Here is a 135,368-nt window from a genome sequence, read left to right as displayed (position 1 = left end):
TTGGGAAAAGAAAACACCTGAAGAGCTTTCTTAGATTTCACCGAAGTAAAAACGTGATATATGCCACTAGGCGACCCGAGAATAACCAGATGATTTGAAGAAACAAATAAATATCGCTCTTTTAAAGCATAGTTCCCGTAGCTAAGACTTCTTTGCAGCTACTGTCGAGACGCTTCTGGTAATACGAGCGCTGTGTGAGTAGGGTGGGGATGTGGCTAGCGTAAACCAGTCGATGGTGAAACTAGAGCTCACCATAGAGGCAGGCTTTTGCAAACACCGGCGGGAGAGATGCTGAAAGTGGACACGTGACGCATTGCTGACAAGGCATCTCCAGCTCAAAAGCATTTATAAGGACGCTCCAAGATATCCAATTCCACCCGGTGACTGAGCCACAACGCATTTTCTGCTAGCATGTGGATACGTAACGTCGATGTGTCTTTATATTTGGTTCATTTGAGATGAAATTGTTTTGTACTGTAATGTAATGTACAGTATAATGTATATTTTTTATTTTACCTAACATCTGGATAAAATAAGGATATACACCTCTGTATATGAATGTGTTTATTGCGTGTAATTATCAATTGTGTGTGCGGGATTAGGATCGCTGTCGATTTACAGTACACATTTGAAAGAATAGGTTCTTTGTCATCTGTTGCTCAGTTTCTACTGTGGCAGCCAGGTTTGATGTATTGAGTGAGTAGCTGTGCAAAGCAATGGCCAAATTAAATTTTGCACAATGATGAAATCACAATGTACATTACAATGTAGCTATCTAAAATTTTGCATTAATCATTTGAGGAAACGTTTTTTTTTTTGTAGTCTGAAATTACAAAACTCAGCTACAGCAAGCATATTACATTATTCATTTTGCGATCTAACAGCAATATTTGTGTTCCATCTGTTGTGTATGTGTGAAATGTAGTTTATTCTGTGTTCAGTGGAATTTAGTGACAAAGGTGGCAATGTGTCAAATGATTGTATCATTTTGGGTGAGGTAACTTCAAATTTATATGGGCAGTACTTTATCTTTGTGCATTAGCTTTCAAACACAAATGCATTGTACTGAATTTGTTATATATAAGTGGGTGGAACACTTTTCTTTAGTGTCTGGAGATGGAATTGTGTCCGATAGCACTGTCAGAAAAACAATGTTCCCATAAAAATGAGGTCTTCATGCTTCCCATTGCCATGAATGAGGTGTATTCCCTAACTGGAATAGTCTAAGCCATTGCCCCTCTTAAAAGACAGATAACATCCCAAATTTGCTGGAATGATTTGCGTATTGTGAGAAAAAATGGTAAAGGATCTCCACCGATCACAGTCCATGTGGCACAGGGATTTGACAGATGGAAGACCATAGCTATAGTAAAAAAGAAATGTAATCCTTCTGAGAAGTAAGCAAGACAAAGATGTCCACTTTTCCAATACAAAGCATACAGATGTTGTGTGATAAATCAGCAGCAGACAGACTGCATGTGTGTGACATGGCAGTGCCTTCATTGCACCTTTTTCAAGTTTGAATCCCCAGTAGGATTTCCATTGCTTGCATTATAATCGCATAAATATTAATGCTTGCTATGTACAGCAGAAGCATTTCCTTGAAAGCACTGTTGTAATGGCTTGGTTATCATAACCACAAAAAAGTGCAGATGAGGGGTGCCTTTTATAAAACGATGTGGGTAATTCCTATATTTGTGAGGAGTTATAATAATTTGCACCAAACAGAGTTCACTGTCTTCCACTGTCGGCTGTTAGTGATTCACTGTACTGTATCCCTCTGGAATTCTGAGAGGGTGCTCATATGGAATGAATGCCAAAATCCAAGTTTTTAAATTTATACCTTCAATACCCATGAGACAAGCTGGTGCATGATGGGAGAACTTGTCACACAAGCATGAATTCTAATTCACTGCTTTTCTGCGCCACACCAAGGTTTATTTAAAGGAGTTCAAATTCCAAGAGTCTGCCAGCGTGGTCTAATTTTATACACATGGGCTCGAGGTCCTCTGAACAAGATTTACTAAAAATAAGATTGATTGGTGTAACAACAGATCAATTTTACCTGGCTCTTTGCCTTTTATGCTATTTATATTTGTTTGTTGGCAGTTGGTGGAGTTGATTAATTAATGGGAGGTTATTTGGTTTGAAACTGCTTGCCATGTCAGTGGTGAATATGGCCAGCAGTCTCTAAAGCACCATAATAAAAAACTTATTTCTCAGCCTCATAATGGCTTGAACAGAATGAGATTTGTACCCTCATGTTACATTAATTGTACTTTTCTACTGTATCTTGTGTAATATACTGCCAGAAAAAAGGTCTGAGCCATCATGACTGTGTGAAATTATCCAGCATCAATGCTAGCCTTGTTGTGGGGTACAGAGGATTGTTCATTTTGGTCTTCCTCATACAATTAATTAATACAGATCCCTTATCGCTTACAAGCAGAAAGCAGTGCCATTTCCACAGTGGTCTAAATCCCAGATAATTATAAGTTAAGTGCCTAAGATCACTGAGGTTCTGAAATTAGATGATTTCTAGATGAGTCCAAGTCCAAAAAAGCACACTGCACAACACTGACACTGAGATATAAACAATAGTTTATCTCATAGTATCTTGTGAGCTCAAAATTGGTGGGGCACAAACTTTCCATTCAACTTATCATTGATCTCAACTTTTTCATTGATTTTCAAGCGTGCCAACAATCTGACTAATAAATCGAAAATTAACACGCAGCTTCTTCACATTGTGCATTTATTTTTACTTGTATGATGAAGTTTTATCAACATTATTTGCGGACACATGTAGACAAGAGTAGAAAAGATCTGCAATGATAATATTGTAAACAATGTTGAAGCATGGTTTTGTTATTGTTGGTTATTCTGAAAACTAACACGATACAATAAGAGTGGTTTATCTATTTTGATACTCGGTGATTAAACTGGATTTTTAACAGATACATAAAATGCATGATTTAATAGGAAGAAGCCATGTGTTACTTGTGAATTGATTAGTCCTATCATTGGCACACTTGTTAATCAAGAGAAATGAATGAAAACAGATTGAGATCAATGATTAGTTTAAAGGATAGTTTTGTGCCCCACCAATTTTGAGCTCACAAGACGCCACTGGATATACACTAATAAATTGTGTGTGTGTTTGTGTAAAAGCCGTAGCTGTAATAGTAGTGGGGATGAATCTACTAATACTGCAATGGATATTCTGAAACTATTCCTTCAATCATTAATAATTTATGTCTGCTTTGAAAACACCTGGCACTCAAAATGCCTAATCCTCAATTTTGTTTCCATAAGCAGCTTCATTGCAAGCCATTTGTTCAGAATGGCACAGCCTGTGCGATTTTATTTTCAACAGAAAGAGTATAGGGTTGCAGTATATCATTTCAGGGGCATATAAAAAAGGAGTGGTCTATAGAGGTCCATTAGCCTATATCATGGTGAATTGCATCAAAAAAAGTTGTGAAATCTAGAAAACGTGTCACATCTCAGCAATACTATCTGGATGGATAGCTAGTAATCTGGGTAAGTGGAAACGTACTTTAATTTCATTTTTGGGTGCCCCTTTAAATTAAAAAAAGAAAACAGTCTATAGGCTGGATTTCAACGTTTATATGTGTGTGTGTGCAAGTTGCGACAAAGACGGACTCTCTCTTAACCCTGTCTGTGAAGTTTGTAAAGATTGATTTATGTCCCAGTGCTTTTCGGGATATGTAAAATTCCACCATTCAGCCCTGACTGTTTCCCCACAGCCACCATCTGAACTCCGCCCAGCAGCACCAGAGGAAGGGTTTCTCACCCTTTTCCCAGAGACTGTCACGGCTGAGTGCTGTGTGCAGCCAGGCAGTGCTGGGGGTGTCCAGGGGGAGCTGAAAAGTGGATTTGTTGCCTCTGTTTGCCTGCAGACATATGTCTCCCTCGTCTGCTGCCTCAGACAGGCCGTCTGCAGCAGTGGACCGGAGAAGGGTTCAGAGCATCATCCACCATATGCCAAACACATAAAACACACACACACACACGCACGCACACACACACACACACACACACACGCTGTATTATCACATTACAAAGCTAATATTCTATAGATAATATCAATTAACCTATATAAATTAAATAACAACAAGGGTCTAGACAGATTCACTAGTGAGTTAATGTTAGCTTCTCCTTAGTGAACTCGGCAAAAGTCTGAAATGTCCACATGTGGTTGAGGATGAGGTAGAGGACAAAACAACAAAAAGTTGTAGTATTCTCCCATTAGGGAGTGATTCAATTTCACAGCCCCATTCACTAGACAATACCTTAGTGATGTTACTCCATGTATAAATGTAACTAATGTGATAATTGAACCACTCCCTAATGGGAGAATACTATTAAAACACAGACAGTGGGGAGATGGTGGAATCCCTTGACCAAAGCTTGGCTTGCATTTTGTTTATGCAATATTTTACTGAAGGATCTATTCAATTAAAGCTATAGAAAAGCTCCCTTTATGATTAAACCTTCAGAGCGTTCCACAGAAGATGCAAAATAATATTGTGGTGATTAATGGAATCATGAAATTACTGAATGACTTCAATATCTATTTAGCCTCAAGAGAGTGAAGAAAAAATAGTAGAGGAATCATATTAGCCTACAGCTGTGTTTAGAAGGGTTCCTAGTATCACACAGAAATGTGACTGTTTTGACATTTTCATATTTTCCATGCATATAATTATCAATGTGAGAGTTTTTTTGCCCTTTCAACTACACTCTTGGTATTGAGTAAAATATAGCCTTTTGAAATGTATGTAAATGAATATCTGCATTATCTACAACTGAACCAATATACACACAGATTAGAATGAAGGTCTGGTTCTAAGAAAATTGCTTGTCTTTGAAGGTCTGCAGCCTTGCCATACTGTTATGGTTTTGAGATTTTATTAACTGTAATTTCCACTTGCTGAGTGGACAATATGTAGATATTAAAGACATAATTTTCCTATAAGAGGTGTGTCTCTCTGTAGGCATGAAGCCCTTATATCCATCTATCCATTATCTTTAACCCACTTATCGTGAACAGGGTCACAGAGTCGCTGGAGCCTATCCCAGCATACACTGGGCGAAAGGCAGGAATACACCCTGGACAGGTCGTCAATCCATCACAGGGCACACACACCATTCAGTCACACACTCAGACCTATGGGCAATTTAGACTCTCCAATCAGCCTAACCTGCATGTCTTTGGACTGTGGGAGGAAACCGGAGTCCCTGGAGGAAACCCACGTGAACACGGGGAGAACATGTAAACTCCAAACAGAGAGGCCCCGGCTGACCGGGATTCAAACCTAGGACCTCCTTGCTGTGAGGCGGCAGTGCTTCCCACTGCACCGTGAACATTGTTCATCGCTTTACTCAGTATCTGGATTAGTTATAACCAGCGGTATGTCTGAAGTCATATTACTATATAACATACACCTGCCCAATGAATGAAGCTAGCATGCCTGGGCTTGGTTTGTACTTGCTGTGATCAGAGATTGACCACAATTTCCTCAGGGCCAAGCAAAAAATAATGCCAGTACAGTGACTCTGTACTGTAGGAAATGTCATCTTTCAGATGATACATTAAAAAGGTCCTGACTCACTGAAGTCATTAAAGATCCCGTGGTATTATTGCAAAGATTAGATGGTTACCTTGTGCCCTGGCCACATTCTCAATATGACTGTCTCCGGCTGGTCATTTCATAATCACACAGTTTATTGCATCTCTTGATCCTAACTGTTGTAGGCTTTGCCATGGCTGCCATGTTACTGAGGTTGGCATTACAACCATATTTCACACTGTCATATTACTATATCATACTGGAAAAAGTATAGAAAATATATGGAATATGGGAAACAATGAAAATGAATGAGATTGCTAATGTTTTACTTGAACCACTAAATGAACTCCAGAACCATTAGCAAACAAGCTGTTTATTTATAGTCAACAATCTGTGTCCCACCTGTTAGTTTAGTAAAATTTGAATAACCTTCCATTTGCTTGGAGGCCCCAGATATAGACTAGCTTTCTGTTCACAATGGCCAAGTTTCTTTTTTTGTTCCAAACTCATTACTACTGCCTGAAAGACCAAACTGCTCATCCATCAATTTTTTGCCGACCTGTAACATGTCCTTGAATATGTTGTCATTTTTCTGCTCTACACAATTTAAAGCACTGATTCTGTCTGCCGGGGTCAAAATGGCAGCTCTTGCCTTGAACAATTTCCAATTTCTCTCTACTCGGTTTACCGTGTTTATTGTGCTTCTCTGTCTGCTGCCATGCTGAGGCAATACTTATCAGTTTGTTTTTCTGCCTTGAATCCTATAACCCTCCTCCCTCCCCTATGCCCCTATGTTAGGCTGCCCAGCAAAAGCAACCCCAGCCCCCTACAATCTATTCTCCAGCATACATTTCAGCCCATTGGTCTTTCTTGGGTTTATCGACATCAAACCTTCAGATAGTGGCTGCCAGTGAATATTGTTTTGTAGTGTGTGCTGCCTGACCCAAATGCAGTTAGTATTTAACTTCTGACCAGGCAACTACTGAGTATACTTTAATCTCAATTCATGTATTACATGATACTGTATATATGAACTGATATTAAGTGGAAATGATACCACAGTTGACATCCTTAATGATGGTTCACAATGTTATGCCAATAATTCTAAAAGTAAAACAATCATATTCAACAAAATGACTGATTGATTGTTACATAATATTTACTTGGATGAGCTGTGCTAATCCCAACGACCCCCATTGTAGATTCCATTAATGGACAACTGTCAGTGCCCAGTTTCAATGTCCTTGACAGGGGTGTAGACTGGGCCATTTTTTTTGGTGACATGGCTCACATGTTGTGGCTTGCCTGATCAATCAAGCAGCATTTCCTCGGAGGTGAGATAACGCCCGAGCGATTAACACTTGCCATGCATTGTCAAATGGACTATGATGATGTGATATCTGCTTCCAGATGGAAGTGATCCAAAATGTTGCATATGTCCACAACTCAGTCAGTTCAGTATATGCAGAATATAGTGCATACAGAATAGTTGACATAGTCAGTGAAGTAAGACTCACCCTGCATGAAGATTTCTCTGATAGTTCCAGGACCTTGTGTAGAGAACACTGGATACAATATAGCAGAGCATATCTTAGTTCAGAATGGCACAATACTACATTTTATAGTAAAGCATGGCAGGGTTGGGTACAGTACTGTATGGGCCATTGTGTCGATCTTAAGCTTTCAGAGAACCCGGATTTCTCAGAATCACATACATGCAGTTGTTTAATTTAGAAAGGGTTAATCAGAAAGCAATCTAATGCTCTTGGACTTTCATTCCCTACAATTGCTTTTGAGAATCTATTTATATCAGTTTAGCTCCAAATAAGGCTGATGATAATAAAGTGAGCTACCAAATTGAAAATCCCACAGCAATCACTAGGAACATTCACCTATGAAACTTTTCATATATACTTTTTTATTATTTATTTATTTTTGTGGGAGGAGGTTGATTAACAGGGAGCTAATGAGAGGAACAATGAGGATTTTAATTACTTTTGCGGAAATGAGTACAAGGAAAGAGGGAGGCGGATTACAGCGTATTGACTTCTCTCTCTTGTCCCCCCCCCCCCCCTCCTTGTGGGTCAATGACCACTTGGAAACTGTGAATCAGCAAAGTCAGTGCTGATGGAAGGGACAAAAGTCAGATGCCATTACTCAGCAAAATTCAGCCATTAAGGCCCCAGACACAGGCAGCAGCAGATGCTTCATTACGACAGGATCCGGCCGGTGGTGTGCTAGCTTCTAGAATACTGATCAAGAAGTCATTATTTCTTCAGACATCTTTGCCTTTTTATGAAAATAAACAGAATGTTAGCAGTCAACATTCAGAATATGTCAACGTAGTGGATGCATGGAATAGGATAACTATTTTAATGTAACTGTCATTTCCTTCTAAAAACCTGAAATAAGGAAATATTGTTTATTTTGTTGGATATTGATTTACAATAAACAGAAGCACATTAAACCTCTGAAACCTAGGCAATAAGATTCTTCTTATAGTCAAACGTTAATAAACGCTTTTCTAATAAAGAAAGCCAGTCCTTTAAGCATTTAGGGGTGGGGTTTACAATAATACCAAAAGGAAGAAAATCAGCCAAAATATGCTGAGGTCTCTGAAGGTTAAAACTAAGAAAATTGCAGTTTTATGTCAAGTCAATATGTAGACCTATAAACCCAACATTGTTGATGTGGCAAAAGCACAGCAACAGCGCACATCTTAACCTTTCATGGAATTTTCACAGGGTGACAAGCCTGACCTTCACTTTAATTAGATATTACAGATCAGCAGAGGGGAGATTATGGCTCTAGTGTAAATGACTATGATGCGGCCTTGGCTTAAGTGTTGCCGCTGCTGATAAAACGTCATGGCCACCAATCTGTCAGTTGGCCTACTGCCGATCAAAACATTGGCCTACCATGTAATCATTTTTTTATTTGTTTATTTCCATACTGCACACTGCTGTCACCCTGCCTGTCACCTGAACGTTTAGCGTTCAGCGTTTGAATGACCTTTTGATTTATGCTGGCCCTTTATTTTGACTTAGCTTGACAGCTATATTTTAGAGTTTATGCTGAACCGCTGTATTGCATACCAAACCCCACTGTTGCGACCCCTCAGCCCTGCAGAAAATGAGATTGTGAGCCATTTTCCACACATGAGCCACAGACATGTTCAGTGCATGGACGTGATTCACGGAGGGCCATATCACTGAATGCTTCCCATAGCAAAAATTGCCCCTGCATGGTCTTGCCCATTGATTTTATGGTTAAGCACAGGGTTAGTTATGTAATTTATGATCTGCCATCAGGGAGAAGACATGTTAATATCATGGTAGATTCTGGGAATTATCCAAATTAAAATCTTTTTAGTGCCTTTCTATAACACCAACACAGCATCGTTTACCTTTACCGACTGCATATCTATAAAATAATTGCATGTGTCTTTTTTTAATTGCCATGTACCAAGACCAGCATAAATATCACAAAAGTGCATGTTATATATATTTTTTTCCAGATACAGGATGCCACCACTGGAAGACATAGTCATGTATTCTGCCCTGTTTTTCACTGCATGTGTCTGCCATGAAACTTGAATGAAGAAAATTAATAAAATATTGTCCATGCCACAACTGAGAAATTCAGCCACACCAAGCGGGAATAATTGAGTGCCTGGAAGGCTATGAATAATTCACATCTGGTTAGTTCGACAAAGACCTCCCTCTCTCAGCAATTCAGATTCTCCAATTTTCCATTCTTCTCGTCTCATTTTTATCTGGCCAGAATGAGTTTAGAAAGAGTGGAATCCTTCAAGCCATCTTCCCATTGAAAACGACAGCGGTTCGAATGCAGGCAACAATTTCTCCAGACCAAACAGATAGTCATTTCTGTATTCTTTACATTTAAAGCACTGTCCCTGTTGCTCTGACACTGACCCATTTAAATTAGATACTATGGAAATGACCAAGGACAATATCCATGGAAAAGTAGGTTCATTGACCTTCAAAAAAAAGAAAAAGTTAAAAAAAGGAACAGATAGAAGGAATGTAAGACTTAACCATCTGCATACTGTGAAGTATCTATGGCGCTGCGTCCTTTATTATATTTAAGTGTTATGGAACGAGAACCCGTGGTATATCGTGGATATTGTCACAGCAAGCGGGTGGTTAGGCACGACGCGAAGCAGAGTACCGTTACACCGCCTAGCTCTGCCAATATCCATGATATACCACCGGACCGTTCCATTGTCTCTATTGGTCAGTTGGCATTCCAGCCGTGCCAATATCCACGATATACGCCTCTATCCTCCTGAGAACCAAAGAAAAAAAGGGTCTTACAATTTCTTTTTTTGTGTGATTTTTTTTTGCCAAAAAAAACCTTTAGAGTGACATTTGTCACGGTCAGGTCTAGAACCCCGGTCTCCGGCATGCTAGCCAGATGCCAATCCCCTAAACCACCAAGTACTGAGGAAGACTCAATTGCGGATTACCGCAGGTGTAGTCCAATTTATTCAAACAAAATACAAAGTTCCAAAAGCACAGAAGATTTACGAACCAAAAATCAAAAAGAGGATTTTCCAAAATTCCAGAAATGCCAAAAAACAACGATGAACTTCCAAAAAGGGTAAACTAAAAATACTCCAAAAGGTAGCCAAAACACAAAGGGCAATCCAAGTCTCGTAGGGTCTCATTCATGAAACGTGAGCTGAACGAATTTGTGTGTAAAATGCGAGTAGAGGGAAATTTACGGGTTGTTGGCATTCATCAATATTTTAGTAGCTCCGATCTTTTCGTAGCTACTAACAAAATCTACACCTGCTGCTGACCACGCGTAGTGCTTGTGTAAATTCAAGAATGCACATAAATAATGCTTGTCACTATTGGAAATTTACGTTTTTATTCATATTGCGCTCTGTTATGTAAACAATACGCAGATGCCTTTGAAACACGTGATATGAACATGACAATTAAAAATATAATACATTTAGTTAAATTAGTTGGCAATTAGCAGGTTTAAGATCCAGATTAGGTTCATGATTGTGAATTATCTATGAAAGTCAACTCAATAGATTACACATTCTTTGTGATGCATTTGCTTACATAAACCGGAAAAACTTTCATTCCGTTAATGTGCAACTGATCTGTGAGGCACACGCTGTTACTCAGGCCGTTGTGGAGCGCACAAACGGGGTCTTGAAGGCAAGATGGATCTGCCTGGACAATAAAGGTGGTACCCTTCTTTATGCACCTGTGAAGGTGTGCAAAATAATATTAGCCTGCTGTGTCCTGCACAATGTGGCCATGAAACAGGGCCTTCCCCTGCCTGAAGTCCCCAATGCAGAGGAACGACTGCCTCCGGAACCAGCTCTTGGGCCTCGAAATGCGTCTGCTATACAGACACGCCAGCGACTTGTAGAGCAATTTTAAGGTAAGTGTTGCTAAGACTGAATAAGCTGTGCACATTTTAGGCCGACAAGCTTTGCAAAAAGTTAGTTTCATTTGTATTTTGTTTTATATTTATATACAACATCCTGTTTCAGTAGGCTACCTCAGTTCATTTTCAGGTCATGCTCTTTAAAATGTATACAAATAGGCTATATTTAATTATCAGAGTAAAAGAGAGTAGCTTGATTATCTTGTAGTAAATAAGTGTTTTCCCAGGATAAACACAGACATCACACAATATTGACAACATAACACTTTATTGTTGAGGACGCAAAAGTGCCTTGCAGATTTCCTTCAAGCTGGTGTTAATTTCTTGGAGGGACATGTTGATTTGGTTGACTGCTGTAAGTAGACTTTCTTGATTCCTCAGGACCTCATCCGTAAGGACAGCCGGATCACCTCTTCGGCCTCGGTACCTGGGTGCAGTAGGAGCAGCAGCGGCGGCAGCAGGTGGTGGAGCCACATCATGGGAGGAGCACTCGCCAGCTAGAAATATGACACAACGTTTGTTTTTTTTCGTTTTATGTGTGGCTCTTTTTTCATTTGAAAGAAACATTAAATAAATCTTATTTGAAAAATGTTTAATTTACGTTGGCTGCAGACTGACTTATTTTTACATTACATTACGTTACATTACGTGGCATTTAGCAGACGCTCTTATCCAGAGCGACGTACAACAAAATGCTAATCAAACACAAGAACACATGCAAAAGTGGACCTGAGAGGACAGTACAGTTCCGAGTCCTAGTGTAAACATACAGAAATTCAGAACCCTTGAAGAGTTGTTTAGAGCTGTACAGTATAAAACAGAGCTTTAGGCTATTAAGATTCAAATAATTTGAAGACGATGCATACAAAACTGCAGTGGGCTATACGCTATCCGTATCCTTTCTTGAAATGAATGTTAAATAGCTCTACATTCCAACACTGATATCCATTACGCACCATATCGCACAATATAACATTACTGGTTTCCCGTTTCCACTTCATTCAATCCGAAGAGAAACCCCCACAAATGTTCTGTTTGTTTGGTGGGACTGTACAACCTAGGTTAAACTACACTAACCACTAAGCTATCAGTGATGGTTTTCAGAATATATTATGATACAACAATTATCACCTTACCATCTGGGTTTGATGTTGCCTCCAATGGAGGCATGTCGGTGTCTCCATCAGGTATAATTCCTAACAGAGAGGTCTCCCCAATAATGCCAGCGATGCGCTCGTCAGCAGGTGATATTTGTGCCTGTGAGCCTCCTCCTCCTGTGGCTGATGCATATTTTTTTTGTGCGCTTATGCGTTTCTTTGCCTCCAGTTTCATGTCAAACCATTTACGTTTAACCTCGGATATGGTTCTATTGTCTACAGAGGCAACATTAACAGCATCTGTCACCTCCTTCCAGGCCTTCGCTTTGCCTGTCCCTGTCACAACACCACTACTGATAGAAGAAAATGAAATATTTTTTACCCAATAAAATATATTTCACCCAAGATGATTTCGATCTCTGCTTCGGAAAAGGATTTTTATATATATTTTTTTTTTCTCTCTTTCCTTGTTTGCGCCATGATGACTGACAGGTCGACTGGATGCGTCTACACCTCCTTATATGGCAATCATTGTCTATTCATGGGCGGGGATTTATGCTAATTGCTGATTACCGGGAGCGCGCTTTCACTTTACGATGGATTGGCATTCATGATCATACACATGTGTTTACGATCAGATCTGGGTTTCCCGCGGTGTTCATGAATCCGGAGTAGGTTTTTAGTAGCGTGGACGTTTATGTGCAAATCTGCACATAGACTTACTAACGTTTCATGAATGAGACCCGTAGTGTATAAACAATCCAGGGTCAAAAACAGAATATCCAAATCAAGGTACACGTAGACAGGGAATCAGACAGGGTTACTCACAGAGGGTTAAAGTGAAGACTCAACAAAGACCAAGTGAAAAGGACCAGGCTATATACAGGAGACAATGGGCAACACTAATCACAAGACTTAACAACAGGTGCGTACAACAAGACAATCAGGCAGTGAGACAAAATCAATGTAGTGACACCTAGTGGCTAGCAACACAAAGTACAACACTGTGACAAACCCCCCCCCCCCCCTAGGAACGCCTCCTGGCTGACCAGGATGCTGCTGGTGAAAGTCTCTAATTAGAGTCTTGTCAACAATGTTCCGGGCAGGAACCCATGACCGTTCTTCCGGGCCGTAGCCCTCCCAGTCCACCAGGTATTGGACCGACCGTTGGACCCGATGGGAGTCCAGCAGCCGGCGGACAGTGTATACCAGTTGACCATCAACCATACGGGGTGAAGGAGGGGGCTTGGGAGCTGGGGCAAAAGGGGAGGTGAGAACGGGTCTTAACCGGGAAACGTGAAACGTGGGGTGGATTCTCATGGAACGGGGCAATGCAAGTCTGTAGGTCACCGGATTGACCCGATGGGATCACCTTGAAAGGGCCGATGTAGTGTGGAGCCAGTTTACGGGATTCCACCCGCAAAGGTAGGTACCTGGAAGATAGCCAGACCCTCTGTCCCGGGCGGAAGCGAGGAGCTGGCCCTCGGTGGCGGTTGGCCTGCTCCTGGTTCTGTCTGGCCGTGCAAAGCAGTGCCTGACGGACCCTCATCCAGGTCCGTCTGCACCGCCTCACAAAGTGTAGCACTGATTGTTTTCTTGTTCGGGGAATAAGGGTGGCTGGAACCCAAGCTGGCACTGGAATGGAGAAAGGCCAGTGGAGGAGGACTGGAGGGTGTTGTGAGCATATTCTGCCCACGGCAGCTTGGAGCTCCACGCGGAAGGGTTCTCCGCAACCAAGCTCCGAAGGGTCGCCTCCATCTCCTGGTTCACCCTTTCTGTCTGGCCATTGGACTGGGGGTGAAAGCCAGAGGACAGGCTGGCAGTGGCCCCGATGAGCCGGCAGATGGCTCGCCAGACACCAGAGGAAAACTGGGGACTTCTGTCGGAGACAATGTAGACCAAAAACTCGAAACGCATGATTAAACACGAGTCTAGCAGTCTCGAGCGCAGAGGGTAATTTAGCTAATGGTAACGGGAAATGACCGGTCCTATGTCTTCTGCTCTGTTTTCGGACCCAAACTGCCTGGAGAGGGCATCGGGTTTCCCATTCTTGGAACCCGGTCGATAGGACAACGTGTCAAGTCAAATCGGCCGAAGAATAACGCCCACCGAGCCTGCCGAGGGTTCAGGCGTTTGGCCTGCTGAAGGTACCCCAGGTTCCGGTGGTCCTTCCAGACCAGGAAAGGATGTTGGGCCCCCTCCAGCCAGTGGCGCCACTCTTCCAGTGCCATCTTCACTGCCAGCAGCTCTCGGTCCCCCACATCATACCTCGTCTTGGTGGGGGTAAGGTGGTGTGAGAGGAAGGCACACGGGTGTACTTTGCCATCAGTCAAGCGTTGTGACAGAACCGCACCCACACCCACACTGGAGGCATCCACCTCTACAATAAACGGCAGAGAGGGATTAGGCAGAGTCAATATAGGCGCTGACGAGAAGCGCTCCTTGAGGCTTCGGAAAGCCTGGTTTGCCTCAGGAGTCCATGCAAACGGATACCTGTCCTTTTTAGTCAGAGCAGAAATATGGGCAGCCACAGAACTAAAACCTCTTATGAAACATCTGTAAAAATGAGCAAACCCAAGGAATTGTTGGACCTCCTTCACATTCCTGGGACTGGACCAGTCTCGCACAGCCTTGGTTTTTTTAGGGTCCATCTGCACCAGACCCTGTTTGAGAATAAAACCAAGGAATGACACAGTGTTGACATGGAACTCACACTTTTCAGGCTTAACAAACAGGTGATTCAGCCTAGCAGCACGATGTACAACACTGTGACAATATTAACCCAAGAATACATTTCATTTGATCAAAAAATAAAATTCTTTATCATTCTTCTGTTGCTTGTTGCTTGCAAGGACAAAAAAACATAAACATAGAACATAAACACAGAACATAAGCAGTTATGCATTTCTTCTTCCTCTAGATATTTTAGCGGTGATAATCCTGGAAGTTTTCTTTTTAGTGATGCGGAGAAACATCTTGCATTTGGTACACCTCATGTATGTCTTGCCATTGCAGCCCTTATTCCTCACCTTTCTGCATGTTTGATGTCCATCATCTCTGGCATGTGCCTGGCTCCTAGTCTGCGTACAGATGGCTCTGGTTGTGGGATCCTTGTTTTGGTTGGTGGCTGATACTCTTCCTCACTGTCTTCACTGCTGTCATCAATGAAGGACTATCCAGCAGCTCTTCAGCCAGGTGCATTTTGAAGTCCAGGTACTGCTGGGTGTTCTTAGCTGGTCGATTCAGCGCTTTACTCTCAGCCTTGTACTGGATCCAAGCGTTTGTGATGGCAACATCAAAGAAATGCATGATCACACATGACGTCCACTTCTTGGTCCTGGTTGACATGCGGTAGAAGCTGAGCATTCGGTCACACAGGTCTACGCCACCCATGTTGTCATTATTATATTCCCTGTCTCACCTGGACGTGACCTCTTTCTTTTTTGGACCATCTGCTACAGATATCCTCTGGATCTCTCCCATACACAGTGGAAGCCATCAGAACTGGTTTATTGTCAAACCATTTTGTGACTGCCAGCTCAGGCCCCCTCCGGACCATCGTCACTGAAGCCCCTCTCCCTTCTTTTCTCAGCTGCTTATCTCCTGGCAGCTGGCATTGCTTTGGAACCCTGTTCTTCATAATAGTTCCAGTTCCTGGAAGACCCTTTGAGAGCAAAGCATTCATGAGATCAATCGTTGTGAAATATCGATCAAAGAACACATAAGTTCCTGTAGGAACAGACTCGACCATTCGCAAGACTGCTGCAGCTCCCACTCCCAGTCTTTGGCCTCTAAATGTGTTCTTGCCCTGATAGACCTCAAAATCCAGGACCAGACCGTTTGGCGAGGTAAGCACAAAAACATTTAGGCCATTAGGGTTTGGCTTTCCTGGCACATACTGCCTGACTGGGCAGCAGCCTGTGAACGGAATGATTTGCTCATCAACGCACACCTTGTCCTGCCTTGGAAGGCTGAGACAACCTTGCCTCACACGGTCAAGCAATGGTCTGACTCTCCAAAGAATGTCTGACTCCTTTGTCTCTTCAGTTACATCCAGGTCATTGACAATCTTGAGTGAGCTTCTCAGCTCACAGGTGTGAATCTATTATGATGGATGGAAAAAAAACACAAATAAATTCAAGTTTATAAAAGGAGTAACAGTTAATCTTTTACACATCTATTTGGATTAATGCAGTCATTTCAGTGTCATGGATGTGATATGACTCCCTATTGATCAACCTCATAAGCATATTTTTAGGCAATTTGCATATATTTAACAGCAGTAAAACATAGTACAAATACAACAGTAATCTAACATGATTATAGAATTGAATACATTAGCCTGAAACTAAATAAAACATACAAGTTAGTCCTGGCCCGCAGAGCACGACGACTTTCCTGCTCCCTCTCTGGCTCTGACTCTGTCTCATCAGATTCTCCTGCATCTTCTTCCTCTCCTTCTTCATCACCATCTTCCCCTATCACAGGCTGATACTCATCCTCATCCTTTTCCTCATCTGACAGCTCCAAATCTGAATCTCCCTCTACTATCCGGTATAGAATCCTCTCTGCTTCATTTGTTTCTGCTACAACAATGTGCAGTCATTAAATACACTAAAATGGTCCCGGTGTCCACTACAGTTGACATTCATAAAAGGACTGTTATTTCAAAACAGAAATTATGAAACTGTTTTCAGATGTAAAAAATATTGTTATTGACATGTTAATAAACAAGAATATATAATTATCATGGTAAAAATAGAAGTAGATAAAGAATATTTGATATTTTGATAATTGAATATGTTGTTTAGATGGACTGACTGCAAGAACAAGAGCTGTGCTGTACAACTCAACAGAATATTGAATATATTAACAACACGTTTTTGCCCACAGAACTTCTGCTCACTAGATGTTTTTTTTTGTTTTTCACACCATTCTCTGTGGTGCATGGAAATCCCAAGTGATCAGCAATTTTTGAGATACTCAAACCACCCTGTCTGGCACCAACAATCATTCCACAGTCAAAATAACTTAGATCACATTTCCTCCATATTCTGACATTTGTTCTGTAAAACAGCTGAACCTCTTGACCAAGTCTGCATGTTTTATGCATTTCGTTGCTGCCACATGATTGGCTGATTAAATATTTGCATTTAGAGGTTGGTGTACAGGTTTACCTAATAAAGTGCTCACTGAGTGTATATGTTCAAGTTTTTTCCACTGCAATACAATTGCATTGAAATTGACTTGAAATAGGAAGGTTCGTTTTTTTTTACAAATGGCCATTATGTAACAGCTGTCTTTCATATACATGATGCGTAGATGACATGATTTGTAAATCCATCAGAATCGCATATGTATATGCATGAGAACATACCTAAATGACTGACCTCTCAATGAAATAAGTATTTTATTTATGTTTCTACTGTACACATTTCTGATTTCAATATGCTGTCTTAATAAATCCTCTTCAACTTGTTTTTACTGCTCAGCACCAGTTTCTGAGCAGTAAACACCCTAGAAACATTTGATAAATCAAACTGATAAGGCAGTAGAGATAATCCATTATTCATACGTTATGTGCACCATACATAGTCAATATATGTATTGAGGTCTTTGATGGCTCGGATGCAAAAAGAGCCTAGAATCAGGATTAGATACTGGACTAAGGAAGTGATTGACTACACATGACTAATCAGAAACAGCTGATAAGTCAACAGTCCAATTACATTTGTTCCACTAAAATGAGGGCACTGTGCATAAAAATGAATGTAATTCCAACACAGATCCCTCAATATGGATGTAAATACCCTCAAATTAAAGGTGACATTCTGCACTTCAATCTCATAGTCATTGTTTCATTTCAAATCCAATGCTGGACTACACAGCCAAAAGAACAAAAATTGTTGTTTAGTTTAGTTACGATTTATTTTCTCGTCATGTCTAGTCATGTTTCGTTATGATTATATTACCTTGTTATGTTGAGTGGTTATCGTCTTAGTTTCGTTTTGTGTTATGTTTTGATTTATGTTTATTGTTACGTTGACTGGTTACTGTTTAAACATACACTTTTACATGTCTTTCCGCAAACCTTGCGTTCCGCCTTTTCTCTCTCTCTCTCTTTCTGTCATTCACACCCTAATTGTTTCTATTTGTCTATTTACTAAACTACTAATGCTAGATCAGGATTGGGTAGAACTAACAAACTAATCATGTGTTCATGTTACCTTACGTTTCTCGTCCATGTCATTTACTAATTTACTAATGCTAGGGCAGGATAGGTTTATTACTAGCGATTACTAATTACCTTGTTGTACCTTGCTGCGCTCAAACTAATTGTCTACACCTGTCTACACCTGCATTTATATCCCAGTCGCGCTACTGTTTGTTGCAAAATTGTCTGCCTCTTGTTTACAACGCAACTCTTGAGCATTATTTACTGTTTGATTCACGTTACGATCCAAGCCTGTTTTACCGACCATTGTTTATTGATTTCTGTTTCGTTGACCATCGTTTGTTTTTTGACCACGTCTTCGCCTACCGTTTTTGTACCTTTGCCTCGCTGATTGTTTCATGGTTTCGACTTCCACATTACCCTCGACTACGACCCTGCCTGCCGTCCACCTGTACTTCTGCCCCGCTGACAGCTCTCCTGCTACCGGACCTTCCTGCACATCTACCGACTACGAGTTTGCCTCTTCCCTCGGCACCGTGCTTTTTGTTTGTTTATTGTAAATATTCTTTGGATCAAGACATTGTCTAATAAAGGTGTATTAAGTGTGTGAGATTTGGTGTGCATTGATATTATGATGATATTATATGATATTATAATATATGATATTATTTCATATATTATGAGATCTGTAAACATTGTTTCTGGCCACAATTCTCTGGGTATCAAAACAAATGTTTGCTTCCAAAATCAAAGAATAAATTAAAGGAAATGTATTGTATATTGGGATTACTTTTGTTCCCGAAAAATAAACTGGAACTCAGTAATAATGGCTTTTGAAATGTTTATGCATAGTGATTTGGAAACTTGTGTGTCTGTCAGTCTGTCTGCATGTGTGTCTCTGGATCTGTGTGTGTCTGTGTCTGCTTGAATGCATATCAGTGGTGTATACATTACCACATGCTTGGAAATAGACAAGGCTGCAGTATCATTGAGTGGCCATCAGCAAACCTTAATTACTCTGTCTAGGTAAGGGTGTATCCAATTCAATTAGTGTTACAATCACTTAGCAGACACTTTTTCCAGAGCGAGCTATAGTAGTGCAAACTCAATTTACATTTACATAGAATGCTACAAGAGGTAGCATCAAACAGTGGAGGCTGACTTTTTTCTCCTAACAACTAGTCATTTATTTGTACCATATATAGTAGCATTGGGTTGCTTATGCTGCAGTAAACTAAGGAACCCTGACCATCTATAGCCCACCCTACTCATGCAGCATGAAGCCAATTGTGTCATAGTTACACAGTTACAGTCCAAAGACTGCAAACAGCATTGCTCACACTCAAAATAGTTGTGTAGGCTCAAGGGTTCAGCCAGGTACTGTAGAGAGAATACAACGTGGCTTCAGAAATCTTTCCTAGCAGAAGGCGATTGTAATCATGGTGAACTAATTTTGGAACTCTGCTTTCCAAATTTAGATTCCATACTGAGGGCACTCATTACCAGAAGACATTTAGTAATCTCTGAGGAGCTCTACTTCTAAGTAATGACTGCATTGACACATTGACCAGCAATTTTACTTACTGCCAGTCAGAGGTTAAATTGGAATTTGGGAGGTGAGGGAACTCTACGATCCTCTACGGTTTATCATGAGACATGTGATGTGACAGGAGTGATAAGGGGTGAGGAGTTGGTCATAGGTTTAGTGGGAAAGAAAATAAATATAGCAAAATGGTACAATCAACCTGTTTTAGCTCAAAATAGTTGCCAAATCGGTTGGTTAGAATATATAATAGGTATTATAGGCTCAGCAGTAATCTTGACAATATTTTGAACATAAAACATTGTTAAACCTTGTTTATCCTAAGACATATTGGAACACTGGAAAATGTATCGAAGGTATGTACTTTAGACCACATATAATTCATTATATATACATTTTATTCAAAAGTACTTATTCTATTGAGGCAATAAAAATAATAAACTGAATTCACAATGTCATTAATGATGAGAAATATTTTTGAGTCTGCCAGTTTAATCTGACCTATCATCCTTTTCTACAATCCTTAAGCTATTACATTAAATATAAAATAAAATACTAACACTTACATTCAAACTTTCACTCAACAACCAATTTGAAGGCATTTTTCTAGGCATTAGTTTCTATAAGATTTTTATTAGCATTACTATAATTTGGATCACACAATTTTAGTTATTGGGAAGTAGGTCATCCCAAGGAGGTATGTCTATTCATGTGAACACTAAATTGAACTGATTGTTTATTTATCAAGGGCTAATATGTTAAATTTCACATGCGCTCGTCAAACATGGTTTATTTCACATGGGATTTTCTGCAATGGTTGGCTCTGTATTTGTAATTGGCCAATTCACATGTGGTTAAAGTGCATATTCACAGTTTCTATTTAAGGGTATGTTTATATACATTGGTTTCACCATGTAGAAATAACAGCAATTTCTATGCATAGCCTCTCTGGGCCATTTCTGAGCACCATTATATTTGGGACATATTAATGTTATGTGAATGAAAGTAATCATGTATAGTAGTTTGTATTATGCTAACAGAAGCCTGTAGTACTGTAGAATTTTAATCCTACAGTAAATTACTTAAATGCTTATCAGACCAAAAAAATCATTATAACACTCTGCTATTGCATGGAGGAAATTATGTAACTTACAGTATGGCTTAAGAAAATTGCTTTTGCGAGAACAAAGTTCTGGATAGAGAATGGACCTTGGTAAAAAAATATATATACATTTACATTTAATACATGTAATGACTGTAAAATGCTTTAGTGTTTTAGAGTTGCTGAGGTGTTCCTGCTAAATAATACCAACCTAGAGTAAGGCTGAATGCTTTCCTTTAACTGTGTAATGTAAAATATAGTGTCACCTATGGCTATTTATATCACCTATGGCTAAGTGCAGTTTATAGTACGAACCACCCATTACTTGCCAGGTTGACAAAATGGAAAATGAAAAAAGCACAATTAGTTTCTATTCACACTAGCATCCTGTTGCTATGACTGCCACACCATGTTTTCCCTAACATTCAACAGACATTGGTTTTGCATGAGATCTGCGTGAGTACAGTATGTGACTGCAGTGATGCACATTTCTCTGTGACGGGGCTCATTTCCAGTTGTCAGCATGTGCAAATGACAGTCCTGACCCTGATGTGTAGCTCGGAGCCTACCTTTGCACACTTGATTGCCACAACACTGACAGGAAATGCGTGAGATCACTCCCCTAGCGGCTGTGTGTCAATTTGATAGGAAGGCTAGAAGTGTGAGCCGTTATTCTGAAATGCTGAGCAGGTACTAATGGTGGGTCATGTGACTGAAGCCGGTTTAGGTGCGCGGGGGGGGGGGGGGACCAAGTAAGGTTACAGCTTTGGGGAAAACAGGAATCCACCGATCAATGCATCCTGCTCTTCCATCAATTTTTAAAAAGCAGCAAGAAGCAGATGGGTGTGAGAGCTTTCTGTTAGCATGTGGTTAAGGCCACTAGCTTTAGCACCTGAGCAGGTCTCAGTGATTGTTCTATATGACACATAGCCTAAAGGGACAATGGCCAGTCAGGACAAAACAGATATACTACAAAAGAAAATCCATATCAGGATTATTCTGAGAGAAAATGTGATTTTATTTGTTATTTATCAGATTTATTTGAAAGTATGTCAGTGAACACTTTACACAGATGCACAGATACAATATTATATATACACTCAGTGATCTCTGGGATTACAGCAGTCTCTAAGGTTTACAGAGAATGGTGTGAAAAACAAAAAACATCCAGTGAGTGGCAGTTCCATGGGCAAAAATGCTTTGTTATGGAGACAGGTCACAGGAGAATGGCCCGACAGGTTCAAGCAGATAGGAAGGCAACAGTTATTCAAATAATCATATGTAACACTATAGTATGCCAAAGAGCATCTGAGCACACAATATGTTGCACCTTGATGTGGATGGGCTACAACAACAGAAGGCCAATAAGTTTAAAAAATACAATGGTCACTGAGTATAGATAGTAATACATTATTCTTACTTGCATTACCATGTTCCTGCAATTGCAATGATTTAAATGTTTGAAAATAAACTTTTATGACACTTATGCTTGGCTGTGGAATTTCATACATTTTGTGTACAGGATTTCCTCTGATATTTTTTGACAATTTGATGACATTATTTTTAGCACAAATATTTTCAAGAGGCATGAAATGTCACTTTTGCTACATGGTCTCTTTTGAGTTCTGACCAGATATGGCTATAAATTACAGGTTTTCACAGTATTTCAGAGCAGCTTTTAGCCCCTTGATGGTTTCATGTTTGCAAGGGAATATTTTGACAGCCTTGAATGGGTGCATCTGGGAAATTTTCCATTTAATTACCAAAGTAACACACTAACTGGATAGCCCCTGGGAACTCTGTCAAATACAATGACATTTCTCGACTGCTGAGTCATTCTGAGAGGAACAAACCTTTCTCCATTTTGAAAGACACTGAAAGGGTAGTAAATTTAAATATCTCTTATTGTATTTCAACATTCTCCATTTCTTTGGTATTATGATTTGAAATACATTTATTCAAGCATTTAATTGCTTGATATTACACCAGAATATGGCCTGATTATTAATTATTAATAGACTTGATTTTACCTTAAATCATTATTTGATGTGTTCTGCAATTTTTATTAAGCCATTATAAGAATATATATTGGATTTAATCCAAGATTATTTCATTTTTGCAAGTGTGTTATAAGGTTAGTATCAGACTGCAAAATACATAAGGAATTCCAATGAGCACATCTTACAGCATAGTTACAGTGTTTATGGTAAGAAATTGCATACACCAATGCTTATTGCAGTATACTTTGTCTAAATCAGAGTAAAACAATAATGGTTTTTAATAATCCAGCATCCAACTAGCCCATGTTTATCTAACAACTTGCACTTGTCACCTCCCAAATCAACCTCCCTTTGAAATGAAAGAACACTGCATGGTGTTCACTAATATGAATATCATAGGAGGTAAATAATATGGTACTCGCTGAAATCCTGCGTTTCTACACCATGAAGAAGCGACTTTTACTGGAAAATATGTACAGTAGAGTTCCGTAACTAACAGCCCTCCCAGGGAGGCCTAGCTAAGCATTACTCCATCTGGTTAGTGAGGCTATCTAAATATCCTGGAACACAATCTCTCCATTATTTCATGAAATATTACTAGAATCCATCTGGATCCAGAGCAGCTGCACATCCACATGTCAGTCAGCATATACCCGAGAACCGAGCCAGGTACTTTGGATGCTCTGAAAAACAATCTATCATGATGCAATATATCAGTCAACAACCAAGAAGAGACTCTTTTAATGATGTTCCAGGGTTTGGAAAAATACCACTCGTAAGCGAATAGAGCAATTTTCCAGGGGCATTGGTTTGCCCTTTCATCGTGTAAAATTTGACCATACCGAGGTGGGAATCAAGGATTTAAATAAATGTCATATGACAACAGGTGCAACCAAGGTGGGGACTCATGCAATAAAAAGCAACAAACTGCATGGTAAGCAACGACCTCTCCTGTGTTTTTATTACAGAACAAATGGCACGGTCCGCTGTGCAGGTGGCCGATCGACAGGTGGAGTCTCTCTTGCGTATCGAGGAAGGAAGAAACCTGACAGCTGAAACAATCCTACAGGGCTGCTGCCTGGTTGAGTCAGGATTTTATTCTAGGCTACGGCCATATATATTGCATGTCAATAGGCTTAGAACAGGTGCTCCGGTCACTGCCAAATGGAAATACAGTATATTCACGATTCTGCAGAGTCATCGTACCAATGCAATGTCATTTACTGAGGAGACTATGACGGCAGTGCAAGGATTCACTAAAAAAATGTTTTAGGGAGTGAGTGGTGTTACCAGAGTGGGCAGACCGGGGGGGGGGGGGGGGGGGTGGTACGTGCCTGGGGTGGGGGGTAGGTTTGCACTTTCACGATTGTCCATCAAACTGCAGCAGAATAATGCGCATTTCTAAATTTCACACCTGTCTGTAGTGCAGATCGGCAATGTGCGGGGGACTTCTGCCCATTTTGTCCAGCACTGGTGGCTTGTGAGGCAAATATTATCTTGGATGCAATCAACCGCTCCATTTGTTTGCCCTTGTCTGCTAATCAGACCTGGCTGCACTCCCTGTCTCTGTTCTTCTGCAGCTTCTTCGACAGTCTCTCATGCCCACTGTCGGTACAGAAGGCACCACTTGAATATAAATCAACTTTGATTGATGTGGCATGCCACCAAAAGAATGAGAAGACTGTGCCAAAGCCGTTGGACTCGGAGGATGCAAAATCATTTTTTATGAGGCCGAATGGTGTCCAGTGCTATTGCCAGCCGTGATAAAAGCCATGTTTTAGGGGCAAAGCCCGGAAACATAATACAGAGTTAAAGGCCTCACTGGCAGGAAGACTACAGTGCTTACAAGCACATCCTGTTGATGATGCCCACAGAGCCACACCTAGAGAAAACAGGAGAATGAGTTGGGAAATAAGTATTTTCCAGATGACATTGGAGACTGGAACTTTTTTTTTTTTTTCTCCTTCATCAAAACTGCCAAATGTGAAAATGAAACCACCGTGTAAAAAATGGGTTGAATAGATACTTTTCTAAATTAATAAATGAATAATTTTTGCAATCTTTTAAAGTGACTTTTGAAGAGTAAGTTTGCGGTTCATAAAGCCTGCAATGCTTTATGCATTGAGAGTTAACGTAACTTGTTCGCATGTCTAGTTCAGCAGTTCTATTATACACAGTCATGTTTCAGCTATTACCATCCTCTGTCTGTTCGTGATTCCAGGTGCAGCAGGCAATGCAAACCACTAATTGCTACCTCATTACCAATCAACAACAATTAGCATTCGTGCTAACAAAACATTAATGCGCGAGGCTTGGTTATTGAGGTTTTTTCCTCAACAGAAGCTCTAATTTGTGTTTAGATTGACACCACACTCAGCGCTCAAGCACAACCCACCTAATGGAGGACAGAACATCTCAACTGTCAACCACCTGGAATCCTTGATAACAAAATCAACATGTTTGATTTCCCTACATGAAAAATATTGCAAAATGAGTCATTCTGATGCAGAGAGGCTCGCCTTTGTCTCCCCACGGCTTGATTACCAGGATTCCTGGCAGTGGCCTTCATGTCTAATACATCTAGATCAGCACAGACAGAATCCTGATGAGCATGCATCAGCATGAACGCATCCTGTTTTACTGTAGAGCTGGCTTCCCAGCATATTCAGAATTGATTTAAAAATCCTGTTTTTAGCCTTCAAATGTGTGCATGGTAATGCTCATATATGCTTGAAAGAGCTTCTACAGTCTCAACCTCCATCATGCAACCTGAGATCCATGCAATTACTTTTACTCAGGAACAGCTATGTTTTGCATGGGATTGTGCCTTCTTTTTGCAATAATTTAAAATGATTAAAAATGAATTGTAATTGGTACATTTGGCAACCAAATTGAATTATATATATTTTTTAATCAGGACTAAAACCATCCTGTGCCTCTAGTTTCTGCTTTTATAGAGGCCAAGCTTCTTCAAATCCATGTTTTATGTTCCTATATATTTTGTATTATGATTATTATGTTTATTATTATTATTATTATTATTATTATTATTATTATTATTATTATTGCAAATAAAATAATAGCAACAACAACTAAGGAAATATTATTATTTCATAAGTTTGCATCAGTTTCACAACAAATGTTATAGCTCTGACATTTGAGTCACAACATCGCAATATTACCCTATAACATTGCCAACAGGCAATCCTTCATTTTGTCTCCTTATCAGGCCTGTAACAATTCCCAGCTTATGCGTGAGTATACAGTAAGTGCACCAGCTCATTGCTTAGAATGGAGGACCATGAATCATGCTTGGATTGTATCTGTGTCACAGTTTGGAATGTAGCAGGCAGAAAGCATGAGTGATCAGGCAGGAGAGAGACCACATGACCACCCCTCCTTCTTAGAGGCCACAGTTTGGTGAATGACAGACGCCTGCTAGCACATGATAGCCAATAGCAGGCTGAGTAAATCTGTGAGCAGCATCACAGGCTCTGGCCTCAGCTGCCCAATAGGGCACCTGTGCTACCAAGTTAATTTCTGCCCTGCCCATCTGCTTTGGGGGTCCCTTCTCTGCCAGCACCATGACACTCGCTTGCTGCCATGGCGATAGACCAGGGTTATCGGTGAGAGGCCAGCCAGTAATGTAGGAAGGTTCCATGTGGTGTAGCTGAAAGCGGAGGGGACAAAGTAGTACATATCAGTGTCATAGCAAACACCCCTTTCCTCTCACAGGGCTCTCTCCTCTGTGACCTTGCTGTGAAACATGCCAGATACATCAGATCTATACTTTTATTTATACTTTTCCCTCCCCCTAACCCCATCCCATGCCCCAAACTCCTTGTGTCCCCGTCTTAAGAAAAAAAACATCTTCATGCTTTCACAAAGTTCATCCCATTTTCTGCATTGATGAGAAGCAGTGCTTCATTTCAGGCATTAGGTACTTGCTGAGCACAGGATTGGCCAATAGTAGATGCCAAAGATTAGACATATATTACAAAGATTAGTTGATACCCTGTAAACTCGTGCCAGTGAATAAGAAGGCTGATTTAAACTTTTCAGGGTCACCTTTTATTTATACTTTATTCAACATGCCAGACCTTACTTTCAGGGAAATAACAGTCAGCGAACCATGCCGGTATCTGTATATATCCATGACAGGTTGTTCCTCGAGGCAGTCGGGCCTACAAGGTTAACCATCTCCCTCAGGAGAGTGACAAACGGCACCTCTGAGTCATATTGTCATACTGAACTGGGCTGTCAAATCAATACAAAAATGAACACTTTTTGGTTGCTTTCTGTAGCTCCAGTCTACCCAATTCTAAAAAAATATTTTTTAGTTTTCACCATTCCATGATTTTGTAGGACAAAAGCGCAGTTTGTGAAGTCCTAATAGCTTCCCATGAAAATTTGTATGGTGTATATTCTAAAAGTGAGTCAGTTTCAGTTTTTTCTCAAGTGAGCATGTAGGATTAAAATATTAAAATTACTCCAGCTCTGGTGACATAAAATAATCCATTCTTGTTTGACATTGTTTGACAGTGAAAAGAGTTTGACAGTTCTTAAACACAGTGAGAAGTTTATTAGGTAGACCTGTACAGATTGCAGAGATTGGTGGGGGGGAAAAAACAAAAAAACAGTGAGCAGCAGTTCTGCAAGTGGAAACGCCTTGTTAATGAGAGAGGTCAGAGGAGAATGGCCAGACTGGTCAAAGCTGACAGAAAGGTGACAGTAATGCAAATAACCACACATTATAACAGTGGTATACAGAAGAGCATCTCTGAACACACAACGTGTGATGGCAGTTGTTAGTTTTTGAGACAGTACAGTACTGTTTTTTATCGTAGCACCTGGTGGTTGAAGCAATATTTGCGGCAGTCTGAAATGTGCCGACTCATCTTATGTCCAAACTATCCGCTTGCTACTCATTGATTTATAAAAGACTGTGTTCTGGAGGGTGTGCAAATGACAGCAATCTGCAAAGTGTGTGGACTAGCAGACAGAGAATGCAATAAGCCATCTAATTTATTTCAAGATCTGTGAATCTGCATACTATGACACTGTTAGAAATTAACTGCATTGGGAGCGAAATAAGGCAGTATAAATAAGACTTTTGTTTTAGATGAGATTATATTCCTATTCATATCCAGGCAGGTTAAAACAAATTCTGTAATGATATTTGAAGGAATTCAGATACGCAAAAGTCTGAGACTTTCAGAAAAAGGGTACAAAAATTATTTTTATGTTAGATAGAACTGCACTGCTTTCAATGAACAGTAACTGTAAATGTCGCGTCAGCATTTAGATGTACAGTTAAGAGTATTCTAATCAAATATTTGTGAACTTTGACCTTAAAGGGCGGAATCAGTACCCGGGGACGCTCTGACACCTCAGATAATGAAAGGTGAACTCGGGAGCACGGGGCAGCACCTGCACCGTCAGCCACTCTAAAAACATTGAGGATTCCCAGCACTGCACCGCTGATCCGATACATCCACCATAAGATGGAGTGGAAAAGGAGGAGAGCCGCCCCAAGTCAATCCTCAAGGAGGGTCACGTGGGCGGATCGGCAGGTGGGAATTGCATCTGGCAGGTGGCGCGGGGCTTCCTGTTTCAGTCACCTGCGATCCAATGAATCAAAGTGACAGGTAAGGGACCCATGGAGAATCCCGGCGCACTGGAAACAATCCCTCATAATGGAATTCCGGACTGTGTATTCCCGTTTGAATACAGAGAATCAGCTGCCCCGAGAGGATTTCCAGGGTCGGGTTCAGAGGTTAAAGACATCCTTAAAGCCCGGATAAGGATGTTAAAGTGCATAGTGCTTCACAATGCAGGAGCTCTGGTGCTGATAATGGTGCTCTTAGAGGTCACAGGCAATGGATCTGCTACCAAGTCATCCATAAACATCACAGCAGAATACCAATTCATTTATTTTCTGAATTTCTAAATCACTGGTATTCAATTCAGTCTAATCAAAAATCATACAAAGATTTTAAGTCTTTCTTTCTTCATTTCATTGTAAACTTCTCAAATAAAGGGAGGTACACATTAAGCAGTAATAATTGCAATCAAATACTTTCTATAATTTGATATCAGTATTTTACATTACTGTGGGAGAATTTTAGCCCACTCTTCTTTGCAGAATGGATTTCATTAAGACAGAATGGTAAGTTATCAAGCATGCCACAGCATCTCTAGTGGGTCCAAGTCAGGAATTTAACTAGGCCAATCATTAAAAATATATAGTTTGAATTAACAATTATAAAACAGCCCTAATAATGTGTAATCCATTTTTAAACTTCAACTAATTAGAGCACTGTATTTGAACATATTTGACCAAATTTCTGAAAGAAAATATTAAAATGTTTACAAAACATGCCAGGCTAATTCAGTTTTCTTAAATGGGGTGTGAAATGGCTTCACTGAGTGTAATTGGACAACTTGCTTTAATTTATCTGCTTGCTGATGTCCAATAAAGAACCTGGCCAAGTATTTTATTTAAACTGCTATCTTAACTGTTTTATTGACCCCATTAAGTTGTTAAATGATTCAGAAATAATAACACAGATGCAGTATGTGCTATCTTTATAGGCATAACTGTCATATTATAAATGTTATTTACGAATGAAGTAGGAAATTAATTTGACCACAGCTCTATTTTTCAATGCAAAGCATTTTACCTTCCATGAACCTATCACTTGATTCTTTCTTTTTTCTTTTTTCTTTTTTGCATAGCTCTGACCAGAGACTCAGAACTAATGTCAAATTCTCTGAAATTGTGGTGCGCATATGGCATAGGGCGGCCTGTAGTGTAGTGGTTAAGGTACATGACTGGGACCCACAAGCTCGCTGGTTCAATCCCTGGTGTAGCCACAATAAGATCTGCACAGCCGTTGGGCCTTTGAGCAAGGCTCTTGGGGAGGACTGTCTCCTGCTTAGTCTAATCAACTGTATGTCGCTCTGGATAAGAGCGTCTGCCAAATGCCATTAATGTAATGTAATGCATATCATATTTGTCTTTCCATGCAGAAATGCAATCATTCAATCAATCAGTCAATAAAAAAATAAATGGAATAGATTAATTTACCATAGGCTACCCCCTTAAGTCTGGGGTGTTGGGCTTTTTTGCAGTTATTCCTTTTGTCAGGGCATTATGTTTAATCACTATTGTAAAATAATTATACAGTTTGAAAGTGTTAAAACCATGCTTTTATCTGTATAACCTATGTTAAGATGCCATTGCTTTAGCAATAACAGTTCCTTATATTGTAAAATGTGGATGGTAAGTGTGGGGGGACATACGGTAATGTTGCTGTCCTTTTCAAGTGTCCAGTGGACCAAATGGCTAATCATTTCTCATTCTACAAATGTGCTAAGTCGGAGAAATGTTGATAGAATGTCCATTGTTTGATGGAGGAATTATGTTGTTTATTTCTAAAAACATACAGGTTAAGGGGTCGAGTAACAACAAAAGAGGGGGAATAACATGGCTGATGGCTAATTCATACATTCCTTTGTCACCTCTTTCATCCACAAATAGTATGTATGTGACTGATCATGTTAAATGACCACTGTAAACACTATTTGCTTAATAAAAAAATGAAATCTAAGTAAGTAAAAAGTAGGAAAAGAGTTTATATGTGTCACGTTTGCCACTGGTGCATGGAGAGGAGGAGGATTTCTTGGTTCCGTCCATTACCCTGGAGCAAGTACCAGCCTGGGCGTGACTGAAGGTCAAACCAGAGAGAGAGAGGATGTGCGTACAGACACTGACACATGCAGGAGCATTGAGTGAGTAATGCAGGAATAAAGCTGTCAGCCCTGCCCTGCTCAGGCTAACAATACATCACTTATGTGTTTAAAATTTAAATGTGCTGCTTCAAAAACTCAATGGTCACGGATCTGCAGCACCAACAACACTGCCCCTGGCTAGATATACTTTCTGTAGTTGAGTTTTTAGAGAAGTCAGTGTTCACTGTGTACTGTAGCAACTGATGAAGTCCAAAACAATTACAATGTTGTTTTTATTATAAACGGGTATTGAAAATTACAGGACATTGACATGTGCTATACAACAATGTTTTATGTGTGTGTATTCTTCTCTGCATGTGCTTCAGGGGTTGAACTTGGACCAGTTGTATGTAAAATGGGAAAATTCAAGAGCAGATGCTCATTTCAAGAAGCAAGGATGTCACTTTTTCAGGTGGGGTACATTATTTAGTCGAGGAGCACAGAACTTTGTCAAACCAAAAAAAGGTCAAATTCAGTATTATATAAAGAGTAAACATGGATGCAATGAGGCATTGTCATACCAGATGTCTTCCTTAGAATTATGATATTTGTATAGTATGTCTATACTAAATCCCCTGTCAGCACACTAAAGCATTAACACAGTGCAGGATCCTGGATGATTCACTGCCCGTGAACCCTCAAACCACCCACACCAAAGCCATCAGTTCCATCAACAAACCAAAAAGCCATATGCCAGGCCGGAAGTATTTGTAAGTGAGCTGCATTGTTAATTAGAGAAAGGACTTAGTTGAAACCCAATTGTGCTTTTGAAGCCTATCACACGGGCACACAGACACTTCACAATCGCCACACGTGCAGAGTTATCGAGGTCCAGTCTGCGTGTGAGCACACCATGCTTGAACGACTTCTTCAACAGATCTAACGGAATGCAATGACGGACCTGACAGGCTCAATGATAATATGCTCTGACAATGATGTGAGAAACTATAATGGTGCTGGGCGTGATGAATAGTCACAGTCCGTCATTCAAATACCGCGTCCTTGTGAGAGCCAACGGCCATGGCGAGAGGCGGTATGGTGAAGGCAGGGGAAAGTCAGCTTGCACTAACCAACATTATTTCAGTTAGGCCAGCGGTAAATGCCATCCCAAAGAGGAGGGAGTCACAGAAACGCAACACCATGCCACTGCCCGGGCTCCCTCAAACAGCAGGCCCAACAATGGCTGAATCACTAATAGGAAAAATAAAAAAATAAAAACATCTGGGGAGATGATTCGTATTACCGATGCTGTCATCTGCACAATCAATTTTACAAAATGTGTCTAATCGACAGACGGCACTGAGGGTTTACGACTCCTCAAAGTTATGTGGTCCCTCAGAGCTCACCAAAGGGAATTACATCAATAAATGTTCAGCTTCCGTGCAATCCATTAACTGCCATTTGTCGCTTTTACTACAGAGAATTCATAATTCCATTTATCTGTCCTGGTGTCCGTTCTGGGATTATTACTGTGTTCTACCATCTTGGCTGTAATAAAGTTTGTCCCATCTTGACTTTCTTCTTGTTCAGAATACACCTAAGCAATGATAACATGTGGAAGTCCTAGGTTATCCGAATCAGTGTCCTCCAAGCACTATGATCTAGGATCTGTGAACTCGACGCTTAATCCTGCACCCACCATCTATCTACACCCACTAACACTGGCACCCCATATATAAATAAGTCTGTGAATTGTATCTGTCACGGGTTGACAGTTCAGAGAGATATACGTATGTTATATCATCCCAGTATTCCAGTATGAATGGCAAAAAAAATAGCAGACAGAGATACAGTGCAGTTAGCAAGTATTTTGATAGTAACACATTTTTTCTTTTGGCTCTGTACTGCAACACATTGGATTTGATGAAACAATGAGTACGGGGCTAACATGCAGCTAATATTTGAGGGTATTCACATCAAACCTGGCGAATCGTGTAGGAATTACAGTCCTTTTCACTGTTATTTTTACATTTTATTTTCACTCATTTATTTTCATTGCATTAACATAGACACAGTGTACAGGCCAACAGATAGAAAAGGAGACGGAACCGTGGACAGCCAGACAGGCAAACAGACAGGGTGATAAAGTGACAGATGGTAAGATAAAGAAACACAGACACTGCAGGTATCTCAGGTTGCAGGTCCTTGTCACAATGGAACACAGTGGAACGTTAAGAGCCGCGGTATCGAGTGGCACTTTTCCCCAGCCGCGGGCGTGAAGGTGAACACGGGAGCAGACGAAGGACAGCGGGCCAGACCCACGCGGACGGATCCCTCCAGATCCCTCATACCCTGACACTTCCCCACCGGATAAAAACCCCCATTTTCACAGGAGTGGCAAGAAACAGCAGGCACTCCAACTTTGCTAGCGTCTTCTACCAAGGGCTGTTAATGTTTAAATTTACACCAACATACTTCTACAGTTTTTATTTAGCCAACTAAGAAAACATGAATTACCTCAAAACATAGTTCAGTTTAAAAACATATACATAAGACCAGGATAAGATCTTATCATACAAGATGAAAATGGTAAAATTGTTGGAACACATTGTGAATTACTGCAGGCAATTTTGCATCAGGTAGGACGTTATTTTTTAAATGGAACTTGTACAGTCCAATCACACATGACTTTAAGACTTTGCTTGGGTCACAAAATGTGAGGTGCTTTGTTTCATACTAAAGGTGGAACATCAGGATCGTCCTCAAAGTCTTCCGAGTTGCCGTTGACTCCGGTCAGTGGAGGGCGCTGTAACTTCAGAGGGCCTTGAGAGGCAGGCTTCTCCTTTGGTACAATGTTTGCCAGGTCTACACACGAGCGTTTGCTGGGGTCCACTTCCAGTTTCTCAGGCCCTGTTATTTTCCTGCCGGGGGAAGTCACACACATAAACACGCAACGCACATTCATGAATGGTGAACATATCAACATATAATCAGTTGGATAAAACTGTCAACAATATACAATGGTTGTTTCTAATGGAAATGTTTCAATGGTAACATTCCATCAATGTAATATCATTTTTAGTCATGCCAAAAATTTTAGTTGAATCTGATTTCTGAAATATCTTTGCAGTGACCTGCTATATTTGTTTTCATTTGCAAGAGGTTTCATTTTATTTTGGTCTTTCTTTATGTAAAAAACGGTAGGTACAGTAGAGTTTACTCAATCCTACTCACCCAGTCATGCACAGGGATTACAAATGACATCCTTAAATATGCATAACAGAAAAAACACACAGAAAATACCAAGATGCATTTGAATACAAAACGAATTTGAGCTAACATGTTTTGGTATTCTCAAGGCAAATGCAGTAAAAGACCTGCTAGAGCAACTATTATAGCAAAAGTGATCATATATTTTTATTGCTTTGCATACATGTTTTTTTTGGGTGCTTAAAAAATTGAATAGTACCGCTGAGAAATATCCCTTTGCCTAATTTTGATAGTACTTACATTTCTTATTAAGGAAATTGATTTGTTACAGTTTATTGCATGTTTTGTTGCACCAGAGCTTGACATAGCTATTTCAGGTTTGTTATGGGTTTGGTTGACTGATCCTGTTGGCTCCAAAGCATCTTAAGTGCATCAATGAAAAGTAATTTAAGTGGAGGATGTACACTCAAAATAGTCAGTATACATATTGCAGCAAGGCGGGGCTCCATCATGAAACTGACAGGAAGTCAAGCTCAATGGATTTATTGTTCAGGAAACACGTGATCAGGCAGTCAGGTTTCAACACAGTACACTCTTTCCATGGTGGCTGGATCGATAGCCAACCCCAAACCCCGCGCAGGGTAGCAGGGTAACCCGGAAGTGGGCTTCCCAGCTCCAAGCTGGCCAGTCTGTACCCCCGGTCGCCACAATATTTTCAAATGTCATCCTTTGCCTTCAGATGAATTGCAGGCCATTACAGGAATTGCTTTCGTCCCATTAACCTACATTGATCCTCTTTCTCCATATATCACAGCATCATCTCTGGGATGTTTCATATGATGAGGTAATTCACATTTTTCAAGAGACCAATTAATGTCACTTACATCATACCATCTGAGTAGCTGTGTTAAATGTGGAACGGCACATAAAAATAGTGGATGAAGCAGAGAAAGGTGGCTAATGCCTATGCTTAACTGCAGAGGACAGCTCCACAGTGCCATGGAAAGGCGTTGTAGAAAACAAAGTGAACACGAGCTGCTATAATCTGTAGACTTTACTCAAGTTTACTGCAATCTTAATCATTTTAATTTGGTTGTCACATTTTCTTCCCATACTGAATGTCCAATCACATTTTAGGCCTTCAGTGTTACAGTGTCCTCCATTAATTTGGGGGTGCACTGACAAGCACCCATGTCCAACTAAGCATGTGCAGTGAGTCCCACCGGGTCCCCGGCCACCTACAGCACTGAAGCAGTAAATTAGTTTCTGAGTCATATTTTCCCATATGTATGTAAGTCCCACATGCCTTTTACCATCTGATGTTTTTGGCTGTTTCAGGCATCCTTGTTCCACAGTTACATTCCTGTTCTGTGATGTCTACTTCATCAGTCTTCTTTATGTCTACTTAATTCTTGCATCTCAAAGATACGGGCCTGCCATGCCACGGGCAACCATCCTCATCTGTGACACAGGATTTGTAATGGTTTAAATGTTTTCCAATACCTGCACCAAGGAAGCGATTGAATACACCAGACTAATCAGAAACAGCCGAGAAGCCAACTGTCCAATTACTTTTCAACCCCTAAAATGGGGGGACTATGTATAAAAAGGAATGCAATTCCTACAGATCACCTGATATGGATAAAATTAAGAGTTGCAGTCTGCACTTTAACCTCATATTGATAGTTTCATTTTAAATCCAATGTGCTGGAGTAAAGAGCCAAAACAGAACAGAAATAGTACCACTGTCCAAATACTTATGTCCTTTTGGAGTTTTTGTACTGAATGTGTTTGAGGTCAGTTCAGGCAGAAATGCAGATGGTTCACTCTTTGTAGGTGGACATTTGGGGAAAACTGTGCATAACTAAGGATTGATTTGTGTGAAGGTTTGCTGCTTGAGGTATGGTATGCCTGCACAAAAGGCACACTTTCTACAGAAAATGAGCTTTGAATGATAAGGATTGATCGATGTGCATAATAGCACTCAGCTGACAGAGCTGTAGGCAGCAGAGGCAGGTATTTTGAGGTAAGCAGCGACGCTTGGCTTAGTGCCGCTTGGGTTAACCATAAATGTATCTTTCGATTCACACCTTCATCTATCTCCTGACATTTTAAAGCTCATTCCGTTTGAAATAAATGAAAGGGGAAATTTAATTAAGCAATAAGTATCAGCCCCAGTGTCTGACACGTTGCTAAGATAACAATGCAAAAACATGCAACGACCCGAACCTTTTCAAAGTTGACTGGCGTTAGAAGCCCTGCTCCTGGCCTTTTCGTCAGAAGGTTGTCATTTGCCAGCAGGAAGCCACCAGCATGATGCAGGGAAATGAAAGGGTCTAATTTACTGGTGGGTAAAGTAATTATGTTTAATCTCACAGAGGAGCTCCAATAACAGGTATACAACAGCTCCCTAAATAAATACCAGCAGGGGCCACAGAGAGCCAAACACAAGCCTAAAACACTGCCCTGATCATATCTGCTTGCTTCACAAAACTAATTTTGAAAGGAAATTGGGCCTGAAAAGTACCCTCTTGATTCCAGTAATGTCAGTTTGGAATGATACACGTCTGTGTCCTAATGGTACCCAGTGATTACTGTGTCATAATGTTACCCAGTCATTTAGTTGCTTGAATCCAGTGCCTATTCGATTATTTGAAACAAATTATTTTTATTTATTTTGGTACTGTCTGTTATTCTCTCTGTGCTGCCTGCAACATTTGATCTTCAAAACAACAATTTCACACAGAGCTATCCCAATGCTAAACTAATTACAAGACCTGTGTCAAATCCTATTTTTAAAAACTGCAGTCCACATGTTTTTGATAGATTTTATTTTATTTTTCAAAATTATGTTATGTAACAAACAAAAAAATGTTAACTCCCTTTATACTGAGATGTAATAAAGATACGTACCTATATGCCACGTAATGTAATAAGAGCACTAATGAGAGCTACTTTACTTCAAACAAAGCTAAATCCTAACACTAGCTAAATGGAAAGATTCAGTAAAGCAGAAGGATTAAATTATGGCCTTCTCATGAGAGAAATTACCAAAATGAGAGCAAAGAGTAATCCCCAGAGTAAAAATTCTGGGGATTATGGAAATCTTGTTTCTCCTGTTCCTTTTTTTGTTTCTAAAATGGCCTCAAATGAATGAAGAATGATATTACATTCTGAAGTTCATTAACAGGTCTCAGCAAGATTTATGACACCTGTAAGAGAGGCCTAAGTTTAGCCACACTCATCTTGGTAAAGGACAGGTAAACCTGAACATCAGCAGTTTCCTCTGGGAGATGGATGAAGCCATTAGTTTGAAAAATCTAATAATGCAAACCTTGTTAACAGTACAAAAAGTGGATCTCCAAAATGAGAAACTCTCAAAAGCATGCACAGTGTCATCATCATATACACATATTTCTTCTTCCCGATTCAGTTAGCCTCATTAACAAATCTTATTTTCTGGGTGAGTCACCAGGATTTGTGTTGAACACTCCCAAGTTTAAAAGAAGAAAACAAAACCACAAAAAAGGTTTAGCCCTGATGAACCCTAAACTTGTCCCTAAGTACACTGTAAGGATTAATCACAGACAAAGTTATTTTCCCCTCAGTTTGTTTGACATGTCCAATATAAAGATGCTGTGAATTCCAATGTATTTACAATGCCTTCAAAAGGTATGCCCCCTTCTAATTTCCTCTATATTTGCATATTCATCACCCTGAATGCTTTCAGACCAAATAACCACAAAATCTATTTCTTCAATCTAGTTAGGACTGTGACTAGGCCACTCCAAAACTTTCTTTTTTCTTTTCAGCCATTCAAATGTGGACTTGCTTTTGTGTTTTGTCTTGCTGCATAACCAAATTACTCTTCAGCTTCAGCTCACAGACAGAACAGAATTCATGGTTCCTTGAATAACGGCCAGTCATCCAGATCCCGAGGCAGCACAGTATCCCCACACCATTACACTACCACCACCATGTTTCACATTTGCTATGATGTTCTTTCTGTGAAATGCTGTATTTGTTTTACACAAGATGGGACCCTTGTCATCCACTATAGAATCATCTGACCAACAGATCCCAAAAGCCACAGGGATCATCCAAGTGCTTTTTACCCTTTGTCTAATATTACATTTTGTCTACAGATTTGAAACCATTCAGTGTGACAAATATACAATAATAAAGGAAATCTGGAAGGGGGTAAATGCATTTTACGGCACTGTATGTCTTTAAGTATCCAATTAAATGTTGGTGGCACTCTCCAGAGCACCCATAGTGCTGTCTGGATGTGCCTATTTCTGTTACAGGGAAGCCGTAAGTGCTGACTTTGTCATTTGCAAGGAGCTAGTGGGTCAAAGGTGTGATTTAATCAGGCCCAAATTATGTAATAACTCAGTTTATTATGGCACATTCACACTCTGTACAGTATCAGCATTATGTTGGTTAGCATTTTCATCTAATGTTTAATTTAAGTGTACAAATTACAGCGCGACCTTCGCTTCGCAGGGATTATTAGTGGGGGAGAGCTGAAGGACGAGGAGCATCACGTGGCCAATAAAAATGCTAATGTAATGGAGCAGCGTGCTTCCGGGGCAGAGTGGGGGATCTGGACTGATCTTCTGCAGAAGACTGTCCACAGAACTTAGAAACCAGACAGGAGCTTGAGCCAAAATGGCTGAAGGCATGAAGACTGACACAGTCAGTAACGGGAACTACAGTGAGTAAAAACATGTATTGCTGCTTGAAGCCCTTTATGTACTGTATAGTTATTAAAATGTTATAGAAATGTATGTATGTATTTTATCAGTACATATTCATGAAAGTGGAAATGATTTTTAAATCTGTGTTATATTACAGTGCTATGTTACTCTGGCTTTGTTGTAGTAACACATCAGCCTGGCATAAATGGATTAATCCTGTGCACAACGTGTTGCACAAGTAATTGCACAAGTCATTTTTTGAATCAGAAGAAATTAGATATGTTGGTCTTCTGTCCTTTTTTGTTATTACTGTAACTGTTGGTCATTTCCAGCAGCTCTTTCCTCTTCACTGCTAATTTGGGCTTGACATTCTCACAAGGAAGATGGATTTAAACAAAAATAGTGATTCAAATGGGCATGGATTTGGAGGTTCCAAAGCCTTTATGGCAGGATTAAATGAGAATCTTGAACCTACAATCATCAGATAATCCAAGCACAATATTACCAAGCAATAGTTTCCTGCAACAGATGTGCACACAAAGGAGTAATTTATGGCCAGTACAAATCAAAACAGTAGATAGAAAGTGAATGATGAGTTTCCATAAAAAGACTTATGAGTGGGCTGAGCAGAAGTTACAATCAAAGTTACAGAAGCTCAATCACAGTAGAAGTGGAATTTTTCACTGAAAAGATTTTCTGTTTTTGAGTGGATACAGATTATTGTAGCGGTGCTTGGCGCACTTAGAAACACAATGGAGCCACAGCCAAAACACCGGAAAAATTCCCTTTCGCATTTGATGACAAATTCTTAAAAGATTTGCATTCTATATTGTTTTGTCTAGGCAGTTTTCCTAAAAGCAAATTTGGAAACTCCAAAAGAACAAATGGAAACAAAATAATATTATGGGTCTTATGACGTGACAATTTTGCTCACTAAAGAATACAACACTTTTTATCCTGAAAAAAAGGTGTTTGCAGTTTCCCGCCGGTCACCCTCTCTATCTCCCTCTCTCCTTGTGGTCTCCTCTTCAGGTCGAGAACATTGTAAAAAAGAAATAAAATAATCACAATAACTACATCTTGTATACTAATATATTCATTGAGGTGTGTTGACTGACATCTTTGTCAAATACCCAACCCCCATCAACAAGTCAAACACATTCCTCAATTTCACATGCTATTTATCATTCAAAAGCAGGTTTGCTCCTTATTTACACTGATTAATAATAAAATATTTGAGAATGTATTTAGGTGATGAAAATTTTTTTGTGGAGTTCTCACTGTCTTCCTGAAATATTCACTAAAGAATACCCAAAAGAATAGATAAGACCTTGGAAGTCCCCAAAAGGAAGTCGATGTAGGCATCGCAAATGTGTTGTAAAAAGTCAACCTTTTTGATTTTTCTCAGAGTTAGCACATTTTTGCTGGACCCTTGCTGTAAAAAGCTTATTTCATATAGTATATGGATTTTCAAAATGCAGAGAAGGCGAGGTCACCCCACGTTCGTTTTGCCACACACATCTTACAAAATAAGGAACTAATGTCGCTAAAGCAATGGCATCTTAAAATAGGCTGTACAGATAGATTTAACCCTTTCAAACGGTATATCCTGTAAACATAGTGATTGAAAATTCCACCATTCTTAACTTTCATGAGTCAATCTGGATTGCCTTTACTGTATTAGTTTATGGTCAGTTATATCTTACAAAAAATGATTTGACATACTTCTGTAATTTCTGTAATAAAAGGGTTATACACCAAGAATAGTTCTCAGTCAAAGAGGGAATTATCTAAATAAAATAAATGAATGAATAAAAAAATGGGCACATAAGGGGATTCACAGTACAGTCATCTGGGTCAGAGAGACTGTCAACCTCATTACAAAGAACCATAAAGAACAAAACCTGTACAAATACAGAGGGCACTTATTGCTCACTGCCCTGGTCAAGGTTATCTGTTGAGTCAATGCGAATGCACTCGTTAAAGGGCCCATTTTCATCACCGCTCATATGAATCTTCACTGGTGCTCTGGGGCAGCAGCTGAACCCAGCCAGCAGAACAACCGCCAAAGAGCCATTTGTGTATGAGTATGTTGTGGCCTTAACCTGCAGATGCAGAGGTTGAAGTAATTGAATTGATGAAGGGTCACCTTGAAATTATAAAAAGCAGGAAGACATCAGGCAAGGCCACAGAGTTCACGACAAATAAGACTAAGTCTGTGCTGTTGTCCAGCTTGTATCTGGGTCCCGTTCACGAAGCTGAGAGTGAATGAAAATGAACGCCGATATATGCATGTGCACAGGTACAGTATGTTAGCATGTTAATATTTTTAGTTTAACATTTAAACATGACATTATAAAATAATATATACTTGAGTACAAAATAAGAATTTATTTGAAAACATTTGAACCTCATATGTACAGTGGTGTGAAAAAGTGTTTGCCCCCTTCCTGATTTATTTTTTTGCATGTTTGTCACACTTAAATGTTTCAGATCAAACAAATTTCAATATTAGTCAAAGACAACACAAGTAAACACAAAATGCAGTTTTTAAATGAAGGTTTTTATTATTAAGGGAGAAAAAAAAATCCAAACCTACATGGCCCTGTGTGAAAAAGTGATTGCCCCCTGAACTTAATAACTGGTTGGGCCACCCTTAGCAGCAACAACTGCAATCAAGCGTTTGCGATAACTTGCAATGAGTCTCTTACAGCGCTGTAGAGGAATTTTGGCCCACTCATCTTTGCATAATTGTTGTAATTCAGCCACATTGGAGGGTTTTCGAGCATGAACCGCCTTTTTAAGGTCATGCCACAGCATCTCAATAGGATTCAGGTCAGGACTTTGACTAGGCCACTCCAAAGTCTTCATTTTGTTTTTCTTCAGCCATTCAGAGGTGGACTTGCTAGTGTGTTTTGGATCATTGTCCTGCTGCAGAACCCAAGTTCGTTTCAGCTTGAGGTCACAAACAGATGGCCGGACATTCCCCTTCAGGATTTTTTGGGAGACAGCAGAATTCATGGTTCCATTTATCACAGCAAGTCTTCCAGGTCCTGAAGCAGCAAAACAGCCCCAGACCATCACACTACCACCACCATATTTTACTGTTGGTATGATGTTCTTTTTCTGAAATGCGGTGTTACTTTTACGCCAGATGTAATGGGACACACACCTTCCAAAATGTTCAACTTTTGTCTCGTCAGACCACAGAGTATTTTCCCAAAAGTCTTGGGGAACATCAAGATGTTTTCTGGCAAAATTGAGACGAGCCTTAATGTTCTTTTTGCTCAGCAGTGGTTTTCGTCTTGGAACTCTGGCATGCAGGCCATTTTTGCCCAGTCTCTTTCTTATGATGGAGTCATGAACACTGACCTTAACTGAGGCAAGTGAGGCCTGCAGTTCTTTGGATGTTGTTGTGGGGTCTTTTGTGACCCCTTGGATGAGTCGTCGCTGCGCACTTGGGGTAATTTTGGTCGGCCGGCCACTCCTGGGAAGGTTCACCACTGTTCCATGTTTTCGCCATTTGTGGATAATGGCTCTCACTGTGGTTCGCTGGAGTCCCAAAGCTTTAGAAATGGCTTTATAACCTTTTCCAGACTGATCTCAATTACTTTCTTTCTCATTTGTTCCTGAATTTCTTTAGATCTCGGCATGATGTCTAGCTTTTGAGGATCATTTGGCCTACTTCACTCTGTCAGGCAGGTCCTATTTAAGTGATTTCTTGATTGAGAACAGGTGTGGCAGTAATCAGGCCTGGGTGTGGCTAGAGAAATTGAACTCAGGTTTGATAAACCACAGTTAAGTTATGTTTTAACAGTGTGAAATCACTTTTTCACACAGGGCCATGTAAGTTTGGATTTTTTTCTCCCTTAATAATAAAAACCTTCATTTAAAAACTGCATTTTGTGTTTACTTGTGTTGTCTTTGACTAATATTTAAATTTGTTTGATGATCTGAAACATTTAAGTGTGACAAACATGCAAAAAAATAAGAAATCAGGAAGGGGGCAAACACTTTTTCACAGCACTGTATGTATATTGTTTTAAGTTCCTAAATTTTTTATGTTTTAAGCACAAAACATTTAGGGCTCTATTTTGAATTTGCAAAGGCATGGGCATGCACTTCTGAAAACACAGCTGCAAATCAAAAGGCACGTCTGAATCAGTTTCTGTATGTAGCACTAATGAAAGCAAAGTTTCAGTTTGTAATGAATTGAAAGCACAATTACAAACCCCTGCACTAGCTAATCAGTTCCACATAAATTACAGTTGTGTCAAATTTCCTTTTCTCCCACAAAGTATTCTTATTTGCTTTTGTCATGTTGGAATGTCAATTACAACCTTGTGAAATCAAATTTCAAGCGTTTCTGCTAAAGAGTTCATTATGAAGGTTGTTCATTAATGTTTGTTTTAAATTTATGCTGAATTTAATTGCTGTTTGCCAGTTTAAATGGTACATTATCGGCAATGCGTACGATTGTGCTTTTTAAATCAATAATGTCCCAGTTGCCAGCACATGCAGCAGTTCATAAAGTGAGGGATATAATTTTACTAGACTGCCCGAACTGTCTGAATTCTGAAAGACATGTTAAGCATTCCAAATACTGCTAATGGGGGAGTTGTGACTAAGTGCAGTATCTATTTCAGGGCTGTCGAGCTCCCTGGGCCTCCCCCATATTTTCAACAGTGGTCATGAGGCAAGAATGGGCGCTTTCGATGCACAGTGTTCATCATCGACTAGGCCCTGAACCTCCTGGCCCTGAATATAGCATAGGCTCCCTTGTCGGCACGCACTGCAGTGCTGTATCTCATATGGGCGGCTTGTAGCGTAGTGGTTAAGGTACATGATTGGGAGCCACAACGTCAGTGGTTCGAATCCCGGTCGAGCCACAATAAATGATCCGCACAGCCGTTGGGCCCTTGAGCAAGGCCCTTAACCCCACATTGCTCCCTGGGCGCTGCACTGTGGCTGCCCACTGCTCCTAAGTAACTAGGATGGGTCAAATGCAGAGGACAAATTAACCCACAGGGTTCAATAAAGTATATCTTATCTTATCTATCTTATATGATGGATCTTTCATATGAGGGATGGAAACCAAGCCACACGCAAGCCACATTCCAAGCTTAAATACAGTCCCTATCAAAACAAATTCTGACCCATTCAGTTTTCACATTGCATAGGTAAATCCTACCCTTTGCTATGGCTAACTGAAATTAGTTCAAGCAAAATTAAATATGGGGTGTCCATATTCCCAACAAACATTTCCAAGCAATGCCCTCCAAGCACAAAGGGAGCATTTGTAAACAGTTAACAGGAAGCAGAAGACAGCAGATGAAGATCAAAATGGAGTCACTGTATTACCTTGTCTTTTCGGAAGGTACTTCATTGCTCTGTGAAGGTTTATAAAGACGGAGGGCTGTCTTTTTTGGTTTGACTTCCCCTTGGATCTGGAAAGACAAAGAAGATGCTCATGTAATTGCAAGAAAAAAGATAGAAAGCACAATTTTTTCAAATATATTGCATGTTAATATCAGAAATACCAGGGCTGGAAAACACCACTCACAATACTCACTGCCTCCGAAAAAAAAACTGTTGGTCAGCTTGTTTTGAACACTATTTCATTTATAATGCTATATACAGATCATGAATCAATGTTGGTATTTGCCAATGCATGCCATATTCAAATAAATGGAATATGTTTTTCTATACTTTTTTTCTGTAAATCAAATGTCCACTGGGGGTGCTAAAGCGAAGCTTTGATCTTAAATTGCTGGAGAAGAGGCACGTGAGCTCAGGAGCAGGGTGTGACAACTCCGCTGGTTTAGAGTAGTGGGTCAGTCTAGTGGTTAGCACAGCTTCTTCCTTTTGCAATCGCATTTGAAAACCACATTTATACAATAATTACAATAAACTATATTCAATCAAAACCAATCTAGCATCAGGGTTTGGGGAAAGACAATCTTAAGTTCTATTTTTAAAATGTTTATTCTGTTGTTCTGTTGTTAAATCCTAGTGGACATTTCATTTTAAAACTGCAGAAAAATGTCCCAGTGAGCACGTAATCGTCACTCCAAGTGCTCAGACGCACAGTAGGTATATGCCGTGAGACTGGGGTGGGATTCTCCCTTCCTCAGTTAACCATAACACTATAATAGGTAACTGTCATGGCATTCAGGTACAGTATGTCCTGTAGGTTATGGGACCACCGGTACAAAAAGGGGGTCCAGGGCGTGGGGCTCCAAAACAGCTCCCAGCTTCCACAGGCAGCCTTCCTCCACAACAGATCTATCCTGTTAACACTGCCACTCTTATCCATGGTGGCTTAGGTAGCTCGTATTTAGCATATCAGCAGTTCATGCAGCTGAATTTTTACAAAAAATGTGAACTGAAATTCAAGTCAATTAAGCAGCTGTTCACATCATTATTACGGGAACAAACAAAAAAAGATTTAAACCCAGAAAAATGGACTTGCAGTTTTAAGAGACACTCATTGCTTTTCTCCACCACGCATTTTATTCATGAGCATCTGCTAGGATCGCAAGGATGGAGAATAATGAACAGCAGATCATTTCATTTTATCCACGCACCGCTGTATGCTAAATCTAGTCCGCAGATTGCACAAACCAGGGCGGCGGGAGCAGGATGGAGTTATATTGACAGAGGGCCTGACTTAAGCCTGTGGTACCATGTGAGGAGTGAAGCCTGTCATGATCTGTGGTCTGTGAATTCATTTCATTGTTTATTATCGTTTATTTTTGTAATTTATTGTTTTTCATACTCATGTCTGTCTTGACAGTCATGGTATTCCTGTGTTTGTGTCTGCCTTACCATGTGCTTGTGTTTTCTTTGTCCTGAACCCCGCCCTCACCTGCCACCTGTTAGCCACGCCCCCTTCGGTTTATTTACTAATCATTGCCCTGATTGGTTCCCCCTGTTCCTCGTTTTCTCTGCCTTTTAGTTGCCTCCTCTGGTTATTTAAGCTCCCCTTTGTTTGGTGTTCCTTGTCAGATCGTACCAGTATCTGCCCGTAAGGCTGGTGAGAAACGCTGTCAAACTTTTGCTCTGCTTACCTTTGCGCTGGTCTGTTTGTAGAATATTTTTTGTTCCACATTCCCTGTAACTTCTGAGCTTTGGATTTTTGTGTTTTACTTGTTCTGATTTTTGGAGAATATTTTTGTTCACGTTCCCTGAAACTTCTGAGCTTTGGATTTTTGTGTTTTACTTGTTCTGATTTTTGGAGAATATTTTTGTTCCATGTTTCCTGTAACTTCTGAGCTTTGGATTTTTTGTGTTTTACTTTTTATTCCTGTGGTCGGCTGTTGTGCATTGTCTATTTTTGAGGACTTAATAAACCCTGTTTTTGCGCTCCATTTCTGGTCTGCACTTGGATCCTTTACCGGCATCCTCATAACAGAAGCCCACTCAGTTTAATTATTCATTTTTAACTGTTTCTGTTACCATCTCTCACTGCAGTTCACAGTCACCCTCTTGTGTTACAATGGGGGGGGGAAAGAATGCTTGGAAAACCCAAGAGAGAGTAAGGTTAAAAATAACAATTTTAGGACAATGATAATATAATAGACTATGAGTATAGTGCAGTGAGTTTTCGTGGAAAGGACCAGAAGGTTCTAGATTTGTGTCGGTGGAGGAAGGGGGTGGAGGAACACATTGGATTTGCACCTACAGTACTATGCAAAAGATATAAATTTGGTCTTAGATATATTTATATTGTTTTTTGGTTTTCTGCATTAGTGTCAGTGCCACAATGTTCCAGTGAAATTTTATAAAAACATTTTATCATTAAATAAAGTATCATTTTCAGTAATAGGCCACTTTTCAGATAAAAACTTGATCAAGGTTGTCTGGGATTACCTGGATAGCCAGAAGCAAGCGAGACAGCCAAAGTCAGCAAAATAACTGTTTTCCAATATGTTCAGCAGAACCTAACAGCTGATTTTCTTATCAAACTGCAGGACAGTATATCTACTGAACAAGAATTGGTTTAAAAAGTTTAAAAAGAGAAGACTGGTCAGAACATATTTATTTGATTTAGTTTTGAACTGTTCACTGCTCCTAATATGAAGTTTTTTGATTGGGTCCATTTTGAGGTGAAATGCTTCAGGTGTCAGTACGGGTTATTTCCTAAGAGACGAAAGTGGCAGAGTGCTTCCTGTGTCTCTGCCCTGAGTAGGCAGTCGGTGCTTTCACTAGTTTGAATTTGTGTTCTGTTCAATGCAAAATAAATGTTAGTTTAGTTCTGCGGCATTTCTCATTATTAGGCAGAGAAGGCTAAGCTTCCTCAATTCTATACTCAATTCATTATTTATAGATCAGAGCCTAGCCTTTGATCTGTGATATAGATTTTCTTTTTAGTTTTCCCACTTCCTAGATATGTAATACCAGCTGCTAGCTATTGTACGAGCAGTTATTTCCACTATAAAGTAACATATTTTAACAGCAATGTCCTAAGCATGTGATTACATTTGCCTGACAAAAATGAGGGAGTAAAATCCAGGGCAAAAATTCAGGTCAATGATTTAGCCCCATTGCTACACTTAAATTAAATATTGATTTTATTGAAAGCGGACTGAGACAAATTTATGTACGTTATCCTACAAAATGTCGCATTTTGGTTTTAGGCTATTTAATTTCCATTACACACCCGGGGGTGGGGGGAGCTATTTGTCACAGTCCACCTTGATAAGCCAGCACTGCCAGGGTCAAAGGGCACCGGAATAACTGCTATAGAACACAAAGGATAATAAGACCTACTTACAGTGAGCCATCTCATTCAACTCGAGGGAATAATATTACGCTAAAACACTGTAAATGCAGCCCTTAAAGCGGATGACCATAAACCATCCACTGCTGATTGATTGAGTTCACATCCAGGCCAATGACAGGTTTAATATATTTCTATATTCTTCTGATACGGTAATGTATTGCATGACATAGAGGGAAAGCTTTAGTGGGTTTGAGACTTGCCTCAGAATTACCTTGTGAAATGCTACACGCAACACCCTGACAGAAATGTACTGAATAGGTTGCTTTGTTATGTCTAGGATCGATTTAGCTACATGAAAACAAATAATAAATACAAAAATAAAACACTTAAAATGTCAAACATTTCAAATAATTATGTGTCCTCTGCCTATTTGCAGAATGTATAAATCCATATATGAGTAACAGCATGAACTGAAAAGAAAACTGGGTGAAAATTGTGAAAAATGGTCTTAAATGAATGGTAAATGGAAAAACCGGACAATAAGGACCACAGACAGGCCAAAATAAGATGCACAATTGCAGTTGTAGCAGCGTGTGAAATGGGCGGCACGCAGGTGCTCCGTGAACGAGGCGTGGCCCTGCCTACCTTTGGCATGGTGACGAGCAGATGTCCGGTGCTTTGAGACCTCTTCGCCAAGGAGCTATCAGGCCTCACTTCTGCAGGAAGCTCCAGCTGAAAGATCTGCAAGATAAGTTATTCACAACTTTTCTAACTTTTTAAAAACCCATTTTAACCCCTTTTCCTGCCTATTTGCACTTTTCTGTACGCACACATCAAGGCTGTAATGTCCTCTGTCAATTAGCGAGAGAGTGCAGACAGGCTTGTGTTCTCGTCTACTGTAAATTACGGTGGCTGCTGCTTGTTCTCACTTTTGCAGTCATCACGTCAATTCACACAGGCAGACTGAAGGCATCCAAACAACCAGACCGCACAATACTGATAAATTATTCATTTCCAAAATTCAGACTTGATGTTTAGCATTATACATTTTCTGGGAATTTCAGGGAAAAGGTATCATCTCACATCCCATTTCTTTACCTTTCAAAAAAGAAAAAAAAACCCCCCAGAAATTATCCAAAGAACTCTTAGAAAAACATTTGCATTGAAAACTCATTTATTCCTCAATACATATTATGGTATACACCACTCAACTTTTGAATGCAATTCACTTATGATTATCTGCTTATATAAGTACAGGTCATATAATATATTAAGTGTTTATAGACAAGCTAATCATGAAAAAACAGGTTTAAGCAGGTGGTTGTTTTAATTTTGTGGCTGATCGGTGTATATCACAAATATGTGTCCCATTCTACCACACTGCAAGTGCCACACCCAGAGAGAAGTCAGTAGAACAGGTGCTCAAATGGTGGAACAAATTTGATTTACAAATCATGTACGACTTTCTTGATTAATTCTGCCTGCCTGAAATGAGTGGATATTAATATGGCTTTTTAAAGTGCTCCGTCTTCTTGAAGGTAATACATCACGGTGTAAATCCTACACTCCCTGCAGTCTAATCTGAGAAACGCTGACGTAAAAAATGGATCCATAAAATAATGTGGCAGCTAAAGCAGAAGAATGACATTCCCAGCTCCACGTATCTCTGCCAGACCAGACGGACCACAAACTATAAACTGACAGCATTTAGCTAAATTGCAGGGGTGTTACATGGGTGTATTCCTAACCAGGTTCTATGTGGGGGAAAAACAAATGCAGGACTGGATTTACTGCCCGCAAATTAGCGGTTTAATGAAGCCTTAAGGCCACGTCAAGCTGTTTGTCAAAATCATTGGCTCTAAAGGGGACGAGAAGAAAATATGCCCATCTTGTGAATTAAGATAAAGGCTAAATAAATTGTGACTCAGCAAACAAACGTTTTTAAAATATTTAGTACCTAGAGGCCTACACCAAGAAAAAAAAAAGATCAGAATCTCAAGGCAAAAACCTTTGCACTGTTCAATTGTTATTAAAGCTGCAGTAGGGTAACATTGAGAAAGATGTATCAGGAAATGGTCATGCTTAATTGGCAGCAATCATAGAAAGAGCTGTTAGAGAAATCCACAATATACCAGTTTTCAAAACAAAGTGGTTTACAACATGAACCAATCAAAGTGTGTCTCTTTCTCTGTGGACAGAGACCCAGTGGGTGTTATGGTTTTCAAAATGTTTTTGCAACATTGTGGCCATTAGTTTCACGGTTATGTCTTGAAATCTTTTAATTGCTTGTGTATTTAATATGCAGAGCTGTTATAGTAGAAATCGCACACCAGATATGAAACTCCCTGGACATATATTTAGTCTGGCAATCAAAAAACAAAGTGTCAATCCTTATAAGTTTTTCATTTTTATCTGTCCTTATTGGTGGTCACAACACGGATACAACAAAAATAATCAATTCCTTAAACTGAAAACTGAAATTGAGAACTCAATTTAACAATGGCAACATTTCTATTTGCAGTTAAGGACCAAACAAATTGCGGTTTGATTTCAGAGAGGCCTAAAAACGATAGTCGAGACTAATTAGGAATAGTAAATAAAAAACATCTTAAATACATAATTAGGAAACAAGCACAACAATTACATTTAAGTAATGTATTTGTAGGGCCAAAATAGTAGGAAGTCCCCACTTGTCACCAGCACTAAACACTGCCAAACTAGAATAAAAAGCTGTATAGCACCTAGTCAATTTACAGCTCGTAGAAATATGGTCGGGGCTGTAATAACTCAAAATGCAATTCCAGATCTGGGCTCTGTGCCGAAGGGCTCCTTGGCAACACTCCCATCGTTTCTCACTAGAAAGTGTAGGTTTAGCTGTTGCTTTCGTTGTGTGCAGTGTGCCGGACACTTTTTCGGGGTGAGAATATTGCTGTGTTGCCATGTGTTACAGCAGACAGCACCTGCGTCACCGATGCAGACATGTGATGCATGCAAAAAGAACATGGCAGGCAAAAAGAGGGCAGTCTTCAAAAGGATGCAACTCATTAACACCTGGCCTGGCATACTCTGCAGTGCACTAGGAAATCTTAATGGAATCAAGACTGAATTCAGTAATGGAATTCTTAGCGCAATTGGTGATTTCTAATGGAAAACACTGTATAAGTTCAGCAGTAGTATGTTGTGCAATGTGCATAAATACATAATGAACACCTGAACCATATCTTTTACCACTTTGTTTACATATATTAGAAAATATAGTTATCGCTTTTTATGGTGCATGTCGAACATGCAGTATGGTAAGACAGTACACATATTTAGTACTATATGGATTCATTTGCATATATAAAACTGAAACCATACACAAGAGGCAAGATTGTAACAATGTAGGCCACGGCTAGCGGTATACACAACAAACGCCAACCAAAGGGGAAAAAATAAAAGTAAACATGCAAGAGTCTAATCCATTATAGTCAATGTGGCTTCCCTCTGTCCACAATCGCCATGTCCCCCGCTCTATCTCTACCTAACACCACAGCCATGCCTGCTCTACGGGGCCAATGAACAAACAGCCTACGGCTACTGCACATCTTTTGTCAAGGCTAGCACTGCCTGATAAACAGGTGTCATACCTGTTTCTCCTTATACAGATTTATGCCCTCTCGTATGGTTTATAATTACCTTTTCTATTCCACTTTCTAAGCACCAACACCTCCACTATTTTGATTATACATAATAAATATATTAAATGTTTTTATTTCATTTATATATTTGGTTGTAGCTGCAGCATACTGTATTTTCACACATAAGCGTTATATGACTGTTTATAAACACGCGTTGACATATAGCAGCATACGGGGGAAAACCACCAGCTGACAACTACAAGACAGTCAACATTTCACAGTGTTTCACCTTTCCTTTGACTGTCACTCTGATGTATGTTGGTTGCACATCAACATCCAGAAGGGAGGTGTCCATATGTCTGAAAATTACATCAACAGATTACTCTCAGTTTTTCTGTACCGATTGCCATTTCATTTTCCAAATAGCAATAAATGAATAGCTAACCTGTAAACTGCCAAATCCAAAATGATTGCGTTGTTCTCCTCATCCTCAGACAAGAAGAACTCCAGCCTAAGAAAGACGACAGAGTGTGCAGTTATGTAAACAATAAAAAAATAAAAATGTATTCCACAGATCAGAACAAATATACGTATATCCGGCCCCCATAAATTAGGATTTGGGGAAGTTTTGCAATCGAGGCTGGGAGTGGCTTTTATTGGTGCTGGACAGCCATGTCTTTTTATGTCTATGGAAGAAACAATCAATCAGAAAGCAACAGAATGGGAAAAGATGATCCATGACCTTTTGGGTTTAAAAGGATCTGGCATTTGGCAGCGATTCAGTTCAATTCACTTTCTTTCTCTACAGTCAAGAAGGACACCTTTACCCCGCAGGGTGACAATTATGGAGCAAGTTCTTCATATTCGAAAATTGCGTTTGAGGATTCTGCTTGAAGCCCAGTCAATTTTCCCATTAAGTATGACTGTGAGGAAAACAGGAATGTGCATACAGTTTGAGTGATACAAGGCACACACTTTGACATCTATTTTGCACATAAAGGCCTCCAGCAATGCTGGTGGAGTGTGGCTAACGAACTGTAAGAATCAAGACGACTGGCCCAGTATTTATTCGCAGCATCTAGGCAAAATCAGACGAATTCCAGTACATTTACCCACACCATAAAAACTTCCCTCCGATTGCTTTCATTACTATTAATCTAACACAGAAGGCTGCATATAGACGTGCAGTAATTCTTAATTGAAAAATGAGGCAAAGTTAAGTTGCAATAAATTCAAAGGCCCTTTAAAAAGTGGCAGGCACTAATTAACCATGGCCACTCAAGATGCAAGGTGTTATTACCACCGATTACTCTGACCCTAGCGATGAGAGGTAATTGCTACTCTTTACATGCACACATCAGACTGGTTTGATACATTTTATTTTGAGTGCACTTGCTGGCTTTCTTCCGCTTCCTCCCTTTGCTTTGACACCTACTTGGGTTCGTTGACATTCATGACCCGTCCCTCTGCTGTGATCAGCGTCCTTGGCGTCTTGGCCTTCTTGTCTTTTTCCCTGAAAGGGAATCAGGGAATGAACAATATGAGTTTTCAGAGCTGGGGACAAATCACAGCTGGGAATTACGGGGCCGTTGGTGCGGACGGTGAACCCCGTCAGCATGAAGCCAACTGTGTTTACCAAGTGATATTTCAACTCTGTGTGCTGTGTGTCGAGCACACAGCAAAAAGAAACTGCATTCTATGCAAAGAAGCTAAAGGGTAGGCCTTTTGTAAAAGGCCATCTGTCTCTGCCAGAAGCAGTAACACACTTACTTGCTCCAGCCTGACATCTATAAGAACACAAGACAATACATTACATTACATTACATTATTGGCATTTGGCAGACGCTCTTATCCAGAGCGACGTACAACAAAGTGCATACCCATAACCAGGGATAAGTTCGCTGAAAGACCCTAGAGGGAAGTACAATTTCAACTGCTACCTGTACAACAAAGATAAGGACAAGGGCCATTTTTTTTTTTTTTTTTTTTTTTTTGAAACAAACAAACAAACAAACAGAGCAAAAGTGACCAAAGTTAACTATCCAAACACTGCTTACCTAGCCAACTAAAAATACCGATACACAAAGCAAGTCACAGAGACAACAATTAAGGTTCACAGGGAGGTAGGGAGGGATGGGGAGAGGTGCTGCTTGAAGAGGTGTGTCTTCAGCTTGCGCTTGAAGGTGGGGAGAGATTCTATAGTTCTGACCTCAACGGGGAGTTCGTTCCACCACCGTGGGGCCAGAACAGACAGTAGTCGTGAGCGTGAGGTGGAGTTATGATTTTACATTACATGGCTTGAAATCTCTGAACGCAAATTTTGCATCTTACTTTGGCAGGTGGTATTAATGGGGATTTCAGCAGCATACTTGCTGTTCTTACACATAATTTATAACATGAGATTTTACCACACGTATGGCAGTTCAGATAGTTTTCTATCTTTCTGTGCAAGGCATGTTTACTTTTTGTCTTTATTTTACTCTTAGACTGTTGCCTTATTTGATATCATGGATGCTGATGGTAGTGGTGCTCTCAAATGACTGGATGAAGTATCGGTAAAGGATCCAATGAACTGCAACTGTGTTGTACAGGGGAGGAGGTTCACTAGTGGGTCACTGCAGTGATTCCACAAAGATTTTAGTTATTATTTTTCATTATGAGAACAAGGAAATTATGGCATAATATATGGAAGAAGGTATTTCTACAGACACATTAAACACATTTCATGCACAATTTTTCCCTAGTGGTATTACTGTGCAATAACCCATGTTCTAGTTCTGCAAACTAAGGAAGATAAACAAAGCAGTTATTGAACACTGTGGTATTTTAGGAGAATCTCAGGGTGGGCTTAATTGAAATAATGCCGTTGGTAAGCTTTTCCCTATCTTATTTTATTGCCATTTAATGGTTGTTTGAAAGCAGGTTTTATTCTGCATATTCAGCTTTTCTGCCTTCTTGTTTTTTTCCACAATTCCTCAGTCCATATAGAAAATAGTTATTTGTTTAGCCTTTATTTAGCCAGAAGACCCCACTGAAAGAACTCTTTTACAAGGAACACCTGGCAAAGCACTATACATATAACAAAAATGCACAGCTGACATCAATCATGCACAATACAAAGCAACACAAAAACAAAGAATTGAACATAAATGAAGAATAAACTGCTTCTATTTTACTGAATATAATTCATAGTTCTTATATCATTTATTTGTATACCATTGCAGCGGTATCAGATGTTGTTGTTGTCGTTTTATTATATATGTTGTTTAAACATTGTTACTGTTGCTTTAAGCATTTTATGTGTCATTTTAAAAAGAAGCCCTGAGAGAGACACTAGATATTCCTTTCTTGTGTGTAAAATGTGGGAGTGAAGTTGACTTTGCACAGGTATCTCAGGTCTAAATAGGCCCCAACGTGCCTATGCAGTTTGCTCATAGTATTTAGCATAGATGTGATAAGGCACTGAAATTGAGTTTCTCAATATAATGACCTTACCACCAAAGGAAAAATAAAAAACAAACCTGGGGTCATTTAATGTGCACCCAGAGAACACAACTCAAGCATCCCAAATAACTTAAATACAGATGTTATTGGCTGCTGAATTATTGGCACCATTGATAAATATGCACAAAAATGCTAATTATTGAAATTAACTTTGGTACTCACTAGCTAGCCAAATGAGCCAGTTAAGCTAATTCACTGCTAGCTAACTAGCTTTTTTCCCCATCGCTTCTTGCTAAATCCATGCATAACTGTGCATGCATGCACGTGCGCTCACTCAAATAATCGTGTCAACAGTATGTCAATGTTGATGGGTCTTGTGGTTCAAAAATACCAGAGACAAATTACTGTAGGATTTTACCATTTAGAGGTGCACAATATCTTGATACCATAAAACCATCAAAATATAATACTGGCCCATTACCAGACTGAATACAGGCCACGGTGCTTTCGAACAAGAGTGCCCATGTTTCATTCTCTTTTAATTTCTTTAATTGTTTCTGTTGATCTCCAGCACAGATGCCAGGCCATCAGTGTGAACAGAGTCTGAACAAACCAGTACTAAGTAACAACCGCACTCCTTTAAGAACCCTACCAGTCACAGTAAATCACTGTAAATCACTGCTCCGGAAGACAGCAGGACCCCCCCGGTGACAGCTTTACCGCCAGCATTCCTTCATTCATCAGCCCGTGTGATTTTACAATTATGGAATTTGCTTCTTCATTAACACAGTAGATCCACGTAGGTCATCATTCATAAAAGTGGAGGGGGGGGGGTTTGGGTGCTGGCAACAAACTATAAATAGATTCTCAATTTTTTGAGCCATCCTCTCCCACACTATTCTTTCCTCATGATCCATGTGTGCCCGGGACAGATCCACAAGATTAATGTGAGGGGAACTTGGCTGCAAAATAGTGAAAACTGACTGCTTTCAACAGTGAGCATCATTTCAGACACACCTTTCAAGATGTAATCTGGAACAAGCAGGGATGGCGAGGGCAAAGACACTGTTCCCCAGTTAGACACCACCTCAACGACCTTATTTATGTAACTTAAAGCCTAACCTGGCAGATCTCTGCCATATCAATATGCATTAAAATCCACACCCGCATCCGCCCTGCTTCAGAGACCAGCACGGCGCCTCTGTGTCTGGGGAGAACATTCCCTGTCAGCATAAGTCCCGAAATCGTAAAAAAACACAAAACATGTGCAAGTTTGATCAAATTACTTATGAGAGGATGAAATAGCTGTCTTAAAACAGTAGAGGTAAAGGGCACTGTAGCTCAAGGAAAGAAGAAATGTGACTATATATCTTCTCTTCTTGTTCAGATTTACATAAGGTCCTCTGTAAAATATATATATATCAATATGAATCATGGAAACCCACAGTAATGTGTTGGCTTTAAATGCTGATATGGTTGAAATGGTAGGCAATATCACTTTAAACATAATTTATCATGCAACCCAATATATGGGTGAAAGGTGGTTAGGCTATTCGATTTCTCAAGGGAAATATGGGTGGACAAATCATTGCTTACACATTTTAGGCCAAAGGAACTGTGGGCCTTTGCCATGTAGGACAATGGTCTAGTGCTAGGGTTTATTAGGTTTATTCTTGCATTCGTAACAGGTTTACCAGCTTGCAAACATTAGCTAAGGTTACTCACAAAAACACACCATTCCTTTATTTTGTGAAATAATTTTATGCCCGTTTTGAAATGTGTGTTATCGTAATTGACATTACTTTGAGTAAATATTTGGTGGGTGTGTAGAGGATGCACCCCTATGTGATAATTTAAGGTAAAAGATTTTCTGCCACTTTACAGTCGCAAGCAAGGGTAAACAAGTAATACTGATGAGTGCAAAAATAAATTAAATTGTTTTAATATATACAGCAATTAATTGATGACATTTTAATGTCAATTTTGATATAAGAAATGGTTCTCTGTCGATAATGTCAGCTTCAGATATTGAGCCCATGCAGCAGGTATAATGAAATATTATGGTTACAGTACTGTATGGTTACAACTCAATGTATTCACATTCAGTTTTCCAGTCCTTATTGGCTCAATTTTCCTCAGAGCCACACAAAGAATGAAACAAAAAAATGTGAAACAAAAAAGAATTACTCCCATTCACATATACAGTAATACTTCTGGTGTGTGCAGTTAGGATGAGATCTCGATGGCCCACAAACTCAAATGATAAAAGTGATAAATAACAGACAACCTATAATTTATCACACAATAGACTTTCATTTTCAGTAGCATTATTAAGTTTGCTGGCCTGTTTCCTTGCTTTAACTTTCCCCATCTCCTCCAAAGCATACACAGACCACTGCAAATTATTTCAGCCATCGATCCATCCGCTGAACGGTGCAGTCATTGCAGTCAAAGAGACTAGACTCTGCACGGCTGGAGAGGACACAGTCACAGTGGGCAGTCACTTCTGCATGATGACACATTCTGGCACGGGAATAGGGTAGAACATGAGCGACATGTTGCAGGTGAACTTTGCCTCGGGGGAGTAGTTCGGCTTATATTCAGAGCACAATCTGTCCAAGCTCTATTGTGAATAACCATCAAGAGTGGAATGAGACAAGTAAGCTGATTAAAGACAGCCAGTACATGTGCGAGGAGATGTGCTAGAGACCTAATTAACGAACAAGTGGACAAACTGTAGCCTGAGCAGTTTGTAAGTAATTAGCAGCACAGCCAGATTAATTATCAATAAATAACAGGGTCTCTTTTCCTGTTGAGACAAATGTGGTAACCTTTGGTGAGACTGTCTCAAGTTCCCTGCATTTCGGAGGCAGCGCCAGCATCAGAGATTGATAACAGCGCATAATGGTGTGCATCACAGAAACCACCGGAATTAAGGAGAAAGGGCATACTGGCCAGTAGGATGAGGACAGGGGAGCAAAGAGACGACGCAGTGTGTATGCATGTCTGAAGGAATTTCAGCAGTTATGCTGTTTGATGAACATACAGTCCCCTCCAAAGGTATTGGAACAGCAAGGCCAATTCATTTGATGGATGTTTTTGGGGTTTTTCTTCAGAACTATTTATTGTTTAACCAATCAATCTAACAGGACACATCTGGGCAACAAGAAACACCTGTCACTCACATGTTCCAATACTTTTGCTCACCTAAAAATTGGGTGGTCATATACAAATGGTGATGTCCTAAGTTGTTTAACAAATCTAGATAAAAATACCAGGAAATAAAAGCTGAAATTCCTATCTGTCCTCTCATGTACATATTTTGACCTCAAACTCAATTGTCTTCAGTGTATAGCAAAAACAAAGTAATTGACCTTGCTGTTCCAATATTTTTGGATGGGACTTTATACGCAGAAACAGATGATCAGAGATTCAGAGCCCCTTGTGAGCTTCCTGCACATCTGCTTTATAAATAAAAAAATATATAAATCTAAAACAATCTAAAAATAATCCAAAATGCCTGGAGCACTCACTCAGTCAAAGTGATTGTTATCCCCCAAAATGGATTCAGCGATTTCTTTTAACTGAAATGAAAACTCCTTCAATGGCTGCTGAAAGGCATCAACAGAATGCAAATATGAATACCTTCAAGGCGCACTGACTTTTTTAGACTCTTGGTCTGAGTTTTGTGTTACACCGCTATCTGGTGGCCAAATCATTGTAGTGCACGTGTTATCTTGATAGCGCAATTACATCAGCTTAAGGATTGCATATGGAGAGAGCTACTTAATTAAAAGGTAAAGTATTTTAAGCTTTGCTCTTGAAAAGGCAAACTCCTTCACTGTCTGAGGACATAGACAGGTCAACTGCTTCAGGGGCTCAGGGAGATTTGGAGAGGCAGTGCATTTCTGCAGCCAACTCTTCATAGCAGAGGCTGTGGAGGAGCCTGTGGAGGCCCCTGTCTGAGCTTTAAGGAGGTGAACTGGAGCCGGCTGGCATAGAGAGGAGCCTGCAGGAGCTGTCTCAAGCCCTTTGTGGACTTAGAGCCTCAGATTGACGGACTGTCAAAGCCTTCTGGTTCCAGGTCAGAGCAGACTTGTTGGTTTGTAAAGAAAGCAGGACTTCGGGATATAGTTTTGATCCTGAAGAAATTCAATTTGTATGACGTAAAAAGCTGGTGCCCTGTGAGCCTTTTATGTTCAGACTATAAAGTTACATTAAAAGTGTTGGCCAACCAGTAAGATAATGAGCTCTGTTGTGCACACTAAGGAAATATACCATGTTCTAGATCGGCCAATTTTTGATAATAACTTTTGTGACTTAACTTTCACAGGCGCTTTTGCTTTCAGTCTCGGCTGATTTTAGATCAGTAAAAGATATTCAGTAGAGTAGATCATAAATAGGCTTTTACGATTCTTAAGGCATTTTGTCCTACATTTGGTGGTTACATTCAATTCTTCAGCGATAAAGTGTATAGTGCATTAAAACTGACTGGAAGCCTTCTCCTGCAGTGAAGGGCATGTGCCAGTGCTGTCCTCATTCTGAGACAGTCTGCTCAATCCCAGCTGACCATCTGTTACGGGTCACAGCTTTTCTGACTGTAAGCAATTTTTTATCTCTTTTTTTTTTTTTGCTGCGGTTCACACATCGGACTCAAGTCTCATACACTGAGCCCAATCTCTCACTCACAGGCCCAGGTCTGAAAGTACTCGGGAAGTTAGGTCAATACAGGGAACTGCCATTCTGCTGGAACAGATACAAAAAGTCCTGGGAGGAAAAGGGATGGGCTGTTACAAGGTTTCTTTGAACATGATGCAGAACATTTTATTTTTTAGTTACGAGCAAAGCTTAAGATCAGGGACAAGAACAGATACTCCAGGGAAACTGGAGTATAAAATATTTATTATTTCACATTCATTATTGGACAGGTCATCTGTCCATTTATCCATTAGTCTGTGACAGACATCTGGAATAGTAATGGCCAGATTACCATGAAATTTCGGGGCACATTCATGTTCAGACCAAACTTTCCATTTCTGATCAAAATATCTCAAAAAGTACATTTGCAGAACACATTCATGAAAATCAGTAGAAAACTACTGAGTCCATGACATTTCAACTTCAGGCCAATCATATATCAAAAAGTAAAGGCTGGATTGCCAATAAATCTGCTGTGCACATTCATGCAAGGGGAGATTGTTGTGCCTCGGTGGAGGTCTGCACTATTTCTAGTTTTATACCTGAATTCCTAAACTAGAATTCTCTCTAAATGATCTTACTTTATATACTGGACTAAGGTAAATATCTTCAGAATGGCAATGGTTTTTTTAAAAAGAGAGAGCACATTATTTGTACATGCATGAAATACAATATACACTAATTTCCAATTAAATGTGGTTTGTAAAGTGTGGAACCCACTCCTGGGCAACTACAAAAATTAGTTAAGTGATTTCAATGCAGATAGGAATTACAGGGTAATTTCTGAAGGGAGGAGACAGGGCAAAAGTTATCAGAAACACTAAGACCTCGCCCTGATGTCACGTGTGTTCTGATTGATAAGTAAAAGCTACAGACGTGTCATTATTTTTTAAGCGAATTAAACAAATGAGGGAGAAATTAAAATCTGTTTGAGACTATAACTCTGGTGACAGGCTAATCACATTTCTTCATCGGTTTTATGGCATTAACGCCCAAGCTCATCCGTCTAGAAATTGAATTGCCGGTTAAATGTGATCTCAGTAAAATATGAGGAAAAGTGATTTCTAAAATTAGATGAAGTAACATCAATCGCCAGAATTATGCATCAAGCACATAGCACACACACAAATTCACTACAAGGGGCAGTCGAGGACTGTGGAGTGATGGTTTTGGCACTTCATTCATGACCAATAGCCTGTTTGTTCATTTCAACTCTGTATTGTGCACTTTCTCAAAATGCTTTATCAAACAACAGTCCAGTTATGCCATTTGAAACATTATAAATCAAAATATAGAGTTCTGAGAGCTTGGTTCTTTGAGGAAGTGCTGTTTTTTTGTTTTTCATGATTTGTGGTACACAAAGTCAGGGAATACCAAAGCCACACTCCCTCACTCTAAATATGTCGGAGTTCCTAGTTTGCAGAGTGCAGAAGATACTGTGTCTCTAATTGCCATACAATAAAAGGGGAGATATAAATGTTGAGATGAAAACCAGGACACAAAAATAGGGCTTGTGTAGAGCTCGGACATTAATCATTTTCAAAATGATATATTAGCAGAAAGGAGTGTCTGCAAAGGAATAGTGAGGAAATAATGTGCTCAGGGTCAACTCGTATCATGGAAACACTTCCACCGTTTTTTTTCAGCATTTCTTCAGAATGGCCCAGTCTGGGCATCGTCCAGTTTTGCCTTCAAGTGCAACTGCAGATCTGATGGAGCTGTTAACGCTTTGGGGTGATATGGGTGCATGAGCAGGACAAGGATACCTCTCTCTGTCTTTTGCTCTTCGTTTCTCCTCCATGTACTCGTGCGCTTCCAGCCGGGACTCTGGAGTGTAGGCACATGGCTTGTCCCAGAATGCTTTGTCCAGATCGTCTGTGCATGTGCCCTGGTTCCTCTCCTCTTCTTCCACATTCCCCTGGTTTTCCTTGTTTTCTTCAGGTACCTTCGGACTTCAGCAAACAGAATACAGAAGTCTGAAACTTCCCAAAACATTTCTTATGTACGGATCACCACTTAATTTCCAACATCTTTAGAGTTTAAATATTTCAGTACTATGTAGCAAGCTGAAGTTGCATTCATTCCATTTGTATCTGACAAGCGACAATAACGACATCTACTGTTGTTCTACTTTTTCAACCAATACAACGACATAAGATTTGATAAACATTTTATTTTCTTTCTCCTACACTTTAAATTCACTTCTGAGTTACTTGCGTTACAACTCATTCTACCTCTGTTGAGCTAAATGTGTAGAAGCCTCAAGCTTTTTCAGAGATGGTACGTACACAGTGTTGTTGATATCAGTGTACCAACGGCCATCAAATCCTGGCTTCCCAGCAGATTCTTCCTTCGTCTGCTCCTGGTTCTTCTTTGTCTTCTGGGCCTCCTGCCTCTCCCGTGCTCTCTTCTCCGCGTACGTCTGCTCCTGCTCCTGCACACGCCTCCTCACAGCCTCTAGGCCCTGCCCTGCCCGAATCTTCTCCGAACGCAAGATCTCCTTTCCATCGAGAAACTGCTAGCAGCAGACAAATCCTGCACTTCAATCTACAGCCTTTTCACTCAGCAGAAGTACTCTGCCAGATAACTTTTTGGCTTTGCTTATACATAATGCAACTGCAGAAATTTAAATATCCCTTTAATTTGACCTGAAATTAAATTCATAACCAAGTCCTTCTTTGCCCTTTGTACCTGTATAAGGCATGGTTGTAACTGTGATATTCAGAAAAGACATTCTATTCAAGCAAGGTTACATTATATTGCTGACTTCTGGCAGCCACTTTTATCCTTGCAACAAGAAGGGTGAATGAGGTAGGAGGTACAGTGCCCTGAGAAGGTATCTGCCCCCTTCCTGATTTTTAGACAAAATGTGATATTAGACAAAGGGAACCTGTGTACACATAAAACCTTGCTGAGGTTTCAGAACAGAGGGGTCTGACTGGTCTGTAGTTTGATGATCTTGTGAATGTGTACCTTTAGCTGAGGCAAGGAGGCCACCACATACTGCCTGTAGCCCTCAAATTCAGTGCAAGGGTTCCCAACCAAAAATATCTCCCTCAGGTGGAGATTGCCTTTCAGAGATTGCACACTGCTCAGCTGCCCCACAAAGTTTACAGTCAGGTCCAGCTTCTGTAAGCTTTCACAGCCTGGAAGTGTGGAAACAGAGCATGCTCAGGGCTATCAACAGCAAAATGACTATTACAACACAGGGTGTGATTTTGTGTGAGTTATTCATACTTATTCTAAGAGGAAATACAAAACGCCCCATGACAACATTTCATTCTGTTAGCAAAGAAAATACATTGTAGATACAGTGGACACATATTTTGTCTTACACGGTACTTTAGCTGTCTAAAAAGAGGAAAGGGTTTAAATGCACAAGAAATAACCATTAAGAAAATACTGCAGAAACATAGAGGAAATTGTTACCTTCCAGATTTTCAATTAGTTCAATGTTGTTTAAGGCTAAGTTTAAATACTCCAATTTCTTCAATTTGCCGACGTTTTCTAAGGGAATGAAACATAAATTATACAAAGTGGAAATATAAATATAACCAGTTCAGATAGTAACTACTGCCACTTAAGTATGTACTGCTCGCTAAAAATTGAATGCAAAAGATTTCATTCTCATCTGCGTTAATGTTTTTTACACAAGCAAATTTGTCACATGAGCCATGTCCCGTTAATACGAAATTTAAAAATCACCTATTCTGGGGATGAGATTATTTTGCAAATAAAGAATTTTTAGGTTCCGGCACCACTTTTCAATGTGTTCAATCCTCTCAATGTCTTGTTGATGCAAGGAAACCTCTTCCAAGGAGAAGATCTCGCAGTTATTGTGTTCTGCGCGGCGTCGGATCAAATCTTCTGTTACTACGTTAGGAGACAAGCACAGATAGTACTTTTCTTTTCTGGAAGTATACAATCTTGCACATTACAATAGCAAGCTAACGTTATATCTGGTCAGCAGCAACAGAAAACAGCTGTCGTGTTCTATATAGCTTCCGCAGCCAGAGATGCAGGGTTGTTCATATAGTACCTTGCAAAAAATAATATGTACCATCATCACATTTTACATATAAGCGAGTTAGTTTACTTGTTCTGAAACATTAACGTCACACAAAACAGCCTAAGCGTTTAACGATAGCTAACTTACTTAGAACCATCTCTTCCCGTTTTCCAGGACAAGTTGACAAACACGCGAGAAGTTGCTATGGAAACCCTATAAACTGTACATAATCCGTGAAAGGTCAAACGACAACAGCCCTGTGTTTCTCATTTTATGCTCCAGGACGGTAGGTGGCGGTGCACCGAAGACATAGCATTGAAGAACAACAATAAGGACGTACTGGCGTCTTGCGGAAGAAAATGTGGTTTTGTATATCGCCTCTTCGATGTTTTTAATCCAGTTTTGTTGGATTTTCGTTATTGTCAAAAAACTGAAACAGCAAGTAGTGGACTAATCTACTCTATCATCGGAATGAACATGTCGACTATTTCTTCCTTTCATACGCAGCTTGCCTCGATTGTGGATGTTTTAGCGAAGGCGGCAGTGGCAGAAATTTGCGAGGTTGTAGACAATGGCTATGCTGTTTTACACTTGGAAATTTCTCGGGGTCAGAAAGAAAACAGAGCTTTGAAAAGGAAATTACAAATGATGGAATTGAGGACTGCTCGAGGATATGATGACAGCATAGCCGGAGCAAGATCCGCAAATAGTTGCTCAGGTAGAGTTCAGATTTGCGACGAATTAAGACGAACTACGCAAAGCAGTAAGTTTTATGTCCTTTTATATAGTTTATGCATTTGCGTTGCTTAATTCAGTCATGTTTATATATATTGTTATATAGCTATCATCATTGCCCTATTCTACCAGTGCAGGATAAAGTATTGCATGTCAATTGGTTCACTGGGTAATTAAGTCTTACTAATATTTGCTAGCTAGTTAGTCAATTAAATAATACAATAACTATTATTGTACAGCATAACTTGCTGAGATACTATTATTATTTCAGAGGACCCATATTTCCCAACCGACGTGTGGGGAAATGGAGAGCAAAGGGTAGCAGATGATGATGACACTACTTTGCAATCTACCAGGGACCAGGTGAGTTCACAGCATCCAAACACTAATTTCATTTTCAAATGTGTCTTCAGATTACTTATCACATTCTTTTGCTACAGCCTACAGACAAAGAGAAGATGCAGCCAGAATCACTACTTATTAAAATGGAAAGGCTTGAAGAGGAAATTGACAGCAGTGGAGGAGTCAAAATCATTGAGCAGAGTAAGTGAAAAGCATGAAAACAGGTGCCTTCATGTAAATGAGTACAGAAGCTTTTGCTGTCATTGTTTACACTGTTCTTCATGCGCTTCACCGCGCTTTGTGACACAGTGGCTAAATTTAGTCAGATTCGCTTTGTTTTAATTGGTCAAATTTGATGGAAATGCAAATAGAGAAGTAAGGTTAATCAGTCTGCACTACTAAGAGTACAATTTTATCATGTACTTTATATCGGGCTGCTTTATTTAGCAAAGATTCAGTACTGTGACAAGATGTGAAATGTAAAATACAAATGATGTATTCCTTAGATCATGAGTGTGTGTAATCATTTTATATGATGTAATACTGTGATTCATTTTAATAGTTCTCATCTGGCAAGAACTTTATTTTTTTTTTCCCCTTTCACAAAAGGTTACTTCAGGGGTAGACCCTGCACTATGAGGCTACTGTTATTTCCTGTGCTGACCTGAACTTGTCATGACTTGTTGAAAAATAATATTTATGCTAGTTTTAACTCTACTTCCAGAAGTTCTGGAGTCTGATGGTGATGAACAGGCTCCGATTGCAGATGAACAGACTGAACCTGCAGTGGACACAGAGGAGCTTGCTGAGCAGCACAGCATCAGACACAGTGTTTGGGAAGATGGTGGCCTGGACACTGTTCTCAAGGCAGAACCAGATCATGACACTATCAGCCTCCAGGATCCTGCAGGGAGACTGAACAATCTGGGACATAAATATGATTTGTATGAGAGACCTGGTCATTTGGACACTTTCTTTACACAAACTCAAACTCAGAGTGAGGGTCCTACTTGCTCTTATTCTACGGAAAAAAACAATTTGGAATGCATGTCTATCCATTCAGAGCTACAACTTGCTTCGAGTGCAGAAAAAGGGTTAGAGAGAGAGGTCTCCACTTCAGATTCTCTTGCCTTGAAACCAGAGGTTATAACGATAGATCTGTTAGACTCTGTATCCAACAAATTAGACGTTGACATGAGTTCCTCATGGAGCAAAGAGGCGACATCAGGAGCAGTTCTCAAGCAAAATAGATACTACAAAGAAAATGAAAAAAGAGGAGTGTTGCAGCATGAAGATGTTATGAATGTGCGTCCAACAGAATCCCAATTGTTGATGAGAGAGAATGCACCAAACTTTGATGTCCCAAATATTATGGGATATACCCCTCGGAAAGAGGATCTCACCACCTCAAGAAGCAGTACAACAAGCCACAAAGCTGTCGCTAGGGAGGAACAATTCCTGTGTTCACATTGTTGGAAGAGTTTCACTTGTGTAAAGACTCTTGAAATACACCAGAGAGTTCACACAGGAGAGAAACCATTTGGCTGCACACAATGTGGAAAGAGGTTCTCTCAGTCAGCTTATCTTAGAAAACACTGCAGTGTTCACACAGGCAAGAAACCTTTTAGATGCACAAAATGTGGAAAGTGCTTTTCTGATTCAAGTAATTTTAAAAGACATCAGTATGTTCACACAGGTGAGAGGCCATTTCGCTGTATGCAGTGTGGGAAGAGGTTCTCCTTTTTAGGCAATCTTAAAAGGCACCAGAGCATTCACCTTGAAAAGAAACCGTCAGGCACACCATGGGAAGAGTTCTCTCACTTCAAGTCACCTTAACACACTGGCTAGATGTTTTTCACCTGGACATTATGAGTGAAAGTTTGTACAGTGCTATGTACTATAATTCCTGAAGAGGTTATTTAGCTGTACAATGTTTTAGAAAAGTCATGTTTAAGTAGCTTCATCGCACTCTGATGTGTTTTACCTGAGAATGAAAAATGTCTTTGTCCTAGTTGAAGACCAGACTATTCACTGTACTCTGAAGAGCGGCCATGTGAGAGGCCTGTGAGGGAAGCTTTTTTAAGGTTTGCAAAGGTTTACAGAAAATAACATTCAAATATTTCAACTAATATTTCAAAAACAATTTGGACTGCATTTCTATAAAGTTTTATATAGTTTTCTCATTTCTTCTGTAATTTCCTTTGATCGTGGCGTGTGTGTGTGAAAAGTGTGGTAATTATTTCACTCTGTGATCCCTGCAATCAAGCTTGGCTGTGTTCAATCAGCTGAATATCAATTAAAATTGGTTAATTGAGCAACTAATGGGGCAATTTGTTTTTCACATGGGGGATATGGGTGTTTAACATTTTTCACTAAATTAAATGATTTTTACTTTTTATATATATATAAAAATATTTATTTAATATTACATTTTACAAAAGATTTGAAACTATTCAGTCTGACAAATATGCAATAATAGAGGAAATCAGGAAAGTGGCAAGTACTTTTTCAGGATACCGTATGTGTGGAAACGGATACTATTTTGTGCTCTGAGAATCTCACAGCAACATACTCATGTGGGGGCGACATTAGCTCAGGCAAGGTAAGAGCACTCGTCTGGCAGGAGGAGGGGTGTAGGTTCGATTCCCACCCTGGGCGTAACAAAGTACGCCCAGATACCTAGCAAGATACCTAACCCCCAAATGCTCCTGGCAAGCTGGTTGGTGCCTTGCATGACAGCCAATGTGTGTGACTGTGTATGAATTGGTGAATGAGAAGCATCAGTTATGCAGCTTTTTGGATGAAGGTGCAATATAAAGTCCAACCATTTGGGGAACACAGGGTAGGAGTACACATTCTGAGGACACATTCTGTCCTTTGGTAAAGGCATTGAACGTTTATCATGTATGAATCCAGATGCATAAATGTATCAAAAATAAATATTTTAATACTGTAATATGTAAGAAGTGTAATTGATTATTATAGAACATTAATCATTGTAACCATTATATAAAATAGAAGCATACTGAAGTTAGTATTTTTGTACTAGCGTGTTTTAAGTATCAAAGTTGGGCATCACCAGCATAAATTAAACCACGAATATTTAAAATATACGCGTGCTTGAACAGGACCAAATACAGTTGTGTGCACATGGATCCTTAGATGTTTGCAAACGAGACACAACTGAACGAATCTTTACAGTGAACTACTTCAATCGACTCGAAATGCTGTGTTCTGTTGGCGGTATAAACTAGTGTTTACGGTAGTCTGATTTCTGTCACCGAGTCGCATCCTTTGGCCGGAAGTAAATTGTGCGCCCTGGACCGCAGTTAATTTTCATTAGTTGAAGCAGATAGCTTGCCTATATTCAGTTTTAGTACAGTAGCTTGCATTATCTGTAACAGCACAGTTTGTCATATTGCCCTGTAACTGCTTGTCATAGCCGAAGCTTTTATTAGAAACGGTAGGGTTTCCAGGCAGTCAGTATGTCGAGCTGTGTGGCTCTTCACACACAGCTAGCCTCCATTATGGAGGTGTTAGCAAATGCAGCTGTGGCTGAGATTTGCAAACTTATAGACGACGGTTATGCGGTTTTGCGATCAGAGATGTCGCGAAGCCAAAAAGAAATCGAATCCCTGAAGCGGAAAGTGTCCTTGCAAACGGTGGAGCTTAAGATTGCAAGTATGTTGCGATTACCAGAGAGTATTATTGCAACAGGAATGGGATAATATGGGGTTCTGTAAAGAACAAAGTCACGTAGAGTTTGGTGTCAAATGCATGATATCCAATAACACCTGTATCATTAGTCTTAGCAACCTAATCGTCATTTCCATTTGGGTTTTTCATTAACTTGGTAATCTTGCAGGTAAGTCCATGTATTCATTCGAAAAATACGCTTTTCTATCTCATCCGCATTTCAGAGGAGGCCCGTTATCCCTCGACAGGAATAGGCTTTAACAACCAATTGGACATCAGTCCATGGAGAGATGGAATGCCTACTGCAGACAACGATACTCAAGTGCAGTCTACCAATAGCAATGAGGTGAGAGCTGCGTTAGCTTACGGAGTTTCCTTACTGCTGTTAGTAAGGACGCGTTTACATAAATATTTCACTTCTGGTTGAGCTCTGAATGAAGGCATATGCAATTATTTAACCCATTACGACATGTAGAAACTAAATAGGCATAGGAATCACAATGAATTTCAACAGCCACGGTCATATGATCAAATAAAACCCTGGCGTCGCATCCGTCTGTTAAGGGAGATGTAACGCGCAGGTCGCATGTGCCCATAAGGGGTTAATGAGATTCTTTGGTTTGTTCAGTCCTTTAAAAATGGCTGCTGAAGAACACATCTGTCCTTATGTCTGCACATGTGTCAGTCGGGTCTGACGACCTGCTGTGTTCTGGAAGTTGTTCTGCGAAGATTGTATTTTTACCCAACCAGAGTCATACTTTCATTGAAAATATTTTCGATATAGTTCAGATTTGGATGGATTGTTTATCTTTTGGGCATGTTCTGAGAAAGCAAGGTACATTGCTGTTCAGAATAATTGCTTTTATCATTTGCAGTCTGCAGATTTATTAGAGGTAAGACCTCAGTCAGTGCATATCAAGAAGGAGACCCTTGAAGAGGATTTGGAGAATAATCTACAGGGAACACTGAGGATCAGACAGGAAAGTAAGTGAAGTCAGTTAATCCTTGGAAAAACTTTTTGTTTTCTCCTTTTTTGTGAAATGATAAAGGTGTGATCTGTGATTTTTTGTTCTTTCTTGAAAACAGTTTTTGTTTTGCTGTTGTGCGAATCAAGTTGGTCAAGTGATTCTCAGCTCCTATATTTCCTCTTCGAAATTAACATTAATTTAGAATCCTATTTTGATGCAATAGAGATATCTGGCTGGCTATCAATGATTATAATGCCTACAAGCACTGCTTATTGTTTATTAAAAGCTTTCTGTGACCTGTCTACCATTCATAGCATATTCTGAAATCTAGTTTTTGGTCCTTTAATCCATCCAGTGATGATTTGCTTTATGATTATGTATGTAATTAAACATGTATGTTTGCTCCTTGGAAGTCCACAGTTAATAATGATGTTTCTCTTTCCAGGGGCTGTGGAGTGTGATGATGGCAAAAGTCCTCCAATTGCAGACACAGACACTGAACCTGCAATCGACACTGAGGAGCTATCTGAGCAGCACAGCACCAGACACAGTGTTTGGGAAGACAGTGGGCTTGGCTCTGTTCTCAAGGCAGAACAAGAACAAGAGACTGTAGACCTCAAGGATGCTGGCTCTGAACACACAACAAGGAGAAGAAACAGCCTGAGCTATGAGTATCTTCCTTATGAGAGATCCAGTCAACAGCAGACTCTCTTCTCACAACAGAACACTTCAACCGAAGATCCAGCTTGCTTTTATGCCACTGCTAATGACTCTGAGAGTCTGCATACTCACACAGAGCTACGGCTTTGCCCTAATGCTGACAAAGGTGAAGGCCAGACCTCGAAAGAATTTCTTGATGTGAAACTTGGAGCCGTGGTAATAGACTCAGGACCCAATGAGTTGGGTGACACTGTGCAAGAAACAGTTTATGGAAAGCACAGACATTACAAAGAGTCTGGGGATAGGCCATTGCTGCTGGAAAATGATGCATATTCGCCACAATCACAAATGATGGTCAAAGAGAACATTGCGGTTTCAAAAGCCAGTGCACCCCCTGTGATTGACTACAGGATTTTTGATGAAAGTTTCATCACACAAAAAGGGGATAAATCCCTCAACAGATCTGGTACAAGAGAGAAAAGATTCATTTGTACATTCTGTGGGAAGAGTTTCACTTGCCCAAAAAACCTTGAAACCCATCAAAGAGTTCACACAGGAGAGAAACCGTTTAGTTGCACCCAATGTGGAAAACGGTTCGCCGATTCAAGCAATCGCAAGAGACATCAGATTATTCACACTGGAGAAAGACCATACAGTTGTACACTGTGCGGCAAGAGGTTTACTCAGTCCAGCTGTCTAATAGCACATCAGAGAGTCCACACTGGGGAGAAGCCATTCAGCTGCACCCAATGTGGAAAGAGGTTTGCAGATTCCAGTAATCTTAAAAGACATCAGAGTGTTCACATTGGAAAGAAACCATTAAGCTGCACATTGTGGGAAGAATTGAATTGCTTCAAAGCATCATAAAACTATTTACCTGTACAGTGTGTTGGAAGTTTCATTTATCATTATAGCCTCAACAGAAATTAAAATGATTTCATACTGGGGAGTATTTTCTCTATCTGTTAATTTAGGCTGAATGGCAACTTTAGTGTAAAATTAATGTAACTGAGTAATTTAGAAAAAAAAAAAAAAGTTTGACATCCCCGGCAAGGATACAATGTGTGGTAAAGACATTGGGCTCTGTCTTGGTCTTGCCGCAATGTGGCAGTAACCCAAAAGTGAGTAAATTGCTAGTTTCAGAGGGACACTGTTGTACAGCCAAACACCTACACTTTTAAAATAGCAAATACTGTAACCATGCGCCTATCCTCGTGGATTTTTCCTAAAGTGAGGTGTGATCATGGTAATAGTCGGCGTATTGCTATTTTGATCCAGCTGAATGTGGTTGCTTTATGACCGATCAAAACCTGCTCTTAAAGGTAAAATAGGTAATTTTGGACTTCAAACAGCCCCCCCCTGAATTACAATGAGCTTGAATTACAATGTTTTGGTACAAAGTGTCAGTCTGTCAACTGTATATTTTGAAACCAGAACTTAAGGACTATAAACACGGGCACAAGGTGAGTCACCATGTCAGTGAGCCTTTTTCAATGATAGGAAGGGATTTACAATGGTCAAAACAATGTTTTAACACAAAAATCTTACCTATTTTACCTTTAAGTCACGTCCCAGTTTAATTGATATTTTAACAGTGTAATGTGCATACACCCTCCTGATCGCTACATACGTACAGGTAGGGACACAAAAAACATGCATAAAAATATCAAGATTACAATGTGAAAGATTAATATTGTGTATTTTTATGAAATATAATAAAAAATACAACTTGTCATTATGGATGGTCATAATGTTCTATATCATATAAACATCGAACAAAAGTTCAGAAATTTGTGTTTGGTAGATTATTTCTCTGTTGTAACAATGCTTCTTGGCAATACATTTTATACCGTTGGAAAGCCTGTTCATTTTCCTTTTAAATGGTGCCCCATTTGTAAGGAACATGCATTTGTGGGATGAGCAGCACAGCTGAGTATGTGGGTTGTGCTCACATATTTTTGGCAAAAATTTGCCAAATCTTCTCTGCCAATGCCAAACAGCTTATTCTGCTGTTGCTATTGACTCTTGTTTTGAGCTTCCGGTACCCCCAGGTGCTGATAATCAGGCACCTGATTGTCAGCACCTGTGAGCCTGGGCCCAGCTACAGTGGTCAATTGGTGTCTGCTCCAAGAATCGGCATGCCATGTTTATCTGATCTCGATAAGGCCCGTGCGATAGGGAAACTTCAAGCTGGTGTTCCACAAAAGCAAGCTGCGGCATCATTTGGAGTGAGCCCTAGTACCATCTCCAAACTGAAGGCCAAGTTCCATGAAATGGGGGATGTCAGAGACAGACCGTGAAGTGGGCGTCCCAAGAAGATATGGCACACGGCTTTCGGCCCAGACAATCCGGAACAGACTGTGTGCAGCCAATCTCCGGGCTCATAGGGCTGCCAGGAGGCCTGCCATGACTGCCTTTCACCATCAGGCCTGTTTGTGCTGGTGTCGGCAACACCTGCACTGGAACCTGAACATGTGGAGGAACGTTATGTTCAGCGATGAGTCCAGATTCTGCCTAAGGAAGTTGGATCGTAGGGTCAAAGTTTGGAGAAGACGGGGAGAAGGCTATGCTGATTGCTGCACCGATAGAGTAACACCTTTTGATGGAGGCAGTGTGATGGTGTGGGGCAGCATCTCCATCACTGGAAAAACTAGGCTTTTCATCATTGGAGGCAATCTCAATGCAGAGAGATATCGAGATGAGATTCTGCAACCAGTGGCAATCCCATATCTCCACAGTCTGGGACTGAACTCCAATATGACAACGCTCGCCCTCACAGAGCAGGGTTTATCGGAGACTACCTCCAGAATTTGGGAGGAGAGAGAATGGATTGGCCAGCCAACAGTCCTGACCTCAACCCAATTGGAACACTTGTGGGATCAGCTGGGGCGTGCTGTTCGTGCTAGGGTGACCTACACAACCACGTTGGCTGACTTGCGACAAATCCTGGTTGAGGAGTTTCTTGTTTCTTCCTTGTTACTGATAGACTGCAATCATCCAATCCACCAGACAACACCAAACAAGAGTCAATAGCAACAGCAGAATAAGCTGTTTGGCATTGGCAGAGAAGATTTGGCAAATTTTACATGAGCGCTACCCACATACTCGGCTGTGCTGCTCATCCCACAAATGCATGTTCCTTACAAATGGGGCACCATTTAAAAGGGAAATAAACAGGCTGTCCAATGGTATGAAAATATTGCCAAGAAGCATTGTTACAACAGAGAAATAATCTACCAAACACAAATTTCCTAACTTTTTGTTCGATGTTTATATCTGAGTTAGACAGTCACAGCAGTCATGAATAAAACTGGCCAATGGCCAATTTTGGGACAACAGTTATCCGTTAAAGGAGTAACATGGTGTTTGGTCAGCCTTTCTAGGTTTTTATATGCAATTTGCACAAGAGGGCATTGAATAAACATATATGTCTGTTCATTTTACAATTATCGTACTAATTACAACCGGTTGAGAATGTTCTCCTCGTAGTGCATCACAGGAGGATAACCACCCCCCGTTATCTCTCCCCATAGTTTGTGCCGCTGGCCTCCAGGCAAGACGATGCAAATATTTGACTAACGTTAAAGGTTCACTTAAATTAGAGTGCCTTTTAAGGAGTATTGGACTATTTCTTGGTATATTAATTTAGCTAGACGTTATCGATAACGTTAGCTAGCTAGTTTGCTTTCATAAAAGCACTAGAACTATTACAAGTTAATATGTTACCTTGGCTAGCTAACTAGCAAAAATTATTATTGGATGAGTCAGCGTCCTTACCTTAGCTATCTATACTTGATATACAAAGTTAGCCTGCTTGTGAAAATTGAGTCCCCCAAGATGAGAGCGTATCATGGAGGTAGCTATGGTAACAAAGAACAATGTGTGGAAAGTGGGAGCACGGTTGTCAATCATAGCTAATTGACAGTTCCCTTTACCACGCCCAAACAGTTTGGATGAACTTCTATAGTGGGAAATTTAAGCTTGGAAAAATAAGTTCTAAATGACTAAATAATAAAAATGTATGCACATTGTTATTGTTGTTGCCTAAAGACAACTGGCAAGTGTCACATTCAGCCACCATATTACATTTTGATAATAGGTATATCGTGTGTGAATTGTCATTCAATGGAAAACTGAAATGAAATGAAAATGTACTGTAGCCTAGTCGAGAGGAGTTTTGTAATAGGCTACTGAAAATGCACAATACAGCCCTTAAATGACCTCAATATTATTTTTGGTGTGTTCTGCATTGCTTACTATTGGCAAAAGTTGTGGATGTCTTAGATACCAAAACAATAATACCCAAAATATTATTTTGTTGAAGTTGATCAAGGATGTCTGCAGTATATTAGACCCCGCTTAAAAATTGGAATAGTCCACAGTGGTGACTGAAATTGGACTCTTACATTCTAGATAATAGGGGTGTTACAGGTATTTAAAGATGTACAGTGCATCCGGAAAGTATTCACAGCGCTTCACTTTCCCACATTTTGTTATGTTACAGCCTTATTCCAAAATGGAATAAATTTTTTTCCTCAAAATTCTACACACAACACCCCATAATGACAACATGAAAGAAGTTTTTTTAAATTTTTGTATTAAAAATAAAAAAACTAAGAAATCACATGTACATAAGTATTCACAGCCTTCGCTCAATACTTTGTTGATGCACCTTTGGCAGCAATTACAGCCTCAAGTCTTTTTGAATATGATGCCACAAGCTTGGCACACCTATCTTTGGGCAGTTTCACCCATTCCTCTTTGCAGCACCTCTCAAGCTCCATCAGGTTGGATGGGGAGCGTCGGTGCACAGCCATTTTCAGATCTCTCCAGAGATGTTCAATCGGATTCAAGTCTGGGCTCTGGCTGGGCCACTCAAGGACACTCAAGGAGTTGTCCTGAAGCCACTCCTTTGATATCTTGGCTGTGTGCTTAGGGTCATTGTCCTGCTGAAAGATGAACCGTCGCCCCAGTCTGAGGTCAAGAGCGCTCTGGAGCAGGTTTTCATCCAGGATGTCTCTGTATATTGCTGCATTCATCTTTCCCTCAATCCTGACTAGTCTCCCAGTCGCTGAAAAACATCCCCACAGCATGATGCTGCCACCACCATGCTTCACTGTAGGGATGGTATTGGCCAGGTGATGAGCGGTGCCTGGTTTCCTCCAAACATGACGCCTGGCATTCACACCAAAGAGTTCAATCTTTGTCTCATCAGACCAGAGAATTTTGTTTCTCATGGTCTGAGAGTCATTCAGGTGCCTTTTGGCAAACTCCAGGCAGGCTGCCATGTGCCTTTTACTAAGGAGTGGCTTCTGTCTGGCCACTCTACCATACAGGCCTGATTGGTGGATTGCTGCAGAGATGGTTGTCCTTCTGGAAGGTTCTCCTCTCTCCACAGAGGAACGCTGGAGCTCTGACAGAGTGACCATCGGGTTCTTGGTCACCTCCCTGACTAAGGCCCTTCTCCCCCGATTGCTCAGTTTAGACGGGCGGCCAGCTCTAGGAAGAGTCCTGGTGGTTCCGAACTTCTTCCATTTACAGATGATGGAGGCCACTGTGCTCATTGGGACCTTCAAAGCAGCAGAAATTTTTCTGTACCCTTCCCCAGATTTGTGCCTCGAGACAATCCTGTCTCGGAGGTCTACAGACAATTCTTTTGACTTCATGCTTGGTTTGTGCTCCGACATGCACTGTCAGCTGTGGGACCTTATATAGACAGGTGTGTGCCTTTCCAAATCATGTCCAATCAACTGAATTTACCACAGGTGGACTCCAATTAAGCTGTAGAAACATCTCAAGGTTGATCAGTGGAAACAGGATGCACCTGAGCTCAATTTTGAGCTTCATGGCAAAGGCTGTGAATACTTATGTACATGTGATTTCTTAGTTTTTTATTTTTAATAAATTTGCAAAAATCTCTAAAAAACTTTTTTTCATGTTGTCATTATGTGTGTAGAATTTGGAGGAAATGTAATCAATTTTGGAATAAGGCTGTAACATAACAAAATGTGGAAAAAGTGAATACTTTCCGGATGCACTGTATGAAGTTAGTGTTCTATAAAACCTACTGAGTACCAAAACTAAATCTTTCTAGAAAAGTTGTTAAAGGGTTTAACTTCAACATATCCAAAGTAGAGGGTCCGTGCAGGTCAACTTTGGCCATTTTTGGCACATGTAAATATCTCAGCTAATATTGTTAGTAACGTGTCTGTCTTTACACAATGAGAAGGTACATTCGGATTTTCACATTTTCATTTGACGTGAGAAAGTATGGACAAAAATGTGTTGTGTGAACCAAAAACAAGGTAAAATAGTTTGGTCAATTGTTTGGTCAACATTGGGAATTTAGTGTATGTATATGCTGCAGTACATTGTTTCATAATACTAAATAAAGGAGATCCAGTGGGGTGCAAAAATTTTAAGCCCCTGGTTTAAATGTCTGTTACAATGAATATGTATGTGATTGAAAGCAAACCTGAACTCTAATGCTATAGAGTTAAACATGAGACCTTTCTGCAGCAAAAGCAAGCAAGATTGCTTTTAAAAATGATGATGAGGTCCAGACCGAGTTTATTTACTTGTTAGGGCTTCAGTGAGTCAGGTGATTATAATTCCAGGGCTGAACTTTTTATTCTGAAGTAATACCATGCCTTCTAAAGTATCCAACTGCAGTGGCTGTTCTGTCTGGGGTTAACAAACTTGGGTTCCTCTAAACAGTTGTCCAAGGATTTCAGAATGAAGATGGTTCATTTCCACCAAGAAGAAGAAGACAAAAAAACTCAATTATTTAAACTACTGTCAGACACATTATTAGAAAATTGAAGATAAATGGAACAGTTGAAGGCAAGGTCTGGAAGACCAAGAAAGATTTCAGATGACCGCAGACCTGGCAAGAATTGCTCAGAAGAAGCCACACATCACTGCAGAAGAGCTTAAAAAAAGAGTAGCAAACACAGGTCTTGCTGTTCAACAATACAACATACTTTAAACAACAAGCAGAGTTGCCAGAAAGAATGACCTCAACACAAAATTAAGGGTCTGAAATATACAAAAGAAAATACTGAGAAGCCTGAAGTGTTTTGGAACAATGTGCCACCAAAATTGAACCACCAAAGAAGATATGTTTTGTGAGAAAAGGGTGAAGCCTTTTTAGAGAAGAACACCTTGCCAACTGTGAAGTATTGCGGTGGATTCATTATGCTTTGGGGTTGTGTGGCAGCTGGGAGGCCAAAGACTATTTCTGAGTTAGAGGTTTTCTGCCAGGAAGAAGCGTAGCGTAGTGGTTAAGGCACAGGACTAGGACCTGCAAGGTCGGCAGTTCGAATCCCGGTGTAGCCGCAATAAGATCCGCACAGCCGTTGGGCCCTTGAGCAAGGCCCTTAACCCCGCATTGCTCCAGGGGAGGATTGTCTCCTGCTTAGTCTAATCAACTGTACGTTGCTCTGGATAAGAGCGTCTGCCAAATGCCAGGAATGTAATGTAATGTAATGAATGAATGCATTTATAAGCTGTTGCCTGAGTTACAAAGTACAAACTAACTGATTGATATATTTTTTTTTAATGTAAAACAATTACATAAAAACAAACTTGCTTTAAAATGTGAAGAAATGTGTCATGTTTAGCATACCACTTAGAGGTCAGGTTCACTTATGTTCACTTAGATATTAATTGTTAAATACTTTTTGACAAGGGGTGCCCAAATGTTTGCACACTACTGTATATTATAGCCAAAAATGGCATTGTCTGGACATGGATATTCCCTAACAATCCGCATTCTGTAGGCCAGTCTTGGCAGGCTAAAGTTGTCCTGTGTGAGAACAGCAGGGTTCATATGTTGTACAGCGTGGGTATTGGAACCAGATGTGGCAGTAGGACAATTTTACAGTGTTGTCCCATATTGTTTAAATTTTTTTTTATTTTTTTAAATATATATTTTATGAGAGGTAGTCTACACACGGATCTATGTGCTCTGCTTCATGTATGTCAGAGTGGATGGCGAGTGTTTTAATGAACATTTAAAAAATGTGTGCTCTCATTCTGCACAATTCACTTAAGAAGTTTGGTCGACTAAATCATGAGCTGAGAATTATATAATTCGAACTGCAATTTGAACAAATGAGTTTGTCATAAATCTGTTGTTTGTATGGCACTAAATACATGTGTCAAGCTTCATACAAAAATAGGACGTATTTTTTTAAAGTATGAAAAGGTTGTATGTGCTTGGAGCCCATTCGCTTGAAAATTAAGCACAATATCTCAGAACTACTCAGAACGCAGATGGACCCTTCTAATTCTCAGCTCACGTCAGTTGTTGCAAAATTATTCTTATTTTTACGAATTGAACTTACAGTCACAAGTCGTTAATTTTAGAAATGTTAAGTTTTAGGAAAACGTGTACTGGATATCACATCACAAATGCCAGTTGCGCCGAAATTCAATTTCTGGTAATTACGGTAGTTAAGACAGTGCGACCCAATGACGTAAACGGAAATGAATACGTCATCCAAGATTTCCGGAAATATACGAGAGAGTACCATTACAGTATAAGGTTCTTGTTTAAGAATGTGGAGCGTTTTTGTGTCGAGATATTTTAATCAGCTAGTTCATGGTCGTTGTTTCTCATATAAACAACTAACGAAACTATTTTATGGAGTGTGATCGTTTTTGATTGATTCCTAAATCGGGTCGTTCTGAGTGCGCGACAGAGTCTGATACAATGTCCAGTTGTGTTGTTTTTCATTCTCAGTTAACTTCCATCTTGGAGGTTCTAACTAAAGCTGCAGTGACAGAGATTTGCCAGCTTGTAGACGATGGATATGCGGTTTTACGGGTGGAAATATCTCGGAGTGAGAAAGAGAACCAATCCTTGAAACGGAAACTGCAGATGCTCGAGCTGATGGTTGCGCGGGGATATGCCGAAGCTGGACTGCGAGAGACTTCTGCTGCAAATAGTAGACCAGATGGAGCCCAGGCTTTTGATGGATCCAGAGGAACAGAAAGGGGTAAGTTAGCGAGAACGCTTAGAACAACTGCCGTCGCACTCATCGGTTTTGGGAGCGTATTGATGAGGGTTTCGAGACAGATGAACGTGTCGCGTTTTGCAGCCCTTTGCTTCTGTTTAATAGCTAGTCGACCACTAGCTAGTAACTTGTTAGCTACTGTGCCACGGTTGAGTGCTAATTCCAAATAATGGTTACTGGGCTGAAATCCAAAAAATGTGACTTATGTGGAAAATATTGTGCCTTCATAATAAAAGTGAAAATGGCACTTCAAATGATAAAGTTATTTCCTCAAAATAAGTGACAAGTATTCACACCACTATTTAATGGTGAAGTATGTGCACGTTTTATTGGATATAACATATTTGGGGCGATCTGCAGGGGATTGCTCCCTGCGGAACTTTTCACTTTTTTCTAATCAATATCTCTGTCCTAATGTCTTTGTTTTATCAATATCTCTGTCCTAATGTCTTTGTTTTATCAGTCATTTGTTTCCCTTGTCCTTGTTCAATCTTAATCACCACTTTGGTCTTTATACTTCCTCACATTCCTCAAAGTGCTGTGGGTCATAACATTAATACCCCCCCCCCCCCCTTTATTTTATTTTTTTTTTGAACAGAGAATAATTTTGCAGCTGCAGAACGAGCCTTTGGCAGTCAGCTGGGCATCAGTCTGTGGAGAGATGGAGAGCCCACAGCTGTGGATGAAGAGGACACCTCATTGGCATCTCCCTTGAGAGATGAGGTGAGTTTTCATAGCATCAGCAGATTTTGACATGCTCATCTCAAAGGTGTTTCTGGTAAGATTGTTGCTCTTTGTGGCATCCATCAGTTCTCAGTTCAGTTTAATTTGACTCTCTCACTGACTTGCCCACTTCAGTTTTTTTAATATCAAAAGGTCCTTTTTAACCAGCTTAGGTTTCTTTCTCATTTCTGAGTAAACTGGTTGTTTGAAGGAAACATCCTTCCCCTCCATCTGAGTATCGCCTATTAAATGCACCTTCAACTCCTGCCCTTCCCCCACATACATACATACACACACACACACACACACACACACGCATGCTTTCCAGCTTTGTGCAACTTCATCTTTGAAGGTTGAGTACAGTGATTATCCATTGCTGTATTACAGTGTACAGTGGACATGGATGAGGGAGGATCACAATCACTGCTCATAAAAGAAGAGACGTTTGAAGAGGACTTGGAGAGCAGTCATCCACAAGGTAGGCTGACCATCAAAGAGGGTAGTGAATGAAAGCATGAGGGTGAGTGGGAGTGGGAATGCATCTTTGTAGATGATTACTAGCCTATGTTGTTTTTGTTACAGTACAGATTGCTGTCCTGTTCTGTTTTACCATGTGTGTGCAAATATTATACTCATTGAATTGTCAATAAAATCAGACTTTCTCTGGTTTATCTCTGGTTCTCTGGTTTAGCATTTGTATGATTATTATTGTTATTTTATGTGCCTCTAATGTTCCCTCCAGAAGCTGTGGAGTCTGATCATGTTGAAAGGGCTCCCATTGCAGAACTACAGACTGCACCTCCAGTAGGCAAAGACCAGCTCACTGAGCAGCACAGCACCAGACACAGCGTTTGGGACGACAGTGGACTGGACACTGTTCTCAAGGCAGAACCAGAGATAAAGACTGTAAACCTTGAGCGTACAGGAGCTGAAAACAGAGCAGGAAGATTAAACATTTTGGACTATGAGGACATAATGCAGGAGAGATCCGCTCAAATGCCTTTCACTGCAGATGGGATCTCAGATAAGGACAAGGAGGAAGCGGCTTGCTCTTACCCTGTGGAAAGTGACACGGAGAACCTTTCGGTTCACTCGGAGCTGCTTTCTGGGAAGAGTCTGTCCTCCCTAGGGTCACTGGACATGAAAAGGGAGGATGACACAATTGACTCTGAGCTGCTGAAAGTGGAAGCTGAGATGCGTTCTGCGTGGAGCAAAGAGATCATGTCAGGAGTCATTTCTTCACAACACAGCTACTATGGCAAAGACTGGGAGAGCGATGAGCTACTGCTTGAAAGTGACACCAACGTATGTCCCTCACAACCCGAAATGGTGGTTCAGGACAACACAGCAGACCTCAGATCCAATGCCTTGGGCATGAATGGATGGGCCCCATACGACAAAAGCTCTGTTTCATCAAGAATCTCTGAGAATAACTCTACAAGTGCAAGAGAAGAACAGTTTATTTGCACATGCTGTGGAAAGACTTTCAGTTGCCAGAATGTTTTTGAAGCACATCAGAGAACTCATGTGGCGGAGAAACCGTTTAATTGTTCGCAGTGTGGGAAAAGGTTTGCTCAATTGAGTAATCTCATAACACACCGAAGGGTTCACACGGGGGAGAAACCTTACAGCTGCACACACTGTGGGAAGCAGTTTGCTCAGTCACGCTATCTTGTAACGCATCTCAGGATCCATACAGGAGAGAAACCGTTCAGCTGCACACAGTGCGGAAAACGGTTTGCGCAGTCCAACAATCTTGTACGACACCAGAGCGTTCACACTGGAAAGAAGCCCTTCAGGTGCTCACAGTGTGGGAAGAGTTTCACAACGTCAAGTCACCGTAAAAGACACGAAAGTGTTCACAGTGGAGGTAGACCATACGCTTGCACATTGTAAATAAACGTTCCATAATGACAGACCTAGGGATGTGAACAATTTGATTGATTGTCAGTCACCAGCACACACGTCAATAGTTTAATAAACGATGATTTTCGTTTTTCGTTCAAAATAGAATATTACCAAATCTTACCTAGCCTACTGCTGTAAATGAGCGATAGCAGGGATGGGCAGGGTTTGTCATTCACTTTACTGATGATTAGTTGAAAAGATGGGCAGCTCGCAAAAGATTACTATGTGAAATGATTTTGAAAAGCTCAACAAAACACTGTTCGCTGGAAATTGTGCGTTGACAAATTCACATATTCGTCAACAGCTAAACATTAAATCACCTAAACACCAAACATCCAAGGGATCATACCTAATTAGCATCTTAACTTCCTAGAGACCTCGTCAGTGTGACAAATTTCCAGCTGAAAATATTACAGAGTTAATCGCTTCCTGTAAGCATTATAGCTTCCTGTTGGCATTTGTTGAGCCCAAATAGGCTACTCCTGTGCGATATACTGTTCATATGCGAAAAAACATCACAACTCGACTTGAATGTAGTGAAACAGCGACCTCTGTCCATCCAAGGCCAACAATGTTGCGATAACCAACTATGCGTGGACACTACTAACTACTGAGTCTTATGTGAATGCAACTTCCTTAAGGGTATGTTAATGTGTTAATTGCCCTTTTCAGACATCAACTAGTTGAAGGTAAGAAATGTGTATTGTTCACATTCCTTGACTGAACATGAGCAACTTACCGTCTCTTTCTTTCAGAAGAGTTGTATGTATAAGTGTGGCTTCATTGTTATATCAGCTCTATTTACCCTGTGACACTGCCTTTTAAGACAGCAGAATGCTCACTCTTCAGAGTTAGAAGTGACAAGCAAACCATTCAGGTGCACACATTGTTTGTGCACAATATACCAATGTAACAAACATTTAGTAAGCATATTACTACAGGGCATGAACTTTCTGTGGTGGGGGATAGGGCGGGATGGACTGTATATTGTGATTAAATGTCCAAAGTATTTTACTGTTGCCCTGTGAAGAGTTGCTTTTTAATTTAAGGACATTACTTAACACTAGCATGCATGCTTGAAGTTGAGTTAGGTTGGGTCTCTGAAAGTGACTACCTTCATACACTGGATTAGGTATTTCTGCTTCAGATTCAAACTGAATAGATCTCAAGATTATTTGCGATGTAAAGTAGGCTAAATGTTTGACGATGGGTGCTGCTGCCCAAATGTGTAATACTGTAAAACTTCCAATAATGGATCTAGAAAATGATGCATGGGGTGGCAAAAGGGTTGCAGGGTGAAATTTAGAAGTGGCATGATCAACGTTCTAAATTCATACACTGGCTACCGTTGATACAATATCAACTTGTGATTGCATAAACTGAGATGTATGACAAGGAAGGAACATTTGTTTTACATCACATCTTTTAGTTAGATCAACACTGAGCTAGCTAACCAGTTTGCTGTTAATATGTGTAATATCTATTAAATGTAGCAAGTGTCCATAAAGTATGTTATGCTATGTAGTCAGGCTGTGTTGGCTTCCATTCCATCACATAGTCATTCAATTGAATGAAATTCAAGTTGCATTCTCTAGCGGACCAACAACTGATAGAACTAGACAAAATAACAAACACTATTATTGTGATCAATTACATGAAATGCAAGCTTATTTCAACCTTTTTGTCAGATTTGTATTAGTTAAGTATGTGTATGCCACTTTGCGGGAAGGCAGAGGTGCATCCATTTTTTTGTGGGAAGGGGAAACAATAAAAATTGGAAAATATTATAACATTCTTTATCATACTCTTTTAAATAATAATAATACTTTTATATTGGTTCAGTGATCTTCAATCCTTGTCCTGGAGAGCCACAGGTGTCTTGGACAGCAGAAACATTTAGCAGTGAAAATACTGTCAAAAATACAATTTATTTTATTTTTATTAGAACAGGTTTCAGCATAGGGAAATATGTGCTTCTTGTGATTAAGACCAGAGACTAATGTCCCCTACAATGAACAGAAATTAATTGCTGGGTTTCAGGAGGTTATGGCTATGTGGACCTGTATGCGATAGCTTTGCCTCACCCCACCTGGCCTTAATTGGTGACCAGCCTTTATTTACATATTATACACAAACTGAACTGCCCAGCTATAATTGAGATCTGACCACAATTTGAGACCTGGTTTTTATTGGAAGTTTTATAGTATACAGTGTTGTAATCCACTTTTTTCCTCTAAAATGTTTCATTTAGAAGTTATGATCATTGTCACTAGTAAGGTTGTCTTTGGAACACTTTTAATCAGTGTAGTGTCACATGTTGTTCACAATATGTATTGCACTCCAAAACACAATTGTTTAGTGTTTGGGGGAAATGAGTAATAAATTACATTTGTAAAATAAAACCAATTATTGAAAAAAACCAAATAGGAACTCAAAGGTTGTTTTGATTGTATTTTGAATTTGTGAATGATATACATTTTTAGTAACACTTTACATGAACCCCTCACCGTAAGGCTGATATAACACTGTCACAAGACGGCATAACCAATTATATCAGTTGATGTAAAAAAAGGCACTTTAATAGGTGACCAAAGAAACTGTAGTAAATTTACAGGGAAGCAACCAATAAATTTAGCATTTTACATATAACATGTAATGTTCTTTTATTTCATTATGGGCCAGTATCACTGACACACATTAAGCTTAGTCCGAGACTAAATAGAATTTTGAATGGAGATTCTACATAATGTATATAAAAATATATATACATACACACTCAGGGGGGCACTTTTTTTTTTAGGTATTTATTATTTATTACTTCTGCTGATGTAGCCTATCCACTTTGAGGTTTGACACGTTTTGTGTTCAGAGATGCTCTTCTGCATACCACTTATGTAATGCATGGTTATTTGCATTACTGTCACCTTCCTGTCAGCTTCATTCAGTCTGGCCCTTCTTCTGACCTCTCATTAACAAGGCGTTTTTTCCCACAGAACTGCTGCTCACTGAATGTTTTTTAGTTATTCCAACCATTCTCTGCAAACTCTAGAGACTGTGCATGAAAATCCCAGGAGATCAGCAAATTGACGAATCGCCAATTCAGCAGTATAAAAATGAAGAAAACCGTCCGCTTGTAAAATAAATAAATACATTTAACAATTATAACGAGGGAGCAGTACTGGGTGCTCCGCAGTCCGCATTAAATGTACGGTCGTTCATTTGCCTTGAAAAACGATAATTGTGGAGTCCTTGGTTTTCGGCATCTGGCAATCCTGCCTCCAGCACAGTAGGTGGCGATAGGGCAATATTTCTCTCCGTATTATCGGGATTCTGACCACAACAACAGAAGAGCGACGTTAAGTATTATGAGAGAGTTACCTGTGTTGGTATTTAACACGGTGTGCTACTACACGATCTAGCTAGCTACCGTTCCCCTTTATTGCCTGGTTGTGCCTCCAGCGACTGAAATCGTATTTAACACTACTGGTACAGCACGCTAGATAGCTGGCGATAACCATGTCGACTTCTGTTACATTTCAAACTGAGCTTGTCGCCATCATGGAGGTTTTGACACAAGCGGCGGTGACAGAAATTAACAAACTTGTAGAAGATGGATATGCAATGTTACGCCTTGAAATATCCAGAAGTCACCGGGAAAACGAGGAACTGAAGCGGCAACTAGCGATTCAGTTGGACACCAAAAAGAGAACGCTACAGACCTCTATAACCTGTAATGTAAACACTAGTAATTGTGGAGTCCAGTTTAATCGAGATATTAAAAGACAGACGACAAAGGGTAAGTTAGGTTAGTGTGTATTATACAAAGCTGAATGCTCAATATTCAAGTAACTTAATGTATACATTCCTATCGTAGGCTTTTATGTGTGAACACGTGAAACAAACAAAGACTCATAACTTAAGTTCTCTAATTATTTAACGTTAGGTGCAATTACTCAATTTTCAATTTCATTAATTTTTCCAAATGCAGTCGAGTTGATAGCCCCCCGTCGTGGAGATGTAGAATGCACAACGGTGGATAATCGCAAGAATTGCGACGATGAGGTAGGATGCTTGCGGTATACTTCTGTTTTCACGAGCAACAAATAGAAATATCCTACCGGCCAATGTGAACTTCAAAACAAGTGATTTTTTTGACCTGTGTAGCCTGGGTCAAATACGTATTTGTTTTGGATTCAAATACTTTTCTCTGCTCGATTGATCTTACCTGGTGTAATTGAGCCAGCCAACAGGACCAGAAGGCGGTGTTTGCACTTTTCGACATTATTTCGTAGGTTCCAATACACCGACCAAGCTCAGTATAAAAGTATTTCAATAAAAATATGTGTCCATAGAATATGTGGAGACCAGACATTTGAGAATACTCATGTTTCATTCAGCAAGAGCCAAATGGCGTATTTGTGAATTTGAATACGTGGAAGACTTTTTATTTCTACATTCTCTTTTACAGTCTTTGTATGCAGGTGAGGAAATGGTTGAATCACATCTTATTAAAGTGGAAAGGCTTGAAGAAAACTGGGAGAGCAGCGACCCACATCAAGGACTGAATATCTGTGAGAAAAGTAAGTGACAAGCTTGAATACCTCAGGAATGGTGTCTCCACTGTATCTCTGTGAGTCTGCCCTGCTATGGGTCAGACAAACCACAGGCTGAGTATGTTTTTAAATATCTGTCAGTCTCCCCATAATGCTTTTTCATGGCCTACTGACAAAGCAGGTCATATGGTGGCAATGATGAGGGCTGTTTTTTGGGTGAGAACACGTGTATTGTCAATGTCTTCATAGTACTTTTAGGGTGTACTAACACTTTGCTTCTTTCTTCATGCTCACCTGCAGTCTTTAGAAACTCAAACATCTGTTTTTGCAATGTACTGTGCCGTGTAATATTTTAAGAACCCTAAATGATTATGTTACGACTTAGCGGAACTAAAAATACACACTCACAATATAAAGACAGTAATTTAAAGGGTGTTAGACAGAAGTGTATTTTCCTTTTCCAAGAACCAGGCATACACAGTGAAATGCACTTAATGGGTTTTTTTTTCTGCAGAAAGAGTACAGCACTGGAATGTTCAGTACTGTACTGTACTGAAAAAAGTGCCTAATCTTTATTTAAACAGGATGAATAGTGCCTGTTTGTCTATTTGCAAGAGATTTATTGGATTATACTTTCTTATACACACATTGTATTTTTATTGTGAATATTAAACAAGAACAGAGGCTTATATTTGTATAGAGCCATCTCCGGTCCTGTTATATTTTTGCAGAAGCCTGCTCTTTTTATGAAATTACTTTTTGACTTTTTTTCTCTCGAGGTTGACATTTCTGAAAAATTGTGCACCATTTGCTGTTTTCAATACAGTTGGAAAATGGGGACTTACATGGGATATATCTGAAATGAAGGGACTTACCTGGTTTAGAATAAATATGAACTACAAGCCCAATTCTAAAACAGTTGGGACGCTTTGTAAAATGTAAATAAAAACAGAATGCAATGATTTGCAAATCTCATAAACCCATATTTTATTCAGAATAGAACATAGAAAACATATCAAATATTTAAACTGAGAAATTGTACCATTTTAAGGAAAAAATAAGGTAATTTTGAATTTGATGGCCGCAACACGTCTCAAAAAAGTTGGGACAGGGCCATGTTTACCACTGTGTAGCATCCCCTCTTCTTTTAACAACAGTCTGTAAACGTCTGGGAACTGAGGAGACCAGTTGCTGGAGTTTTGGGAGAGGAATGTTTTCCCATTCTTGTCTGATATAGGATTCTAGCTGCTCAACAGTCCTGGGTCTTCTTTGTCTTATTTTTCGTTTCATGATGCGCCAAATGTTTTCAATTGATGAAAGGTCATTGCATTCTGTTTTTATTTACATTTTACAAAGCATCCCAACTTTTTTGGAATTGGGCTTGTAGTATGAAGAATTTATATAAAAGCCATGTCAGAATTCGAACACAAATTTGATTAAAAAAAACGTATTGTGCAATAATTTTTACATTAACTGTAGGTCTATACTGGTTAATCATCATGCATTTTTTGCCATTCAGGAGCTGCGGAGTCCAGTGGCAGTGAAAGGACTGAACCTGCAATAGGCATTGAGGACCTATCTGAGCAGCACAGTATTAAACACAGTGTTTGGGAAGACGACACACTGCGCTCTGTTCTCAAGCCTGTAAGCCTCCAGGATATGAGACACACAGCAGGGAGACTGAACAGCGCGGGACCGTATGTTTTGTACGAAGCACCCAGTCCAGTGGATACATTCTTTGCCAAAAGAACCGTCGAAACCGAGACTGAAGGTCCTATCCACTCTTATCCTACAGAACCCAACTCCGACAGCCTGTTGGCTCAGTCAGAGCTACCACTAATTTCTACTACAGCAAAAGATGGTGGGAAGAGTGTGTCATCTATGGGTTCCCTTTGTGGAAACAATTCTGTATGTTTTGAAATGGGAGCTGATGTGTGCTTCACGTGGAACAAAGAGACCCTGTCAGGACCAAGAAGTTCAGCAAGGCCAAGCAAACCGACTTATGGGCACACTGGTTTTGAGAGACACAATCAACAGTTACCTTCCACAACTCAAGAGGTTGCAGACACAGAGCATCCATCTTGCTCTTACTCGATAGGACGTGATGACACGAGCCACTTCATTCATTCAGAGCTGGAGGACGGTCAAAATTTGTCTCCTTTAGAATCAAATATTGATGCAACAGATTCAGGTAGCACTGTCATGTCTGGTAAAAGCTTGACCACGTCATCAAGCCGTAAGATTCAATGTAGAGAGAAGAGGCGGACGATTTGTACTTTATGTGGTAAACGGTTGAGCTGTGCACAAACTCTTGAAGCACACTTGAGAATTCACACTGGGGAGAGACCATACAGTTGTTCGTACTGTGGAAAGAAATTCAACCAAATGAGTAATCTTAGAACACACCAGAGAACTCACACAGGGCAGAAACCATACAGTTGCATCCAATGTGGGAAGCGGTTTTCCGATCCCGGTTATCTTAAAAGACATCAGTATGTTCACACAGGAGAGAGACCTTTCAAGTGTGCAGAGTGTGGGAAGAGTTTCTCTTTCTCAAATAATCTCATAAGGCACCGGAGTGTTCACACTGTAAAGGGCGACAATGGGGCGACATTAGCTCAGGCGGTAAGAGCAGTCGTCTGGCAGTCAGAAGGTTACCGGTTCGATCCCGCCCTGGGTGTGTCGAAATGTCCTTGAGCAAGACACCTAACCCCTAAATGCTCCTGACAAGCTGGTCGGTGCCTTGCAAGGCAGCCATTCACCGTTGGTGTGTGAGTGTGTGTATGAATGAGTGAATGCAAAGCATCAATTGTACAGCGCTTTGGATAAAGGCGCTATATAAATGCCTACCATTTAAATATAATTTAGCTGGATATGAAAGGATATTGTTCCTTTATGTCAAATGAAAATGTGTGAAAGGAAGCACACTGGATCCACCACATAATCTGTAAGATATTTTAAATCCAGAAATGCCGCATGCAGCCAAATTAGTGACCTAAGTTAGTTAGGTTTATACATAATTTCAGTGTGTGCCTTGATCTGTATAGCCTGCAAGTGCAGTTGGATCCTTTTGTTAAACACCTCAGCATCTCCAGTAGTGACACTAAATGAGAAACAAAAGAATAATAGGTGTTTGTAGCGAATGTTGCATATGAGCCATCTTTAGCAGTGGCATTTCATGCTGCATACACCATCATTCACTATTTAAAAACGACCACTTTCAGGTTTCAGTACAGGCAAGCAGTTGTATTTTGTAAGGCTAGCTCTGAAAAACTATGACAAACTGTCAATTCAGCCATATTCATGCAGACCGTTAAATCACCGATAAGTGTAAAGGGCTAGCTTATATGGCTAAAGATGCATGAACACAGAACAGTACATTGATTCTCTTAGTAGATCCTTCATAATTTGCACTAGAAAGCTAGACGACATGCTGATTTCTAAAACATGAAATATTGAATATTTGTATTTTATAAGCCAAACAGTAATTTTAAATGAAAATAATGCTTTATGTTATTTTTTCTGCAGTTTATGTATTACGCTCAATATCCAGAAAGTATTTATAATAAAAAATGAAACTCATTATCTGTATTGTACACATGAACGGGTATGTGGTTGTTCTTCATTAATTAAGAGGAAAGTTGAGCTGGTACCCTCCTTATTAACTTATTCTCAAAGCCTGACAGTAGTATTGACCATCGTATTTTAAAGATTTTCTCTCGCTAAGATAAGTGGATAATCAACAATGAAACCGTTATCTCCACGTAGTTCCCGTCTTCCACTTGGCATTGTAGCTAGTTGGCTAGATTTCTAGTAAAATATATCCAAAAATGAATGCCATGGTGCTACCGGAAAATGATGCTATTTCCGTGGTGTCACTGTTTTTATGTTAGTAATGCATAAATCAAGAGTATTGGTGGAATTTAAACTTATCGCTAACTAGGCTATGTTTTAACTGAAGTACAGCTGGTGCAACCCTGTCCAGTAGATCCAAATTCCCCCCATTAGATCTTTGTTTTCTTCTGTTGCAGGTCAACAATCCAACCTTTATATGAAAACTGATATTGACTGACTGGGCACCATCATAATACTTTTTTATGGATGCAATCTCATCTAGGCCTAGTTTAACATCTGTGTTTGACCACAAAAAGGAATGGGTTGCTATGGCCGCTTGTCCTCAAATACGTCATCGTCCATAGAATAAACTTCTGGATTAAAATAAGAATTTTTGAGTTCTGTTGAAATTCGCAAGTAACTGTGGCAATATATTTGGAAAGAGACATGGCTGTTGACTTTTTAAATGGTCAGCGCATCGATTGCCAGAAAAGTATTGGTGCATAGAGGTCCATTATATCATCTAAAAAAGTAGTGAAATCTAAAATATCTCTAAACTATCTGCGTGGATAGATAGTACTCTGGGTAAGTGAAATCATACTTTAATTTCATTTCTTATTGAACTGCCCCTTTAAAACTTAGGTGCGTGACACACATACAACGGTACAGTAGGTGGCGATATGGACCCTATCGTTGGTTTTAGGTCCGTCAATGAATAAACTGAAAGAAGAGGAAGTAGTTGTTTTTTAACGCACAGATTGATGGTTGCGCAGAAAATACATGCGGTATTTGTGGCAATTTCAAGTTAATAGTATAGCTAACATTTTTTATACTGCCTGAGCTAGACTGCAAATGTCGTTTTATGTCAATTTTCGTACGCGGCTAGCTTCCATTATGGAGGTATTGGCCGAAGCCGCCGTAGCAGAAATTAACGAACTTATGGAGGATGGTTACGCGGTTTTACGCTTAGAAATATCTCGAAAACAGAAAGAGAACGATGCTCTGAAGAAGAAATTGCACATGATGGAAATGAGAATTGCCCGATGTTTTAGCCAGAATACGCGAGCTACGGAGGGTTCGGTCGGCACTGGCTCAAATGGCGTTCATGTTTATAGCGAATTAACGTCAACAGGAACGTCAGGCGGTGAGTGTACTGGTTTACACCTCAACTAACAACGTTATGACGATCTGGCGATGGTGGTTATTTGCCATTTGTTTACAGATCTTCGCCTCAAGTGATATGCTTACTAACTTTGTACTTCTATTAGTTACCTAAGTTATCTTAGCTGCTTGGTGAGAAACTGTTGCCTGCTGTACCTTGACCAAGTAACGTTAAGTTAGCTCAAACGTTATTTGGCTAACATCAGTTAAAGCTAAGCCTGACTGAATGAGTTTTTCCCATGTGCCTTTGATATTTGCTCCAGGGGATAATTTTCCAACAGTCGATAGACTCCTTGACAACCAGACGAGCTTCAGTCTGTGGAGCGACGGGGAGACCACGTCTGTGAATGAGGACCAGTCCGTCAGGAGGAACGAGGTAGAATCGCAAGTTCCGTTTAACGTTGTCAGCTTAGTTTGTAAACATCCCAGGTCCGTTGATTTCCGAGACTTCAAATAACGCTAACGTAGGACAGGAACAACATTTGGGTAGCTAACTGACTTAGAGCTATTCTACTTCGCGCAACTACTGTGTGAAACTGCGCAATTACTAGGTTTCTGATTCTTGTATTTGAGTCATTCTAATAAAACCCAAGCAGTTTAAAGCCAAAGCAAGTATAACTGGTATAATCCGTTATTAGATTTGTTTGTCTTCGTGGTTTGCATTTAGTATAACCCCATTCCTCTGACACAGTCTACAGGTTTCGAGGAAGGACCCGAATCACTGCTTGTGAAAGAGGAGACGATTGAAGAGGACTTGCAGAGCATTGATTCTCAGAGAGGACTGATTATCAGTGAGGAGAGTAAGTGAGAGGGAGAATGCTGTGGCAGTCGTGCTATTTGGGCATTAATGAACTAGAATGGACGGTATTGTCATCTGTTTATCTTTGCCATAAAACAAGATGACCATAGCATTAGAAGAAATTGGCCTCAGCACATACATACATATATATATATATATATATATATATATATATATATATATATATATATATATATATATATATATAAACAATAATAATAATAATAATAATAATTATTATTATTATATATATATATATTTTTTTTTTTTAACCAACTTTACCAAGTGCCATGTTAATTTCTGCATTACATGTTTAACCTTACAGTGGCACTGTTTTCCACATCAGTGGCTTTTACTTGTTAAAATCATTGGTTGTGATCCCTGAGCTTTTGATCTTGGATGGATGGAGATCTACAGCATGTCACACAGTCATATTTCAAATCTACCCTCCAGGACCTGTTGAGTCTCATGGTGGTGAAAGGGCTCCCACTGTGGGCACACCATCTGAACCTGCCGTAGGAACAGAGGAGCTATCTGGGCAGCACAACACAAGACACAGTGCTTGGGAAGATGGCCGACTGGACACTGTTCTCAAAGCAGAACCAGGCGATGAGATTGTCAAGCTACAGGCTACAGCAAGGATACTTAACACACTGGGCAATGAGTGTGTTTTATATGAGAGACCTGGTCAGATGGAAATGTTCTTTACACAAAAGGCTATTGAATCTGAGACTGGGGGTCCTGCCTGCTCTTACGTGACCAGAACTGACTTGGAGAGTCTGTCAACTCGCACACAGCTACAGGTCAGTCCCACCACAGCAAACAATGCTGATAAGAGTCTGTCATCTTTAGGATCTTGTGATGGAATGGACTCTGTGCCTTTTGAAGTGGAGTCTGGGGCCTGTTCTTCATGGGACAAAGAAACCCTGTCAGACTCTGTTTATACACAGTATAGACATAAAAGAGACTGTGAAACTGAAAAAATGCAGCCAGAAAATGCTAACGTACTTCCCACACATACCCAAATGGTACCAAGAGACAGTATAGTGGGTATAAAAGCTAAAGGATCAGCTATGACTAGACTTGCACCTTCTGATAAAGCTTGCTCAACATTAACAGGCATGAAGATCCATCAGAGAACTGGCACAAGAGAGAGACAATTCATTTGTCATTTCTGTGGAAAGAGTTTCACATCTCCACAAAACCTACAAACGCATGTGAGAGTTCACACTGGAGAGAGACCATTCAGCTGTGTACAGTGTGGAAAGAGGTTCACACAGGCTGGTCATCTGAAAACACATCAGAGTGTTCACACTGGAGAAAGACCATACGTATGTGCACATTGTGGTAAACAATTTGCAGGGAAACAAAATCTTAGAATACACCAACAGAGAAAACACCAAGCTGTCTAATGTCAACTAAGTCTCTGAAGTTTTCATGAATCTTGTGTTGAGTATATTATTTAACAACAGCTTAAGAGTATTGTATTATGCAAAGTACAGTGACTTATTTATAAATTGTTAAATTTACTATATCCACCAATCAATTAGGTGGTACGTTCACTGGGTACACAGACACCGATTAAGCTTAGTCCAGGACTAAGTTTTGTATGGAGAATCTCCATTTTTAGTCTCAGACTACTCTTAATCTGTTTCTGTGAAGCTGGCCCCTTATTAGTCCAAGTCCAAGATACTAATAATGTCCTGCTTTACTGGCATTGACACCAAATTTGGTCTACATGTTGAGAGACGACCATAGCAGAATCCAAATGCACAAGAATCACAAGACTCCACATCCAGAATCAACTCTAGCTTTTTGTTAATGAATTAAAGATGTGAAGGCATATGGCTCCACAGCCAATTGTCCCATTACTTTTGCACCCCTAAAATGGTGGCCTGTGCATGAAGAGAGCTGCAGTTGCTATGTAGATCCCCCAATGTGAATGTAAATACCCCCAAATTAAATCTGACGGTCTGGACATATTCATTGTTTTATTTCAGCCTTGGTTTGATTATTTGAATTGTCTTGATTCGGTGGATAAACTATTTCTCCAAGCTTGGTATGCTACTTTTTGCTTTTAAGTTGTAGCTTTTAAAAGGCAGCTAATCAACTCAGCTTGCACTGAAATTAGCATTGCAGTAACTGCAATGGCCATAACTCATTGCACTTAGAGACACTCAAGTAACATGACGGTTTAAAAAAAAAAAAAAAAAAACCACAATCCTCGCATGACACAAACAAACTGGAGCTGGACCAAAGGGGGATATGTACTGTGCAACTACACCCAACAACCCACATGTATGTATTCCATAACAAAACTTCTAACAAACTGGTAGTTTTCACCAAGCAGAATCTGTCTTGAAATTAGTCTAATCATTTTGTCACCATTACTAGTTAACTTGCTAACGTGTCTTGGCTGCCAAAGAGAAAAGCTCTTTACTTCCAGAGCCAATACTGTATGATAAGGGAGATGAATATGAAGTAAACAAGTGATTTGCTGTGATATGCAGCACTGGAACCTTTGAAAATAGATTTAAAGTTTCAAAGCTCTTTTCTGAAGTTAGTAATTAACAGTTCAGTAAAAAAATTTCATTATTTCATGGTACATTCATATTTTTAAAGAAAAAAAAAATCCTGATTATTTTCCAAAACCAAATCTAAATTGAATCAGAATCAAAAAATCGCCCAGCACTGACTGGACTAGTTCATTATTTTGGTTTTGACTATTATTGATGAATGTGGAGGGGATGCGATCTGTCTTTGAAAGATTATAAAGATGCTCAAATGCTGGCTAAGAGAAGTACATTTATTTTTCCCTCTAATATCAATTTCATCAGGTGCTGCCTTATTTTCACAAATATAAACAAATGGACTTGAGTTTAGCGTCTTGTTACCAGACAACAGAACCTTCCCTGCAGGCTTTTCAAAGTATAAATGGCAAATCTCATGCGACGCCTTCATTTTTGTTGAGCAAAAAAATATAAATTAGCCTTTTTGTTACACCTTACACCCAAAATGTTCTTGGTGCATAGCACAAAAAGGTGTGTTCTCAATAGGGATGGGAATCATAAGGAACCTCATCATTTGATATTATCCGATACAATCCCATACCTGATGCAATGCTCCTGTGATTCTTTGTGTTTTTGTGATGGATGAAGTATTGCGATATTCAATACTGCCATATATTTTTTCTCCCTCATGTTATGTTAACACTAAAATCTTGTCGGGCTCTTTTTAACATCCTTCTACACTGAATTTTTCAATCCTTTTTAGATTCATTTTGCCCCTTAATCTCAGTTTTGTTGCTGTCCAAAGCCGAGAGTTTTGATCGTTCACTACAGTATGTATTTCTTAACAAGATAACTATAATTAGAAAACAAATAATCATCTTAAGTAAAAAGTGTAAAAATAATTTTATTTCAATATATAAACATACCATACATTTTTTTATATGAAATATAACTGTCCAATATCAGTGGCATCATAAATATGCTTGTAAATTTTTTATTTTTTTTCTACCATGGAAAAAATACAGTTACAGTCAAGCCCATGTCTGAGGAGGATAAAGATTCCTGAAGTGATGTCCTGAAAGTGAACATGAATAATATCACCTGAGTACAGTATTTTTATTATCTGTCATTTCCAAACTGACTGTAATTTCATAAAATTCTTAAATAATTTTTTTAAGTTCTTTTAGTTTCATGTACATCAAATGTTGGTGATGTAGTACTGTCATTCCCACAACAGTCATTGCCAACACTGATATGGCTGTGACGATAATGACATGATGTTGTGAAATGACTAATTCTATTATCTCACCAGTTTTGTCCCCATTTAAACACTGCAAATACGAGAACGTCATTGTACCTATATTTTATCATGTTTAATTTGTAAGTTGGCTTCAATGTTTTCTGAATTTAAATGTATTGCCTTTTTTCTTTTTCAGAAAATTCCTAAAACAACAGCACAGAGGTCAAAGGCATACAGAGACAGGATTAAAGCTGACCCATTAAGATACAGTGAGCAAAAGAAAAGAGAGAGAGCGCAGTATTTAAAAAAGAAAGAAAGGGGACAAGTGAAATCTGTAGCTGAGCTCACAAAGCATGAGCAACAAAATCAGAGGCAACAATGGAGAAGAAACCAACAAAATAGAAGACAGAGTCAAAAGGGAAGAGATGCAATGGATGTGTACCTCTCAGGCAATGCAGCACTTCAGTCACCAGGGGCCTTGGAAGCCCCAGAAGACTTGAAGCCAGCACTGGTACCCCTACTTGGGGAACACACCAGGATGTAGATACAGTGCCAAGTGTAGGCTGAGCAATATGAGCCCTCAGTCCTATCTACCTGAATCTTCCTCTTCCTGAATCCCATAAGTAGAACTGGCCCATATTTGGGCCGGAGTGGGTTTATTTGCATTTTTTTTCCTCCCACAGTGAAATTTTCAATCAATATGGTCACAGGATATAAGCATTAAAATTCATGGTTCGATGTGTATAAACTATTTTATGATGCCATTGCTTTGTGGGGTGGCAACACGAGCGTACTGCTCTGCATTTTGTAAATGCAGACAACACAAATCAGGGTGAAGTAGTGTCCTTTTCACGGCAAAGGTCCAGAGAACCACATAATATTTTTAAATAAAAAAAACTAACTCTGAGAAACATTAATCGAATCTCCATTGTTTACTTGGAACTTCTCTTGAGGAAGTACTTGTACATAGAAATTATATTATCTTCTTAAGTTTTGTATAGGCTCTCTGGAACACGATTAGCCCACCAAAGAGGTTCTCTGACCAATACCGGTAAGTTGCTTACTATAGGCAATGCCACCCTCTGTGTGGCAACAACTTCAGTATAACTTATGCTCAGATACAACCACCTAGAGGTATGGTATTAATGTGATGACGTGGAAAATGTTTGCTTAGGACATGTTTCCAACAGTGTGTAGGTAGGCTTTCATAAAGCAACACGCATTTTGTTATGCATAAACAAACCATAGACCTTTCAGTACGCACCTGGAAAAAACTATTAAAGCCTAAAAAGGTTGATGTCCTATATATTATTTATATTTCTGAGGACAGTGAAAATGCCTTTGACTCCACAGTCTAGGGAATTTTCAGTGACTTGACCTCATTCTATATTGGTGAGTTCAGTCTCAAATTATTTTATTATTCAGTTTGCTTATACAGCAAATAAGAAGCTGGCCTGCTTTTGAATAATAAATAGCATGTGAAATTGTGGAATGTGTTTGACTTATATAGGGGTTGAATATTTGACAGAAACTTCAATCAGTGGACCTCAATCAATATATTAGTATACTTGCATTGTAATTGACTAAAATGACTGCCAAAACCCTTACCTGTCCTGACTGACCAGTTTGAATCTATTTGGAAATGCTGGTCCAGCAGTCACTTGCAGATGTGTGATTTAGTTATTTAATTGTTTACATCGCAAGGCGATATGCTGGACATTTTGCTCATCTCAATTTTATAATTAGCTTTGCAAGAATTAAGAGGGGCAGCACGGATGGTGCAGTGGGTAGCACTGCTGCCTCACAGCAAGGAGGTCCTGGGTTCGAATCCCTGTCGGCCGGGGCCTCTCTGCGCAGAGTTTGCATGTTCTCCTCGTGTTAGCGTGGGTTTCCTCCGGGTACTCCGGTTTCCTCCCACAGTCCAAAGACATGCATGTTAGGCTGATTGGAGAGTCTAAAATTGTCCATAGGTATGAGTGTGTGAGTGAATGGTGTGTGTGCCCTGCGATGGACTGGCGACCTGTCCAGGGTGTATTCCTGCCTTTCGCCCAATGTATGCTGGGATAGGCTCCTGCCCCCCTGCGACCCTGTTCAGGATAAGTGGGTTCAGATAATGGATGGATGGATGGAAGAATTAAGAGGTTTACTCTCTTAGAGTATATTTCTTAATATATTGCTTGCTTGCAAGTAACATAACATCTGAGCTGCAGTATATTTATGAAATGTGGATATATGAGTACAAATGCTCTGACTGCTGCCAGTCATACCACTAAGGTTTTAAGACTGCTCTGGGGTGGTTCTTGGTTAAGTACACAGACCCACAATACATCACCAAAAAGTTGTATAATTGGAATTGGACAAGTACTTTTCCATTACTATCAAACTCACCTTGCCCCCCTGGGTGTTAAATATAAATGTAAGAAAGATGATGCAGAAACATGCGGACCAAATGGGGATGAAAGTATTTTCTTCTGTGGGGCTCAGATAAAATAGGTCTCTCAGGAGTGATTAGTTTGGTTTGAATACATTTTTTAATTTTAATGAACTGTCCAGAGTAAATTCATACTGCCGAATGAACTTCAATGTGAAAAAGTCTGCAATACTTCCGGTAACCACTACAGTTTGCGCGCTTCTCAGGTGCCTGTGAAATGGAACCTCCATAATCGCAATAGGGAATTTAAGCAGAAAAATCGCCACACAATATTCTTAGCGAAACATATTTCGCTAACGGGGATGTGAGGTTCTACTCAAGCCTGAAGAACATCGATTTTGTTGCCTTCAGTAAAATCTGTGTTTTTCAGTGTTTATGGTAAACCGTGAACAGAGTAGACGCTCTATGGTCTGCAATCGCTTCCTTATCAGTCCGGAAGTAAATTGTAGAACGAAAAACGGACAATAGGGGTCTAGTTTGTATAAATAGTTTAGGTAATTAGTTTGTGATCTTCGCCACATTATGACAGCAGTTAACGGGCTATGTATTTGTTGTCATGAATAGTAGTAGTTTTCTATTTTTCAATTGCAACTTAAGTGGTCAGGTAGCGAAAATGTCGAGCTATGTTGCTTTCCATACACGTTTAACTTCCATCATGGATCAATTAACTAAAGCAGCCATAGCAGAAATTTGCGGACTTGTAGATGATGGCTATGCGCTTTTACACTTGGAACTGACTCGAAGTAAAAAGGAGGTAGAAGGTTTAAAGAAGAAATTACAGATGATGGAGCCGAGGATTGCGCGAGGCTCTGTGGAGGGAACTGGTCACTCCGGTGGTGAGGCTCCCATTTGCAGTGAAAGACATTTAGGTAAGTTAAGTTATAGTGCATAAATATATATATTTTTTACATCTATCGCTCTGTGTGAACCATGAAAAGTGGATGATGCGGTGTGTATTATTTCTTTAGATATTCTTTACATATTTGTGATAGCAGTTGCACCTATGAAGGTCATTGGCATACAAAACACTGTCAAAATCCCCACTGACGTTTGTTGTCCAACTTTAATATTCGTATTTCTCGTTTCACGGTATTTATTCAAATTTGACTTTCAAATTTAACCCTTTTTTTCTTTTTTCTTTTTTTCTTTTTTTATAATTGATCTTCCTTATTAGATGATGGTCTCTGTGCAACTGCAGAAGGAGCTTTTTCTGTTGGTTGTCGTATGTCTGTCAGTGTGCGGAGAGATAGAGAGCCTTCATCTATGGATAAGGAAACCATTCCTGTTCAATCCCCGGGGGGCAAGGTCAGTTTGATAGTAACGGAAAAGTGTTTGTCCAATTTCAATGATGCATTTTTATCTTTGACGAAATCTGCGCAATTATTTTTTAATTACATTTATTTGTATGGTGCTTCTTTACCAAACAAATTCTCCCTAATCAGCTTTACATACATCCAAGGCCTGCGACCACTCAGAGCAAGGCTGGGGCCACAGTGGCAAGGAGAAACTTGCAGATGGGGGCTCTGGGTTGACTACTAATTTAATACATAGTTTACCATTTGCTCCATTGTTAAAAGTCTGTAGAAATGGAGGAGGAAAGGCTGGAAATGATAATCATCAAAAAGGAAGGAATGGATGAGGATGTGGAGACCAGCGACCCACAAGGAGGCCTAAACGTCAATGAAGAGAGTAAGTGTAGCAGGTTATAAACTTTTGATTGTTGTGATAAGACCTGCAATTTTGTCAGTTGAGGTTGATGGGTATATTGTGTGTGTTTCTTATATTTTATCTCTGATATTTCCTCCAGGAGCTGTGGAATTAGATGGGGGTGAAAGGTCTCTCATTGCAGATGAACAGACTGCACCTGTAGTTGGCACAGAGGAGCTATCTGAGCAGTACAGCAGCAGACACAGCGTTTGGGAAGATGGCCCCCTGAGCCCTGTTCTCAAGGCAGAACCAGAGGATGAGACCATAAACTTCCAGCATAAAGGAACTGAGCTTAATACAGGAAGATTGAACAACCTGGGCAATGAGTATGTTTTGTTTGAGAGACCCAGTCAGTTGGACACTTTTTTTATGCGGGGCAACTCAGAAACAGAGACAGAGGGTCCTGCCTGCTCTTACTCTGCCAAAACCAGCTCGGAGAAGTTTCCAGGTCACTCAGAGCTACGGCTTGGTCCTACCACATTGAAAGTGGGTGATAAGAGTCTCTCTCTTGATGGGAAACCAACTGTTTTACTGGAGACTGACTCATTTGAAAGGGAGGCTGGGATGAGCTCTGCATGGAACAAAGAGACCCTTCCTGTTTATTCACAATACAGACGTAACAAAAAAGACTGGAGCACTGAAAAATTGCAGTCGGAGAATGTTACCAATGTATATGGCACACATGTGCAAATGGCACCAAGACACAACACAGTGGTTCCAAAATCAAAGGCACCAGCTATGAATAGATATGTACCTAACAATCAAAGTTTTACCACATCATTAGGCATGAAAGCCTATCATAAAGCTGGCACAAGAAAGAAACGATTCATTTGCACCTTCTGCGGAAAAGGATTTCCTTCTCTTCACAACCTTGAAACACATGTGAGAGTTCACACTGGAGAAAGACCATTCATTTGTGCACAGTGTGGGAAGAGGTTCACTCAGTCAGGTCATCTGAAAGCACATCAGAGTGTTCACACTGGGGAAAGACCATACATGTGTACACAATGTGGGAAAGGATTTACTGGAAAACATAACCTTAAAGTGCACCAGCAGAGAACACACTCCTCAGAATCCAATGTTGGGTGATCGTAAGCCCAAGGGTTTATGATTACGATTTTAATGAATGACACATTCAGGATTTACTTGCTCAGAATCTCTTTGGGGAAACATCCATTGTTTTTGCCCTTTAGTCAAGATGTTCCCTGTCTATGAGGTCAGTGCAGCTGAAGGGCTAGGAGGTGTGTGAATATAATTTTCTTTGATGTTTGTTTTTCATGCCTCACAGATGCCTCCCTGGCCCAGAGTGGGTCCTCCCAAGCCCTCAAACATCTATGTGTTCAACCACTGAGCCAGCTAGATATTTGTTCATCACGTTAGTTTGGGAGATAAAATAGAAATAGGAAATAATAGTAAATGTATCCATTGGTTCCTTAGAGGTGTGATATACACTCACTGAGAACTGTACACCTACTTGTAATGTGATTATCTAATCAGCTAATCATGTGGCAGCAGTGCAATGCATAAAATCATGCACATACGCATCAGGAGCTTCAATTAATGTTCACATCAACCATCAGAATGGGGGAAAAAATGTGATCAATGATTTTGACCATGTTGGTGCCAGAGTATTTCTGTAACTGCTGATCTCCTGTGATTTTCATGCACAACAGTCTCTAGAGTTTACTCTATGAAAAATATTTTTTTTTCATTGAGTTTACTCTTTAAATCACATGAATGGCGCAAAAAAGAAAAAAACCCCAGGGAGTGGAAGTTTTGCAGACGGAAATGCCTTGTTGATGAAAGAGGTCAATGGAGAATGGCCAGTCTGATTCGAGCTGACAGGCTTTGTCATGCAATCATGATTGTGTGATGCAAGCTTGTCAACATGGAAATAAATGTTTTCAACATCTTGTGGAATCCATGCCACAAAGAATTGAGGCTGTTTTTAGAGCTACCCAGTATTAGTACAGTGTTCCTAATAAAGTGCTCAGTGAGTGTATGTTAAAATGATCAAAATATTATATTTTAAAGGACCCATACAGCTTGGTGTTTTTAGGATAGGAACCTTCCCTAGCAGTGGGGGGAAAGAGACTTTATGTGCTCCAGTGCTGCTTTAAGGACCGGTAGCTAATACCTATTTCTCACTCAAGCTGCTGCACTGTCTCCACAATCCCTGAGCCAATGCTGAGGATGGGGATCTTTGTCAATGGGTGTCTGTGAATGCTGAATGCAATAAAAGTATGCTACTTATTTATTTTGTGAGGTGAATGAAAATATGGTTGATTTTGACCTGCAGAGTGTGTTTGTTGTGTTTAGGCCTTGAACCTAAAAACGGTTCCCTTTATGCCTGTGGACACAGACTACACCTGTAATAGAAATACAATAATTCAAGAATGAATTTCACTACAGGATGCATTATACTAAAATAAAAGACAGAGGGTTAAATGCTACAGGCTCTAAAATATGGCAGTTAAAATAAATGTGGCTTTGAATTGATATTCTGAGAAGAAGGGAAAACAAGCAAAAAATATAATTGTATTAACACCAGCCCCCATCTAGCCATATCCCACTGCGAAAACTAGATTCCACAATTATTGAATAAACATTGATCTGGTTATGGTTTTCAACAGCCAATAAACTAGAGGCTAGGTTTCATATACATCTGACACTGATATTTGTGATAAATACCCATAATTCACACAGCCAGAATGTATACACCTTGTTCTGCCATGAAAAAAAATTGATTAGACACACTGGTCTTGTTAGAAACAGGCTGCTAACTATTGTGTCCTAAAAATATGTACTGTTTACTAAACATACTGCCTACTTATATTAGTAGGCGACGTGCTGCAGAATGCAGATCGTGAATACACTGGATGAGAAAGTCGATTTTTTCCCCTCAATGTAGTGTAGCTACTTTAATCGATATATATATTAATATTTAATATACATATTTCCAGGCTTTCGCTGAGTACTGCAGACTCGATTCCCGTATGAATAGTAGGCAAGTAAGCCGTTTCGTAAGACGTTGCCTATGAGTTTTTTCGAGCTCATTTGTAGTATTTACGGTAATTCATGTGGTACCCCATCCAGCTCCAAGTAATCTACTCTAGCTTCCTTGTCATTCCGGAAGCAAATTGTTGATGTGAGGGAACCACTATCGTCCAAGCTACTACAGTTGTGGCTTGTTTGTATACCGCTCACGTAACTTAGCTAGGTAGCTAGTTTGGAATTGGTTTGTTCCAACACTCCGCGATAGCCAGTTTACTAGACTACATGGTACCAATGTGCCAGCTCGCCCATTCTGTTACAATTTATTTTTTCTGAAAATAATTTTCGATGTGAAGCAAGCAAACTGGTCAGTTAGCTATGATGTCGAATTACGTTGCTTTCCATGCCCAGTTAACCTCCATTATGGAGGTGTTAACTAAAGCGGCCATATCAGAAATTTGTGAACTTGTGGACGATGGTTATGCGATTTTACATTTGGAAATTTCTCGAAGTCAAAAAGAAATCGAGTCTCTGAAGAGGAAATTACGATTGACGGAGCTGAGGGCTGCCCGAGGATCCTGGGACCGAAGACGAGCAGCAGAGAGCCATGTAAAGAGGCCGTCTAGTAGAGTCCAGCTTTGTGATGGATTTAGTGGGACTGCAAGGCGTGAGTAGGCTGTAACTAACGTTACATACGTATCTATCTATGCATTGTGGTCATGATTAATATATTATGATCCGTACAATATTTTGTCGACTTAAATGGAAGTTCAAACTTGCCAAATACAAATGAAGCGGAAAAAAACTGCTGTTATTCATCTTGGCAAAAATAAATAAATGTGTTATATAAAAAAAATGCAGTGGCATGCATCCATACACGGTTTGCAGAAAGAAAGCGCAGAAGCAATCCAAATTAATTGAACTCAATTAATTAAACGGAACTAGCTTTTTAAAAATTGTATCTATTTCGATGTTTTTTTTAGGCCTATATTATTTTGTGGAAGCATAGTCAGTTGTAGTTTACATTTATGTAGGCATATGTCTATTCATTTGAGTTCTTATTTTGACTACTTATGATCACTTATTGTTTGTGGCAATTTTACCTGTAATAAAGCCACAAATGAGAGTGCAGCTGACACTGTAATTTGTTTACTTACTTGCCTTCTCTATTTTCCTTGTAAAGAGAGAAACTTCTCCATTGGTTGTCCGGCAGGCGTGAGTTTGTGGACAGATGTGGAACCACCAACTGTGGTTGAGGAAGACTCTTCTGTTAGGTCTGCTGTGTGTGAGGTTAGTTTATGGAAAGGGAGATGGGTGGTTCGACAGCATTCAAGTGGAGTACTTAAATTATCAATACATTTTCTCTGGTGTTATTTTATTTTATTTTTTTCCCTAACTACATCTGATTCTGAACATGTAGATCCCTTGATAGTGCTTGCAGTGATATAACAGCATTGATGTACTTATGTTGGGTTTTTTGCCAATGTTTTTTTAATTTTTGGGATGTACTTTATGACAGAATAAGTAATACAATAGCATCACATTCAAATAAGGAATTTATTCTTCAAAGTGATAGTCTGCACAAAAACCTGTCTTGACCAATAAAAATGAACTAAAAATGAACTAAAACTGTGCATAGCACATTCTTGACATAAATAATATTATGACCAGTCACTTATGGTCGTTTTAAACATGCTTTGTTACACATTCATCAAAATTCCACATTTCTGGTATTATTTTTTAATATGCCTAACATTTACATATTTCTAATTTATCAATCATCATATGTGAAATCATCAAATATTGCAGCATATTGCCTATGCTGTGGTTGCATTAATTCAGCCTTGTCTAAAACTTAAAATACATAGATTTGTTTAAAAATGCATAGCAGTTATTGTCAGAAAAAAAAAATCAGTTCTTATGGCTGTTTTAAACAAGAGACATAGTTTTCTCTGAGCAAAGTGAATATTTAGATATTTATTAAGTGATTGAGAAACATGATTTCATTGTTACAGTCTGCGGATATAGAGGAGGAAAGCCCTGAAATACAAACTATCAAAAAGGAGGGAGCGGATGAGGACACACATGCCAGTGACCCTCATGGAGGACTGAAGTTCAATGAGGAGAGTAAGTAAAGCACTTTATATAAGAACTGTATAGATATGACACCTGCAAGAAAGTGTCCACAATCACACTGCAGTGAAAGCTCTCAGCCACTCAGAGGTGGAGTTGAAATTGAAATTCTCTTCAGCTGTGATGCCTTTTACAGTTTTTTTTATTATTTTTTTTTTTTTATTTTTTTATTTTTTATTTATTTATTTATTTCATTTCTGCATGTTTTGTTTCTGCATATTTCTGTCTCGATATTGGACGCTTAAATCATTTTTTGACATCCTTCAAAATATTGTTTGCTATTTAACAAATTACTTTAATTATTTATAATCCCAGAGTTAATTCATTATGACCAGGTGTAATTAATAATTAATTAACTCTGGGATTATAAAGGTTTTGTGCCAGTTTCACAGACTCAGATGAAGCTTATTCCCAAACTAAACTGAGTTGTGTATGGAGAGTCTCCATTCCAAATTGAATTTAGTCAAGGACTAAAGATTCGTTTATTACTTTGCCATCAGACGATTTGTCTGCAACTCTTACAATGAAGCCTCTTGTGTTCTACTCAGTGACCACTTTATCCAGTATTTTTTAGACTTATTGGTCTTTTGCATCTGTTGCCTATCCACATAGAGGTCTGGAGCATTACTGCTGCTCTTCTGCATAACTCTGTTGTAATGTGTGGTTATTTGCATTACTGTCACCTTCCTGTCAGCTTTGATCACTCTGGCCCTTCTCCTCTGACCTCAAGGCATTTTAACTTGCAGAACTGCTTCTCTCTGGATGTTTTAATTTTTCGCAACATTCTCTGCAAACTCTAGAGACTGTTGTGCGCCTCAAACCACCCTGTCTGACACCAACAATCATTCCATGGTCAAAGTCACTTGAATCACATTTCTTCCCCATTCTGACATTTGGTCTGAAAAACAGCTGAACCTCTTGGCCATGTCTGCATGCTTATATGCACTTAGTTGCCGCCACATGATTAGCTGATTAAATATTTGCATTAACAAGCTGGTGGACAGGTCTACCGTATAAAGCGCTCACAGTGTATATGTTCCTTATCTTTCCTGCAGGTCCTGTGGAGGCAGCGGGTGAAAAGGCTTCCATTGTGGACACACAGACTGAACCTGTAGTAGGTACAGAGGAGCTCAATGAGCAGCAAGGGACCACGCACTGTGTTTGGGAAGACAGCGGACCGGACACTGTTCTGAAGGCAGAACCAGAGCATGAGTCCGTAAACCTCCAGGAAACAGCGGGGAGGCTGAACAGCCTGGAAAACGGGTACACTTTGTATGACAGACCCGGTCAGTTGGACACTTTCTTTACACGGGGGGACTCAGAGACCGAGGAGCCTGCTTGCTCCTACTCTCCAAAGACCAGCTCAGACAGCCTCCCGATCCATTCGGAGCTGCAGCTCGGACCTACAGCTGCTGAAGGTGTAGGGGACAGGCTATCGCCTGTAGGGCACTCTGATGTAAAATCAGACGTAATACCAGATGTAATACTGATAGATTCTGAACCCGGTACAGTGGATGTTGATATGCATTCTGCATGGACAAAAGAGTCAGTGTCAGGAGTGGCTCACTCACAGCAAAGGAATTACAAGGAATATGGGCAGAGGGAAGAAATGCATCCAGAAAATGCACTCCAACTGCCAGTGAGAGAGAGTAGAACAGGGTCAAACTCACAAATGAACAGACGTTTCACCTCAGCCAGAATCAAAACCAATAATCGAATTGGCTCAAGAGAGAAACGATTCATTTGTGGATACTGCGGAAAGAGTTTTACCTGCCCGAAATATCTTCAGACACACCAGAGGGTTCACACAGGTGAAAAACCGTATAGCTGCATGCACTGTGGGAAGCGGTTTGCTCAGTCAAGCTACCTAAAGAAACATCAGACTGTTCATACAGGAGAGAAGCCTTTCAGCTGTGCACAGTGTGGGAAGCGCTTTGCTGACTCCAGCAATCTCATCAGACACAAAAGTGTTCACACAGGAGAGAGACCATTCATTTGCATACATTGTGGGGAAAGATTTGCAGGGAAACATAACCTTAAAATACACCAACAGAGAAACCACCCATCTGTGTGGAGCTCAAGATAAGATCGAAACAAAGATTCGGATCTTCTCTTGAATCTTTTGATTTAGTGCACATAGCATGGGGATGACTTTGAAAGATTCTTTTTTTTATATAAATAAGGAGTAAGACCCACCAACATTAACTTCAATGTCAGTTTGTCAATCATGAAATGGCACATCCTTGTTGTATATGACTTGATTTGTACAATTGTGCTATCTGTGTTACTCTTGTATTAGTGTAAACCGGAAGGAGAAACCTGATGAGCTAGTCAAATCAGCTGTTTCAGTTATTGGGTTATGTGTTAAAGCTTCAGTATTTGAATTGGACAGTTCATAGTTTTTGGTACATTAGTCCTACCAAAATTACTGGTGTGTAAAATAGAAGTGTTCAAAAGGCTGTAACATGTGTTATTGCTATAAATCTGACAACAAAACTAAAAATTAGACCAACTATACAGTAAACTGTTGGAATTTACCCAGATGGATTGTTGCTAATGTTTCCGTATTTTAAATGGAAACATAGCCACGTTAAGTTTGAGATTAATGATGTATCCATGTTCCCATGTTGTATTCTGAGCTTAATAGGAGTATATCCATTTATAATCACATAACAAAAAACTGCATGAAACCTATAGCATAAGGCAAGTGTTGTTATTGCAAGTTTTAAACAACAACATTACTTTATACACCTTTTATAACTAAAATAATTTATTAATTGTCATGTAAATGCCTTGAATTTTGGATAAAAAAACATTGTGAAATCACAGAAAATATAAACTAGTTACATAACATACTTAGTATATGTTTAATAACATACTGTGTTAATATGTTAACATAATAACAGTTTAATAACATACTGCATCTTGCTGCTTACTTCAGTAGGAAAATGTTAGCTTTTTGGCTAGCTGTACCATGTCCATCCTCAAAGACCACAGGATCTGAAAGTAGTGGAAAAAGAAAACACCCTCAGGAAGCACAGTTTGGGTTATTACATTTGAACTTGTAACATATATTGTGGTCACCTATGTGCATTGAATTTATCAATGTAAAATCACATGAATAATGTGTTTCTGTGATATCTGTAATAACTTCCTTGAATAGTAGAAAATAAATAGTCCAAATAAAAAAATTAAAAAAGCAAGACAAAAAAAGATTATTATTTTATTTTATTTTTTTAACCATAGCAGCAATTTTCATATGATGCACACCTGCCCTGGTTGATAACAGAGGCTGGGAATGTTTGCCATGTCATTTTGCTATTGCACTATACACTATTTTACCCACTTTGAAGAAATTTTAAAGCATTTTACAAAAAAAAACAAACCCATGATTTATTGAGATGTTTTTAAAATGTGACCTGATGAGTCTTTTCCATGTTTATGCTGTCGACACGGTTGTTGGAGCTCCAGGATAGCTTATGTTTAAGAATTTGACTAACAGCGGAAGGATCTGAGTGGTGAAGGAACGCATGTAATCTTACCTGATGCTACCGGTTAGGGATTCATTTCATGCTATCTAACTCCAAAATAATGTTTTAACCTTTGCTCTGTGCTAACAGTAGTACACAGCATGAGACTGCAACTAAGGGACGATCCGCCAGCAGTGTGGCTCTACGGATTATTATCTGTCTTTGTAGACGTGGATGTGCCTATGGCTTGTGTAGCCTACAAGGATGAAATTGTTTATTTTGTGACAGCACCAGTAGAAGCGACTATGAAGTGCAGGTTTCCTGAGCTCTATGTCTATGTTGGGACCTTCAAATCCCAAATCATCAATGAATGACATGGCCACAACAAAATGGCAGTAACATCAACGACCCTGGTTGTGTTCTCTCTGTAAGATGATTAAACCAGGTTAACCTTTGTCGTACAGTTGGCTGCTGACACAGAGGTAACTTTCATTACCTACAATTCACATTTGTGTTCCAAGAGTGCGCCCACTGTACTCTACCATCAATGACACCAACTTCTTCCAGATGACATCAACTTTCTAACAACACCAAACATGATTACACTGTACTGTATATGGAAAACCTAAGGTTTACATAATGTTATTTCAACTCAGTAGTTGTGGGAGAAATCTGCAGAGGCAGCATAATTCTGGGGGTGCCAATGCTAAATGGGCAATAGCACTGCCTCTTTATCAAACCTTGCTGACTTGCAGAGTGTCTGTTCTCCTTTGGTGGTAAAATAAGGGGCACTTTTTAAACTTTTGTTAACCACAGTGCCAAAGTTAAAATAACACCATACAAACACTCCCAATAAAAATAAAGCAGATGTAAAAAGTTTTGCTTCTTTCCATTTACAAATACATCTAATTCACAGTGTACGTGTAGAGCAACAAAGGCAATGCAACTGCAGAGAAACCCATTTGTTAGAGAAAAAGGATAATTAGAAGAAAATCCCAGAAATCCCGAAAATTTCTCCGCTATTCAATTTTAAAATATGAAAGGTGGCAACCCTTCTCCGCTGTGTGCTCCGGAAGTACAATATACTAAGGGTTGTGCTTTTTGTCGGTAGCATTTCATAGTTCTGTGACCAGGTTACATGTTTCTTTCTACACGTAGCTTTATTTAAGTCCAAGAAAATATCTTAAAAGACGATTTTTTGTTGATTGCATTTCTCTCGAGGAAAATTTGCTAGCCAGGGAGCTTCATTTGAAACGATGAATTCTGTATCTTTTCAAACGCAACTGGCCTCCATCATGGAGGTATTGGCTAATGCTGCAGTGGCAGAAATTTGCGAACTTGTAGATGATGGCTATGCCGTTTTACATCTCGAAATATCTCGGAAGCAGAAAGAAAATGAAGTCTTAAAGAGGAAATTACAACTGATGGAACTGAGGATACCGCGAGTTCGGATTCGCAATGAAATAATAGGAACGGCAAACGGTGAGAAATTGCTTGTTGCCATACATGTTCATTTCTATGGTTTGTTTCGCCTTACACATAGTTGTTTTCTTTGTTTAGCATTTACATTGAAATCAAATGGATAAAGTTGGCTAGCACTATGACATATGATATCATTATTATCCTCCGTGAAATGAAGTTACTTAGGCCTACGTAAATTTCCATTTCCTCCTGCTTCAGATGATGCTGAATTTCCCGCAGAAGAAAGCGCTGGCAAACAGTTCGACAGCAGTGTTTGGAAAGAGCTGGAGCCCATTACTGTTGATGAGGAAGATACAATAAAACACGACGAGGTCAGATTCCCTATTCCCCCTGATGCGACAACTGGCAGTTCTGAATGATACATTGTAGATAAATTGAAATGGTACATTGAAACCCGACGACAAATAGGTTACACTGTAGGACATATAGCAGTTGTAGCTAAAGGTGGTCCTGTGTCTATAATAACCTTGTGCTTTATTTATGCTGACTGATGACATTGGCTGTAGGTAAGAGCCTGGTCATAAATGCAACAAAAAGTTTTGCCTCTTAACTTTCATTGTTACTGTAAGAATCTAAAAAGTGGATTATAATTCTTATAAAAATGTCCTTTATTACAAATAGTTTTGACTCCCTAGGCCAGGACGGGAGAATTTTTCTGGAGTAATTAGTCAGACCATAAAAAACAAAGTTGATTGAAACACAATATTTTAGAAGCTTGGTCATATTCATGTTTGACTTATAACAGTGTGCAGACAAAGAGGACAGAAGATCTGAATCACTTGTCATTAAAAAGGAGAAGCTTGAAGAGGACTTGGAGAGCAGTGATCTACAGGGAGGAGTACATCTCAGTGAGGAGGAGAGTATGTGAATGGATGAAGTCCATCCAAATACTGTTTTGGGAACATGCAATATCACATGTTTAGGCTTTTTTTCGCCCTCTCTGAGGTTATATACTGCTAATCCACAAGGTGGCAGCCAAGGCTAATTAAATTGCTTAGTTACTGGATGTCCTGGTGTACCCAGTGGTCAAAGAAGGTGTTTTTAAGGCTAAAATGTAATTTGATAGTGCATGTGCACATTCATCATCAGATATTTATGTTTATTTTGATCCTCCCTCCAGGAGCTGTGGAATTAGACGGTAGTGAAAGGTCTCCGATTGCAGATGAACAGACTGCACCTGCAGTTGGCACAGAGGAGCTCACTGAGCAACACAGCACCAGACACACTGTTTGGGAAGATGGTGAACTGGACGCTGTCCTTAAGGCAGAACTAGATAACGAGACCGTAACCCTCCAGGATAGCAGCTCCGAACACACGGCGGGGAAACAAGATATTGTGGACGAGCACGTCATGTACCAGAGACCAGGCCAACTGGACACTTTCTACACACGGGGGTTTGCTGAGAAAGAGACTGCAAGACCAACCTGCTCTTACGTGACTCCGCCAGACTCAGTGAGTTTTGCTGGTCACTCGGATTTACAACCAATCCTCTCAGCGGGGAACGGCAAGATGCTTCCTACGTGGAACAAGGAGCCGTCAGAAGCGGTCGGCACACAGCAAAGGCGCTACAAACCGGACAGGCGGAGGGAGCGGCGGCATTTCGGGAGCATGTCGTTCCCACCCCAGGCCCCAACGGCTGCTCAAGAGGGCATGGGCCCCAAACCCAACAGCCCAGATGTCAACAGGTGGGTCCCTTGCGACGACCGTTTCGTCAGGCCCAAAAGCGCGAAGGCCCCTTACCGCATTGGCGCGACAAGGAGAAAGCTGTTCATTTGTACGTATTGCGGAAAGAGCTTAGCTTGCCTGAAAAACCTTAAAACGCACCTGAGGGTTCACACGGGGGAGAAGCCGTTCAGCTGCGCGCAGTGCGGGAAGCGCTTCGCCGACTCCAGCAATCTGAAGAGGCACCAGAGCGTTCACACGGGCGAGAGGAAGTACAGGTGCACCCACTGCGGGAAGCGCTTTGCCCAGTCAGGCTCCCTCAAAGTACACCAGAACGTCCACACGGGACACAGGCAGTTCATTTGCGCCCAGTGCGGGAAGACTTTCATTTCGTCTAGTCATCTGAAGAGACATGTGGCCGTTCACGCTGAAGAACTTTTATAACCTATTAGAATTGCGAGGAAAGAGTTTGCTGTGCAGTCTCGACACCCTGTGACGTTCACGTTTGAGTGAGACCATTTGGAACCACATTGTCTGGACATAAAGCAAAAACAAGCGTTTTCATCTTAAGGATTTATTCAAGCACATGCCAGTAAAATAAACTGTGTAGTAATAATGAGGACCTGCATGATGTCTATGTCCATGCCATATAGAATATAAATCCACTCCACATATTAATCCTGCAGGTGTAAGATTAATTATATTACACTTCTATTAGGTTTTTAAGGGATTTTTGGCACATTCTACAAGGTGACCTGTGAAGATGCTGAAAAAAGGTTCTAATTGCAATGACTGAATAGTGCTCGTTTTGTTGAAGTTTGTCACAATTTTACTTGGGATAAGAACAGAACTTGCTTGGTGTAAGAATTTGTGACAATGTTTTTTAATGAACTTATTTAATGTATTGCATGCAGTTCCTGCCACTCAAACCAAAATGTTAGTTGAGTAATCTGGAACCCTGCAGTGATGAACATATCCCTTTTAACATTGTCTTAATCGGACCATTTCCACAGAATTAATTCTATTGGGGTGAAATTCACCTCTAGTTTGTGACATGCTGCTGATACATCTTACAAACTGCGTACGTATGGACATTAAACAATACAGTAATTGAATGTGTCAATCCTTCATTTTTCAGTTTTGGTGGATTTGGCAACATCTGTGGTGGGTCTGAGCAATGGACTCATTGTGGGCACATGGCTACTCAATCTTTTCTATTTTCTCTTAAAGGCTATGCATGTTCAACTAACTGTCTCCATTTATTCATTTTATCATACCTTATACAGAATAAGTTATTAGAATACTCTTCATTTTATTTGAAAAGATTGCAGCAAATGTATGTTTTGGAACGCATCTTTTGATTGAAATGATCCCTTTTGTTGGTAAGCCGTTGTGTAAATGGGAAAATGTCTGAAGGACTGAGCATTGAATGAGCAGAGCTGATGAAATTGAGGCCAGGTGAATTTTCTACCTCTGTCAATTGTTACAAAAACATGCATTTCAAAATATGCAATTCCATTCCAGTGGAATTCCAGCATATATGCCATATCCATTACCAAACTGGTCTTAGTATGTTTGTTATCACGGATAGCTAGTTAGCCAACTGCAGATTTATATTCAAAAGGCTAAACTATAAACTTAGTGAAGATATAACTACACTAACTACTCTATACGGTCATTCATGGACATCAAGCTGACACTGTTGCAAGTATGATATTGTAACCGTTGGCTTGCTTGGTCTTACAAACTTCCATTTTAATTATTGGTTCTGACTGATGCGCATTAATTTAGAATGGTGCTACTTCATAGCTGGGCATATAAAAATAATGAATACGTCCTAGCCAATCAGAATTGAGTATTCACCAAGATGTTGCAAATTTGTATTGTGGGCGCACAGCATCTGTGAGTCGAGAACAAAATTCATATCTGACACTGTTTATTGAAACAATATGCTAAGCATTAAAACTGTTATGATGGAAAAACCTGGGTACTGATGTGCTTTATGTGCGAATGCATTTCTATACAAATGGTGCCACCTGGCCGAGAAGCATTTTGATGACAGTGGTACGCAAAAATGTGGCCTATTACAATCTGTACGTGCGGGAAAGCAAGCCTGAACTGTAAATGTTAAACATGGAACCATGGAAGCAAGATTGCTTTTCATTTTCATTTTAATTTTTTACTGTTTATAAATGATAAAATTAGGTTTTAGGCAGTTAGGTTTTCATTGTGTTAAATAATGAGCACAGTGGTTGTCATTTGGCCAGGGTTATACTGTTCTTGTGATTGCAAATAATTTTCAATCCCTTTACAATTTTCCTTGTCAATACCATACAGCAGTTTAATATGTATTGCTATTCTTATGAGCAAAGCTGCTGAGGTCATAGTTTCCCAGGTTTTATGAGACTTGAGCCGGACACTGCCTGCTTATTTTACTCCCTCTACGGTTCTGTGTCATTCACTTGTCTTCTGTAGAAACCAGATTGATGTCTCAAACAAAAGATATAACATTTCAATATTTATTTGCAAGACATAAATTGCACATTTAGCTGATGTCTCATACACTTAATCAAGGAGGTCTATGGAACTTGTTCTATAAACCTCCTTAATTTCACAATTTATAATTTGTGGTATGTCAAGAAAGACTAGATTAAATCCTAAAACCATACAAAGATTAATTGACCAAGAATTAAAAAATGGAATGGTCATATTCCTTTTAACCCTATTTTCTGTTTTCAAGGAAATTAGATATATAGACATAACTTCTCTCAATAAATATTTAAAGATATCACTATTCTGATAGCAAATAATTATTTAGCTAAATTTTGAAGAATCTTTAGGATTTAATTTTTTCAGTGCTTGCAAGCTCCCACATAGCTTGACGTTTTATTCAACATGCAAAAGAATTGAGAACACACTACTGAAATTGAGAAGTACACTACTGATATGAAAAAAATGTATTTTTAAGCCACTAAAACTAGTTACTATTTATTCACAAACACACATGAAGTGTTAACTTTTTAAAACCCGCAGAAAGTAGGCCTACATTTGACATATCAAAGCCATGAAAAAAAAACCATACATTGATGATTTTTGATAGAACATTAATGCATATACAGTATGTAGACTATGAAAAATAATATAACAGTAATTATCTTTGGGAAAAGTATGCAAAAAGTAATAATCACAAAGAAAAAAACATTTTGGCTATAAAATTATTACAGCACTTCTCATAGAAAAAAAGTGTACTTCAAAAATACATTATCAAAATTAACATTTATTTATACAGCCTCAAAGACAAGGAAGTGATATACATCTCATAATATTCTGAGAAACTACATTCAGTATTACTTCAGTGCTAATAATTTTATTTGTGCAAACAATTAAATGTTTTTAAGGCTGAATAAAATGTACATGTTAATATTTATGTCCACAAAAGCTTATAGGGTAGATATGTTTAACATCTACATAGTTGTTTCAATTGACATATGTTCTGTAAATGTTTTATTGTCTACAGAAATGTAAAAATATGTAGATTGAAAATTGTCTTTCCAGTAACTGAAATTCCTGTGAGTAGTTTTAAATCTCTAGTAGGGTGTAATGTGTAATAAAAAGAATGTCTAAATTAAGCTGACTACTGGTAGCTGGTGACATAAATCCTATAAAACTATTAACTAGTAACAGTAGAATTATCTATTCCTTCATGTAATCATACTAGATTTAATACAATCTTGGCATTGTGGAGGCCCAAACATGTTTATTATTATTTTTTTCACTTCACATTACAAAATATTGAGCACATGTAAAATCCTCAATATACTAGTGCCCTGTGCTAAACAGGTTCCTTTTTAGGTGTATTAATAACAATAAAGTGACTTTAAAGAGTAGTCAATAGCATATCAACTCCAACCAAGTGCCCATTGAATCAATACCTCTAATTCTTTTAAATAAGTGCCATCTACAACTAGTGATATGTCCTTAATTGCCTCTGTTTAGAGAGGGAAATCCCTGTTATTGCAAACACTGCAAAACTATTAGCCCTACTTTACATATATTAATGCCTGTATCTGCTCTATTATTTAACAATAGAATTGGGATTAATCTTATTGCAATTCTGACTCAGAACAAGTATTCAAACTGGTAGCCCTGTTCTGCTAGCAGGCACATTGTGGCATTGAGGGCTGTTGTCCCTGCATTTATGTGCATTGATAAAGGCACTATACCTGTTGTTTTTCCACAGGAAAAAATACTCACACATTTGCTATTCCTTCATTATAATTACAATTAAATGGCAGGTATTTTCACAGTGTTAACCTTGACCCACTGTGAGTGTGTGGCTATTCTGCTCATTTTTGGTGTACTAGTAGCAGGTCAAATTCTATTTTTGCATTTTTATGAGATTTCCCAAAACAACAGGTTACATTATGGCATTTATTTACAGACCTGCATGTCTAAGATCATTGTATGTAAGAAACTAGAGGTAAAAAAATCTGGTCATGTTGGAGTAACCATAACTGCCAAGGTATTCTATCTACAATAACATTTAACATTTAAGAGTGCACTAATAATATGCTATACTTTAAAATATTCTTTACTGAGGTAATTCAACCAATCAATGGTAATATTGATAACAATTACAATTGGACATATTTTAAATACTATGGGTAAGTATTTGAAATAATCCTTTCAGTACCCCATTGATCTCAGCAATGCCACATAAAGGTCTTCCCTTGGAATGGCACGTTGAGACCATGTGCACCCCGCATGCATTTCACCTACAAAACACACCACAAACACTTTCTTTTTTCCTTCTGTATTTCTTTACTTTCCTTTTGGCTCTGTTCATTCTTCTCTTTCTATTATCCAGTCCACAGTCCTTGATAAGAACAGAATAACAAAAACAAGTATAGAAAATTGTGCTGTAATAACTTGTGTAAGTGTCACTGTGTCTGTTTATTGTGTGTGTGTGTGTGTGTGTGTGTGTGTGTGTGTGTGTGTGTGTGTGTGTGAGTGTGTGTATGTGCTTGAATGCATGAGGGGGATGGATTTACAGAATTAGAAAATAGGGTTTACTTCACCTCTATTCATTCCTTGAGGTGATATCCTAAAAAAGGCAACACAACAAAAATCAAATGCAATTTCAAGGGCACGTAGCGATAGTCAATAACTATTTAAAATTTACATTTAAATCAGACTTACCTCTGTCTTGGCTGTGCGCCACTTCCCTGAACTTCTGAAGGTAGACTTTGACAGGACTGGTAGTAAACAAGAGAGAGAGAGAAAAAGGTTTTTTTCTGAAATAATTCCTGATGGTTTTATTGGGATAAGGGAAAAGTTTGGAAGATTACATTTCAAGACTGCTTGAATTGAAATATCACATGAGAACTTACAGATTGATGTTAGAATCAAAGTGAAGGTGATGGAAGCCACTGCCAGCCCCCCAGGCAGCCACCTGGAGAATAAGCAAAATGAATACATTTTTCACTGAAGGTAACTCAAGGTACTTAATTTTCAATTTCTCTATATTTGTATCATGTCGTATTATCCAGTATCTGCTAAATTAAATTAAATAATGTAGTAAGGTGTTCATTGAAAATAAAAACCATAGCCTTACCGTGAAGTTACTGAAAAGTTACAAAATGTAAGGCTCTTACTAAAGTAAATCACTTGTTATCTTTAACATATACAGTAAATTAAATTGTAGTTTGATAATAATGATACTAAATGGTAAAATGTTTTATGCCAAGTCAAGCACACACATCAATTAAACCACTAAACATGTTATGTTGTCATACTCCCTATTGCAGTTTTCCTATGCAGCATCTAGTCAAACTTTATGCCTGCAACACCTGAATTACATATAACACTGCTTTCTGTGCTGATTTCTGAACCTCATGTCTGCTTCTTATATTTATGGACTTTGACTGTTTAAGATGAGGCTACCTTGCAGAATGCAGGACAAGTCACAGTGACGCTAAAGCACATCCCATTGTCTTGTAAAGCCTTTCATGTTACATGCAGAAGGAAGTTTCTTACCTTGAGAACACAATACTAAACAGGCAGACCATCAATACGATGAAGAAAATGGCTTTCACAATAGCTGAATCTGCAAAAGACATTAAAAATCATTGTCAATGAACTACAGAACAACCACAGCATCACACAACAGCACATTTCCAGTTCCCCTCATTTCTGTTTGAGGAGAGTAAGGGAGAGTGGGGTCAGTTTTAACAGGGATGGGTTACAACACCATGTACATTTATTATCAGCTTAGACTCCTGTGATGTCATGCCACGTCCTTACAATAAATCAGTAGAATTTGGTGACTTCGGCTAAATGGGGGCCATATTCCTGGATTGCTTGTCTGTTCTCACCCTCTGGGCCCCTGGGTGGGCTCCTGTCTGTTACTCACCTGCTGGCTGAGGGGTACGGAGGCAGCAGTCTTGTGCAAGGAAAGGTGAGGGAGGCGGGACATCCAGAAAGCCTCCCAGTGATTGGCTGAACTGCTCCTGAGAGAAGGAAGCTTCTGTACAGGTCTCCTCCTGCAGCCAGAGCTTCTGGGAGGGCTTGTTTGGAGGGGGTTGGACGGGGTTGTGGTCTGGATTGTGGAGGAAAAACAATGGCCATGTATCACACACCACACCATTACACAGTATAACCATAATAATCACAATATACAGTCAATTCTGACAAACCAAGATTGGGTATTTTTAACTGCAATGCACTTTCATCTAAATTTTGAGCAATGAATATTAACGGACTTTAACCATACAATTTTATGTCTTTTCTTATGAAACATTTGTTTAAATTTGAAGCACCAGTATATGTGCAACGGTAGCACTTTTTCGCAAGCAAACAAAATCTATGCATTAGTTATACTGCCACATACAAGTTAAATAAATGAGGAAATAATTTCACATATTTCTGTTCCCAGTGAACAGCATTTCAGTCATCCATGGATAGCCCTGAAAACCTGCCCGTGAGGGTGCATCTTTTCCCCTCACCGAAAGTGAAGTTGCGGGTGTCATCGCCCTCGGTCACACTGTCCTCCACCCAGGAGGACTCAGCGAGGGGTGCGCGGCACACCCCTCCGAAGAGGCCGCGGTCCAGCCAGGACATGTTGAACAGGCTGGCGAGAGACCTGCGTGGCCTACGCCGACGCCGGAATATCCTGCACAGGGTAGAAACAACGTGTGTGTTACTATGGAGGAGCAGGTTATCTTCGTATGTAAAATCATTCATGTACTAAGTACCCTTTCACCGATTTATATGGCTCTTACAAATCGTACAGCGGGTTGGTTCAGTCTTTCTGAGATCAAATTCCATTACTCTGGATACTCTTGGACACACCTTAGGATTTAGAATTCAGTTTCAATTCAATTCAATTAAAAAAACTAGATTTGATAATCAGTCTAAAAGCCAGATTGTGAGGATCCTGGGTTTTTTGGTGATGTGGTGGCTTGACGATGCTTCCTTTTTAAGATGTCCCGAATTTTGCTGACACAAATTTAGCACAGATGGACGTGATGAACTGCTCTTTGTCTAATAATGCCAGCTTCCATAGTGCAGTGCTATCAGATGATATAATTGTGCATGAATTGGGTTGCTCAAATAATCACTAGAAACCAATCAATTATGATTTTTAAAGTTGCTTTCCATGTGTTAAATTTCTTGTGTATCACAAACCATACATCTTTATGCAATGGGATTAACAAAATAATTTATCAGAAGATTTTTTATTTATTTACAGGTATGAGACTTATTGTGACCGCTACTTTTAAAAGTGCATCAAATCCATTTCAGCTGCAGCATGTAAGAACGGAGGTTTCTGTTATGATGTACCCTGCAGAAACGCAAGTGATGTTTTCAAGATCAAAAACAAAGCCTTTTTTGTTTTTACACAATCTTTCATCATTTGATTCCCTTAGCAACCAAGCACACAACTTTACTTGTAACACAACACCGACATTACTAAGTGTCAAAGAATTTATTAAACTTTACCAGCGTCAGTGGCCCTGCCTCACATGGATGGTGAATGCACATGACCCAACTGTTGCCTCTGATGAATGGGGCCTAAGCTCATGTTAATAAGGAATGTGGCACAGCAGTCCTATCTCACAGCTGTCAGAGATCCGCCTGCCCCCTCTGAAGTTATGTAACTATGGCAACCATGACCACATCCTTATAAATGGCATTTAAGATAGAATAACTGGAGTGCTGTATTAATGCCTTATTCATAAGCACACTAACTTCAAGCTTACCCAGGGCAAATGTTTTTTTCATAGTTACCATGTACTGTATATATCTACTGAAGTTTCATCTCTGTTTCAGTATAAAGAAGACAAGTTTGCACAAACTAGTTAGAGTAAACATTGACAACATTGTTGGGACCAAACAGCTGTTTGAAGTATGTTCTGGGTACTGGGTAAAATAGCTAATTAGACAGGCTACAGTTGTCCATGACATAGTTACTTTTAACTCACTCACACATTTCAGTGTAAGGTTATTACTCCAAATCGTGAGCATTCAGGTAAATTTACCCTTGGTTTCATAACATCCCAAGAGATGCCCAAATTAGGAACAAACACTGACATGTTGGACTAAGGTCTTTTAAGACTGGACTAGTATCAGAACCCTGCAGTTTACTCTGAGATCTGATGAAAGTGTGCAGGAGTTGAACTAGATTTTGTCAGGTTTTTACTACTGCCTGGGAACTGATTTTACTGCGGGGATGTTATCGTTCCTCTTCCCGAGTTTTGGTTTCGGTTGCCGAGTGGGCGGTTACCTGGCAGCTCTCTCTCTCACTCATTACCATCATTTGTTTCAGCTGTGGGAGGTCTACTTATACACTTCCAAGTCATAGCTTGGCGCTTCAGTGTCTTAATCGCCACTACCTGAAGTCGGTTATACTCCTCGCTAGCTACTGTGTTACTGAACTCTGCGGTTCGTTGTCATTTATTTCTGTTTATTGTTTTTCGCTTCAAGCTCCTTAGCGTGAGTACTGGAGGCTTTCTTCAGCTTAGCACCCTTAGTTTACACAATAGGTTCATCCTTACGAGTTCGCCCAGTTCTAGCGGGTTGTTTTCTGTTGGCGCTGCCGAGAGGTTATACTTTTTCTTTTTTTTTCCCTCCCCTGTTTCGTTGGAGTTTTTATTTTGTCCCCTTGTAATCGTTTTCTTTATTTAACCTGCTGTTACTTTCCTGTCGTGTCGATCCTGGGTTGCTGCTCCACCCCACCCCCCCCCCCCCCCCTTGCAGATTCGGGATGGACCTGTACTGGTGTTACAACTTGTGCTGGACAAACTGTCACTGTCCAGCTGCACTAGTGGTGTGCCGTTGTTGGTCCTACATCTCACCTGACCAGGTTTTCCTTATAGGAGATGTTGGTTTTGGAAGGGGTGAGGGAGAGATTGCCCTCATCGTCGCACATGAAGCTGTCTTCCGTCAGGACGTAGTAACCGTTGGAGAGGAGGCGGGGGCTGCGGCGGCAGGAGCAGGGCGATCCGGTCAGGGGGTTGACGGAGTAGCACTCGTATGATGAGTCGGGGGACAGCAGGTACTGGCCCAGGCTGCAGGGGACAAAGACTGTGATTGGGGGAGGAAGTCCACTGGATACACTATTTCAACAGTCCTTCTGTTATTCGTATGTACGTTAAGTCATTCCTACGTCTCGCATGAATAAATGCAGTTTCTTGTTTTCTGTGCTTGGGAAACACATCTTTATATTATCCTTGACAGTAGGAAGGTGCAAATCCTTACCTATTACATGACTGGTCAGCGAGTGGCTCTTTCTTTCTAATTGGTGAACCTGTTAAGTCACACAGGAAAAAGCAGCATGATTTCATTGAAATATGTTATCAAGATGTGCATTGAATTCCAGTGCTAAGAAGGTTACGTACTCGTAACTGCTCCAGAAAACAGCAGTGACATGTCTGTAGCAGGCAGATAATACTGCTTTGGGATATCTGCCGGGGGGTGTACCTCCAATTTCTTCTCTTGCAGTCTAAAAAAACACAAGCAAAATTTATATTTCTGAGAATTCCTAACATGGAAAGCAGGAAATTCCCCACTAAGTATTTTTTTTGTCTTTATGGAAATTAAGCACCACTGAAGCTGACTACATACATTAGAATCAGGGTATAAATTTGAGTCATTTGAAAATTTGGTGACTGACTAGTCTGCAAGTCTTGGTTGTATTTCTCATTATGTCACCACTCAGCTTGGCTTGGTTGGAAAATGCAGCCTTATTAATATTTTGTAAATATCCAGTGCACAACGGTAACAGCATGTTGACTTCAATAATTGAATAGTAAATAATATTTGCCATTCCAACTATGACCATTAACCATGACAATCACTTTCAAGCACTTGGCAGAAAAATTACCTAAGCAAGTATTGGTAGGAGAATGCTTATAGTAATTCTATTGTTTCATGACTCAACAACCAATTTGCTCAATTACGTTTGGTTTTAAAACTCCTTATCCAGAGACCGGGGCTCGTATTGTTTACAACAAGCCATATTTCATACCCAATTGGCTGCCAGGCAAAAAGTTATCTTGGCAAAGGTTCAGACCCTGTTTCGTAATGGGTATAGGGCTTAAGTAATTCCAGTCTATTCTGAGTTCTATTTTTAGTTGCGTATGGTATCTGTGAATATATATACATATATACAGTGGACTGAGAACACATCACCGAAGACATCAAAACTACTATTTAAGTTAAACTGATCCAAATAAAAGCATTAAAATATATATATATTTTCTTTAAACATATGTTTAACAACTTTTTTTAACTTTTTTTTTTATGTTGATTTTTGCTGTTAAGCCATTTAGCTTCAGTGATATTTCACTGCAAAACGACATACTGGATATGTCTAAATACGAACACAAAATGATGTGTTATGAAAAATATTCTGAATGGACTTATCTTAATATCTAAATCCACACAGTAAAGTGTTTTACAACTCACAATACAAAGATGAAAATGAAGGGACCAAAAGTGGCGGCCTGAAAGTTTCTCTGTAGTGAAGATTGGTGTAAAATTGAGCATAAACAATATACTATACTGCTCTCCACTATTTACCTTTATCTGTCAGTCACTTGCCTATCACATGAAATGTGCAGTGCATATAAAACTAAAATCTTTCTAATATAACACAAACACAACCAGAATCTTGCCCATCAAATCTTTAAAAAGAAGTATTTCGCTGCACAGAAACAATTGGTGCTACCTACCTACTCAGAGCAGTTATGGGGTTGAATGTCCCTCTGGTTGAAAAACATTTGAGCTTGCGCATGCCTTTGTCACTGATAATGTTTCCCACACAACAGCAGCAGTCTGGAACTGCTCAGCCTTCTGGGCACCACAAGTCTAACCCTGTAACAGGGCCCCCGTGATACAACTTCCCCTCAGAACACTCATAGACACTCAGATGTTAAAAAAGGAAAACAAAAAAAATTCCTGCATGAGGTCATTTTCCTGTTAACCCATGCCCTACCAGACTCTCAAACGGCATAATCCTCTTTTTAGATTACTGACTGCTTGGCTTTGCTTCTTTATCAGAACAGACGTACTGTACTTGGACTTTAATGAAACTGCTACCTCAAAAGAGATCTCACATTTTTACTAAAGATAAGAGAAAACTGAAGAAAGTTACTTCAGAGGATTTTACGAAAGCAAATGTACATGTGAGGATGTTCTGGAGAGTGCCAAAGCTTTGTGGTTTGCATTAATGTAACTGATTATATTTCTTGCGGACAGACTGGTTTTAAGGAAGCCAACCGGGGAGTTTAGCACACATATTCTTCCTGGACACATGAATAAGGTTGTTTTATTGGTTTTTATAATTTCTTACAGTTTAAAATCTTTTTGCTTTTTTTAAAACACACTCAATAACACAAAATAATAATTTTAACAAAAACAAGCACTACTTTCAAAGGTAGACAACAATTCTAAATTAAATGAAACATAACTTTAAACAAAGGTGTGCAAACAGATGATTAAACAAAACAAGTCTCTGAATAAGATTAAGCATTCAAGTTCATCAAAATGCTATACATGTACTGTATCCTCATATAGTATACATGTGTGGATGCACATAAACACTGCCATGGTTATACAATTCTAGAAATTGAAACTGATTTGAAAGGTTATGCGTGTGGGAATAATACTCAAATTGTTATAATGGTTTCTGGTTATTATAACTATTAGCTACATAGAATATCTGCAGTCAACCCACCATTAGGTTTGCTGCTGCATCTTTTTCCTTTGTGACTAGCATCAGCCTGGAGCAAAGCATTGTGGGATAATACTTGAATCGGAAAACCTTGAGACAATGGACTCTCTTGTTTCTAGTGATTTTAAACAAAAAACAAGTCGCCTCTTGGTCACTGTGTAGGTGGACATTTCAGGGTGAGGACTGAGCGAATGAGCTGAAAAGCCTTTCTACTACTGTTCTACAACTAACGTGGTGAACACTGAAGCCAGTTGTGTCTACAATAGCCATTATTTGCTCCATCCTAATTATTTAGTCTTGCCATGAGGGTTGCCTACATTGCTCTGAATGAGAATGTCCCAGACCAGTGGTTCCCAAACTCATTCCTGGAGTACCCCTGTATATGCTGGTTTTCATTCCAACCACAATTGCAATCCAACTTTTAACAAGTGACAGGTTTTTTTTTTCTTTCCCACATTTTCTTAAACCACATTTTGTCAGACAGCTATGCATACCATAAATAATACAATCCCCATGTTTATATTGTGCTTTTCATTCTATATTGCAAGCAATGCATACATTTCACAGAAAATGTGCATAAAAAGTGGTACATTATTTTAATCAAATTAAATCAGTCGGCTCTTAATTGGTGAATGTGGCCATTAAGACACCTGGCCACCAAACCTAACCATTTGGACTCAAAGGTCATGCAAGTGAAAACAAGGCAAACTTCCATTGTGTTGATACATTTGAGGAATATAATTACAAATTAAATCAAATGGTTAACCTCAGTCTTATTTATTCCCTCTTCTAATGTAATTGTTAAGAAGGTACAATAAGTACAATATGAACATGGTAATTTTATTCTTCACGCCATTGCAAAGCTATTTCTGGCATAATGTGGTTTAAGGTAAATAATACATCTTAAGATCAAAAGCACCTAATTAAGAAAGAAAGAAAGAAAGAAAGAAAGAAAAGCTTGTTAAAATTATTCAATGGCAATTGGGTTTGGAACAAAAACCAGCATACATACTCATACTCAAAGACCGAGTTTGGGAACCACTGTCCTATAGAATACATATAATGGCTCATTTCTAAAAACACATTTTCTGTCTATCTCTACATAAATTTTTTATATTAAAATTCTTTCTTTCCAAAAATGTATGTCATGCTGCAGGACACCAGTAAAATTTGAGCTCTGCTTCTTAGTAGAGCAGTCTGTCACACCAAAATTAACAGATTTACATACATTTCACGGGTGTCAACCAAAAATCTCCAAGTTAATTCCTCCTTGATAATTACCTCTGATACGCGAAATGACATACATAATGGTTGCAGCAATGAAAGGATGCTACAATAGCTTATTCACAGTGACAATCCATAATTAAATCTTATTCACTGAATTTGAATGGATGACATGCCTTAATTCTTTATGGGTAATATGATATTTTGTTTTTTGTGGGAATGGAAAAATGTTTTGTGTCTGGAGTGACATACAGTACTTTTTTTATTTTTCCTTTATCACCACTAAACAGTATGGGCTATTTAACAGTACAGTAGAGACAGTGGCATCTTTTGTAATCTGTACAATAACGGCCATAATTGGGTCTGGTTGCTCTCTGGTCATGTGATCAGGGAACTGTTTGTTTTCAAACTGCAGAGAAAGCCCCCAAAAAAGCTTTACTGTGGGTAGATCTCAGGGACAAGATTCCTGTGTGTTTTGTAGATGTCCAGCCCCATTGGCCAACTTGTTCGCTGTTTCTTTTTTTTTCTTTTTTCTAAGTAAAATGCTCATTTAAAAAATGCTGTTCCTTGCAAACAGAACTCTCATGGTATTTGTTTCACGTGTCCAGCCGTGAATGGTTGTCTATTCAGTTACTTAAGCACCAACTAAATCTGAGGAGAAAATATATTTAAATGCTGAGAAGATTATCATGATATAATAAAAGAAAATGAAGGCGCACTGAAACACCCTTTTTGGGTTTTTTGGGGGTGGTTTTTTAAGCCCTGTCCCTTTGATTGACCATATTTATGCAATATATGTAAGCCTTTTGTAAGGAATAGTTCTCAATATGTATCGATAAATCTCTGAGGTTCTGTAAATTAAAAATGCATTTGTATCATGCACATGTAACTGGCACCATGCCGAAATCTTAAATTGGGGAAATAAGTGATTTTATTTCAGGTGTGGCGTCAGCAAGAATTACGGAAGCCCGGCTGGTTTTACGGAAGTGTGAAAGAAAATCGCGTTTTGTTCCTCTGATTTCCTCCACGTCACCTCAAAGCCGCAGGCATCAGCCATGTCTACCGCAACACAAAAAAAGGAAAGATGCACACAGGCATCTACCAGCAACAACCGTACAGCAAATCTATAGAAGCCTATAGTATTTATATATAGCTTATAGCCTATTTAAAAAATAACTTTAATTAAAACTTCCCCAGTAAGCATTGTTTAGATCATGAAAATGTTTTGGTAGGAATAATGGGACACATTGCCTATAAATACTTCAGAAACAAAAGCATCGCATACTCAATATCAGTCTCTTTTGAGGTAAAATCGGTCTATCACTAGGCCCACTATTTTCCAAATATCAATATGGACAAACCCGTGTATTTTAAAAGATGTAGGCTATGAAACAGCAGCTTTCAGACATTCATTAAAAGCGATATATGACTCACAATCTGAAAGTTAAAACAATAAACAATTTTAGAATATCAGTCCCATCAAATGAACAAAGTAATGTGTCTGGTAATAGTAGCCATCATATGTTGCATATGATCCGCTTGTGCAAACTCCCCGACAGTTTCTCTATGGACTGCCTGATTTTCGGAACAGAGAAAATGCAACATCAGCACTGCATCATTTCTCCAATAATTACATACATGGTAATTAAAAACATTTTTTGCTGTGAAGATGGCAATTAGTAGCCTGCCATACACAAAACACTAGAGGCTGTTGCGCATATTTCTAAAATAACGGTCAAATGCGCGCAAATTTGATGAGCGCCGCACTCCAAGTACAATAGCCTACACTAATTGATTTACCATTATAAAAAAAAAAACATTTTAAACAATATTTTACACACTCACGTTTAGTCGTATGTGAAGCGTTCTTGAAGTCCTAATTAAACAACTGTCCTTGAAAGAACAATGGAAAACGATGATTTGTTCGCTTACAGCAAGTCCTCCCCCTGCACCCTCCTTTTGATTATTTACTACTGAAAACTAAAAAAATCTTTAAAATATAATCTCTATTATATGCATCCACTATTCGCACGCTGGCAATCTTACGCTGGTGCATCAACTGTTTTGATTATACTCTTGTCAGACAATGCGTACTGCTTATGCCTTTGAGCCGCGCCTACTTTTGACCATTTCGAAATCCCGTATGGTCCTAGCGCCTAGAAATATTGGCAAGAATCCAGGTGAGTCAAATCAGCATTGGACAGTAAAACGGAAGCTGGTGCACATACATAGAATATGAATTTGCCAGTCTCTGGATGAATTACTGATACCACCTTCACGTGTGCATACGGGGTGAATAGGGTAGCTTAAAACTAATTCCCTACTAAGACCATTTGCTGCACTCGTTATCTTCATTCTTTTCCATTATATTTAAAAACGCCAAATAACAAAGCTATTAAGTGTGGTTCTAATATAAAATAATTTAAAGGGTCATTTAAGTTATAAGGTTCAATATGCTAGTGTGCCCATCTCATTCAGATCTTGAACCTGCCTGCCTAACATAACTCAAGTGAATCTGCAGATGAAATTAAGTTTCATATTCAAGAAATATACATTTCACAGAAAGGAAATATGTAATTTCAGGTTCTCAATATATAAAGAACACATTGACTGGAAAAAGACTATATAATATTTTGCATGTCGTTTGGAAAGCATAAGCACCCCCTTCCTGTTGACTTGACATCTAAATGACACAATTGTATTTTTATTAACCACCCTCAGCGACCTCCTAGTGGTGTATCTAATTAAAACCCAATACATGTGAAATTGCAATACAACTGATCCCCATCAAATTTGCATTCATACACATTGCATTCATACATACATATTTTTTTTTTTCAAAAAAAGAAAAGGAAACAAAATCATCCCATGGTTGCCATTTTTAAGAAATTCCTGATAGAAATAAATATGGGGCAATGTAAATGAAAAGTATATGAAAAAGTGATATTTATTTTCTCAAAGCAATTACCAGTATTGCTGAACAAGATTTTATTTGAAAAGAACAGATACTTTTGCTTTACTTTCCTCAAAATTATTTATTCTTTATTTTTTTACAAAAGGGTATAATATCGATAAATAATGAAACATAATAAACATACAATAATATTTTACCATTCAGCAAGAGAGCTTGAACATTCTGAATTCACACATTAATAAACACCAATGGCAGCCTCAGGGATATTGGTAGCATGCATGTCTCTGGTCATGTTTGACTTCTCCTTCAGTTTGGCCTGTAGCAGTGTGTGCTCCACCACACCCATGCGGATGTCCATCTGCACGATCTCCTGTTTCAGTTTGGTCAGACTCTGCTTGATCTTCACCACTGGAGCTGGAAGTACAAGGAAGACAAGGCATCATTGGTTTACAGTCACTGACGGTTTTCTTTCAGCCGTATGTCCCTCTTATATACACCGTTTGTGCACGAGTTCTCTCTCTATCTTACCCCCGTCCGTCATGCTACTCCCCTTCTCCTCCATCTCCTGCTTCACTCTTTCCAGCTCCTCACTGATCTAGAGACAGGACCATAAACAACTTTCAATTCTCTTTCAAATTAGGTTCATTTGTTTATTTTTTTGCATGTTTCACATTCCTGCAGCATTAGCCTGCGCCAAAGAAAGCGTGTGCAGCATGTTTTTTTTGTTTTTTTTAAATTGCTTTAAAAATATTTTACATCTGCGTCAATACACAAGAGTGGATACTCTTACTACATGCCAAACACCAAAGGGGGTGATGTATGATGTGCAAGCTTGCAGACTAGAAATTAAATCCAACTAATTCTGAATATCATGCATTTCTCTCAATGTGGCAGGGGGATATTGGCGACACAGTGCATGACTTTTCCATGAGCTTAGAGATTAAACTACGGTACATCAGCAGGTTCTCACTTCAGAGAGAACTCTCGTCCTTTCTGTAACTCCGCCACTTCCTTGCTGGTAGCGCTCCTTGGCCTGGAAGTAGATAGAACAGAGACATGACTTCATTTGGGCGGCACGGATGGTGCAGTGGGTAGCACTGCCGCCTCACAGCAAGGAGGTCCTGGGTTCGAATCCCTGTCGGCCCCCCCTGTGTGGAGTTTGCATGTTCTCCCCGTGTTTGCGTGGGTTTCCTCCAGGTACTCCGGTTTCCTCCCACAGTCCAAAGACATGCAGGTTAGGCTGATTGGAGAGTCTAAATTGCCCATAGGTATGAGTGTGTGAGTGAATGGTGTGTGTGTGCCCTGCGATGGACTGGCGACCTGTCCAGGGTGTATTCCTGCCTTTCGCCCAATGTATGCTGGGATAGGCTCCAGCCCCCCTGCGACCCTGTTTAGGATAAGCAGGTTAGGATAATGAATGAATGAATGAATGAATGAATGAATGATTTCATTTGGCATGACAAAGTGAGAAGAGACTTGGATCTAGAACATCCATCCAGACAATGAATTGTGACATTCTTAACCCTTCATCCACCCCTCTGCCCCCGGCGGGGGGGTTCGGCAGGCCAGCTACCTCGCTCAGCTTGGACTGTGCAGAGCGGAACTCCTGGATCAGGTGCTCCAGCTGGTTGTTGATGTACTTCTCTCTGCTGCCCACCTTCTCCAAGGTCTTACTGATCTCCTCCTGCAGTTTGTTGAGGTGGCCCTGGAGAAGAGTGCGGGTTATGAGCGGACATAAGCCAACGTGTTCTGAAGCCCACGGTCTGAGCACACAGGTTGCACTGTACCTTGGCTTCCTTCAGTGAGGATTCAATGCCCTCCTTGTGCTGGTGCATTTGGTCGACGTGGATTCTCCAGTCCTGGAAATGCAGATTGAGATGTATTCCTTGCAACTCCAAGCATACCACAACATTATACTACATCCCTCTTAACAGCATACAGTATGAGAATATAAGTGCATTCATTTGATTTGTGAGCTAGTGTCAGAGCTGGCTAACAACATTCCCATTAGCAAAGGGCAATTGTCACCTTGTTGTCCGTCCTGATGGTCACCTTCAGCTGTGGCAGAACTCGTTCCACTTCCAGATTCCACTCGGCTACATCTGTGTTTGACTCCAAAATATCTTCAGGTTTTGAAGATCCATTAACTTCCTAAAAGAAGCACATTCATATCTATCGATTTTACCCCAAAGTTTCATATTAGCTATAATTATTACATTCGTAGCAGAGACTCAGAAATGTGCAACGCAGTAGTTTGGTTGCACCTGCAGGGACACTGTTTTACAGTCTACATGATTTGAGTGAGCCCTCTGGTAGCACCAAGAGGTCATGAAGTCAGGAGGAGTAATAATACGTCATGAATGAATCATGTGCTATTACCTTGATATTGCCATCAAATCACATTATTGTGGTTCATTCTCTGACCAAATTGACATGCTCATAAACTCACATTCTGATTGGTCCTTGCCTTCAGCGCATCAAGATCGATGAGATCATCCTCCTCATAGTCATCAGGTTCTTCCTTTAAAGGGGAAAGTACAGATTTGTTAAAGTGTTCAGTTAATATGGCTCTTTTTCAGCCTTGTCCAGTGTTTCACAGCACAAAACACAGTGCATTCACTTCATTACTCTAACAAAACCACCCTTTGTTTTCCATTTACGTGCACAAATCAAATCATGTCAGCATTTCTTTTATCTTTTACAATATTTTGTTTTGGACAATGAAAAACAGAGTTACCCACAGTAGAATATGGTGGTGGGTCAGTGATGTTTTGGGACTGTTTTAATTCCAGAGGCACTGGCTAAGACCAATAGTATAATGGATTCCATGAAGCATCAGGCAGTTTTGGCTGACTCTGGTTGTCTGGTTGTCTCTACCACAAGGCTGAGACTTGAGAGCAGGAGGACTTTCCACCAAGACAATGACTCAACGCATACCTCAAAATCTACACAGAAATGGTTCCATGACAACAAAATATATGTTCTGCAATGGCCATCTCAATCCAATCGAAAAACTTGTTGGCTGAACTGAGGGCAGTTGATAAGCGCAAACCCAAGAATGTGAAGGATCTTGCAAGAATCTGCAGAAGAGTGGTCCCTCCAAGTATGTTCCTTAAACTTGTCAAGCATTACAGGAAATGGCTCCATGCTGTTATCCTTGCCAGAGGTGGATGCACCAAATACTAAACCAGGGGTGCCAATGATTATGAAACCTTGACTTTGGTTAAATCTATTTATTAGATTAATGTTTGATTTTGGTTGGTTCCATTGAAACATTAGTAACTTCACATATCACTTTGCATATTTAGTTTGTCAATAATTATATACTGTATTTTTGGTCCAATGCCAGTCAGGGGTGCCAATAATTCTGGAGACTACTGTATATTGCAGGAAATGTGGAAAATGTTCATGTTATAGTTTGTGTGAACCAAAAAAAACCCCAGTGATACAACAGAAGTATTTTTGAATCTACTTAAAAGCAGGTGACACGCACAGTCATCTCCTCCTCCACTTTGCTCAGTGTGAGCTCGGCATCGTCCTCCATGACAGACTCCTCCTCCAGGTCCTCTGTGGGATAGCATGGCCTGGAACAGACGGGAAGGAGGTGTTAAGGGCTGCAGTAACAATGGACTTCTGAATGACCCACCCCAGCAGTTACTGTTGCTATTTGTAGAGCAACAAAATAGGTCAGTTGAGTGTGGTCAGTAGTGGAACCAGGCAAGGAGCCTCTTATTTAAATTACTCATACTTGCCAATCACTTAACTGCCTTATGGAGTGCAATAATACTGCTTTTTGGTTTGCATCTTACACCAAGAACAACTGCCTGACTGTGAAATGGAACAGTTACAGCATTTACAAGCAGCACCATGTACACTTACTTCTTCCATGTAAAACGTTTCTTTTTCAAAGCTTCCTCTGCCAGACGATCTAGCACATAGCACACGTGTTCCCCTGAGCCAGCTTTCAGCTTCGATGGAGGGAAATCCACCTGCCCACCCTAAATCCACAGGACAGAAAAAAAGTAGTCAGAAAAGGGTATCAGAAAAATATCACCTCGCAGCCTTCAGATGTTAGATACATTGAATACAAATAGAATGTTATCGTCACCATTTATTCGCGTTCACAATACCCATACTGTCATTATATAACTTACAAAAGCTCGGAGCTCCACAAGAATGTTTGACACGGTCGCGTTGGGATCGTCGTATTCCTGCGGCTGCTCAAACGGTCTACCCGCCTCGTTGATGAGCCAAGATGCAATAATAGTAAACATGTAGAATTGTTCGCCAGGGTTCGATGGCATGTAGGGGCTTGAAGCGAAGTAATGTCTGTTGGGAAAGATACATGAAATGGGCTGGCTCCTAAGTTAGTTCGCCTCCTTGGTTTATTAGTTAGTGACCAATAATTATCTAACAACCATTATCATATTCTTTAGACAATCGGACATTGCGTCAGCTAACTTACAAGTGATCAAATAACGGCTCTCTAACGGGTAGTTAGCCAAATTAACTTAGTTGGTTAATAACATAGTTTCGGAAGTTAGAATCTCCTCTTTATGAATCAAATGTTGATCAATTCGTTTAATATGCCAACTTAGCAAGGCAATTAGCTAATATATCTAACGTTACACATTGCCCTGATTTTGTTTTGGTTGCAGTCAACATTATTGTTTATTATTATTATTATTATTATTATTATTAATAGTACCTGGAGAGGGCTTTCATATTGTGTTTCGACATAACTTCCTCGTAGTCAAGAAGCTTCAGTTTATCCAGCAGATCCTCCATGACAACAAACATCTGATACGCAGCACCGGGACCCCGCTCATCATCTTCCCCTCGTCGAGTGTCATCTGTCATTTTCGTCAGACTTAACTATGGCGGTGATTGGTAAAATAAAGTGATTATCTGTAACTTACCAGCTATAGGAACAGTATTTTCTCGTTTCTGTTTAGCGTTACCTAGCTAGCTAACATTAGACGCGTCGAGGCGCATCAAACTTCGCAAAAGGCAGCCATCCTTGATTGAAATGAGATCAAGCAGATCAACTCAACTGCTCTCTGCCCTTCGTCTGCGTATTGCAGCTACCTTAACGCAACCAAACCAGGCCGATAGGCAACGTTAACTAATATTTCTAAAAGCTGACCTAATGGTTAGCCCATCGAGATATATGAGTGAGCTCGCAAAAGCTCCGTGAAGCTGGCAATCGTTGCTGGGCACAATCGGAGACTTCTGGTTCACATTTATCAAAATAAAAGTTCGGTAAATAAAATGATTGATTTACTGTAATTTAGTCGTTCTTTTTTAATGAATACAGGCGGATATAATTGTGAGGTAATAGCAGAAAATATAGGATTGTACACTCATTTCTATAAAACCTGTTTGCCAGCAGTTGCTGCATTTCACATGTGGCCAAAACATGCATTGTTAGACACTAAGTTTACAACCAGCTGATTTGCAAAGCTAATTACGCAAACTATATATTGTTCCCAAATGAAAATGAAAGGGGGTATAAAATTACTCTATTGACCCTTATCTTTAACATTGTATCGTTTAATTTAATTAGGAGCCAATTAATTCTCCTAATTTGATCAGTTCATTGTGTTACCCTTCTTATGTAATTGCTTGCAATATTGCACAATAAGCACAGCATAGGATTTGTATTCTCCATGCCATGCATAGCTATTTCTGACATGTCTTAAACGGGTAAATAATCCTCTAGACATGAAAAGCACAAAGTAACAGCCTTTTAAAATTCAGGGATTTCAACTTTGGTTGGAACAAAAACTAGCATAAACAGGACCAAGGTTGGGAACCACTACTCTAATCTACCCCAAACACATACTATAAGGTTCTATTGACTTTTTCTGAATTCCTTTTGATATGGCTTATTGTTGTTCTTAATGTAGCATATACACTCACTGAACACTTTATTTGAAACATTTTACTAAATCACATGAATAAGTAGGTGTAATAATCTAATCAACCAATTGTGTGGCAGCAGTGCAATGCATAAAATCATGTAGTTCTGGGTCAGGAGCTTCAGGTAATGTTCACATCAGCCATCAGAATGGGGGAAAAATGTGAGCTGTTAATGAATGAAGCAATTTATGAATGAATGAAGCAATTTATGCTTGGTAACTAGTCAAATAGCAAGCTGTTTGCTTGCTGACTTTTATAAGTTGTGTAACAAATTAATTTAAACAATGGTAATTATGTGAGAGAGCGCAGAAAACACGGTAACTATGTGCTAATTATTAAACGTTACTACATCTTTTATTTTGACGGGAAATCACAGGAAGTTGAGACCAGAAGTTCTGTACAGGAAGTCTAATTGTTACTAGCTTCACAGAGCTTAGCCCAAAGGTTATACAACAATTCTATGGTTAGCCTCTTGAAATGATTCAAAATCCCGGAAGTACACAAACAAGCTCTTTTCGTATCCAGGAAGTTGCGTTCACCATATCGTTCAACCCATGGTTCAACCCATCACACCCGTCTGAGAGATGTGATCTCGATGGGTGGGACATAATTATGTTCTTGTATTATGCTGCCGTTCCTGAGCAAGATGATTTACTGTACGAAATTACTTGATATAATCATGAAACATTCGACATTTTTGTTGGACAATATTTTATGAGTATTTATCAGTACCATGACCTTTGTTTTATGTCTGCAATGTGTGTTGTTTTAGTGTTTTTTTTGTGTTTTTTTTTTGCAATGTGTTTTATATGCCACATGTAGCCAAATCCAAATCTCAACATATGTGGAACTGTGGATAGTAAAGTCTTAATTATGTAATTGACACTGACATTGAGCAGTTCATTCCTATTGTTGTGCCAATGGTATTGTATAGTTGAATAGGCCTATGTTCTATAAAAAAATCAAATTCCTAAATGTATTGAGCATTAAGGTATGCAGTCTGTGTGGGGGAGGTCATTACATGCTTATTTAAAATTGCATGTCATTTGGCATTATGCACGGTTTACATTTCATTTCGATATTTAGTAAGTAGGTCTATTGTTTCTGAGTGTTCAAAATTATTTCTCTGCCTTATAATGGCTCCCTTGACTTTTATTTTCACAACTCAATTATATATATTTCGTCTAAGTTAACCTTTTAACCATGTTAAAGAACTGAAATGGTCACGGAGAACAGTAACAGACATGCCCATTAAAACGCTCAGTAATTTTGATTTCTATGGTAGCTCCTAACTGCACTGCCGCCCAATGACCAAACGGGGGAGTACCGAGATCACTGTAAAATATCGAGCATGCTGCAGTGGCTTTTATTTGCATGATGCATGACCATTTTCCCTACTATTGTCTTCAGTTCTGTGATGACTGGTAAAAATGCACAAAAGAATAATATGCAATGGCGCCAACACAAGAAAACAAGTGTTTCCAACAATGGCATTTTTTTCTAAGGCATGGTTTAAGGTTATTATGTCTGTGTTATGTGCAATTTCCTCTGCAAGCCTTTTGATGCCATTTTTATTTACATTTAGGTGTTTAGTGGATCCTCTTTCTCCTTTATATTCTCATGTATATAATCCATTCATACAGCTGGATACTTGCTCAAGCTGCATACCTTGCTCAAGTGTTTCAACGGCTGTGGCACAAATGGGAATCATACCTACAACCTTTGCCTGTCTAGTTCCCTAACTATTATAATTATTCAACACTGCTGCTCTTAACCAACACCACACCACATCCATTGAGTCTATGTACAATCAAGTCCCCCCCCCCGAAACTGAAAACCACCAATAGCTCAACCAGGTCTGCCGTGAGAGGGGACTGCATATTTCCAGGATTTTGCTGTGTTTGGTTACAGTGTGCAATGGTCATTTGTCTGCCTTTTAGTATGTGTTTGTCTTATTT

The 135,368-nt window shown here is 39.6% G+C and overlaps 9 protein-coding genes across 22 annotated transcripts; 6 read left to right on the top strand and 3 right to left on the bottom strand.

The window, feature by feature from the left end:
- Window positions 1-32,758: 32,758 nt before the first annotated feature.
- dnaaf11 (dynein axonemal assembly factor 11) lies at window positions 32,759-63,355 on the bottom strand. The gene is made up of 12 exons (XM_061254365.1): window positions 63,235-63,355; window positions 62,784-62,951; window positions 62,508-62,585; window positions 62,052-62,224; window positions 61,367-61,593; window positions 60,845-61,030; window positions 52,372-52,449; window positions 51,382-51,447; window positions 51,226-51,295; window positions 47,962-48,057; window positions 43,953-44,038; window positions 32,759-33,602 (listed from the first exon to the last, which is right to left on the bottom strand). The coding sequence occupies exons 1-12, from the start codon at window positions 63,242-63,244 to the stop codon at window positions 33,413-33,415; spliced, it is 1,428 nt and encodes a 475-aa protein (XP_061110349.1). The 5' UTR covers window positions 63,245-63,355; the 3' UTR covers window positions 32,759-33,412.
- A 6-nt stretch (window positions 63,356-63,361) lies between these two features.
- Window positions 63,362-70,435, top strand: LOC133136702 (zinc finger protein with KRAB and SCAN domains 7-like). Of its 2 annotated transcripts, XM_061254359.1 has the most exons (7): window positions 63,362-63,850; window positions 64,094-64,185; window positions 64,263-64,365; window positions 64,889-67,006; window positions 68,085-68,206; window positions 68,736-68,844; window positions 69,274-70,435. In XM_061254359.1, the coding sequence occupies exons 5-7, from the start codon at window positions 68,156-68,158 to the stop codon at window positions 70,353-70,355; spliced, it is 1,242 nt and encodes a 413-aa protein (XP_061110343.1). In that variant the 5' UTR covers window positions 63,362-63,850; window positions 64,094-64,185; window positions 64,263-64,365; window positions 64,889-67,006; window positions 68,085-68,155; the 3' UTR covers window positions 70,356-70,435. The 2 variants fall into 2 exon arrangements, with proteins under 2 accessions (XP_061110343.1, XP_061110342.1); XM_061254358.1 differs by lacking the exons at window positions 63,362-63,850; window positions 64,094-64,185; window positions 64,263-64,365; window positions 64,889-67,006 and adding an exon at window positions 67,459-67,845.
- Window positions 70,436-78,017: 7,582 nt separating this feature from the next.
- LOC133136698 (zinc finger protein 436-like) lies at window positions 78,018-83,563 on the top strand. Of its 2 annotated transcripts, none has more exons than XM_061254346.1 (4): window positions 78,018-78,490; window positions 79,107-79,231; window positions 79,619-79,709; window positions 79,977-83,563. In XM_061254346.1, the coding sequence occupies exons 1-4, from the start codon at window positions 78,205-78,207 to the stop codon at window positions 81,125-81,127; spliced, it is 1,653 nt and encodes a 550-aa protein (XP_061110330.1). In that variant the 5' UTR covers window positions 78,018-78,204; the 3' UTR covers window positions 81,128-83,563. The 2 variants fall into 2 exon arrangements, with proteins under 2 accessions (XP_061110330.1, XP_061110328.1); XM_061254344.1 differs by having other exon boundaries at window positions 79,974-83,563.
- Window positions 83,564-84,489: 926 nt separating this feature from the next.
- LOC133136699 (zinc finger protein 835-like) lies at window positions 84,490-96,104 on the top strand. 7 transcript variants are annotated; one of them, XM_061254350.1, is made up of 9 exons: window positions 84,490-84,944; window positions 85,128-85,201; window positions 85,608-85,719; window positions 87,212-87,463; window positions 90,951-91,063; window positions 91,379-91,487; window positions 91,940-92,289; window positions 95,022-95,101; window positions 95,433-95,572. In XM_061254350.1, the coding sequence occupies exons 1-8, from the start codon at window positions 84,656-84,658 to the stop codon at window positions 95,073-95,075; spliced, it is 1,353 nt and encodes a 450-aa protein (XP_061110334.1). In that variant the 5' UTR covers window positions 84,490-84,655; the 3' UTR covers window positions 95,076-95,101; window positions 95,433-95,572. The 7 variants fall into 7 exon arrangements, with proteins under 7 accessions (XP_061110334.1, XP_061110332.1, XP_061110335.1 ...); XM_061254348.1 differs by lacking the exon at window positions 95,022-95,101 and having other exon boundaries at window positions 95,433-96,104; XM_061254351.1 differs by lacking the exons at window positions 95,022-95,101; window positions 95,433-95,572 and adding an exon at window positions 92,606-93,450.
- Window positions 96,105-97,918: 1,814 nt separating this feature from the next.
- LOC133136700 (histone-lysine N-methyltransferase PRDM9-like) lies at window positions 97,919-101,627 on the top strand. Of its 2 annotated transcripts, XM_061254354.1 has the most exons (4): window positions 97,919-98,536; window positions 98,842-98,972; window positions 99,245-99,356; window positions 99,475-101,627. In XM_061254354.1, the coding sequence occupies exons 1-4, from the start codon at window positions 98,224-98,226 to the stop codon at window positions 100,461-100,463; spliced, it is 1,545 nt and encodes a 514-aa protein (XP_061110338.1). In that variant the 5' UTR covers window positions 97,919-98,223; the 3' UTR covers window positions 100,464-101,627. The 2 variants fall into 2 exon arrangements, with proteins under 2 accessions (XP_061110338.1, XP_061110340.1); XM_061254356.1 differs by lacking the exons at window positions 97,919-98,536; window positions 98,842-98,972 and having other exon boundaries at window positions 98,990-99,356.
- An 871-nt stretch (window positions 101,628-102,498) lies between these two features.
- On the top strand, window positions 102,499-107,695 carry LOC133136701 (zinc finger and SCAN domain-containing protein 2-like). The gene is made up of 4 exons (XM_061254357.1): window positions 102,499-103,035; window positions 103,552-103,658; window positions 104,384-104,495; window positions 105,557-107,695. Exons 1-4 carry the CDS (start codon window positions 102,747-102,749, stop codon window positions 106,585-106,587), a joined length of 1,539 nt encoding a protein of 512 aa, XP_061110341.1. The 5' UTR covers window positions 102,499-102,746; the 3' UTR covers window positions 106,588-107,695.
- A 1,351-nt stretch (window positions 107,696-109,046) lies between these two features.
- Window positions 109,047-114,744, top strand: LOC133136703 (GDNF-inducible zinc finger protein 1-like). 2 transcript variants are annotated; one of them, XM_061254361.1, is made up of 4 exons: window positions 109,047-109,453; window positions 109,652-109,764; window positions 110,247-110,313; window positions 110,574-114,744. In XM_061254361.1, the coding sequence occupies exons 1-4, from the start codon at window positions 109,228-109,230 to the stop codon at window positions 111,557-111,559; spliced, it is 1,392 nt and encodes a 463-aa protein (XP_061110345.1). In that variant the 5' UTR covers window positions 109,047-109,227; the 3' UTR covers window positions 111,560-114,744. The 2 variants fall into 2 exon arrangements, with proteins under 2 accessions (XP_061110345.1, XP_061110344.1); XM_061254360.1 differs by having other exon boundaries at window positions 110,199-110,313.
- On the bottom strand, window positions 113,621-126,653 carry tmem71 (transmembrane protein 71). 2 transcript variants are annotated; one of them, XM_061254363.1, is made up of 11 exons: window positions 126,420-126,653; window positions 121,015-121,118; window positions 120,875-120,923; window positions 120,472-120,684; window positions 118,120-118,286; window positions 117,528-117,713; window positions 117,152-117,221; window positions 116,506-116,567; window positions 116,315-116,370; window positions 116,194-116,219; window positions 113,621-115,991 (listed from the first exon to the last, which is right to left on the bottom strand). In XM_061254363.1, the coding sequence occupies exons 2-10, from the start codon at window positions 121,043-121,045 to the stop codon at window positions 116,196-116,198; spliced, it is 858 nt and encodes a 285-aa protein (XP_061110347.1). In that variant the 5' UTR covers window positions 121,046-121,118; window positions 126,420-126,653; the 3' UTR covers window positions 113,621-115,991; window positions 116,194-116,195. The 2 variants fall into 2 exon arrangements, with proteins under 2 accessions (XP_061110347.1, XP_061110346.1); XM_061254362.1 differs by lacking the exon at window positions 126,420-126,653 and adding an exon at window positions 122,350-122,476.
- An 850-nt stretch (window positions 126,654-127,503) lies between these two features.
- Window positions 127,504-132,723, bottom strand: ift57 (intraflagellar transport 57 homolog (Chlamydomonas)). 3 transcript variants are annotated; one of them, XM_061255114.1, is made up of 12 exons: window positions 132,450-132,723; window positions 132,197-132,363; window positions 131,643-131,817; window positions 131,368-131,486; window positions 130,982-131,072; window positions 129,938-130,009; window positions 129,517-129,639; window positions 129,276-129,347; window positions 129,062-129,193; window positions 128,459-128,521; window positions 128,017-128,083; window positions 127,504-127,902 (listed from the first exon to the last, which is right to left on the bottom strand). In XM_061255114.1, exons 2-12 carry the CDS (start codon window positions 132,346-132,348, stop codon window positions 127,724-127,726), a joined length of 1,245 nt encoding a protein of 414 aa, XP_061111098.1. In that variant the 5' UTR covers window positions 132,349-132,363; window positions 132,450-132,723; the 3' UTR covers window positions 127,504-127,723. The 3 variants fall into 3 exon arrangements, with proteins under 3 accessions (XP_061111098.1, XP_061111099.1, XP_061111097.1); XM_061255115.1 differs by having other exon boundaries at window positions 132,197-132,341; window positions 132,408-132,722; XM_061255113.1 differs by having other exon boundaries at window positions 132,197-132,722.
- Between the last annotated feature and the right edge of the window lie 2,645 nt (window positions 132,724-135,368).

Source organism: Conger conger, chromosome 9 (assembly GCF_963514075.1).
Source record: "Conger conger chromosome 9, fConCon1.1, whole genome shotgun sequence".
NCBI lineage: Eukaryota > Metazoa > Chordata > Actinopteri > Anguilliformes > Congridae > Conger > Conger conger.
This window is presented reverse-complemented; position numbering and strand designations above follow the sequence as displayed.

Coding starts and splice junctions, on each gene's coding strand:
- dnaaf11 (XM_061254365.1), bottom strand. Junction 61,594..62,051: donor CCTCCTTGCCTCAGCTAAAG/GTACACATTCAC, acceptor TGCTGCTAGCAG/TTTCTCGATGGAAAGGAGAT. Junction 51,448..52,371: donor ATGAATGTCAACGAACCCAA/GTAGGTGTCAAA, acceptor CGTCTTTCTTAG/GCTGGAGTTCTTCTTGTCTG.
- LOC133136702 (XM_061254358.1), top strand. CDS start 67,650: ATGTCGAGCTGTGTGGCTCTTCACACACAGCTAGCCTCCATTATGGAG. Junction 67,846..68,084: donor GGTGGAGCTTAAGATTGCAA/GTATGTTGCGAT, acceptor TCCGCATTTCAG/AGGAGGCCCGTTATCCCTCG. Junction 68,845..69,273: donor ACTGAGGATCAGACAGGAAA/GTAAGTGAAGTC, acceptor TTCTCTTTCCAG/GGGCTGTGGAGTGTGATGAT.
- LOC133136698 (XM_061254344.1), top strand. CDS start 78,205: ATGTCCAGTTGTGTTGTTTTTCATTCTCAGTTAACTTCCATCTTGGAG. Junction 78,491..79,106: donor ATCCAGAGGAACAGAAAGGG/GTAAGTTAGCGA, acceptor TTTTTTGAACAG/AGAATAATTTTGCAGCTGCA. Junction 79,710..79,973: donor GGAGAGCAGTCATCCACAAG/GTAGGCTGACCA, acceptor TGTTCCCTCCAG/AAGCTGTGGAGTCTGATCAT.
- LOC133136699 (XM_061254347.1), top strand. CDS start 84,656: ATGTCGACTTCTGTTACATTTCAAACTGAGCTTGTCGCCATCATGGAG. Junction 85,202..85,607: donor GCAAGAATTGCGACGATGAG/GTAGGATGCTTG, acceptor TCTCTTTTACAG/TCTTTGTATGCAGGTGAGGA. Junction 85,720..87,211: donor ACTGAATATCTGTGAGAAAA/GTAAGTGACAAG, acceptor TTTGCCATTCAG/GAGCTGCGGAGTCCAGTGGC.
- LOC133136700 (XM_061254354.1), top strand. CDS start 98,224: ATGAATAGTAGTAGTTTTCTATTTTTCAATTGCAACTTAAGTGGTCAG. Junction 98,537..98,841: donor TTGCAGTGAAAGACATTTAG/GTAAGTTAAGTT, acceptor CTTCCTTATTAG/ATGATGGTCTCTGTGCAACT. Junction 99,357..99,474: donor CCTAAACGTCAATGAAGAGA/GTAAGTGTAGCA, acceptor TATTTCCTCCAG/GAGCTGTGGAATTAGATGGG.
- LOC133136701 (XM_061254357.1), top strand. CDS start 102,747: ATGATGTCGAATTACGTTGCTTTCCATGCCCAGTTAACCTCCATTATG. Junction 103,036..103,551: donor ATTTAGTGGGACTGCAAGGC/GTGAGTAGGCTG, acceptor TTCCTTGTAAAG/AGAGAAACTTCTCCATTGGT. Junction 104,496..105,556: donor ACTGAAGTTCAATGAGGAGA/GTAAGTAAAGCA, acceptor TCTTTCCTGCAG/GTCCTGTGGAGGCAGCGGGT.
- LOC133136703 (XM_061254360.1), top strand. CDS start 109,228: ATGAATTCTGTATCTTTTCAAACGCAACTGGCCTCCATCATGGAGGTA. Junction 109,454..109,651: donor AATAATAGGAACGGCAAACG/GTGAGAAATTGC, acceptor CTCCTGCTTCAG/ATGATGCTGAATTTCCCGCA. Junction 109,765..110,198: donor ATACAATAAAACACGACGAG/GTCAGATTCCCT, acceptor GACTTATAACAG/TGTGCAGACAAAGAGGACAG.
- tmem71 (XM_061254362.1), bottom strand. CDS start 122,411: ATGCGCAAGCTCAAATGTTTTTCAACCAGAGGGACATTCAACCCCATA. Junction 121,119..122,349: donor CCCATAACTGCTCTGAGTAG/GTAGGTAGCACC, acceptor GTGTTTTTTTAG/ACTGCAAGAGAAGAAATTGG. Junction 120,685..120,874: donor GCTGACCAGTCATGTAATAG/GTAAGGATTTGC, acceptor TGTCCCCTGCAG/CCTGGGCCAGTACCTGCTGT.
- ift57 (XM_061255114.1), bottom strand. CDS start 132,348: ATGACAGATGACACTCGACGAGGGGAAGATGATGAGCGGGGTCCCGGT. Junction 131,073..131,367: donor AAACGTTTTACATGGAAGAA/GTAAGTGTACAT, acceptor CGTCTGTTCCAG/GCCATGCTATCCCACAGAGG. Junction 129,640..129,937: donor AGGCAAGGACCAATCAGAAT/GTGAGTTTATGA, acceptor TGCTTCTTTTAG/GAAGTTAATGGATCTTCAAA.